The sequence below is a fragment of the Manis pentadactyla genome, chromosome 4 (assembly GCF_030020395.1).
Source record: "Manis pentadactyla isolate mManPen7 chromosome 4, mManPen7.hap1, whole genome shotgun sequence".
Classification (NCBI taxonomy): Eukaryota; Metazoa; Chordata; class Mammalia; order Pholidota; family Manidae; genus Manis; species Manis pentadactyla.
In genome coordinates, this window is record NC_080022.1 from 94,127,727 (window position 1) to 94,271,905 (window position 144,179).

The 144,179-nt window shown below is 39.7% G+C and overlaps 1 protein-coding gene across 2 annotated transcripts; it reads right to left on the reverse strand.

The window, feature by feature from the left end:
• Positions 1 to 5,969: 5,969 nt before the first annotated feature.
• SLC22A15 (solute carrier family 22 member 15) lies at positions 5,970 to 95,366 on the reverse strand. 2 transcript variants are annotated; one of them, XM_057500496.1, is made up of 13 exons: positions 94,819 to 95,365; positions 81,901 to 82,116; positions 58,586 to 58,718; positions 57,757 to 57,921; positions 51,827 to 51,956; positions 47,619 to 47,834; positions 39,884 to 40,024; positions 37,888 to 37,973; positions 12,835 to 12,955; positions 11,286 to 11,358; positions 9,022 to 9,210; positions 8,562 to 8,718; positions 5,970 to 8,393 (listed from the first exon to the last, which is right to left on the reverse strand). In XM_057500496.1, the coding sequence occupies exons 1-12, from the start codon at positions 94,903 to 94,905 to the stop codon at positions 8,629 to 8,631; spliced, it is 1,647 nt and encodes a 548-aa protein (XP_057356479.1). In that variant the 5' UTR covers positions 94,906 to 95,365; the 3' UTR covers positions 5,970 to 8,393; positions 8,562 to 8,628. The 2 variants fall into 2 exon arrangements, with proteins under 2 accessions (XP_057356479.1, XP_057356480.1); XM_057500497.1 differs by lacking the exon at positions 5,970 to 8,393 and having other exon boundaries at positions 8,586 to 8,718; positions 11,282 to 11,358; positions 94,819 to 95,366.
• Positions 95,367 to 144,179: the final 48,813 nt, after the last annotated feature.

A 144,179-nucleotide genomic window follows, 5' to 3' on the forward strand; every position in this document is an offset into this window, starting at 1 on the left:
ATAAAGAAGAAGTGGTACATAGACACAATGGAATACTATTCAGCCATAAGAAGAGGGCAAATCCAACCATTTGCAGCAACATGGATGGAGCTGGAGGGTATTATGCTCAGTGAAATAAGCCAAGTGGAGAAAGAGAAATACCAAATGATTTCACTCATCTGTGGAGTATAAGAACAAAGGAAAAACTGAAGGAATAAAACAGCAGCGGAATCACAGAACCCAAGAATGGACTAACAGGTACCAAAGGGAAAGGGACTGGGGTGGGTGGCTGGGTAGGGAGGGATAAGGGGGGAGAGGAGGAAGGGGGGTATTAAGGTCAGCATGCATGGGGGGGTGGGAGAAAGGGGAGGCTGTACAACACAGAGAAGACAAGTAGTGATTCTACAACATTTAGCTATGCTGATGGACAGTGACTGTAAAGGGGTTTATAGTGGGGATCTGGTATAGGCGAGAGCCTAGTAAATATAATATTCTTCATGTAAGTGTAGATTAAAGATAACACACAAAAAAAAGAAAGAAAACAGATCGAACTAGGGGGATTACTCCATGATAGGATAAAACTAACTGTAAATCAAAGATTAATGCATGCTTTAAATATCCTTAACTTTGATCACTTAAAGGGTGTCTGATGATCGGCTATGCAGGTACACTTTTCTGATAATATTCCTTTATCTTAAAAAAAAAAAGCAGTTCCTGTGTGGTGACCTCCAATGAGTTCTACACAATGGTATAAAGGGCAGATCAAAGTGTGGGCAAAGGGTCTGTTTGTATTTGTACAGAGGATCAAAGCCTAATTTGGCTACCCAGAAAATGAACTAAGATATGATATGAAGAAGAACTTCCAACATCAGCACTCTCTGGAAGAGTAATACCAGAAGATGATAATCAAAAAACCTCAACAAAGATCCAGGTGATGCTGCAGTTCTAGCTGCATTCATCCCACCGGTTCCTGGACTTGCCATGGGAATGAAGAAGGAGATATCTAAGCTGGCCTGTGCATACAGTAAAACAACAAATTTGACTGGATCTACACTGTTGGAACTCAACCAAGAATTAGAAAAAGTGCAAGTTGTAGCGCTCCAAAATCTTACAACTACAGACAATCTACTGTTAAAAGAACATATGGGATGTGAACAGTTCCCAGGAATGGGCAGTTTTAATTTTCTGATTTCTCTCAGACTGTTCAAGTACAGTTGGACAATATCCATCATATCATAGACAAATTTTCACAAATGCCTAGGGTGCCTAGCTGGTTTTCTTGGCCTCACTGGAGATGGCTGGTAATTATAGATCTCCTTTGTTTATGTAACTGTATTCCTATTATGTTAATGTGTGTGTGCAATTTAATTAGTAGTTGAAAACCTATACATGCTTAAATTACTCTACAAGAAGATATGTCAAAGAAATAATCAATTTGCCCATGTTTTCTTCCATCTGCTACCTCTATAGCTTTTCTTCTTCCTTCCTAATTACAACCCTTAAATAGAATTCATGCCTCATATCAAATTTACCAAGTATCATAATTCCTCCAAGTGCTAAAGATACCTCAAGACAAATGTTGGGCATAGAAGCCACAGGCCATAAATCTACATAGAAGTAAAAAGCTAACCTTTTCAAACAATATGGCTTCTCTCTTACTTACCAACTTTAAATCTCCCTGTATGGCCCCGGAAGATGACTGGTTAGCCAGAGACGGGTAAGATTCCTCAAGGGAGGAACAACCTAAGACAGGCACAGTCGCAGGGGGGCCATCAGGTGAGAAATTGGAGATCAACAGAGGTGAGGCTTAGAACCTCTCCCCACCTGTTTTGAGAGAAATCTTCTGCATCCGTGGATGTTTTATTGCCCTTGTCTAGCTTGGATTAACACATAGTCTACAGGCACACACCTGATCATCTACATTTGCTCTCTTACAACACTAAACTAAGTTTTCTACCTTTGTCTTACATCTACCTACCACTTCAGCATTTTATTAAAAATAATAATAATAATAATAATAAAGGGAGAAATGTGGGATCCACATATAAATCAAGTATAAAAATCAAATGAATATTCATATTTAACCTGATTGTTTATGGTTCATAATGCGTGATCAAAACCGAAAGTTTCTGTGATGACTGCCCTTGCACTGTTCACCATGTAACTTATTCACTATGTAAGAATTTGTTCACCATGTAAGAACTTGTTAATTATACTTTAGAAGATTGGAGAAAAAAAAAATGCCAAGTTGTTTTTTACAGTTGGTATTGTTCCGGAATCTCTACTATGTATCTGGGAAGTCAGGTCCCTTCTGCTTGTTCTTATTTTTCAGGACTGTCCTAAGTATTTTTGGATCTTTTAAGTATGAACACTAGAATTATTTTGCCAGGTTCTATCTTAAAATCTTGCTTTCTCTCTGTCTTCTTCTATGTTCTATTTCACTCAATCTGTGTTCTATTTAAAAATCTTAAGATTTTAATTGATACTGCCCCTGATTGTCAATATCTCTGTGGAAACGGCCTCAGCAAGATGAAAAGCCTTCACCACTATGGAGGCCAGCAGAGAAAACCAAAATCAAAGGCCTCCACCACTGTGAAACCCAGCAGGAAATCCCAGTGCTTTACAATTATGGCCTCCATCTCACCCCCACCTTCCAAATTCTGTCTATATATACTGATGGAAACTAAATTGCACTGAGAAGCCTATCTGCAAGGGCCTTTGAGAAATGCAAATTTTAGCTTTAAAGCCTCTGCAGTAGAGAACAATGGATTTCAAAGTATGGGCTACAACCTATTAGTGGGTCATGATATCAATTTAATGAGTCACAAGTGGCACTTTAAAAAATGAAACAGAACAGAATATATGTTATCAGTGTGCCTAACAGGAATAAATATTGTGAAAGTTTTAGGTACACACACATATATTTGTAAAGAGGGTGGGGGGAAAGAGAATAAGAAGGAAAACATAAAAAAATTTTTTTATTGTGGGTCTTGATCAAGAAAGTTTGAAGGCCAAGGTACCAGGAAGGTCAAGAGATATTGTGTGCCAATTCACCATATGTCTTAAAATAGCCTTTATTTTGTTAAGGAAGATTTCCTTTCATTCTTTGACTGCCAGTAGCTTTTATATTGAGTAGGTGTTGACTTTAGGCAAATAATCTTTATGTGTCTATTTCTTTTTCACTGTACTACATTAATTAATTTTCAAGCAATACATTATCCTTTGTATTTTCCGATTTAAAAAAATATTTTTATAGTTATTGATTGTGCCCATGACTCCCTAACTTGTATACAGCCCTTGTTCCACATACACCCATAATTTCTAGCAGAGTCTACATTTGTCCAATTTGTCAAAGATGTTACTATACATCCTGACACATCCTGTGCAACAAAAAAGGTTTATGTTATTAAACTCATTAGAAGCCAAATCACGTGCATTTTGTTTAATTCAGAAAATCCGTAATAGAAATACCTAGGAATAAACCTAACCAAGGAAGTGAAAGATCTATACTCTGAAAACTACAAGACACTCATGAGAGAAATTAAAGAAGATACCAATAAATGGAAACACATCCCGTGCTCATGGATAGGAAGAATTCATATTGTCAAAATGGCCATCCTGCCTAAAGCAATCTACAGATTCAATCCAACCCCTATCCAAATACCAACAGCATTCTTCAATGAACTAGAGCAAATAGTTCTAAAATTCATATAGAACCACAAAAGATCAAGAATAGCCAAAGCAATCCTAAGAAGGAAGAATAAAGCAGGGGGGATTGTGCTCCCCAAATTCAAGTGCTACTACAAAGTCACAGTAATCAACACAATTTGGTACTGGCACAAGAACAGACCCATAGACCAGTGGAACAGACTAGAGAGCCAAGATATAAACCCAACCATATATGGTCAATTAATGTACAATAAAGGCACCATGGATATACAATGGGGAAATGAGAGCCTCTTCAACAACTGGTGCTGGGAAAACGGACAGCTACCTGCAAGAGAATGAAACTGGATTATTGTCTAACCCAATACACAAAAGTAAACTCAAAATGGATCAAAGACCTGAATTTAAGTCATGAAACCATAAAACTCTTAGAAGAAAACTAGGCAAAAATCTCCTGAATACAAACATGAGCAACTTTTCCCTGAATGCATCTCCTTGGGCAAGGGAAATAAAATAAAAACTGAACAAAATGGATTATATCAAGCTAAAAAGCTTCTGTATGGCAAAGGACACCATCAGCAGAACAAAAAGGCATCCTACAGTATGGGAGAATATATTTGTAAATGACATATCCGACAAGGGGTTAACATCCAAAATATATAAAGAACTCACATGCCTCAACACCCAAAAAGGAAATAACCTGATTAAAAAATGGGCAGAAGATATGAACAGACACTTCTCCAAAGAAGAAATTCAGATGGCCAACAGGCATATGAAAAGTTGCTCCACATCGCTAATTATCAGGGAAATGCAAATTAAAACCACAGTGAGATATCACCTCATACCAGTTAGGATGGCCAACATCCAAAAGACTAGGAACAACAAATGCTGGTGAGGATGCAGAGAAAGGGGAACCCTCCTACACTGCTGGTGGGAATGTAAACCCATTGTGGAACCATTGTGGAAAGCAATACAGAGGTTCCTTAAAAAACAAAAAATAGAAATACCATTTGACCCAGGAATTCCACTCCTTGGAATTTACCTGAAGAAAACAACTTCTCAGATTCAAAAAGACATATGCACCCCTTTGTTTACCACAGCACTATTTACAATAGCCAAGATATAGAAGCAACCTAAGTGTCCATCAGTAGATGAATGGATAAAGAAGATGTGGTACATATACACAACAGAATACTATTCAGCCATAAGAAAGAAACAAATCCTACCATTTGAAAAAACATGGTTGGAGCTAGAAGATATTATGGTCAGTGAAATAAGTCAGGCAGAGAAAGACAAATACCAAATGATTTCCCTCATTTGTGGAGTATAACAATGAAGCAAAACTGATAGAACAAAATAGCAGCAGGCTCACAGACTCCAAGAAGGGACTAGCATTTACCACAGGGGAGAGTTTGGGGAGGGCAGGTGGGAGGGAGGGAGAAGGGCAATGATTGTGGGGTATCATGATTGGTGCACATGGTATGTGTGGGGTCATGGGGAAGACAGTGTAGCACAGAGAAGACGAATAGTGATTCTGTGGCATCTTACTACACTGATGGACAGTGACTGCAATGGGATATGGGGGGTACTTGATAATAAGTGTGAATGTAATAACTATATTGTTTGTCTTGTGAAATCCTTTGTAAGAATGTATATCAATGATACCTCAATAAAATAAAATCCCTAATAGACACCTTTTCAATTTTAGAACCTGTGATACAGTAAGAATTTATAATGGAGTAAGTTGTATTGGAAAGCTGTATTTTAATTCTGATATAATAGAATTATTTCAATGTTTTTGTTTAGAATATAAATCTACTGAAAGTATCCTTATCAATTTGACCTCCTTTAAAAATACCTGTCCAAATACCAAATGATTTCACTCATCTGTGGAGTATAACAATAAAGCACAACTGAAGGAACAAAATAGCAGCAGACTCACAGACTCCAAGAAGAGACTAGTAGTTACCAAAAGGGAGGGCTGTGGGAGGGCAGGTGGGGAGGGAGAAGGGGACTGAAGGGCACGATGATTAATACACATAATGTAGGGGGGTCACGGGGGAGGCAGTATAGCACAGAGAAGACAAGTAGTGACTCTATAGCATCTTATTATGCTGATGGACAGTGACTGCAATGGTGTGTGTGTGGGGGGGGCACTTGATAATATGGGTGAATGTAGTAACCACAATGTTGTTCATGTGAAGCCTTCATAAGACTGTATATCAATGACACCTTAATTTTAAAAAACTCAATAACCAGGTACGTTCAAGGGACTCCTTGAGTCTGTAAACAATAATAAATAAATAAATAGAGAGATAAATAGATAGATAAAAAATACCTGTCCAGATTTTATTCACTTTAACAGTGCCCAAGAAACTTTCATTTGCTTCTAGTTTATTTTCTCATCTTAAAATACTAAAGAATGTCTACATTGCCTGAAAGCAGCCAAATGACAAATACTACATTTTCAATGGGCGATTTTTAACTCACCAAATCAGGAAGCTGCAATACAGTTTTTTCAACATATACATGTGTGCCACAGTTCTTGACAAGCTATTACAAGAATTTTGTCCCTAGAAACCCTGGCGTTTCTTATGTATCTTATATTTTCCTTGCAGCTTTGAGGAGAAAAGAAATTAGTTTTGAATACAATAAAAAAGTTAAAAAGGATACATACCTTTTACAAATGGTCTGCACAAAATATGTTACCTATGAACTAAAAATTTTCCAATAATTTAATCAACGCAGATGTGTACAACACAAACATGTACACGTGTACATATTCTCTACAATCAATATTCTTCAACAGGTAATATCAAAAGGAAAAAAATCTGTTCTTACAAAAGGCAGTGGAATGAAAAAACAGTAATTATAAACTTCCAAAAGACCATCTAGAAAGAATGAACATTTAGTGACACATCTGACATGAGCAACTCACCTTATTAAGCAACATGTGTTCAAACTGTGTATCCCTCCCACCCTTCTTCCACCCATAGCTGGGAAAAGAGGATACCCAGGAACAGAACTAGTGGAGTCTTCATTTATTTAGTCAGAGGCAGAGAGAACCCTAATGCCAACAGAGAGATGGACTCCCAAATGGTCTTCAGATAAAACAAAGCCACGCACTGGTCGTCTCTGGGTGTTGGGCCAATTGGTGATAGCCTTTTTAACTTTCAGTTTCCAAATTGTCTATAATGGGATGTATTGTTCTTCTAATACAAAGAAAACTCCAACCAACCAAAAATCACGTATGTTAGTTAGCTGTTCTATTTTTAATGCCTGACTAGTGAAGAAGAGTTTCTAAGTGTCTTCATTAAGTTCTTCTTTTCCTCTCCTGTTGGTAGCAGGGTCTCCATTTTCCAGAAAAGACAAGCAGGATTCTGGGGTTTGGGGGGTTTGGGTCAGATCTGTCTGGGATTTATAGAAATGATAATAGAAGGAGTTTCACAGTTTTCATGATGGCTAAAAGTAGTAATATTGTTGAGGTCCTTACTATGGCTAGACCCATGTTCTATGCACAGCAGAGAGAAATAAACAGTAGTAGAGATGACCCATATTCATGAAAAGCCCAGTACGTAATCAGGGGCAGAAAGACATAAAAATAACACAAAGGTACAGGCTGATAGTGCAAACCAAGAGGTTAATGTAGAAGAGGACAGAGAGAATCAGAGCCAAGTGAAACCTCCAAGGTTTCCAGAAGTAGTCTCAGCAAAGTTTCTTTTTTACTTCTAATGCAATTTCTTATTCTCCAAGAGGTTAGCAGAAGTGGAAATCTGAAGACACAGAAATCTTCCTAGTTGGGAAAGTGACCTAAAGTTATGTTGCCCAAGCTTGGTGGTGCCAGGCTGATCCTCTTATTTGAGATGACATTCAAGTTTCATAGGGAAATATTTCCAGCACTTGATTTTAGGAAACTAAGTATGATTTTGATTTACTTGAAAGTTGGTAGTACTTAATGAAATAACAGCATTTCCTGTGAAATTACTGTGCTCTCCATTCTGGCCAAACAGGCAGGGGCTCATCAGGGCTACAGGAGTTCAAGTTCCTAAATATTGCCCCACTCTCTCTCTGTACAGCACAGAACACAAAGCAAAGAAAACATTGTGAAAGATGATTTTCTTTATTCCTTATTGAAAATTGTGTTTTTCTTTTTAACATCCAAGTACTCAATATGTCATGTTTTCACATCCTTCTACCTTTATAAAACTTCATCATTTAGTGTTGATTTTGAGACAGATATTTTTCTGGAGGTGTGAAAAAGTGGGAACCAATGAATTACACAACTGGAGTATAGAAGGGATTTCACAGGGAGCTGCAGCCAAACCTCAGATGCTGAGAAAATGGCTTTGGTACCATTGGCTTCTCCTAGTGGATCCTCTCAGGGACAAAGGGCACAGGAGCTCAAGCCAACCATTAGACTGGGAACTGAGCTGAGGACCCACCTTCATCTATCAGGGCAAAGCTGGACGTCCTTGGGCCACAGAAATGACCTCGGTGCTCTTCCTCTGGCACAACACTGAAATGCTAACACCAACCTACCCAAAAGATTCTTGGTGAGGAGCAACTGATAAGGATGGCTGTGAAATATGAAATCTTAAGGATGGTTTATCTTATCACACTAAAATGGTAAGGAGGAATTTTCCATATCTGCCTTGAGGTCATGGAGGAAAAGCACATGATCGAACTTCTAGAAACAAAACCAGCTTGCCACCCTGGCATATGCATTTGAGCTATCTGGCCAGAGGTCATGACTTTGAGTTAAACCTGAATTTTGGACTAATTAGAAACTAGTCCCTCAATGAATGATGTCCTCTGTCATGAACTCTCTTCTCCAACTCCCTTTGTGCCAGGAAAAAAAAAAAAAAAGAGTCAGTCCACACGGAGGACGTCTATGTATGTTCAAGCCCATCTTTCAGTGACTGTCTGAAGTTGCCCAGGAGCAGCTGCTTTCACAGAGGCACAGAAGAGGAGGAACCCAGGGCTTCACATGATCATCTGAGTCTCTTCATCAGCATCATAAAACTCCTCCTCGTCCTCACTGTGACTGCCTAGGGTGCTCTCCTTATCCACAGACTGAAACGGGAACGGAGGAAAGGCTGGTGAATGTCAGCACACTCCTAAGATGAATGCTACTACCTCGCGTTCATCTGACACACAATCTGTTCCCCTACAAATTAGCCCCTACGGCATTCTAAGAAAGCTAATGAATCACTGATGATCTTCATTTCTATGAAGATCAGCTGCTATTAATCCCACCTTCGTTTTCCAACAGTTTTGCTCAGTTATATTGAATCTAACCAGAACATTCTTTTTTTCTCTAAAACCTATCATCATCCAAGTGGTAAATCTGAACAATAAAGACAAATACCGCCATACCTCCGGGGGAGCCAAGGTCTGTAATGATACCGCTGCCTCCCCCAGCCTCCGATATGAATACACCTGAAGGTCGGAAAACGTCTCCAGCAACGGACTGTTAAGGGTTTCTGGCAATAATAAACTCAGGAGGCCTGAGGTTAGGCTGGTGGCTCCAAAGACAATAAAGGGTAAGGACCACTGCACATATTTCTGTGGGGTCAAGGAGTGGAATGAAAACAAACAAAACCTCAGTGTTAGTTTCCCAGCAGATGACATCAGCAGTCTGACTGCAGGAACTGCCAGATTTACCCCCCCAGTTCATGCCCTCCCATTAGATTGCACTGTAAACCACTTCTTCCCCATAGAGAATTAGCTGGGAAATCACTGAGTGACCCCGCAGGCACACAGAGACGGGAGTGTGGAAATACTAGGACAGCACAGGTATGCGGACCAGAGCAGCGGGCTGCTCCGTGCGTGGGGTGGGAGCTGCAGGAGCAGCAGCCTTGGCTGTCCCTGAGCAGAGCAGGTCTTCACGGCCAGGATTTGCAGGGAATCTGCTGCTCCGCTTCCATTCTAGGTGAGCTGCCTATAACACAAATGATCTCCCCATACTCTTCACATAGGAGACACCCCAAATATTTGTTGAGGACAAACTTAAAGTTCTTAAACCTGCAATCAGCCAAACAATCCCATACCCACTCCCCGATGTACTCAGCAGCATAACTAAGAAACAAAGGGGTTCAAGGTATAAACTCCCTGCAAAGAAAAAGAAAACCCTAAAGAACCCCAACATATACACAAAGTTTGAAAACTACCTGGACTGAACATGGTAGAGGGCTGCAGATACAGGCACCGGCTATGGAGAGCTGAAAGAAAGTCTCCGGAAAATGTAAACAGTTCCTTTAAACACAAATATGTTCAAAGATAATAACACAGGAACATTCCTTGCAGGAGGTACTCGGAGGCCTTTCTGAGCTGGTTAACACCTTGAATTCCTGCACAGGAGTAGCTCAGCTTTATCATCTTTTGGCTTAGACTTCCAAATTCTGAGTAGCATCACTACTATTTAGGATGTCCCCTCAGATAATACTTCCCTGATTTTTTTCAAAAGTGAAGAGATGGTGGAGAAAGAAGAAGAGGTTGAGGAGATGGGATGGGGAGGTGGAGACAGATGGAGGGGAGAATCTCACTTCAGGCCACCTACATGCAAACATGGCCAGCAATGCGTGTGTTGTTGAATCAAAGGGACCATAACACTTACCTCCTTTCAACTTAGCAGAAATCAATAAAATTACAGGGCTAGGTATGATAAAGGTTTAGGACAGCCATCCAAAGTTGGGTGTCTTTAAGAATAAAACCCTAATGTTGGGCAATTTTGCAGAAGAGAACTAACATGACTCCTTCACAAGAAGTGTCTTGTAACCTAAAATTCAGTATGAAACATGGGGAGAGATACTCATAAAAATGAAGCATATTGCAACTCAAAAAAAAAAGGAAAGAAAGAAAAGAGAGGTTACAGTGGAATTTCAGAGACATCCCACACTAAGAAGTAGTGAGCCAAGCTGCCTGAGGAATGAAGAGTTGTCCACACACCAAATCTAGTCACCCTTCAGTGAGTCCTGGCTGGGAATGCCACTGATCAGATCAAGCAGAGATATGCATAGAGACGCCACGGGCTCTTTCACAGAACCTGAATATTTCAAAACTGGAAGGAATTTAGTGCTGTTATTTAGTCTTTCCCCCTTTCTTTTGAGTATGAAATTGAGAATGTAGAAATGCCAAAAACTATTAATAAACATACTACTAAGCATATTTCTCTTCTAATTTTCTTTCCTAAGTGGTGTGCCTTTGGGGAAGGTGTTTAACCCCTTTTAGCTGAATTTTTCATCTTTAATAGAGGGTAACAACAATGCCTACCTCATAAGGTTACTGTGAAGATTACCTGAGATAATATACGTAAAGTGCTTAGCACAGAGCCCAGCACACAGCAGACGTTTAATAACTAGTCACTGGTTGGCTAACTTATGAATGGGGATGTGAAGGGGAAAAGCTGGCACGAGCTCACTCTCCAAATACAGATGAGAAAAAATGAAGGCCTTCAGGGTAAAAGCTTCCTTGGTGAGAGTCCAGCTGCCCTAATGGATCCTTAATCTAAAAGGCTTAAGGTTCAGTTTGTGTCAGGCTGATATTAAATGGCAGCAATTCATTACTTCTTTCTACTCAAAAGCACATGCGTTTCCAAAGCAGAAAATCAAGAAAAACAAAACTAGGAGGTACAAACCAACCAGTGAGGGGATGAAGGGAGCGATAATCCCGCCAACTCTAGAGAACATGGAGCAAGTTCCAAGCCCAACATTCCTGAAAGGCATAAGAAAAAAAAAGATTGGTATATTTTAGGGGACAATTTAAAGATCCCATGGGATTATGGGCTTACTTACAATTATATATTCCAAAGTGGACACACAGGATCCTGTTAGAGCACTGTTACCTACTAGAACATTCTGAGATGCTGGAAATATTTTATAATTGCCTGTCCAATATGAAGCCACTAGATAAATGCAGCTACTGAGCACCTGAAATGTGACTAGTAAGACAGTGGAACTGAATTTTTAATTTATTTCATTTTAATTAATTTAAATATACATAGTCATATGAGCTAGCAATGACCACACTGGACAGTGTAGTTATAGAAGATGACACAGCAAAGAGCATAAGAATATTTCTTGTCAAATGTTCTCATGGGCTGTTGGGTCTTAGATCTCCTATGAGTTAAAATAACCTTGGAGAGTCAGGGCTTATGATCATTTATCTAAACTTTAATTATTAAATGATCAAGCTATAAATAGGAACTGACTGAGCATATACTCTCAGGAAACCGAGAACATTACTTTCCTGGGGAGTGTGGGTATGAAAGAGTGGGAAGGAGTGGGAATAATGGTTACAGGTAGGGTGATCACACTGCCTTGTTACCCCCGCCTGCTAACAATGCCCACACTTGCTCTCAATAAAGTGTCCCAGTTTGGACAAAATGGTCATCCTTGTTTTATAGCCAGTGGCTAGAGAAGGTAGGTTACAGGAATCCTTAGGAAATGACTAGCCAATCACTGCAATCTGGGAAAAGGGGATTTAAATTAATAGTCAGAAAGAGTCATTAGGCTTGCATGGGTAAGGGGAACAAAGGATCCATTTGGCATGATCGTCAAGAAGCCTGGGAAACTGCTGACTGAGGGAAAATTGGCCCCGCCCACGGGGGCCATTCTGCAGAGGTCTTGCTGTGTCCCAGTCCTTCAAATCTGGGGTTGTTTTTGTTTTCGGATTTATTTCACAAAATGAAACTTTTGATATTATGTCCTACTTATTAGAAATCACCTCTAACAACTCATGTATAAATCTAATACTCATTTATTATTATATGCTATTATCTTTTTTAAAAATGGACATATTTTGTGCTAAAATGTAGGCTCAGTCAGAACAGGGACCTTGTCTCTGTTTGTCATGTGACTGACACAGGCTGAGTGACTGAATAAATGAGGTCTACTGCAATAAGGAGGACGTGTGAGCACCATCTGGGTGATAGGATGTGTTTAGTGCAGAGTAGTTCTCTCATGGTTTATGTGAGAGATTTCAGCCCAAGATAAAGCTAAATTTTCCTCAGGCAAGTGGACAAACAGCAGTCTACACAGATGCTTTCTGGGCTCACACTGCTTGCTGAATCGCGGCTGGCCCTGCTAACTATGCTCCAGGTGAAATGATAGCCACACCCCTGCCGATGCAAGCCCCAATGGCAAACCACACAGGGCGCGTGCAGGAGCAGGCAGCTGGGGGGCAGCGTACCTGATAACTGTGGGGTAAAGCTCAGACGTGTAGATGTACGCAACGTTAAAGGCAGCGCTGATCGTCAGCTTCCCAAGCAGAGACAAGGAATGGCTGTTCACCACTGCAAACACACCTGTGTCTGAGGAGGACAACAGCTGTGAGGCCCTTACTGGACAGAAATTCCTTTACATAACACATTTAATTCTGAAGGAATGAGAGGCATTAATGTCGATCTCAAACAGCAAGGAGTAGAATAACCGAATGTATATTCGGAAGATTTCTTCACACACACAACACACACGCCAATATTTTCTCCATGCTTTGGCTATCCCCAGGAAAGCTTACACAGCGGTGGTGTGAGTGGCACTGAACTTGAACTCATTCCTGAATGACAAAACTCCATGAAAACTTCTGTACTGTACTGTAGTAAAGTAAGCTTCACAGAAATCCTGTTTCATCTACCACAGCTCACCTGCCTCTTCTTTCTGCCTAACCTTGTTGAGCAATCACAGACATAATGGTGGTTAGCATGTCCAGCCCTAACGTGCAAGTGGACTATGTCTGATAGACATAAGAGGCAGAGGCAAGGTCCAGAGAAACTCCTATCTTTAGTTTGCATTTCTTGGCATTGCATTAAAAGATATGAAATAATCTCATTAAATCACTAAGATTATAAAACATTACTGTTCTTTAAAGAACAAGACTCTAAATATACAACTACTTTTAATCCTTTTTGCTTCCCAACTTCTTACTTGACTTACTAATCAATGATATCTGAGTTTTTTAATGTAACATTTTTACATAAAATGCAAAGATACATTTTATGCCAGTTTATTTCTCAATCATGAAAATACTATCAATTGTCGTGTGGTCCTTTATTAGCATTGTCCTCTCTGGGATCTTACAATTTAATTATTACCTTTCAAACATATTTAACCTCTTCCCTTCAGTAACCCTCTAGCCTCTACCTTCAAAATAATAATTTTCTCCTTCTGATGAAAAAACAATTCTTATCAGCTCTGTGGTACTTTCTCCCTTCAGTATCAGACATCTCCAACAGTGCCTGATGCTCAACTTTCTCAAATGAATCAGCCCTGTAACTCACTCCCATCTGGCTTTCAATAGGATTTTCTTCTGAAACTCCTACTCTTGAAGGTCAACAGTGATGTCCTTATCCCCAGAGTTAATTGCCTCTCATTCTCCTTGACATTTCTGTCAAAGAGAAATGCCTGTCTCCTCCTTGGGACTGCATGTGTGGCTCAGAAACCACTCTTCCCTCAAATAACCCAAAGGCAATATCCTCTAAGTCCTCTGACCTCCACTGTCTCTATTTTCCAATCCATTCACTTGGCATGCGTCAGACACTCTCTTGTAGTTGCTTACTTTTCCACCTTGTCTGCCCAAAATGTACTTTTGAGTTACTTGAGAGTGAGGCAGGAAGCTTGCTTGTATCTGCGTCCCTCACAGCACCTCTCACAGTAGAATGCACAGTGATGCTCACTAACTATTTGCTGAATGAGTAAGAGGAAGGACTATGACAGGGATTAATTTAGTAAAAAGAATCTATATTCAAGCTCCCTCAACTCAGTGGAGGGAGGCATGTAATATACTCCACTCTAAAATATAAGTTTCATCTTCTCTGCTTGACTATGAAATAAATCTTCATCAACTTTAAAGATGCTGTCCCAAATAAAATGGCCCAGACGCTGCCAAACTTGACCATCTGAGGCTTTCTCTTCTTTTGCCAGACTAGTTAGAAGATGTTAGCTGTTTTAAGTACTGAATATAGTATTTAAGCCATGAGGTGCATCTGGAAAAAGAATCATGCCTTTCAGCATTTACCCCAAGATATGTGTCTGGACTTTTGAGGTCTAACAACTTCTTCAATTGAACCAATAATGAAGGCAAATTAAATTCCTCAATTATTTTCCAGAAAACTAAGTGAGTCAAGAAAAGATATTGGTTGGCATTAAAGCAAAACAAAATGTGCACATTTGCTTTATTGCAAATGGTTTTGGGGACTATTTTCAAACCATACAGGGTGGCATCTTTCAAAACTGTATGGAAGAGTGGATTGAAGATGGTGGTGTGAGAGGTGAGATAGAGAGCTCCTCCCCAAATCACATATAATATGAAAATATAGTTAATACAACTAATCCTAAAACAGCAACAGGAAAGAAGGCTGTGCTAGACTGCATACACCTGGAGAACAAAGAAGACACCTCATGAAACAGGGCAACGTAACAAAGCCTTGATCCGGTGGGACCCAAGCCCTTTCCCCACCCCAGCTCACCAGCAGGAAGAAGAGAAATGGAGCAGGAAGAGGGTGGAGGCCTAGGACTGCTGAACACCCAGTCCTGGAGATCTGCTTTGGGAGCACAAACCTACATTGCATGGTGCTCTAGAGATTAGTGGGGCTGGAAAGCTAAGACAGGCGGAATACTTGGAGAGACTGAGATTCCAGCCATTTGTGGAGGACAGGGATCCACATCTGGCTGCTCTGGGACAAAGGAAAGGTGAGCAGTCTGACAGCCTTCCTAGCAGTGAGAGGGCTGCTGAAGGTTTGCACTGAGCTTGATACATATGAAAAGGGATCTGGGCGTGCTCTGCCCAGCAGGTTGGGAACTTTCAGGAGCTTCAGGCACTCCATGGCCTTGGCTGGTTACACAGTTCTGAGGCCCCCCACTGTGATACGCAGCCTGTTGCGCCTTCCTCCTGGCCTGCTGGCCCACGCTCCCAAACCGGCAGTCCCTGCTCTGGCATCAGGCCAGCCAGAGGGAGGCCCCGCATACAGCAGCTACAGACCCAAAGCATAGAGGTTCATACCTGTGTGCTTGGCCCACTAGTTCTGACAGTGGAGACAGACACTGCAGCCGGGAAGCAGGAAACAGCTCTTCCTAATCCCCCAGGCACCAGTGCTGCTCCCCTGCGACCCTGATATCAATCCAGGGGCTGAGCAGCTTTAAAGACTAGAGCTTCTGGGCACTAGAGGGCACCACATAAAAATAAGGAATGGCAAAGGAGCCTGCTTCAAACCAAAATCTCACAAACACCAGAAAGAGGGCCAAATGAAACAGAACTCACCAACCTTCCTGAAAGAGAGTTCAAAATAAAAATCATAAACATGCTGATGGAGGTACAGAAAACTATTCAAGAACTCAGGGATCAATTTAGGATGGATATTCAATCATTAAGAAATTCCGTATCTGAAATGAAACATACAATGGAGGGATTTAAAAGCATGTTAGATGTAGTAGAAGAAATGGTAAATGGAATAGAAATTAGAGAAGAGGAATACAAAGCTAAGGCACAAAGAGGAAAAAGGACCTCTAAGAATGAAAGAATATTGAGAGAACTGTGGGACCAGTAGAAATGGAACAATATTCACAGTATAGGAGTACCAGGAGAAGAAGAGAGAAAAAAAGGGATAGAAAGTGTCTTTGAGGAGGTAATTGCTGAAAACTTTCCCAACCTGGGGAAGGAGATAATTTCTCAGGCCATGGAGGTGCACAGATCTCCCAACACAAGGGACCCGGAAGACAACACCAAGACATATAATAATTAAAATGGCAAAGATCAAGGATAAGGACTTTTAAAAGCAGCTAGAGAGAGAAAAAAGAACACATACAAAGGAAAACCCATCAGGCTATCATCAGACTTCTCAACAGAAACCTTACAGGCCAGAAGGGAGTGGCATGATATATTTAATGCAATGAAACAGAAGGGCCTGAAACCAAGAATACTCTACCTGGCAAGATTATCATTTAAATTTGAAGGAGGAATTAAACAATTTTCAGATAAGCAAAAGCTGAGAGAATTTACCTCCCACAAACCACCTCTGCAGTGCATTTGGGAGGGACTGCTATAGATGGAAGTATTCCTAAGGCTAAATAGCTGTCACCTGGGGAAATAAAACTACGGTAAAGAAAGTAGAAGAGTTAATTACTAAGCAGATGCAAAATCAAATCAACTACCCCCAAAGTCAATCGAGGGATAGACAAAGAGTACAGAATATGATACCTAATATATAAAGAATGGAGGAAGAAAAAGAAGGCAAAAAAAAAAAAAGAACATTTAGGTTGTGTTTGTAATAGCATACTGAGTTAAATTAGACTGTTAGATAGTAAGGGAATTACCCTTTAACCTTTGCTAACCACGAATCTAAAGCTGGCAATGGCAATAAGTAAATACCTATCAATAATCACCCTAAATGTAAATGGTCTGAAACCACCAGTAAAAAGACATAGAGTCACTGAGTGGATAAAAAACAAGACCCATTAATATATGCTGCCTACAAGAGACTCACTTCAAACCCAAAGACATACACAGACTTAAAGTAAAGGGATGGAAAAAGACATTTCATGCAACTAATAGGGAGAAAAAAGCAGGAGTTGCAGTACTTGTATCAGACAAATTAGACTTCAAAACAAATAAAGTCATAAGAGACAAAGAAGGACATTACATAATGATAAAGGGGTCACTCCAACAAGAGGATATGACTACCATAAATATCAATGCACCCAACACAGGATCACCTACATATGTGAAACAAATACTAACAGAATTAAAGGCAGAAATAGAATGCAATGCACTCATTTTAGGAGACTTCAACACACCACTCCCTCCAAAGGTCAGAAAATAACTAAGGAGACAGAGGCACTGAACAACATATTAGAACAGATGGACCTAACAAATACCTACAGAACACTCCATCCAAAAGCAACAGGATAAACATTCTTCTCAAGTGCACATGGATAATTTTCAAGAATAGATCATATACTAGGCCACAAAAAAGAGCCTCAGTAAATTAAAAAAGATTGAAATTGTACCAAGCAGCTTCTCAAACAACAATGGTATGAAAGTAGAAATAAATTATGCAAAGAAAATTAAAAAGCCCACAAACACATGGAGGCTTAAGAACATGTTCCTAAATAATCAATGGATCAATGACTAAATAAAAACAGAGATCAAGCAATATACGGAGACAAATGACAATAGTAATTCAACACTCCAAAATCTGTGGGATACACCAAAGGCCATGCTAAGAGAGAAGTATATTGCAAAACAGGCCTACCTCAGGAAAGAAGAACAATCCCATATTAACAGCATAAGCTCACATTAATGAAACTAGAAAAAGAAGAACAAATGAGGCCCAAAGTCAGTAGAAGGAGGGACATAATAAAGATTAGAGCATAAATAAATAAAATCGAGAAGAATAAAGCAATAGAAAGAATAAATGAAAGCAGGAGCTGGTTCTTTAAGAAAATAAACAAAATAGATGAACCCCTAGCCAGGCTTATCAAGAGAAAAAGAGAGTCTACATACGTAAACAGAATGAGAAATGAGAAAGGAATAATCACTATGGACACCACAGAAATACAAAGAATTATTAGAGGATACTATGAAAAATTATATGGTAACAAACTGGATAACGTAGAAGAAACGGACAACTTTCTAGAAAAATACAACCTTCCAAGACAGACCCAGCAAGAAACAGAAAATCCGAATAGACCAATTAACAGCAACGAAATTGAACTGGTAATCAAAAAACTGCTAAGAACGAAACCCCTGGAACAGATGGTTTCACTGCTGAATTTTATCAAACATTTAGTGAAGACGTAATACCCACCCTCCTTAAAGTTTTCCAAAAAGTAGAAGAGGAGGGAATACTCCCAAACTCATTCTACGAGCAAGCATCAATCTAATACCAAAACCAGGCAAAGACACCACAAAAAAAGAAAATTGCAGACCAATATCCCTGATGAACAGAGATGCAACAATACTCAACAAAATATTAGAAAACTGAATTCAAAAATACATCAAAAAGATCATCCATCATGATCAAGTAGGATTTATTCCAGGGATGCAAGGATGGTACAACATTTGAAAATCCATAAACATCATTCATCACATCAACAAAAAGGACAAAAACCACATGATCATGTCCATAGATGCTGAAAAAGCATTCAACAAAATTCAACATTCATTCATGATAAAAACTCTCAACAAAATGGATATAAAGGGCAAGAACCTGAACATAATAAAGGCCATTTGTGACAAACCTACAGCCAACATTATATGTAACAGCAAGAAGCTGTAAGCTTTTCCTTTAAGATTGGGAACAAGACAAGGAATCCCATTCTCCCCACTTTTATTCAACATAGTTCTGGAGGTCCTAGCCATGGCAATCAGACAACACATAGAAACAACAGGCATCTAGATTGGCAAGGAAGAAGTTAAACTGTCCCTGTTTATAGATGACATGATATTGTACATAAAAAAACCTAAGGAATCCACTCCAAAACTACTAGAACTAATACCTGAATTCAGCAAAGTTACAGGATACAAAATTAGTGCAGAGCAACCTGTGGCATTCCTATACACTAACGATGAACTAGCAGAAAGAGAAATCAGGAAAACAATTCCATTCAAAATTACATTTAAAAAATACCTAAGAATAAACCTAACGAAGGAAGTTAAAGATCTATACCCTGAGAACTATAAGACACTCATGAGAGAAATTAAAGAAGATACCAATAAATGGAAACACATGCCATGGTCATGGCTAGGAAGAATTAATATTGTCAAAATGGGGAGCCAACATGGCGGCGTGAGTAGGACAGTGGGAATCTCCTCCCAAAAACATACATACTTTTGAAAATACAACAAACACAACTAGCCCTAAAAGAGAGACCAGAAGACGCAGGACAGTGGCCAGACTGCAGCTACACCAGCGAGAACCCAGCGACTGGTGAAAGGGGTAAGATACAAGCCCCTGCCCGGCGGGACCCGAGCGCCCCTCCCCCCAGCTCCCGGCGGGAGAACAATAGGCAGAGCGGGAGGGAGACGGAGCCCAGGACTGCCGAACACCCAGCCCCAGCCATCCGGGCCAGAGCGCAGACACAGTACGTGCCCAGGGGGCCCTGGATACTGGGGGAACAGGGAGTAAGACCTCTGAGCGGGTGCCGAAGCTGATGCTCCTGTGACAAAGAAAAGCGGGGGCTTTTTGAAAGTCTTAAAGGGACAGGGACTTAAAAGCTTGACGGAAACAACCCAGGTCACAGTACAGCAGCTGGAAATTACAGGGAAAACCGGGTGCACTAACCCCCTGGGCAACAGCTCTGAGACCCCTCACGGAGGCAAACAGTCAAGCAGCACCCCCATCCATTACCCCACCGGGCGCTGCGGAAGCAGAGAAGCAGCCTGAGACAAATTCCGCCCACAGAAAGGGAAATTTCTCCCTTTCGGCAAGGCAAGACACAAAGACCCACTCTACACGCAATTACCCAACACAAGCCACTAGGGGTCGTAGTTGCCCCAGTAAAGAAAGGCCAGTAGCAAGTGAAAATTTTGGCCCTCCCAGCTGACAGTCAATAGCACCTGTCAACATGAAAAGGCAAAAAAATATGATCCAGACAAGACTAACCCAGACAGCTTCAGCATCTGCTACATCTTCCCCTGAGAAGGAATCTGGGGAGATAGATTTAGCCAGTCTACCTGAAAAAGAATTCAAAACAAAAGTCATAACCATGCTGATGGACTTGCAGAGAAATCTGCAAGAACTAAGGAAGGAGAATTCAGAAATAAAACAAGCTCTGGAAGGACTTCAAAACAGAATGGACGAGATGCAAGAGACCATTAATGGACTAGAAAACAGAGAACAGGAACGCAGAGAAGCTGATGCAGAGAGAGATAAAAGGATCTCCAGGAATGAAAGAATTTTAAGAGAGCTGAGTGATCAATCTAAAAGGAATAATATAAGAATCATAGGTATTCCAGAAGAAGTAGAGAGAGAAAAGGGGATAGAAAATGTCTTTGAAGAAATAATTGCTGAAAATTTCCCCAAACTAGGGGAAGAAATGGCCTCTCAGACCACAGAGGTACACAGAACTCCCATGACAAGGGATCCAAGGAGGGCAACACCAAGACACATAATAATTAAAATGGCAAAGATCAAAGACAAGGACAAAGTATTACAAGCAGCCAGAGAGAAAAAAAAGGTTACCTACAAAGGAAAACCCATCAGGCTATCATCAGACTTCTCAACAGAAACCCTACAGGCCAGAAGAGAATGGCATGATATACTTAATGCAATGAAACAGAAGGGCCTCGAACCAAGACTACTGTATCCAGCACGAATATCATTTAAATATGAAGGAGGGATTAAACAATTCCCAGACAAGCAAAAGTTGAGGGAATTTGCCTCCCACAAACCACCTCTACAGGGCATCCTACAGGGACTGCTCTAGATGGGAGCACTCCTAAAAAGAGCACACAACAAAACACCCAACATATGAAGAAGGGAGGAGGAGGAATAAGAAGGGAGAGAAATAAAGAATCATCAGATTGTTTTATAATAGCTCAACAAGCGAGTTAAGTTAGACAGTAAGACAGTAAAGAAGCTAACCCTAAACCTTTGGTAACCACAAACTTAAAGCCTGCAATGGCAATAAATTCATACCTTTCAATAATCACCCTAAATGTAAATGGACTGAATGCACCAATCAAAAGACACAGAGTAATAGAATGGATAAAAAAGCAAGATCCATCCATATGCTGCTTACAAGAGACTCACCTCAAACCCAAAGACGCGCACAGACTTAAAGTCAAGGGATGGAAAAAGATATTTCAAGCAAACAACAGAGAGAAGAAAGCAGGTGTTGCAATTCTGGTATCAGACAAAACAGACTTCAAAATAAAGAAAGTAACAAAAGACAAAGAAGGACATTACATAATGATAAAGGGCTCAGTCCATCAAGAGGATATAACCATTATAAATATATATGCACCCAATACAGGAGCACCAACATACCTGAAACAAATATTAACAGAACTAAAGGAGGAAATAGAATGCAATGCATTCATTCTAGGAGACTTCAACACACCACTCACTCCAAAGGACAGATCCATCAGACAGAAAATAAGTAAGGACACAGAGGCACTGAACAACACACTAGAACAGATGGACCTAATAGACATCTACAGAACTCTACATCCAAAAGCAACAGGATACACGTTCTTCTCAAGTGCACATGGAACATTCTCCAGAATAGACCACATACTAGGCCACAAAAAGAGCCTCAGTAAATTCCAAAAGATTGAAATCCTACCAACCAACTTTTCAGACCACAAAGGCATTAAACTAGAAATAAACTGCTCAAAGAAAGCAAAAAGGCTCACAAACACATGGAGGCTAAACAACACGCTTCTAAATAATCAATGGATCAATGACCAAATCAAAATGGAGATCCAGCAATATATGGAAACAAATGACAACAACAACACTAAGCCCCAACTTCTGTGGGACGCAGCAAAAGCAGTCTTAAGAGGAAAGTATATAGCACTCCAAGCATATTTAAAAAAGGAAGAGCAATCCCAAATGAACGGTCTAATGTCACAACTATCAAAATTGGAAAAAGAAGAACAAATGAGGCCTAAGGTCAGCAGAAGGAGGGACATAATAAAGATCAGAGAAGAAATAAATAAAATTGAGAAGAATAAAACAATAGCAAAAATCAATGAAACCAAGAGCTGGTTCTTCGAGAAAATAAACAAAATAGATAAGCCTCTAGCCAGACTTATTAAGAGGAAAAGAGAGTCAACACAAATCAACAGTATCAGAAATGAGAAAGGAAAAATCACAACAGATCCCGCAGAAATACAAAGAATTATTAGAGACTACTATGAAAACCTATATGCTAACAAGCTGGGAAACCTAGGAGAAATGGACAACTTCTTAGAAAAATACAACCTTCCAAGACTGACCCAAAAAGAAACAGAAAATCTAAACAGACCAATTACCAGCAACGAAATTGAAGCGGTAATCAAAAAACTACCAAAGAACAAAACCCCCGGGCCAGATGGATTTACCTCGGAATTTTATCAGACATACAGGGAAGACATAATATCCATTCTCCTTAAAGTTTTCCAAGAAATAGAAGAGGAGGGGATACTCCCAAACTCATTCTATGAAGCTAACATCACCCTAATACCAAAACCAGGCAAAGACACCACCAAAAAAGAAAACTACAGACCAATATCCCTGATGAACGTAGACGCAAAAATACTCAACAAAATTTTAGCAAACCGAATTCAAAAATACATCAAAACCATCGTACACCATGACCAAGTGGGATTCATCCCAGGGATGCAAGGATGGCACAACATTCGAAAGTCCATCAATATCATCCACCACATCAACAAAAAGAAAGACAAAAACCACATGATCATCTCCATAGATGCTGAAAAAGCATTTGACAAAGTTCAACATCCATTCATGATAAAAACTCTCAGCAAAATGGGAATAGAGGGCAAGTACCTCAACATAATAAAGGCCATCTATGAAAAACCCACAGCCAACATTATATTGAATAGCGAGAAGCTGAAAGCATTTCCGCTGAGATCGGGAACTAGACAGGGATGCCCACTCTCCCCACTGTTATTTAACATAGTAATGGAGGTCCTAGCCACGGCAATCAGACAAAACAAAAAAATACAAGGAATCCAGATTGGCAAAGAAGAAGTCAAACTGTCACTATTTGCAGATGACATGATACTGTACATAAAAAACCCTAAAGACTCCACCCCAAAACTACTAGAACTGATATTGGAATACAGCAAAGTTGCAGGATACAAAATCAACACACAGAAATCTGTGGCTTTCCTATATACCAACAATGAACCAACAGAAAGAGAAATCAGGAAAACAACTCCATTCACAATTGCATCAAAAAAAATAAAATATCTAGGAATAAACCTAACCAAAGAAGTGAAAGACTTATATTCTGAAAACTACAAGTCACTCTTAAAAGAAATTAAAGGGGACACTAACAGATGGAAACGCATCCCATGCTCATGGCTAGGAAGAATTAATATCGTCAAAATGGCCATCCTGCCCAAAGCAATATACAGATTTGATGCAATCCCTATGAAACTACCAGCAACATTCTTCAATGAACTGGAACAAATAATTCAAAAATTCATATGGAACCACCAAAGACCCCGAATAGCCAAAGCAATCCTGAGAAAGAAGAATAAAGTAGGGGGGATCTCACTCCCCAACTTCAAGCTCTATTATAAAGCCATAGTAATCAAGAGAATTTGGTACTGGCACAAGAACAGAGCCACAGACCAATGGAACAGACTAGACAATCCAGACATTAACTCAGACATATATGGTCAATTAATATTTGATAAAGGAGCCATGGACATACAATGGCGAAATGACAGTCTCTTCAACAGATGGTGCTGGCAAAACTGGACAGCTACATGTAGGAGAATGAAACTGGACCATCGTCTAACCCCATATACAAAAGTAAACTCAAAATGGATCAAAGACCTGAATGTAAGTCATGAAACCATTAAACTCTTGGAAGAAAACATAGGCAAAAACCTCTTAGACATAAACATGAGTGACCTCTTCTTGAACATATCTCCCCGGGCAAGGAAAACAACAGCAAAAATGAACAAGTGGGACTATATTAAGCTGAAAAGCTTCTGTACAGCAAAAGACACCATCAATAGAACAAAAAGGAACCCTACAGTATGGGAGAATATCTTTGAAAATGACACATCCGATAAAGGCTTGACGTCCAGAATATATAAAGAGCTCACACGCCTCAACAAACAAAAAACAAATAACCCAATTAAAAAATGGGCAAAGGAACTGAACAGACGGTTCTCCAAAAAAGAAATACAGATGGCCAACAGACACATGAAAAGATGCTCCACATCGCTAATTATCAGAGAAATGCAAATTAAAACTACAATGAGGTATCACCTCACACCAGTAAGGATGGCTGCCATCCAAAAGACAAACAACAACAAATGTTGGCGAGGTTGTGGAGAAAGGGGAACCCTCCTACACTGCTGGTGGGAATGTAAACTTGTTCAACCATTGTGGAAAGCAGTATGGAGGTACATCAAAATGCTCAAAACAGACATACCATTTGACCCAGGAATTGCACTCCTAGGAATTTACCCTAAGAATGCAGCAATCAAGTATGAGAAAGACCAATGTACCCCTATGTTTATCGCAGCACTATTTACAATAGCCATGAATTGGAAGCAACCTAAATGTCCATCAATAGATGAATGGATAAAGAAGATGTGGTACATATACACAATGGAATACTACTCAGCCATAAGAAAAGGGCAAATCCAACCATTTGCAGCAACATGGATGGAGCTGGAGGGTATTTTGCTCAGTGAAACAAGCCAAGCAGAGAAATAGAAATACCAAATGATTTCACTCATCTGTGGAATATAAGAACAAAGGAAAAACTGAAGGAACAAAACAGCAGCAGAATCACAGAACTCAAGAATGGACTAACAGGTACCAAAGGGAAAGGGACTGGGGAGGATGGGTGGGTAGGGAGGGATAAGGGGGGGAGAAGTAGGGGGGTATTAAGATTAGCATCCATAGCGGGGTGGGAGAAAGGGGAGGGCTGTACAACACAGAGAAGACAAGTAGTGATTCTACAACAGGTTGCTACGCTGATGGACAGTGACTGTAAAGGAGTATATAGGGGGGACCTGGTATAGGGGAGAGCCTAGTAAACAAAGTATTCGTCATGTAAGTGTAGATTAATGATTAAAAAAAAAAAATGCAGTTCCTATGTGGTGACCTCTAATGAGTTCTACACAATGATATAAAGGACATATAAAAGTGTAGGCAAAGGGTCTGTTTGTGTTTATACAGAGGATCAAAGCCTAATTTGGCTACCCCGAAAATGAACTAAGATACGATATGAAAAAGAACTTCCAACATCAGCACTCTCGGGAAGACTCATGACAGAAGATGATCAGAAAAAAAAAAAAAAAAAAACTTCAACAAAGATCCACGCACTGTCACAGGTGTAGATGCACTCATCCCACCAGTTCCTGGACTTGCCATGGGAAAGATGAAGGAGATATCTAAGCTGGCCTGTGCATGCAGTAAAACAAAAATTGGACTGGATCTATACTGTTGGAACTCAACCAAGAATTAGGAGAAGTGCAAATTGTAGCACTCCAAAATCTTACAACCACAGACTATTTATCGTTAAAAGAACATATGGGATATGAACAGTCCCCAGGAATGGGGTGTTCTAGTTTATCTGAATTCTCTCAGACTGTTTAAGTTCAGTCGGACAATATCCACCATATCATAGATAAGTTTTCACAAATGCCTAAGGTGCCTAACTGGTTTTCTTGGTTTCACTGGAGATGGCTGGTAATTACAGGTATGCTTTGGTTAGGTAACTATATTCCTATTATGTTAATGTGTGTGCACAATTTAATTAGTCGTTTAAAACCTATATATGCTGAAGTTACTCTACAAGAAGATATGTCAAAGAAATAATCAATCTTCCCAGGTTTTCTTCTGCCTGCTACTTCTGTAGCTTTTCTTCTTCCTACCTAATCACAACCTTTAAATAGAACTCGTGCCACATGTCGAATTTACCGAGTATCATAATTCTTCCAAGTGGTAAAGACACCTCAAGACAAATGCTGGGCATAGAAGCCACAGGGCATAAATATGCAAAGAAGTAAAAAGCTAACCTTTTCAAACGATAAGGCTTCTCTCTCACTTACCAACTTAACATTTCCCTGTATGGCCCCGGAAGATGACTGGTTAGCCAGAGACGGGTAAGATTCCTCAAGGGAGGAACAACCTAAGACAGGCACAGTCGCAGGGGGCCATCTGGTGAGAAAATGGGGAGCAGCAGAGGTGAGGCTTAGAACCTCCCCCCTCATGTTCTGAGAGAAATCTTCTGCATACATGGATGTTTATTGCCCTCGTCTAGCGCGGATTAACACATAGTCTACAGGCACACACCTGATCATCTACATTTGCTCTCTTACAACACTAAACTCTGTTTTCTACCTTTATCTCGTATCTACCTACCACTTCAGCATTTTATTAAAAATAATAATAATAGAGAAATGTGGTATCCACATATAAATCAGGTTTAAAAATCAAATGAATATTCATATTTGAACTGACTGTGTATAGTTCATAATGCATTAACAAAACCGAAAGCTTCTGTGATGACTGCCCTTGCACTGTTCACCATGTAACTTATTCACTATGTAAAAATTTGTACTCCATGTAAGAATTTGTTCGTTATGCATCAGAAGATTGGAGACTGACGAAAATTGGGCTTGGGGTGGATTAATGATTGTGCATTGAGTATTGACCCCCCTATACAGAGATTTGTTGTGGTTAACAACTATTTGATCAATAAATATGAGAGATGCCCTCACAATATATATATATATATATATACATATAAACACACTTCCAATTGTAAAATAAATAAGTAACCGGGATGTAATGTATAGCATAAGGAATATAGTCAAAATATTGTAACAACTTGGTATGGTGATACCTGGTACCTAGAATTATCATGTATATAAATGTTGAGTCGCTGTGTTGTACACCTGAAACTAATGTAATGCAATGCTGTTGTCAACTACCCTTCAATAAAAAAAAAAAAAATATATTGTCAAAATGGCCATCCTGCCTAAAGCAATCTACAGATTCAATGCAATCACTATCAAAATGCCAACAGCATTCTTCAATGAACCAGAGCAAATAGTTCTAAAATTCATATGGAACCACAAAAGACTCCGAACAGCTAAAGCAATCCTGAGAAGGAAGAATAAAGCAGGGGGGGATTATGCTCCCCAACTACAAGCTCTACTACAAAACCACAGTAATCAAGACAATTTGGTACTGGCACAAAAACAGAACAATAGACCAATGGAACAGACTAGAGAGCCAAGATACAAACCCAAGCATATATGGTCAATTAATATACAATAAGGGAGTTATGGATATACAATGGGGAAATGAAAGCCTCTTCAGCAACTGGTGTTGACAAAACTGGACAGCTACCTGCAAGAGAATGAAACTGGATTATTGTCTAACCCCATACACAAAAGTAAGCTCAAAATGGATCGAAGACCTGAATGTAAGTCATGAACCATAAAACTCTTAGAAGAAAACAGGCAAAAGTCTCTTGAATATAAACATGAGCAACTTTTTCCTGAATGCATCTCCTTGGGCAAGGGAAACAAAAATGTACAAATTGGACTACATCAAGCTAAAAAGCTTCTGTACAGCAAAGGACACCATCAGCAGAACAAAAAGGCATCCTACAGTATGGGAGAATATATTTGTAAATGAAAAATCTGACAAGGGGTTAACATCCAAAATATATAAAGAACTCACATGCCTCAACACCCAAAAAGGAAATAACCTGATTAAAAAATGGGCAGAAGATATGAACAGACACTTCTCCAAAGAAGAAATTCAGATGGCCAACAGGCACATGAAAAGTTGCTCCACATCGCTAATTATCAGGGAAATGCAAATTAAAACTACAATGAGATATCACCCCACACCAGTTAGGATGGCCAACATCCAAAAGACTAGGAACAACAAATGCTGGTGAGGATGCAGAGAAAGGGGAACCCTCCTACACTGCTGGTAGGAATGTAAACTAGTCTAACCATCGTGGAAAGCAATATGGAGGTTCCTCAAAAAACTAAAAATAGAAATACCACTTGACCCAGAAATTCCACTCCTAGGAATTTTCCCAAAGAAAACAAGTTCTCAGATTCAAAAATATATATGCACCCCTATGTTTATTGCAGCACTGTTTACAGTAGCCCAGGTATGGAAGCAACTTAAGTATCCATCAGTAGATGAATGGATGAAGATGTGGTATATATACAAAATGGAATACTATTCAGCCATAAGAAACAAACAAATCCTACCATTTGCAACAACATGGTGGTGCTAGAGGATATTATGCTCAGTGAAGTAAATCAGGCAGAGAAAGACAAATACCAAATGATTTCCCTCATTTGTGGAATATAATGAAGCAAAATAGGAAAAAAAAAAAAGGAACAAAATAGCAGCAGACTCACAGACTCCAAGGGACTAGCATTTACCAAAGGGAAGGGGTGAGGGAGGGTGGTTGGCGAGGGAGAGATAAGGGGATTGTGGAGTATCATTAGTGCACATCGTGTGTGTGGGGTCACGGGGAAGACAGTGTAGCTCAGAGAAGACAAATAGGGACTCTGTGGCATCTTACTACACTGACAAACAGTGACTGCAATGGGGTGTGGGTGGGACTCTATAATAAGTGTGAATGTAATAACCACATTGTTTTTCTTGTGAAACCTTCATAAGAGTGTACATCAATGATACCTTTACATAAAAAAAAAAAAGCCAGGCCAAAAAAAAAAACAACTGTATGTAGACACTGTAATAACAGGTTACGGGACTGCCCTTCTGAAAACTGAATTTCAATGGCATGTCACAGAAAGCTTATCATCTGAAATCCCACAAGACCCAAGTCTGGAAAAAGTCTCCCACGTGCAGTTCTGGACACTTCCAGCCATGGTCCATCTGGGGAGCCTGGGTCCAGCTGCATACCCACAGAGCACTCACATCAACTAAGTACCTCATCTGATGCTTGAAACTTCTCTCCTATGTCCCCACCAATGGAGTCTGCAGTTGTCACTTGAACTTGGGGAATTTACTCTTTCCCAAGGTAGCACATGTCCATTTCAGACAGCACTGTTTCTTAGAAAATTATTTCTTATCCTTTTTGGGATTCTTGCCTGTTGAGCTGCTGGGTTACTGATCATCCTGACTTAATGTTTAAGAAGGCTTTGTAGTCACTGGGCTGTTTCCCTGAATTCCTGATCTTGGTCTTCATCTGAAAATGAAATCAGATATTATTGGCTATTACCAATGAGTGCTCAAAGTGAACGTTTAGAAAAAATAGAATAATTTGAAAGGGAAAATTAAATTCAATCATCTTTGAAATTGCTTTCAAAATTTGAAAAAAAAATTCTCAAAACACTTACATCCTTCAAAGTACTGAATTCAAGAGGTTCTAGTTTTCTGGAAATTTTCTCAGATCCCATTTGGGGTTCCCAGAACAAAATGTCTCAGTGTGTTATATAGTCACATTTCACTGACCCAAAACAGTAAAAATTCAATTTAATCATCTACTTCATTTACTGGGTGATGATAGCAAATTTTTTATTGTTCATGCTTATGCTAAGAAGTCTTTAAGACAGCTATAGGTCCTCTACTATGGTACACAGGTTGGTCAAAGAACCACATTCATTTTGCTTTCCAGTGGATATTTTTTTCCCTTAAAGAAAATACCACATATGCACAAAGTTCTGTCACTATAGTTTCAGCCATCTAGTAGTTCATATGAATGAAATAATTCAGTTTGTAGACTTTTGTGTCTGACTGTTTTCAGTTAGCATAATTTACCCAAGTTGTTGTATGTGTCAGTAGGTGATAGTTCATTTACTTTGCTATTGTTGTTGAGTAATAGTTCATTGTATGGATATACCACAGTATGTTTATACATTCCTCAGCTGTTGGGCATTTGGGTTCCTTCCAGCTTTGGACTATTACTAATAAAGTGACTATGAACATTTGTATCAAAGTCTTTGTGTGGATCTAGCTTCTAGTTTCTCTTGGGTAAAGCTGAGTCATATGCTAAGTGTATGTTTCACTTTAAGCTGCTATTATTTTCCAGTGTATATATTTTTATCAGCAGTATATAAGCATTTCAGTTCTTTCATCATTGTCAACATTTGGTATGATCAGTTTCTTTTAATTTTAGCATTCTAATGGGTGTGTAGTGATACATCTTATTGTAGTTTTAATTTCCATTTCCTTAATGTCTAATAATGTTGAACATCTCTTCCCATGCTTATTTCACATTTTCATATACTTTTGGAAAAGTGTCTATTCAAATCTGCTGAGTTTTTTTTGTCATTACTAAACTGTAAGAGTCCATTCTATCTAAATGCTGGGTACAAGTCCTTTATCAGGTATGTTTTGCAGATATTTGCCCAATCTGAGCTTTACTTTTCATTATTAATGTCCTTTAAAAAGTAGTTTTTAATTTTGATTAAATCTAAGTTAAGAATTGTTTTTGTCCTATTCAAGAAATCTTTGCCTCCTCCAAAGTCACTAAGATTTTCTCCTATGTTCTCTTTTAGAAGTTGTATAGTTTTAGCCTTTATATTTAGGTTACCATCCACTTTAAGTTAATTACTGCATATGATGTGACATGCAGGTTGAAGTTAAATTTTTTGCATATGGATATCCAATTATTCTAACACCATTCATTGAAAAGATTATCTGTTCCTCATTGAATTGACTTGTCATTTTTGTCAAAAATCAATTGATCATATGAATTTTTCTCTATACATGTTATGATTGAATGAAACATTTTAAAAAGGTGAACAAAATCTCAGCCCCTCTAAAAAATAAAATAAAAACTAACTGACCATATAGGAAGGTCTATTTCATACTAAATTCAGTTCCATTATCTATACATCCATTCCTATGCCAATATCATGTTGTCTTGATTAATGCAACTTTGTAGTAAGCTTTTAAATCAGGTAGAGTAGTCCTCCAACTGTGTTTCTCTTAATAAAAATTATTTTGGATATTGTAGATCCTTTGAATTTCCATTAAAATTTTAGTATTAACTTATCAATATCTTTCAACAAAAAGAAGCCTGCTGGAAATTTCACTGGGCCGTGCTGAATAAAGATAGATCTATCTAGGGAGAACTGACATCTTGAACAAATATTTTCTAATCCTTGAGCATGATAATCTAATTTATTTTATTAATATTACCACCAATTCATTTCTTTAGTCTTCTTTACTTTCATCAAAGTTCTATATTTTATAGTTTTCTATAGGTCTTATACATATTTTATAAAATTTATCCCCAAACATTTTTTATTTTATTATAAATAGTATTGTTTTATTTTAAATTGTAATTGTCACTGATATATAGAAGTAAATTGTGTGTCACATGACTGCTAAACTCACTTACTAATTCTAGTAGATCTTTTTGGTATATTTCTTAAGATTTTCTATGGAGATAATCATGTAGCCTTGGAAAGATAGTTTTACTTCTTCCCTGATTTGGAACCCTTTAATTTCTTTTTGTCACCTTATCGTATTCGTTAGTACTTTTAGTACAGTGCTCTATAGAAGTGATAAGGATGGATTCCCTACCTTTTTCTGATACAGCACAAGTTCAATATTGAGTTTTTCACCATTGAGTGTGATATTAGCTGCAGGTTTTTCCCTTGATGCCCTTTATCAGGGTAAGGAATCCTTACCGTCTAGTTGCTGGTAATTTGTGTAATGAATGGAGTTCTAACAAATGCTTTTTCTAATTGTATTGAAATGGCATGATTTTTTCCTTTTTTGGTCTTTCCATATGATGAATGACACTGATTAGCTTTTGAATGTTAAACCAGCCTTGCATTTGTGGGATAAACCCTGCTCGGTCATGATGTATTACCCTTTTCATGCATTGTTGGCTTCAACTTGCTAATATATAGTTATGGATTTTTGCAACTATATTAATGAGGGATATTGCTCTGTAGTTTTCTTATAATGTCTTTGTTTGGTTTTTAGTATCAGGGTAATTAATGGCCTCAAAAACTAGGTCGGTAGAGTATTCCCTCCTTTTTTTCTTTTCTAGAAGAATGTGTAGAATTGGTATTAGTTCTTCCTTATTTGTTTTATAGAATTTACCAGTGAAGCTATCTAGGCCCAGAATTCTCTGGAAATGGTCTTAACGAAAAATTCAACTTCTTTAATAGGTATAGGGCTATTCAAGTTTTCTATATTTTTCAGTGCACTTTGGTAGTTTGTACCTTTCAAGGAATTTGTCCATTTTGCCTAAATTGAATTGAGTGGAATAAAAATGTTCATAATATACCCTTATAAACACATACAGGTTCTGTAGCGATGTTTCTCTTTTACTCCTGATATTGGTAATTTGTGGCTTCTCTCTTTTTCCTTTATTAGTTTGGCTAATAAAGAGGTTTATTGATTTTACTGATCTCAAACAACCAGCTTTTGGTTTCATTGAATTTTCTCTATTATTTTCCTGTTTTTATTTCATTGATTTCTGCCCTTATTATTTCCTTTCTTCTGCTTGTTTTATGTCTGATCTTCTTTAAGAGAAAAAAAAAAGCCTTCTATTTTCCTAAGGAAGAAACTCAAATGGTAATTCGAAATTATCCTTTTTTAAAATATATTTTTAATTAAATATATTTTCCTCTAAGCACTGTTTTACAGCATCCCACAAACTTAAATATACTATACTTTATTGTTTAATTATAAATATTTTCTAATTTCCCTTGTGATTTCTTCTTTGACCCATGTGTTTTTAAAATCCAGATATTTGAGGATTTCCTTAATAACTTTCAGTTATTGATTTCTAGTTGAATTCCATTCTGGTCACAAAACTAATTTTTATAATATTTCAATCCTTTTAAATTTATTGAAACTTGTATTATGGCCCAGAATGTGTTCTCTCTTGGTCAATGTTCTGTGTGTACTTCAGGTGGAATGTGTATTCTGCTATATTGGGTACAGTGTTTGAAAAATGTCAATTAGGTCATGCTGGCTGTTCAAGTCTCCAAATCCTGAATTCTTTTCTGTCTACTTTTTCTATTAATTGAAATATGCATCTATTTATCCTTTAGAAAGGGATAATTGAAATATTCATCTATTTGTCCTTTCAATTCTATCCATTTTTGCCTCATGAGTTTTGAATCCATTGTTAGATGCACACACAATCAGAACTGATATGTCTTCTTGAAGAAATGACCTTCTCATTATTTGTTTACAGTTTTCATCAAATTTGGAATGTATCTGACCCATTTCTGCAAATACATTTTTCTTTACTTCTTCCTTCTTAGACTACAGTTACATATGCATGTTAGGCTTGGTATTGTCCTACAACTCACTGATGCTTTGCTAACTTTTTATTCAATTATTTTTTTTCCATTTCATTCTGGATAGTTTATTTTGTTAGGTCTTTTTCACTGATCTTTTCTTCTATAGTTAATTTCATCCACTGCATTTTTTTTCAAGTAATGTATGCTTGATCTCTAAATGTTACATGTGTGCCTTTTTTGTATCTTTTCAATTTCTCTGCTCATTATGATCATGCTTTCCTCTACCTTCTTAAACATATGTGGTATGTTTGTAACAGCGTTTTAACAGTCTTGTCTCCTCATTGCATCGTCTATGTCATTTTTGGTTTTGTTTCTATTGTGATGTCTCCTGGGTGAGGGGGGCATTTTCCTGCTTATTTGCAAGCTAGCAATATTTGACTGGATGTCGTCAATTATAAATGCTATACAGTTAGGTGCTGGATTTTACTGTATTCCTTTAAATATTATCATTCATTATTCTGAGATACAGTTAGTTACTTGGAAACACTTGAACCTTTTGATTTTTTTAAAGTAATTTTAGGGCACATAGAACAGCCTTTAGTGCAGGGCCACTTTCATCCAGGAGGGTCTCTACCCAGTGCTCTACATCTGGCTGAAAAGAACACAGACCAGGTATGGCCTTAGGTTCCAAGAACTGTTCCACCTGCTCCTTTCTGGAGGTCCTCTTCCTGGCCTCAGTAGTTTCCTCAAATGCAAGCACAGAGTAGTAAGTAGCTAAGGGCTTAGAGACCCCTTGTGCAGATCCTGGAGTTCTTCCTTATATATCTTACTCCTCCCTGGTATTTCACCCAACAAATTCTAGCCATCTTGGCCTCCTCAAGCTTCAGTATCTGTCTTTTCAGTCAGTAAGAGCACCAGGATTTGCTGGGCTCCTCCTCCCTGCACTATGGCTTGGAGACCCGAGCTATGACACTCATGGGCACACGACGTTGCCTTTCTCTCAGGGATCACTGTCTGCCCGGTGCAGCCTGTTGTCCAATGTCTGAAAATCAATTTTCTTATATTTTTGTCTGTTTCATAGTTGTTTAAAGCATTTGAGTAGCTGGTCTCCATCATGGCTTGAAGTTAAAAGTTCCCATAGCATTTGGTTGTCAATTCTCATACATACCTTCTATCACTCATTTTCCTCACTAGACTGTAGGCTTTTTGAAGCCAAAAACTAGGTCTTGTTTACAAATAGTAGCCTGCATATAGCAAGCATTAGGGAAGTCAAATAAATGAAGAATGGGCAAAACAAGGTTGAGGAAAGAAGTGAGATATAAATATTCCACTTGGGCTGACTCTGAGGAGACTCCCTTCAACTGTGAAACGTATTTATCTAGTCACATTCTGTGACTTCCTAGTATTCAGATTCCCTGCCAGGACCATAGTTGCCAGAAGCCTTCCTACCACCCAGTGCCACTCTGACAGCCCAGGTTCTTGGACTGTGGCCAGTTCTCATCAGGCCTGCCCACTGAAGAGTTAAGAATTGGCCCTAACCAGGCAACATTAATCCTCCAAGACAACAGCTTCACCATGTACAATGAATACTGTGGTTGTAAAACTCCCAGAGTACAAAATGACATTCCCCAAAGAGCCCAGGCTTCAGAGTTGGAAAGACATGAAATCTGAATTCTGGGTGTGCTGCCTACTGCTGTGTATCACTGGAAAGTTTCTGGACCTATCTAAATTTTAGTTTCCTCATAAAATGGGGATAATATGTGCTACCTCCTATATCTGAAGAGAACCCAGCACATAGGCAATATTTAGTAAATGGTAACCAGTTATTATAAGCTTAATTAGGATCCTTCAAGCAAGGGTAACGATCAGTTAAAATGTATGATAACCTGTAGTAGCCACCTAGTAACATTAGCCCCAGAGGAGAACATTTACTTGGAGGCCAAGCAGGTGCAAATATGCACTGGGCAGGACCCTTTTGTCTAATAATTCTATATCACAGGCTGAGGGGGATAAAGAAGCACAATAATTTGCAATCACAATATAAATTGATCACAGGGACTGCTGAACCACTGTGGTGTACATTTGAAACCAACATAAGATTGCATATTAACAATACTTAAAAAAAAAAAGCAGTGAGAAAATGAGTGGTCTCCAAGCTCACACAAGATACTAAAAGAATTTTTCAAACAACTAGGTCTCTTTCTTAATATATATTTATCAGAATTTTCACTGCATGTAGCTTAAAGCTCAGAACTTTGAAATTAACTGAAATTTAAAAGAAAGTCATCAAATATTTTGAAGAGTAAATATGAAAAGATTAAAGAAAGTGTAAAGTACAGGTTTTTTTAGCTCAAACAAGAGGAGATTCAGGAATAGATGACTCTGCAAGTATAGAAAGGATTATGCAAAAGAAAAAAAGGGTGACCATCTGTTCTCTATCTCTAGTAATGAATAAAATGAAAGGAAATGGGCTCAGCTGTAGTAGAAGAGGATCATTCTAACATTATAATGGTTATTAAAAACAGAAGCAATTTTCATTCCCCAGGAATCTTTAAAAATAGAGTAGATGTCCACTTTTCAAAGAATGATAGAGCCATCATGTTCCTGAGGCGCATTCCTGGAGTTTGTAAGACACCCTGCTATGCTCAGTATCCGCCAAGGGGCACAATGGACAATGGGTTTGAGCTGCTCTCTTAAAACTAACTGGAAGTGAGCAGAGAGTGAAGACTGGTTGGATGGGAGACAAATACACTTTCACTTTGGGTTTTTGTACCAAGGGCCATGGACAGAGTCCTAGGATGTAGGTTACTGGGGTGCACAGATTTGTGCGAGGGAGGAAGATATTTATAGGTTTGGCTTGCAGAGATGAGATAGGTTATAGGTGCTTATAGTAATGATGGAAAGCTTTTCTCTATGAGGTGACAATTAGAACACTGGACTAATATAGGAAGAAAACACTTGTATTTCCACATTGTCTATGAAAAACAAAATCTGCCAATGACATGCAGCTGGTTACTGTCTCGTCCCAAACAAACAAGCCCTGGGCACTTAGTTCTACAAGCCCACAGCAGGACAGTAGCTGGGAGGAATTTCTCCTGTTCTGTTTCTAACAGAGTCAATAATTTGCTTGGAAAATAAGAAATAAACTTACTGAATTTCTAGTTTCCATGATTCCAAGGAAATCACTATAAGGCTATTTCTAAATACTGGGTAAAATCCTAATTAGTGAACAAACTACACTCTCCATTCAAGGCATAGACTTTCAGGCAGCAATCAACAGCAGAGCAGCTGTACTGGAAGGTTCTAGAAGTAGAACATGTGGCCGGGAGTCTCCAGCAACTGAACCTCAAGGAGAAGCAATTACCAAAGAAGCATTTAATACATGATATGCTCTGAAAGGAATGGATTCTTCAGCTGCATTTCTTGTGTTTTTCAAAACTTTCTGTTAAACCATCTCACAATGATTCCCACCTGAAGTACAGCTCATGATGGAGCCCTATAAAAATCCCAAAGCCCCCAGACAGGCCTCTGGTTGTATCATATGACCCAGCAACAGAGAGTTTGTCACAACCCTCTCCTCACTGTTTAAAATCACTACCTAAACCACAGTTCTTGATACTGAAGCTCACATGCCTCAGGTGTGCTGGAGCAACAACAAAAAGGCTGAGAACCAGCACTATGAACAGAACTTCCACAGAGGGGCAGAAATCAGGTTAGATAGGATGCCCTAGGGACCTTTCTTGAAGCCGTGTTGGTGTAGCAAAGCTACAAATATATAAAAACACCAAAGTTTCCTAAAGATGGTTTATTCACACTTTATGTACGACTGAGAAAACAGCAACTGTCACCAACAGTGAGTGTTTTTCTTACTGTTGCTATGTTCCTGTGAGGCACCCTGGGAGCACTGATGGACACAACTGAGGGCTGCCAAAGCTGTCTCAGAGAACCAGTGACTCTGGTCTGCAATCTTGTGACTGGCTGGAGTGAGGAGTGCCATTTGGGGCTTTGGACAGTTTCTTTTTGTGCAGAACTCAATGGTCCTCCTCATTATCAAACAAACAATTCTAACATCACCAGTACTAGAGCCCAGACATCCCAGATGGTAGCTTAATCGCCTGAAAGAATTAATAGTGCACCTGTAAGAACATTATTCACCCAGAGAACAGTTTAGTAATGGAAAGAATCTGTCCCGTTATATCCTGCACAATTGCTAAATAATATGCAATCACAGAAATGAAGCATGGCATATGGAAATCTCTCTACTATACTGAGATTCACTGTAATAAAAGTGCTGTTCAAACCCCTTATGTAGAAATTTGAAAGGCATACCTTTCTTTTCTGGAAGAAACATTACAATAAGACAAGCCAGTCCTCCCAGGCACAGAAATGCTGCTAATGTCCGCTTTCTACCAAACCTAAATAATAGAAAGAAATTACACATTTCTCTTGAGACTAATAAATTCATCTGCTTCTTCCCCCCACCCCCACTTTCCTTTTCAAACGTCCGCAGTTTCATTATGTTCTCTTTTCTTAAGGGGTGGGTGTCAAATGTATCTGACCAGGACATAATATACATAACAACCATAAAACAAAGGCAAATTTGCTGGATAGAAGGATTAAATGATGGGCACAGGAAAAGAACATATTTCTGTATTTACTATGCTCCAGGCACTGTTTTAAATGTTTCCTATCTATTATCTTACTTAATTCTAAAAATAAACCTGTAAGGCATGTACTGTTACATTTTCCATCTTCTACAGAATGAAGCTAAAACAAGAAGAAAGGAATCTTGCAGTTCATTTCATTTTCTGATTACTTGAACCTTTTAGCAGTTAGTTTTAAACATTGTAAAAATAGTTCTCTTTAAAATACAAACAAAGAAATTCTTGTTAATATATCAGAATTAACTGAAATTTACTGCACACTTTATTGGGGGAAATAATTTCAAATAAGAGCTCTAGATTTGGAAGAAAGATATTAACACTAATTAGCCTCCCTTTTCTAAGGGCCCACAATTTGCTATGTCCTCTTGTAAGAACTTCAGTATTACTTTTAATTTTTATAACAATTTTGCCAGAGGAATTTTATAATTCCTACTTCAAGGATAAATACACGGAGGCTTAGTAACTTGTCAAAGTTATAAAACTAACAGGTGGCTGAGTTCAGGCTGATTTGAATTCAGGTTTGGTTGATCTAAGAGTGCTGTTCCTTCCCTGTGCCTGAGACTTTAATCCTGACTCTGACTGGTAGTGGCTAGGAGACAGGAAGGTACTTGAGTGGCCAGGTTCCTGTGCTTCATTTAAGTCAGTACTGACTGCCTTTCAAATGACAGCCCCATGCGAGGCAGGCACTAGGGATGCACACACACACACACAGGAGCCTTCCACGGACAGCATCTTTGTAACACGTGAAGTGGTCATCAGAGGCATGCACAGGAGGCTATAACAGCACAAAGGAGACGTGTCTGGCACACTGGGGACCTGGGGAACAGATTTCTGAGTATGCTGCCTGACTCAACTGTGGGACCACGGTGAGAGCAACTCAGTCACAAACAGGGGGTCAGCAGGCAACTGGGACCATCCCCCAGAGAAGAGGCTTCCACTGAACACAATTCAAACCTGCCTTTCAAAATGCCCTGAGCTCAATATCCATCAAACGGCACCAAGTGCAATGGTAAAGGAATGCTGTTTTTGATTAAAATGATGAGTATTGGATAATGAGAAATGACACAATCCAGCGGATCCCTGGGTCACACAGAATGGGATGTTTAGCTGCCCTTGCAATGGGCTCCACAACAGAAGCAACTGGAGAAACCTGAGGAAAGGGCGCTCTATGAAAGAACTTTTAAAACATATTTCAAAACTGCCCACTGACAATGAGCAACAAAAGCAGGATACGTGCTTCAGCTCAGCAAAGTCAAGTCAGTCTTGGGTGGTAAAAAAAAGTCTTTCTGGTTCCTCCAGTTCCCTGTCTTGTGTAAGAACTTCTCAGTGATAGCGGTTAGGTTGATGGAGTTCTCTCTACATACAGCCAACAGTCCTATCTGTTAGGATCAACAAATTATACATAGCACTCTCAAAAATGTTCAGGTGGTTACGCCTTTCAACACTGCACCAAAAACCTACATGAAAACTTGTACACATGGAACCCAAACAATAATACACTAAAAAATGAATTCTTACTGTTGTTTGTTCTGAAAAGAATTCTAATCATCATGGACTAATTAGCAGATACTGCATATGGGCAAAGACAATAATATTTTGGTATTGATGTATGGAAGAGTGTGTGTGTGTATACAGTGCACTTCACACTAATCTATACTCACCATCTTTGGTTGATCAAGTAGATGCATATAGGGTAGGATGGAATCTCTATGAGGCCAGACAGGGCCAGACTGGCATAAATATTTCCACCTAGATCACCTGCACTCAGAGTTAGGCCATAGTATACCAAGCTGCACACAAACCTGAAAATGGGGGTAAAAGACAAGAAGGACAACAGAAAAAGCACTTAAGAAGTTGCCAGAGAAGTTTCAAATACTGGTTCAATATAATATCATCTGTCTCAAGCAATAAGCTTGACTCTTCCACTGACCTTCCTCCCCTAATCTAAATTTTTATATTAGGAAAAAACAAAAATTAAAGGGACCTTGGAAATGATTGGAGCTACATTTAGATGTTCTGAAGAGCTAATGAGTAGCCAGCTCCTAAAAGAGGAAAGACATTGTGCTTTTCTAATTCTCCCAAATATTTATTTATTTATTTATTTATTTATGGATATTTTATTATTTTTTATTAAGGTATCATTGATATACGCTCTTATGAAGGTTTCACATGAAAAACAATGTGGTTACTATATTCACCCTTATTATCGAGTCCCCTTCCATACCCCATTGCAGTCACTGTTCATCAGTGTAGTAAGATGCCACAGAGTTATTACTTGTCTTCTCCATGCTACACTGTCTTCCTCATGATCCCCCCCGACACCATGTGTACTATTCATAATACCCCTCAATCCCCTTCTCCTTCCCTCCCACCTACCCTCCCACACCCCTCCCCTTTGGTAACTGTTAGTCCCTTCTCGGAGTTTGTGAGTCTGCTGCTGTTTTGTTACTTCAGTTTTGCGTCGTTGTTATACTCCACAAATGAGGGAATTCATTTAGTATTTGTCTTTCTCTGCCTGACTTATTTCACTGAGCATAATACCCTCTAGCTCCATCCATGTTGTTGCAAATGGTACGATTTGTTTCTTATGGTTGAATAGTATTCCATTGTGTATACGTACTACCTCTTCTTTATCCATTCATCTACTGATGGACACTTAGGTTGCTTCCATTTCTTGGCTATTGTAAATAGTGCTGCAATAAACATAGGGGTGCATATGTCTTTTTGAATCTGAGAAGTTGTACTCTTTGGGTAAATTCCTAGGAGTGGAATTCCCAGGTCAAATGGTATTTCTATTTGTAGTTTTTTGAGGAACCTCCATATTGCTTTCCACATGGTTGAACTAATTTACATTCCCACCAGCAGTGTAGGAAGGTTCTGTTTGTGTTTTCATTAAGCATTCCTACATCTAATAGAAGACAATGACTCTACTCTTACTTTTTTCAATTCAACAATTTATGGAACACTTGCTTAGCCAATTGTTATAATATTATCAAAATGGCTCCAGAAAAAGAACTTCTATGCAGAAAGCCAACAGAGGATGGTGTTGAGAACATGCACTGAGAAGTGAGTGGACCATCAGTGGGTCACCAGCAGGCCAGAAATGACTGGCACCCCAATTCTCAGACCAGGTTCTCAACCCCACCCAGCATTCAGTGGAAGCATATGCTGCAGATACCCAGAACAGGAAAGAGAAGACAAGGTGTGTGGCAGAGGCAGAATCTTCTAGGAGGATAAGCTGGGGGAGAAACCTTTAAAAAACCACTACTTTATTTCTGCATGTCATTGCAGGAACACTTAGGGAGCGCCTCCTGGGGGACAGGCATCATGCTGGGCCCTGAGCCTACCTCCTGTAGCCCAGGAACTATGGAGCCCAGGAGCTTAGCCAAAATCAGTGCCACCCTGAAGCTCTAAGCTGTGGCTTCCTCAAACCAGAGTAAAGGGAGTAACAGGAACTTCTGTGTCTACTTGACCACATTATTAAAAAGAAAACATAAGAGAACAAACAGAAATGAAACCCTAAAACTAGACTTTACTAGAATATGACATTTTGTAAACCAGGAATTTCTATACAAACAGTAAAACACTTGGGTTTTGGAAGTTCATCAGTTTTTCTGTTTTTGCAATTCACTTTGACAAGTGTTTATTTGGGGAAGTTCCCAATTGCTTCTCTTTAGTTTTCCTTAGGAAAAGTCCAATGAGCTGAGGCTGTGATGAGATCAAACAGGAAAGAGAAAGCTTCCTTTCCAACTCTGCCAAAACAGCCTAGTAGGCCAAGTGCCCTAGGCTATTAAGAATGGGCTACAGTAAACCAGGAGAGAGATGGGAAGCAAGGAAGGGAGATGCCTGGAGCTGCACTGCTTAGAGGGTCAGACCTTTCTGGCTGCTGAGCCAGGGCAGCAGACACTTCCCATGACTTCTTACTGCACAGAGCTGTCACTCTTACACTCAGGGTGATGAGCAGAGTCGTAGCCTGGGCAACACATGTACAGATGCAAAGTGACACTCACCTGCCTGTAAGCAGCTGGCTAAACAAATTTAAACCCAGGTAGTTTACTAAAATATTTTAAAAATCCTTTCTATCTGTAGTAGAGATCCTTGATAAGGAAAAATTCTGAAATGCCCTAAATTAAGAGACATAGGACCAGAGTATAAGAGAGAGAGGCAAGGGAAGGTCATCAGTCAACAGGCGCAGGCCCATAGCTAACCAGAAACTCCATGTTCCTGGATGAAGTCATTTCAGCAATCATCTAGGAGGCCCCCAGGACCACGGCATTCCCCTTGTGAGTGAATGGTACCTGACCTTTATCAACCAACCCACAAGCCTTCTCTGTGGACTCACCACCTATCCCAGGACTTTCCCCACTTCGTGTTAGCTCACCTTTCTTATCTGTAGCCAGTGTAAATTTTAAAAACTTTCTTTCCTGGAGACCACTCAAAAATGTGCCGTTTCTTGAGTCTGGTGAACAAGTTGTTTCTGCTAACTACTGGCCTTGTTACTGGTGAAGCAGCAACCTCCTGCCTCAGGACTTAGTCCTTATCTGGCCTGCATCTGCAAAGGCTCCATAAACTCTTTTATTTCAAAGACCTCATGGGCTATGGAGGTTTTGATTTCTCACCCTCTTCCTACACGATGCTATTGCTAATGTGTTGTATGTGTCACGTGTGTCTTCTCTGCATTGAAAATAGAAATTCCAGTGAAGTAATTCCAGCCAAGGAAACACACACATACATATTTAAACCAAGCTGTGATGGTAGCAAATCCAGCACAAATAGACAACGCCAGTTAAGGATGCTAGAGAGTTTAGTCATCAGCTGGTGGTGACAGAGAATGGGGAGAGCATGGGCAAAGAAGGCCTGTGGGCCCAAGGTGGGGGCTCTCCTTTCAAGTTTCCTTAATGGCAGAGTTGGTCATTCGGATGCATAATTGCAGCTATTAAAATCCTTTTGATAGGCCACAAAAAATTTTTTTAATGCTTGCATAATATTTAACAGTATATTTAGGGTATCAAAGAACTATTTAAAGAGGTACTATCATGGGAAATAACCAAAGGAACAGAGGTTGAACACAAAGGGATAATTTTACTCTCCAGTTAAGACTTTCTTCAATAACAGATCCCACAAAAGATTTTAGAATTTTATAGCATCTTCAAAAAGAACAGTAGTATGTGGAGTGATATTGTCTCTATTATCATTATTTTAACATTCTAAGCCCAGGGGGAAGAAGTTTATTTGAGAAGAGCTCCTTTGGCTGTGTAAGATATAAAATAAACAGGGACATCCTCCCTGGCTCTAAGTCTAGTTTATTTGTTTGTATATTTTTTATCCCCTGAAGGCCAGAAATCACAAATTAATATTCCTCGAAAAAATACAAACTGGATAAGAAGAAGTAATCTCCAAGAAGTGGGCACATCCTTCCAGGCAGAGGGTGTGGCTAGCTGCCCACACGGCAGGAGAAAGCACAGCTCTGTGGGGCTCTGTGTGGTTTTTGCAACAGGTAGGGCCCAAATTAGTAGCTCCTGTGTGGTTGCCAGGTTAGGCTTTTAAAGGTTCCCTTGATCTCCATGCCACCAAGCTCGTGTCCCTGGTTCACCATTTATTCTGCATCTGTGACAGTCCAACACTGTGCTGGCTCAGTGGGGAAGGTAGCGGTTGGTGTGACCTGGTCCCTGACCATCCAGGTGGCAGCCAGTGCTTGTCTGAGTAGGAAAAGACAATCATGATGTAGAAAAATGACCTCAGAGCTTCCTGTTCTGAATCTATGGTTCTTTTCAGCTTTACATATAAGACCACTTTCATGTAAACTTACTCTTCTTTATCCCCACATGAAAATGCAGGTTTCCACTCAGCCTTCATGGCAAATATGTACAAACCATAGCATAACAGTCCTTTAAGCCAATAAATACTATGTTCACACCCAATACTGGACCAGACAATATTGGCATCCTAACAGAATGTAGATTTAAAACACATGTGTACTTCACAAATCATAAGTATTACCCACGCATTTCTCCCCTTTTCACAACTTCACTCTTCACTCTAGTCAACCATAGGAAAGAGCTAACACTGAACACAGCCTAGTCTGCAAAGCATCTAGCCATGCTTGGGAGCTCTGAGGACAGCACATTGTTGTCACGGGCACTCTCCCAACTGGCTGAGGTGGAAGAAAAAATTGAGCAGCTCCACCAGGAACAGGCCACCAGTGACTTCTTCCTCCTTGTCGAGCTCCTGAGTGACTACATTCTCCTGTTGGCCATAGTCTGTGCTGCCTTCGACTAGCACATGAAGACATGGCATCGCTGGCAGGATGCTCAAGCCACACTGCAGAAGAAGCGGGAGGCTGAGGCTTGCCTGCTGTGGGCCAGCAAGCCCGACAAGCTGCAGCAGGCTAAGGATGAGATTGTAGGGTGCGAGTCTCAGGTGACTCAGTATGAAAGGGACTTCAAAAGGATTTCAACTGTGGTCCGAAAAGAAGTCATACAATTTGAGAAAGAGAAATCCAAGGACTTCAAAAATCACATGATCAAGTACCTTGAGACACTCCTGTATTCACAGCAGCAGATGGCAAAGTACTGGGAAGCCTTCCTTCCTAAGGCAAAAGCCATCTCCTAATGGACCAAGGACACCAGAGTCCACCTACCTGATGCTGCCTTTTTATATACACTGTCCTCCTCCTCTCCTGGACCCCAGTGACACACCCTGCCTAGCCTGGACTTCCCTTTCTCCTGGCCCCCATGATCAAGCTGTCCCCCCTACTCAATCTAATAATTATTACTTCATTTAGCTTCCATATATATTTTCTTACCTGAGAGAATAGTTTATTGCTTTAAGCAAAAGACCTACAATAGGTGGTGGGATTATGGGATGGGGTGGAGTATTGATATAAATATATAAATACAAATGTATATTTTTCAGGATGTGGTCAGGAATTGGGAATAATGTTTTCTGTTACTCCTGATGGTGCCATGAAAAGATTATGTAATAAAATATTTTAAAATCAGGTAAAAAAAAAACTAAGATACGATATGAAAAAGAACTTTCAACATCAGCACTCTCGGGAGGACTCATGCCAGAAGATGATCAACAAAAAAACCCCCAACAAAGATCCATGCACTGCTACAGGTGTAGATGCATTCATCCCACCAATTCCTGGACTTGCCATGGGAATGAAGAAGGAGATATCTAAGCTGGCCTGTGCATACAGTAAAACAACAAATTTGACTGGATCTACACTGTTGGAACTCAACCAAGAATTAGGAAAAGTGCAAGTTGTAGCGCTCCAAAATCTTACAACTACAGACAATCTACTGTTAAAAGAACATATGGGATGTGAACAGTCCCCAGGAATGGGTTGTTTTAATTTATCTGAATTCTCTCAGACTGTTCAAGTTCAGTTGGACATTATCCACCATATCATAGATAAGTTTTCACAAATGCCTAAGGTGCCTAACTGGTTTTCTTGGTTTCACTGGAGATGGCTGGTAATTACAGGTATGCTTTGGTTACGTAACTATACTCCTATTATGTTAATGTGTGTGCACAATTTACTGAGTAGTTTAAAAACTATACATGCTGAAGTTACTCTACAAGAAGGTATGTCAAAGAAATAATCAATCTCCCCAGGTTTTCTTCCGCCTGCTACTTCTATAGCTTTTCTTCTTCCTTCCTAATTACAACCCTTAAATAGAATTCGTGCCATATATCGAATTTACCGAGTATCATAATTCTTCCAAGTGGTAAAGACACCTCAAGACAAATACTGGGCATAGAAGCCACAGGGCATAAATATGCAAAGAAGTAAAAAGCTAACCTTTTCAAACAATAAGGCTTCTCTCTCACTTACCAACTTAACATTTCCCTGTATGGCCCCGGAAGATGACTGGTTAGCCAGAGACGGGTAGGATTCCTCAAGGGAGGAACAACCTAAACAGGCACAGTCGCAGGGGGGCCATCAGGTGAGAAATTGGGGATCAACAGAGGTGAGGCTTAGAACCTCACCCCCCCTGTTCTGAGAGAAATCTTCCGCATATGTGGATGTTTTATTGCCCGTGACTAGCATGGATTAACACATAGGCTACAGGCACACACCAGATCATCTACATTTGCTCTCTTACAACACTAAACTATGTTTTCTACCTTTATCTTTTATCTACCTACCACTTCAGCATTTTATTAAAAATAATAATAATAAAGAGAGAAATGTGGTATCCACATATAAATCAAGTATAAAAACCAAATGAGTATTCATATTTGAACTGACTGTTTAGAGTTCATAATGCATGAGCAAAACTGAAAGCTTCTGTGATGACTGCCCCTGTAATGTTCACCATGTAACTTATTCACTAAGTAAGAATTTGTACTCCATGTAAGAACTTGTTCGTTAAGCTTCAAAAGATTGGAGACTGACGAAAATTAGGCTTGGTGTGGATTAATGATTGTGCATTGAGCACTGACCCCCCTATACAGAGATGCCCTCACACACACACAAAATTATATATATATGTATATATATATATATATACACACACACACTTCCAATTGTAAAATAAATAAGTAACCGGGATGTAATGTATAGCATAAGGAATATAGTCAAAATATTGTTAACAACTTGGTATGGTGATAGCTGGTACCTAGAATTATCATGTATATAAATGTTGAATCACTGTGTTGTACACCTGAAACTAATGTAATACTGTGTGTCAACTACCCTTCAATAAAAAAAAAAAAAATCAGTTAAAAAAAATCTTGAACCATTCAATGTAATTTACACTAATACTGGGAGCATTCTGGGAGGCAGATTATGATAAGCTCAACTAGAAAATCAGGTTCAGAGAGTGCTAATCGGTTCATTCACTGATTTGCATATTGGTTTTGAGTCCATCAGTTCATACTCTGGGGTCCCATCTGCACACAGGACATTACCTAGCCTACCCCCGTCAGTGAGTGAGCAAGTGGGAACACCATGCAAAGTGCAGTTAGAATGTGCTCTCCAACTGCTTGGTGCCAAAAACAAAGCTAGGTATTTCTAAAGTCCTATTTAGAAATGTCTGTTTCTGGTATGCTTGCTTGCTTTTTCTTTTTTGGGGGGATGGGGGATTTATATATTTACATTAAATGCCTCCTGAGCAAAGATGTGCTCCTGATATCTACTTACTTAGGCTCAGTAAACTTGCTGTCAGGCACCACCATTCCCTCCCTGGAAGGGGAGAGTACTGGGAAAGCAGAGGGGAGCATAGCCCCAGGCACTGAGGGGGCAGTGCCTTGTTCCTGTGAAGACCACCACATGCTGACAAAAGATGTAACATTTTCTGTAACCCTGAAGAAGGAACATAGCTGTCAATAGACCTTTGGCAACCTGAGCTGAAGACCAACAAAAATCCCCTTAGATATAATTACCAGATGCACATCAGGGTCAGGGTGTGCCCCAGAAGGATCCGGGAACGGAACAGGTCCAGGAAACTTCCTCTCTCCTTATAATTCCTGTTGGCTGGATGTGTTAGCGAGAACGTACACTTGAGCCTGCGGTTCCTCTTGGCAATGAGGTACAGAGCTGCTTCAGCCTCACTCAGCCGACCCTGGGAGTATAACCAACGAGGTGATTCAGGAACGAATCTGAAAGAGATGTCATTGAAGGCTGTATATTCATATAGGCGTATGTGCACAAGAAGGAGACAGTTCACCTACGCAGTAAGGGGATTCCCTCACCACAACCTGATTCCATGTTGGGTTTGAAGTTTGACTCTCCCAGTGACATAAGGAAGAGAGAGAGAGAGGACTACTTTCAACATCATGCCAGCGTTAACTGGTGGCCTACTTTAGGAGGGGAAATCAAGAACACATTTCCAAAAGGTAAATAGCGTGCCTTTACTTTTAAGCACACTTAATATACAAATGGCAAGTTGAGTCTATAATACCTTAGCATTATACAATTTTATTATACAATAATGATACAATTATTATTATATACAACACAATTGTATTATGTAATATAAATTCTTAATAAGGCATGCATTAGAGATTCAGCTCTAAATCATAGCCAAGTGTTGTTAGAATAATACTGTAGAGATAGTAGGTTTTTTAAGTTCTAAAAAAGCCTCACGGAGAAGATAAAAATCTTTATTATCTTTTCAGAAAAAACTAATTTTAAAGAAGTGTTTAATACAGTGATACACTATTAAGGAGAGGGATTATTTTGAGACTACATATAAAAATTTAAAAGGTTTATCACATCTTAACTACTTTTTTTTTATTTTTTTTATCTTAACTACTTTTGAGTGTTTACTACTTCAAAATGCTTCAATCAGCTGACATACTTGCTTCAATAGGTCCTAAGGTTATTCCTGAACCCTCAAGACCTTAAAGAACTAAGGTATTTTCTGGTTAATTCCAGTTGTAAAACAACAGTTATTTTCTAATAGACCTATAAAGTATTGAACATTTATATTGCCACTGATATCTTCCAACAGTTTCAAGACTTGGATATTATGTCTACTTTCTCTTCTTCACACTATATAGACTTAGAGGACTTTTCAAAGACAAAGTTCGGCAGAACATAGAAGTCTTGCTTACTAAACACAACATCAAGTACCTTTTGATTTAATTTGATATTATTTGCTTAAAATGCATTTTGTATAAATAACATTGGCTATTTAAGATGCCTTTTAGAGTTTGCCATGCTTTGCATGGACAGTGGATTGGCAATAAAAATTACAGAATTTGGAACTCATGGACAGCTGGTCAGTGAATAAGCGTTTACTGAACATGTTCATTTTGTACTGTACAATGTAATAGGTGATGAAAAGAAGAGACAATAGAAATGTAAAGGCAGGACTTTTCCTAGGAATTTTGCTACTGAGGAGAGAATATTCACACAACATTTGTCAACAAAAGCAAGAACAAAGGCCTTCTATAACATTGTGAAAGATCCCTTTATTTACTTCTCCATTGCCACTGATTATTGTCACTGATACACAATTAAATAATCAAGTAAATATATTGTCCTGTTGGACATCAGGTCTGCCAGTCATCAGTTGGACCAACTGGCCCTATCCACAGGGCTGCACATGAGGTGCTATGCAAAACACCTGATTCAGTCTAAATACAAATACAAAGAACATAAAAGAAGACTATTGGGATGAATATAGAGAGTCCACTTGAAATAGAAAAACAAGTGAGATACTAGGAAGTCATCATAACAAAAGTTAAAACTGAGGAAGACTGTAAGGAGAGAGAAAAAGACAATAAGGAAATAGCCAAAATATTAGGTCATTCTCTTTGGGTAATTTAAATCATTTCTCCCTCTCCATAAACATCTCTGTCTTTGCAGAACAGTTTATAAGCAATAAAAATTACTTTTAAAGCTTGATAAGTCATTTTCCTATATAATATTTGATACTTGAGAAAGGGTTTATCTTGATTATGTAAACATAGGACCTGATATTTCTCTGTATTTTGAGAAGCCAATAAGGTTACTGCTATGAAGGTTCACCTGGCTGTCAATTGGAGGATCTGGGAATAGAAATTCTAACAAAGGGAGATTTTGCATACCAAACAGTAAGACATGTTTTTGAAAGAAAAAGCACTTGCTGTCCTCTGCATGCTGCCCTGGCAGCCTTCAGAAGCTACATTGCTAATTTGACAGTGTTGCCTCTACTCAGAAATGTTCTTTGAACTTCCTAAAAAGTAGAAACCTTTGTAAATTAATGGGGCAGTGATTTTTAAAACAAAACTATTCAAATTAAAGAACTGCGAATTGAGCTAAGAATTTCAGTTAACTAATAATGTTTCTAATAAAACAAACAAACAAGGTATGACTTAGACAATGTGATTTTTCCTTATGTTGCTGATGGCTAATTCTGAAAGCTAATTCTGAGTGTTTTTGTGCTGCCATCAGTCCAGTGGATATGAAGGGCCTCCTACTGTGTAGAAGGCTCTGGGTTTTGGTGCTGGGGGACATGTAACTGAGGAGAGAGCCTGCTGCTGTCAGGGAGCTCCTGGTGTATGAAGAGAGCTGGGCTCCAGTATGAGGCAGAAATAAGAGGGCCATCGAAGATTACGGTGAAGTGCTATAGAATTCAGAAAAGAGAGTGACCTGTAGCTGGAGGTCCAATCAAGACAAATTTGCAAAGAGTGGCATTTGGGCAAACTGGAAGGCTATTATTAAGGAAGAAGAAATGGAGAGAAGACCACTGAAAGGGCAAATGCAGCATTGAGTAGGAGGCACAGAAGCAGAAAAGCATAAGATGTATACTGGAACCAACAGGCAGCTCGGTGTGCCTGGAACACCAAGGGCATGGGTATGGGAAGTGAGATGTGAGGAAATCAGGAAAGATAAATTGGAGGCCAACTGTGAGAAGCTGTACATTCTAGGCCTAGTGGAATAAATTATTGTAATTTTACATGCTTTTTTCTGTTTCCTATTTCTCATGACCTGAGTTCATTTCCCACTGTATATTTCCCACCTAGTCCTAGGCATTGACAAACTCAGGCTACACATTCAGAAAAAGAAAGGCAGAATGGCTTGGACCATCCATCAAACTCACTCTACTACTGAACAAAAGATGAGGGCCAGATTTGATTGAGAACTATGAGGTTTATTAAATATTTAAGAGAACATTCATGTTTCTACCAATATTTACAAGAATGCTTATTAACTCAAGGACTATACAAGGTACCCATTTATTCCAAAATTTACAAGACACAAACTAATAAAATATTGTTAGATTCCCTTTCTACTAAAGTAATCTCACTCCAAATCACATAATTAAATATATTTAATACATTTTGCTTTCTTAAATATGGGTTAACTCTATTATATTCATTTTTGTACTTAATTCTCCTAGTTTCAAAGAGAGTATGAAAACGAATGGCAGTGCAGTCCTCACCAAATCTCCATTAGTAGAACTTGAATAAAGAACTGCTAAATTAAAACTCGGAGTGAAAATTCTACTACAGGTATTCCTTACTTTATGGCACAGAAGAAACCTGGTATTATTGGCTGAAAATTTTATTTCTTTCAAAGATTCTGTGATTGAAATGCCCAGGTGGAGTCTTGTCTTAGAGCATTTAGAGCAGCCTGGTGTGACGTTTGAGCAAGTTGTAGAACCCTGACCTGACCAGGGGATAATCCTTTTACTGCTAGAGCCCAGGCATTCTCAGGACTTTTCCTGTATCTGAGATTCTTTCTGCACCCACATTTAGAGGCCCTGAAGTGGTCCTCATCTGTAGGATGAATTGTTGCCACTACATAGTCAATATGATGACTGTCCTATAACATCAAACCTCAGTTGCATACCTAGCACATGATCTCACCAGCCTAAAATTCTTTAAGCTTGAGGCATTCGGTTAAAAAAGAAATTGGCACCTTACATCAACAATTTGAAGGTTAAAATGCAGTGTATTGAGAGGTTACTTTAAATGAGGGATACCTGCACTCTGAATTAGTTAAGTATCTCTGTTTCCAGCAGCTGCCAAGCACTGGAGCACTTGTGGAATTTAGTTCTTCACCAAAGTCAGTTCAGGCAAACTCCTGAAAGGGAATAACGCCACTCATTGACCCGCATTCTCTTAAGACATTCCTTTTGCTTATTAAATTAACTACTTACAAAGATAAGAGAAAGACCACTGTTCCCTGCAGGTTAACCAGAACAGCTAGGGTCCTCCAGGAGCGGATGAAGTAACCCAGTAGGGCATACTGGGCGATGCCAACTGCAAAGAAGAGGCCACCAATCGATCCTAATGCAGGGAAAGGAGAGCTGTTACTGGAGAGGGCACTGTCTGCACCATCATTTCCAGCCCCTGTCACAGAGCCATTGCCTTCAGCAGAAAAGAAAAACCTACACAAATATCAAGCACCAGATGACAAAAACATAAGAGAGTCAGCAAATTAGTGGGCAAGGAAGAAGGACAAAAGACAAAAACAAACTACATGTAGCCAAAATGAATTTTCAGGGTTTGTGCAAATGCTTTCTGCATTGAATGCTGTACCAACATGAACACATACTGAAGCTTAGAAATATTTTTTGCTGTATGGCAGTAAGGCTCTTAGGTCACTAGGTTATTGCATTACTTCATCTTTATCACAGAGGCTGTGCCTGAATTATTATCTTAAATAACATCCTACTCTGCAGTTCTCCCTACTTAATTTATTACCATTGGATATATGATATTTTATATGTATTTGTTTCCTGTCTGTCTCTCCTCCATAGAATATAAGCTCCATGAGGGATGGGTTTTTGCCAGCAACGTGACAGAAAAAAAATCAACCATGGGATTGTTAAGAAATCTATGTCTTTTGAAATAAATACTGAAATGGGTATTAAATCCACTGGCATATCCAATATGCCTACAAATTCTATACCTCTGACACACTTTCCAGGTTTGCTACTATTGCTATTAGCAGGGGCAATAGCTAGTGTTTACTGAGCACAGCCTTTTACATACATTGTCCTATAAAGCAGGTACCATTATTGGCCATATACAAAGTCAGGAAATAGCTCAGAGAGGTTAGGGCAAGGAGTTGCAAGTGGCAGCGGGATCACATCCTGGTTGGTCTGACTGGGGAGCCTGCATGCTGTACCATTCCTCTCTCCACCTTTTGAGGGAAAGGTGGGCATCCCATTACGAAAGGACTCTGTTGATCTTGTTACAAGAATTTTCTACAATGACCCTATAAAATAAATGTTCTCTTCTATTCTTTTCCATAATTATCAATCTATAACAACAATTACTTGGATACTCTTTGCCCTAGTGAGGAAATGGGGGAAGCAAAAAGGAGAACTGAGGTGGCAGCATGTTCAGTGTGCTCAGACCACCAACCAGAACATGTGGTCTGATAAGTAAGGGAATGGGGACAGGGTGATTTCCCTGGAAATTTAAGATAATCAATAGCTATGACAGATTAATTATAGTGCATCAGATAGCACCTGGCTTCCAAGAGCAGGCTTTTTGTCCTTGTTCACAACAGTTCTGAGCATTCAGTGTCCACTGACAACGATGTAGGCAAAAGACAGCCCCCAGGCTGGGACTGTTTCAGAGGGACCACTTTCAGACCCTAGTTCCACCACATGCTGCTGTGCGACCTTGGGCAAATCATTAAATATGATTTGAACCTGGTTACTCATCAGTGAGACAATACCTACCTCAAAGGGTAGATGTTAGGGTCAGATGAAATAACACATGGTACACAAATGCTGATTATATTGTTCTACTATAATTGAGTATTGTCCATTTTATCTATTAACTTTCCCCCAAAAGCCATCTTGTGCCTCCTGTGGTATCTGTTACAAAATATTGTCTACCATCACTCCTATCTAATTCCTTTTTTAGAGAGGGGATCTGTCCTACTTCATCCTTGCAGTTCAAGCAGGGGCTGCCAATCATACTTGGCCTAACTGCAGGACCCCCAGCTGCACCATTCATAGCTCTTACCCAGGATTTTAAATACTGGCCTTGGTGATGTGACCTGAAAGCTGCTGGGTCCCCTCCCTGACTGAGCAGAGGAAGCTTCTGAGAGAGGATGGGGAATAGAGATGCAAAGCATCTGACTTCCTGGTTCTAGGCCTCTCTGAAGCCTTGGTCCTCAGCAGTTCAGTCAGGTTAACCAAATGATTTGCAATATGTAAGCTCATCAGAGTTGACTCTGTTACTTACAATCAGTAAGTCTTGGTATCAATTAGATATGATGAACAAAAGGAAACGATTTAAATGTACCTAGTTGAATGACCTTAAGTATTGTGATGGCATTACCATAAGCAGAGGTCCCAGGAGATGATAGAGATGTTAGGTTTTCAAAAGCAATAATTTTTTTTTGAGGGGCTAATAGACATTCCTATCTAATGTCCAGCAAGAAGCTGTACCTGTGTGCCTGGAAATGACAAGAAGGTTAAGATGTAGAGATGTAGATGTGATCTGGAGTACCAGCAGTGGCTTTGTAACTGTTTATGGGCCTGTATGTATTTATCTTGTTTTTCAGATTTCTTTTCTGCTTATTTTAATTTCACGTCTGCTACTATTGCTGCTCAGTTTGCATTAATAAAAGCTAAATTTTAGCTGGTCAGGAAATGGTATACAGCTGTGACTTCACTTCTGTAAATGGTACATCAATCCATCCAGTTTTCAAGCAAAGCCATGAAGTCACCTTGATTCCCTCTTCTCTCCTGGCTCTTATCCTTTAGCAAGTCATGTTCCAACCCAAATCCAGGTCAAATGGGTCTGCTCCCCTCTGCCTCCACTGCCCTCACCTTGTCTAACCCACCACTGCACTTCACGGGGGCAACCAAAACAGCCTCCTGAATGATCCCTCAGTTTCTACTTCTGCTCTTCTGTGACCCATTCCACACACCTACCAGAGTCATGTTCTGTATATAAGATCCTATCACTGCTATATTTAGTTCTCCCACTGGCTTCCCACTGAACATCAAATAAAAACAAATCCCCCTTTTGGCTTACCATGGGCCCTACATCATCTGGTTGCTCCAACTTGCTCTCTCCTCTCTCTCTCTCTCCCTGACCCCACACTGCAGCCACAGGCACCCTTCCAGGCCCTCAAAGAAGCTCATTCCTGCCACAGGGCCTTGGTTCTTGCTATTTCACCTGGCTAAATGTTCTTCCAGAACCAGAACCTCACATGCCTAAGTTGTCTTCAGCATTCACATCTTAGATCAAACACCTACATAGAGGTTTTTCTGTAACTACCCTACTAAAGTAACTATCCCCCACAATTATTGTTTGGTCCATTACATTGTTTAATTGTTCTTCACTGTACTTACAATTTTCTGAAATTACCCCATATTTGTTCTGCCTTTCCTTATTAAAACATAAGCTCCATGAGAGCATGGACCTTTGCTACCCTACCCCTGTCTTGTCTACCCTTTTATCCTGAATGCCTAAAAATGCAGTGGCCACCACATGGCAGGGTCTGTTTGGTAAATGGATATTGTGGAACAGATATGCGAAGGACAAGCTCTGGAAGGACACATCGCAGTGGCCGCTAGGTGGTAAGACTAGCAGTATTCTTTATGTTTGACTTGTACAGTACGATTTCTTGATTTCTTTTTTTTGGTCATGAACACCAATTTTTTTTGGTTATAGATATTAATTTAAGAAAGTAATTAAACAATAAACATTAATATAAAAATTTCATACTTCAGTATTTTCTTTTGTTTATTGCAAATTGGACAAAAATGGATGTTTTCAGTTTGTACTTACACTTTTTTGTACATATTTTACTAGCATTTTATAAATCATGCAATTATTTTGTACTCAAGCATAATTTTTCAATTTCCTTTTACTTCTAAACAATTAGGCTACTTCCAATTAATCCCCTGCTGCTCCACAGGTTTTCCCTTCTCGCAGCTCATTAGCATATCTGAAGCCACAGGAGTGCATCATCTTGTACCAGAGAAAAACCAGCTTGAGAAGAAAGGCCAAGGACAAACCTCCGGGACAGAGAGCGCATGTGGGAGAGGAAAGAGGGAAACCCCTGCCACGGAGGCCCTGGTGCCACCCGAATTGCACCTGTGTCTCGGGTGCGGCCCAGTGCACGGGCCTTTGGAGAATCTCTCACTCTCTCTCAACTTCACATTTTGGGCGACCATCTGGTTCCTCTGTTACAATTTTTTTCCTTTCAACCTTTTTTTTTTTGGCTACAGAAATTTTAATAGCCTCATTTAATTCAGTTTCAAGGACAAGAATGGGAGGTCCAAGCACTTTAATAGGAGTCTCTTCACTGGCTATAGGTGACTGGCAAGGGAGCAAGAGACCAGAAGGTCTTTCTTTAGCTCATCACAGGCAGCAGGACAGGAATAATTCTAAATAATCTAGCAGGGTTGGGGACAGTGTACATCTTTTGTAAAGAAGCATCTTCATGGAACAACTAAACTCAAATGTTAATATTTTCATAGAGGAATGTGCTAGGTACATGAAAAATAGGTCCTCATTAGGCTCTAGATGAGCAAGATTTAGGACTTCAGAGAAGCCAAGCTCACAGGGGAGACTGCTTGCGGGTCTTCCCTGAATGAAGTGGGTGGTCATGATTGCCATCATTACTAATTTCTAGAAAAGTCCCAGCAAGTTTCAGCCCACTACTTGAAAAAATGATATTGAAGTGTCAATACAAACTGAAGACTCAGAGGAAGTTTTCTCACTGGTCTAAGCTTAGGAGCTGGGCTAAGAAAAAAGCAGCCTGCCCCAAAAGGTTTGGGAGCTGCTGTACACAAAGCGAGTCACAAAGCACCATGCGAGATGTGGGCAGGAAGCCAGCCCTGTTAGGATGGAGTTGGTGTGTCTTGCCCGCCAGCCTGGTCCTAAATTTTCCAACCTACACATCCTTTAGCTGAGACTGTAGTTCTGTGAACATACAAACAAGAGCAGGAGTCTATATTATTTAGCCTTTGTCTTCAGCTCAGTACATTAGCCCTCATCAACTTCAAAAACAACACTGGTGAGAAAGAATGGACTGACCAGGCCAGCATTCATGTGAGGTGACATAATGAAGTACCAGGAGAAGAGTTGTCAGAAAACAGCAGGAAAGATGTGACCTTGGGCACCAGGCAGACCGAGGCTGCCATCCTAGTCCTGTCAGTTACCAGCTACGTGAAAACACGTGCATCACCTCACCTTTTAGGGGCTTAGTTTCCTCATTCATAAAATGAAGTTAGAAATTCTTAACTTGTAAACTCTGAGAATATTACAGATAATGTGCTAAATGCCTACTGAGATACCTAGCACATAACACATGCTTAGCAAATGGTAGGTAGCTGGCACTGTGCACTAGTTCTAAAGAAATGGCGCTCTCTCCTACATACCCACCTTCAGACACATTTCTATTGGTCACATGGTCAACTTGTTTCCCATATTAGTACAAGAATTTCAATAGTACTCAATAGTTGTCACATGAATGAAATGCAAAACAAACAAAAAGTTGTCACTGCAAACCTATAGCCCACAAAGTGAAGTCTCAGATGCAGTCACTCTCCCAAGACATTATTTCAAGTCAAATGACCTTTTTAAATTATTTATTTTACTACAATGTAGTTCTTAAGATGATGGAATGGTTAAAAATAAAACAAAATATGCCCTCAATTTTGGAACTTAAACATCAGTAAAGAAACACTATGATAGTGTTATCTACCAACTTGAAGAAACTGGAAAGGCTTATGAGATAAGAATTTAGTAAAATATAAGAAGAAAGCTCACAGAAAGGAGTTTCTAGTATTTCCTATCTCTGCACTATTTTTCAGTATAAGGTGAAAAGCAGACAGTGCCCTTCTGAGGAAACTGACCCATTCACAATAACCTGTAGGCAATCTGTGAGATGGAGGGCAGGCACACCATCTGTGAAGCAGGCCCCAGGGGTGGCTTTCTACAGAGGAATACATTCAAGGTCATACCAAACAAACTCAGGAAAGCAAATCTAGTGACTGGACAGAGTGCCTCACGTCCACATGCATTGTCAGATTCAGGGTTAAAGTGGTTGCCTACAAGGTTTTCTGGAACAGATAGACCTGTGTATCTGCATGAAATTAAGCAGTACCTGCGAGTGCCCAGTAGGTGGTGCCCACACATTCGTTTAGCAAGACAAAGGCCACCAGTGACATTCCTCCATTCATCATACCCACCAGGAAGCGAGTTATTGCAAAGAACTCATAGGAGGGGGAAAATCCATTTGCAATAGCAAATAAGATGTCAAGGGCAAAACCTAGAAAGAGAGGAACAACAGTTAATAATCCAGAAGCAAAACAGCATTTGATGAAAGTAGTAAATTGTGTTTATTAATCTGTAAAGATTAATCTTTGTAAACTTAAAATTTTGAGTCTGTTTCTTTTCTTTTCTTTTTTAAGCAGTTTCTCTTAAAAACCGAAAGGAAAAACTAAGGTTTTCTTTATTTGTTACAAGTTGATTTCTGTCAACCACACAGTTTTCAATTATTCACAATAATGCTGGAAATTGAAAAACCCTAGCTCATACTTGACTTGTCAAGAGCACTGTGTTGATCCTGTGCAGCTCATCTGAAATGAAATCAACACACAAGATGTTAAGGAAATGGATCCAGTAGACTGTCTCAATCTTTGTGTACCTTAGAAATATAACTTAGAATTTGGGGGGGAGGGTGCAGAAAGCAACATCATCTTTGAGAAGCTTACAATGCAAATGCCAGGTATGCTCTAGAATGCTTGGCCAGAATCAGCTGTGGCTGCAGTATGGCCTCTTGACAGCAGCACGAACATCAGTTCTGTGTGCCTGTGGCAATTCCCTGAGAACCTTAAAGAAACGGTCTTCTTATTTTTGTCCCCTGATTTTTCTGATTTCTTTATAAGGAAATAAGTTCTCTTAGTCAGTTCATGAACACACTAATAGATTACCTGTGAGATAGACTTTTTTCCTCCCAAAGCGATCTGAAAGCTGACCGAAAGAGAAAACACCCACGAACACACCACTGAAGAAAAAAGAGCTTGCTGCGCTGACTTTGTAGGATCTGTTGGCAATTAAAAACCACTGGAGGAAGAGAAAACAAAAGAGAAACATTTAGATCACAAGGAAGACGGATGGATTGTGTTGGCTATTAAAAAACTAAATGTATAACAAAAACGTGTACACTGGAACTTCTCTACTCCATTACCCTATTAGCAGAATTTGGTAAAGCATCCATCTTGGACAACATTCAAGGAGATTTTGCCTTCAGAGACACTAGATAACGTTATTATTGTAAGGTGCTTCCAGAGTACTCTATACACATCTTACTACACAGTACTGAACACAATATATAATAGCTAATTTTATTTATGCATCTGTTGACTAAGGTCCTCATCCCAGCCTCCTGTGTTTCTTGAAAGAAGCTGCATCTGATTCACTTCCACTTCTCTGACATTCACATACTATATGGTGTATATAAAGCAATAAATGAACAGTCCTTTTCTCCAATAGGTTAGTGGGTTTTTAAATCCCTTGAGTATTTTCCCCAAAAAATTAAACCTAAAGTAATTCTGGGTTAACTTCTGGGTACATGCGTAGAGTTGTAAGCAGGGATTCAAACTAATAATGTTCATAGTGGCATTCTTCACAATAGCCAAAATGCGGAGTCAACCCAAACATCCATCCATAGATGAATGGATAAACAAATATGGTGTATACATACTTGGAATATTATGCAACCTGAAAAAGGAAGGAAATTCTCAAAAGCTACAACATGGATGAACCTGCTCAGGAGGAAAATGCTTCCTCTAACCTTCAAAATTCTTCTCACTGGTCTAAAAATTAACTTGACATGAGATACATTAAAAGGCAAAAATAAAATATAATTAGTAGAAAAGAACCATTACAGAAAACTCATACATAGGAGTTAAAGAGCAAGAAAAAAAAGCAAGGGGGGAATGTGACATCACAAACACAAGAGGAAATTTGACTTAGGAAGGAAGAGGTAGTTAAGGAGGTCAAACACTGCTTTAGGTAAGGACAGAGATGTGCTGCTACTCTTGGAAACAAAGGGACACTTAAAAATGGAAGTTTCAGTAAAGTACGAATAGAAGCCAGATTTGAGAAGGTTAAAGAACTGGAGGAGGTTGAGGAATTGCAGGTAGCGGATGTGTGCAAAAACGGTTTCTGTAAGTTTTGCTGTAAAGAACCAAGAAATGGAACAGTAGTGGGACAGGTATGTAAGGCCAAAAATTATTGGCCTCCTTTTTAATATAGGTGCATGTTGATGACAGTGACCCAGGAGAGAAGATATCCTTGTAGGAGAAAAGAATTTGGAAAAGCAAGAAGGGATGGGCATGAGTGTACAATGTAGAGAGATTAGCCTTCCACAGAAGCAGGGAGATGCCGCCCTAAAGGGGAGGAAGGGAGGAAGGCAGCAATGTGGGTTCAGAAGCAGGCAGTGAAGGAACTCCTGCCAGTGGCTTCATTTCTTTTTTATTGAAATGGCAAGTGAGGTCACTAGTTGAAGGGAGTAGAAGTGGAGCGGGAGTTTGAAGTTTAAGGAGAAAGATGACACACAGGCTCCTTAAGCAAGATGTCAGGACCTGGCCCATTCAAGAGAAATGCTGCAGGGTTGCCAGGCCATGCTGAATACACACCTGAGCTCTGTAAGTTATCAATATTATGAGGAGGAAGTAGGATGTTGAGTTTACACAGAGTTGGGGATTTCCAAGGAGTACTACAGAGAGAGAGAGGCACCAGGGAATTGAGGGGATTTGCAAAGGAGTGATTATTAAAATGACGGAGTATATGCTGGTTAGGAGAAAAGGAAGACATGACAGTGGGTAGTGAAATAATGTCATCATCAGGAAAACTCCCACTATCATTAATTTCTCTGTACTTCCCATTCTTGCCCTAACTGAAACTTGGTTGTCCCCTTAAGAAATCACTCAGTTAATTGGATCACTCTCAGCTGGAGGTTGCTTTTCCTTTTGTACCCATTGACCTGAGAGCCTGGGATGGGAGTAGATACTACACTACAAAATTATCAGCTTCTCTGAAGATCACATTATCAGACTGTGTAATCTACTCTCCTTCTGTGGCTGGGACACTAGCTTGTTTTGAAATAAGTACTCTTCCTTTCTTCCATAGTAATGGAATGTTTAGCTAGGTATAAGACTACCAAGACTAAAGACTATATATCCCAATCTCCCTTCCAATTAGGTATGACCACACTGCCAAATTCTGCACAATGAATGTAAACAGAAATATCATGGGGCAGCTTCCAGAACTTGTCTTACGAGACAGCCGATTCTCCCTTTGCCCGTTCTTCCTTCCTACTAGCCTACTGTTTAGAAAGTCCCTATGAACACTGAAGCTCTATCTCAGGCCATGATGAAGACAGCCACATATTAAGAATGGGAGTCTCAAAAGCTGGGAAGAGCCTGTCTTCCTGAGGACACGCGGGTAGGGCTCAGGCACTGGCATATTTTTTAAGTTCTCAGGTTAAGCACCCCTGTGCTGGCCTTCGTGATCCTCAATCACTGCGTCACCTCCAAACTCTGGAGTTTGAACTGCCTGCTCACTCTGACACCCCCTTCTCCTACTCCTCCAACTCACTTCTTTCAGTACACCCCACTCCAAATTCTTCAACCTGTTCAACACCTCCAGTTACCAAACTCTACATTAAGTGTGGCTGGAGTCATCAGAAAAGATTAATCAAGTTAAAAAGCCCTGACTTAAGGATCTGTGAAGGAAAGGGAAAACATGTTTTAAATTCCACATAAAAAGAGATGAAAAGGGTTCTGGAATTTGAAGGACAAATTCTGTTTTTTGAAAAAACTTATTTTGAATATTTGGATAGTTCTGTGGTAGAATTTTCAATTCATGAGGAATGCCTAGGATGACATTTTTCTAGGTCAAAAAACAAATCAAATATTAGATACCAGGTTGGCCAAGGAAGGACATTTATCACAGCCATATTCCTTCTCTTACAATAGCCTACAAACAATGCCTAATTGTACTTATTTTTAATACCTTGAAATCCACACAGCTTGTTTTAATTTGTTCTTGCATTACGTGTCCTAGTGTTTGTTTTGGTGCTTGCATGCCTTTAAAATCTAGCCTGCAACTTTAGCGTTGATCATCCTGTATCTCAATTTTTGCTAGTTTGTTTATATGGTCAAGAGACTTAGGCTCATACACATATGTTTTGTGCTTGATTAATAAAGAGTGACTAATTTGGCTACTCTATAATCAACTATTCTGTTGACCACATTTGTAGAACTTCTCAAATCCATCAAAAAGGCTATAATACCATCCTTCCAACAACTGGGTATCTGTCAACAGTTTTAGGCAGAAGTGGCCTATGGAATGTTTGACCAGCAAATTCCAAATTCTGATTCTCAGGCTGCCTGTTCCAAACGTCAAAGTAAGTTCTACTAATTTTTCTTCATGTCAATGCTGGTTGGGCTTATGCATTTCCTTATTTCTCCTGGAATACATTCAGGAACTGATAGAACAACTGAACACTGCCAGATTTAAAAAAAAAAAAGCAAATTAAAGCATATGAAGCTGGAACCCAAGAAACCTCCCTGACAGATCTAGGTGAACCAGACAGGTTGACTTAGGATGCCAACTCAAGGACTTAGGACAACATGTTTACAACCAGCTTTCCATATCCATGGTTCCCCAAAATGTGAGATTTTGTTTTCACTGTTTTGTTGGCAACTTCAAACATTTCCAAAATAGTTTATATATTTATCACATAGCTACTATGTGATCTAAAGGTTTATTTTGTCAAAGCTCAGACCACATACACCAGGATAATGATCCCTATAGTATTTGAGAGGATGTACTGCTATAACCAGTCTTTAAAAAGTCACTCAAATCCTTAACTAGCTAGAGATTATTAAAGTGTTGATTCTTCCATGATTTTTCTAAATGGCAAGCCAAATTCCATAGCTACAGGATACATTGTCTCCTTACACCAATTCATTTTGATATGAAAAAATCACTTGCAAGCTGAAAAGGCAGGAAATCTTTTCCCACAGATTAACAAAAAAAGGAAGAATATAAAGATGAACTATTTTCAGTCTCTCAGGCTGACATAGCTACATCTATTTTGTTTTATGACTAGCATCTGTATTTTTGTTCATATACTTACCATAATCACGGAATTGAGTTCATATGTGGGCATTTATTATACTGTATTTTCAAAATGGATTTGAAGGGGCTAGCATTAAAAGCACTGACACAATCATTCACTCATAAAAAGAAAGCCAACCTGAAATTCAGGAAAAACTGGGGACAGATACCAACAGCAGGTATGTGGAACATAAATATGGCGAAGAGCAGTGTGAGTACAGAACCAAGGTGCCACACAGAGCCTTCCAGCTCTCGTGGGGGGAGAAAGACAGACGGGCAGAAGCGAAGAGAGTTGAGACAGTTACTACTGTCTGGGAATTAATGAAGCATCTGGGAATTTTCTATTTAATGTTTGGATTCTTCCTGCTTATGTGTCACAAAAACTTGCTCAGCTGCAATACAGAGATTGGACCCATCAAAGGTCATAATAGTGATCCAGGCCAGCCTGGATAGGGTGGAGACCTCAGAGAAGAGACTGGATTCAAGGTGGATAGAAATCTGGACTGAGTCATCCATGAATAGGTAGTATGATGTCACTAGCATGGATTAGATAGACCCAGATTGATGAGGCATGAAGATAAATTTTAAAGGAACTAACAAAATGTGCTTTTAGCATCTTTTTGAAATCATCAAACCTTATGCTTTATAGAAATGCCACAAGTCAAATCAATCATTTTTCTGAAATGGCAGACACAGGATAGTCTGAAGAAAGAACGTGTTGCTTTAAAATGGGCTGAATGTTTATATAGTCCTAAAAACAAAATTAATATCCAAGTCATGAAAAATATATATCCAAGATACGTTAAATAAGAAGGCTGTAACACCTTCTATCAGGTAATAATCAACCAATTTTCACATAATGTTCTCCTGGAATCGCAACAACCACCTTTTAGAACAGGTTCTTATTATTATATTAGTATTAGTATTTCCATTTTATAGCTGATACCACTGCAACTCATATACAACCACACTAGAGTAAGCAAGGGAGCCTGAGCCTGATCACAAGACATCTGTCTCAGAATCTCCTTGAGCACTATATGTTTGAGCTAGTTAAGACCTAGAATTCTGGAGCTAACCAGTGATTATAACACTGTATTTAAGTGTATTAAGCCAAAAACACAGAAATTACAATATATTGGATAAAGACTTTATTTTTTAACCCTTAGCATGTGCTCCATTCAAGAAGTCATGAAAAAACCCAATATTAGAAGGAATTCTAAAACAAATATGTCCCTGTGACCTGGGGTAGCAGAACCAGAGGCTGTAGAAAGAATAGGGAAAAGGAAGAAAAGGGAAGGTTCCATGTCCAGTATGAAGTTAAGGGCATGTGGCCTGTGTGCTTGGGAAACGAGGGGCGGCTGGGGGTGAGAAGAGAGTAACATATCGAAAAATCAACTTCCAAAGTGTTTTTTTGGGGTGGGGAAGGGTTATCTCATTCCACAGTGTCTGTTTGAAATACAAATACTTAATACAATTTCTGTATTTTGATGAACTCTAACACTAAATGTCTATTTGACATCCTTGTACCAACAGGACACGTAAGTCCATCCCCAGGTTGCCTTCTTTTCATTCCCCCGCTGACAGCTAACTTACCATTCCCTACATCGTAGAACACAGGTTCTAAGAGATGCTTCTTAAATTGGTCATGAATATTAGGAAGACTAAAAAGCAAGAAGGACCCCTCTTCAACTAATTTGCTGTATTACCACAGAGCACTCTAATGGAAGTGACAGTGAAGAATAAAAGGGCTTGGAGCCCTTTACTCCAAGCTTTTCCAAACATCAGGTTATTTTCCTCTCCCAAGAAGGCTCTGCCCTGTTATCCTCCTTATTTGGGCCCACAGTGGGTGAATGACTCTGCATTCCCACTGCCTTGCCGCAGCCCCAGGGAGGACATGAAACCCCAAAGGAAAATATGCATTCCTCATCCCAGTTTTGCTGAGATGCCTGGCCCTTGGTACAGGCTGTGCCCTAGGTTGCCCGTGCCCACCCCCAGCCCCATCTCTTTCCCTGGGAGCTCCTGTTCAGCCTCCATGACACACCTTAGGCAGCCTCTCTCACGTGAAGTCCTGCCTGATTCACTGGAGCAGAGCTGACCACGCTTTCCTTCCTGCCATATGTCTTGCTATTTTTGCTTCTAATATGATGTATGGTGAGTTATGTGTTTCCTTGTCTCTCCCCTATGATGCTGTGAGATCCTTAAGTGCATTTTATATCCCAAGTGCTTACCTGACAGCACTGATCAAATATTTGCTGAGTTACTTATGTAATGATAGTGAATACTATAGTCTTACAAGGCATCTTCACATATAATATCTCAAAGTATGACTCAAGCATCAAGTTGTGAGTTTACAGTCAGAGAACTACCTAACTAGTCACCCTGAAGCCACTGAATGGCATTCTCATGAAAGAGCAAGTGAGGGAAATTTGGAATTTGAGGGCTTTTCCTTCTTCCTATGTGACATATAGAATAATCTGCATTTATCTTTAAACTTTACATTACTGAGAAAGAGAACTAAGCAGAAAAAGAAAATAGGAAGTTTTCTGGAAATGTGGCTGGAAAAGCTATAAAGGCAAAATCTGTGCAACTTCAACATACACTTCCCAGCATCTGTGTCCTGAATTCATGGGTACACAAATATCCCTGCTGAGAAAAGCTGAGAGAAGCATGGTGGATCACACAGCCGCGAGGACCTCGCCGTGGATGATGCACTGAACATCCATGACCTTCCAGCCAGGCAGGGGCCATGCAGGTCAGAGAGGGGCACCTAAGTGCCTCACCTGGCTGCCATGTCTCTTCTCAAACTCATTTCGAGCCCAGTGCAAATTGCTAGCCCCAACTCATCTTTCCCTGAAAAGGGGACAGATCCCATAGGCAGAGCCTCCCTGATCATAAAGAAACAGGAAGATGAAGGCCACTTCCCCAGGCAGTCCAGGTGGGCCAGCATGTGCTTACTAATAGAGCTCCTTGTCACCCAAAGTCCTGCTTTGATGAAAAGCAAATCACATTATAAGTGCCATAGCCCTACCCAGGCTCCCAGCTTGTCAGTATTTCAAGGCTGCAGGGCTGGAACAAACAGTGGCTTCCCCCACACATACATGTCTCTGAGGGCTCTGCATAAGCCAGAAGGTGGTTACTGTCTTGTGAAACATTCTGGACAGTTCCGGAAACAATTGCAACCAAACTTCAGCCCTCCACTGTCCTGTATTTCCCACAAAATATTGACAGCTTTGTAAGGACAACCTCACTGCAGCAGAAAATCAGGTAATCAGAGGCCTCCTGTGATTAAGGAATACTTGGACAGGGTACTTCACGAACAGTTTCATGGTGATTAACTAACTTGCTTCATTTCAATGTAGTTGTCACTCTGCATTACCACTTAGTGGGTGAAGTGTGCAGGCTATAACAATCAGGAGTACAGGCGTAAGGAAGCAAGACATTAAAAAAAAAATTAGCCCCTAAAGCAATTATTGCAGTGAATTTTTCAAATAGTTCTAATACTTTATCTTTTGACCCCAGGGTATGGCTTGGGGAAAATATATTAATCTCATGATAATAATCAGTCAATTTCAGTTCTTCAATATCCACAATGATATTAAGGATTTCAACCTTACTCTTTTTGGTTGCAAACATTAATTAAGCATGATAATTGTGTGTCTCCGTGATATTTGGTGCTTTCTGAATGACTCAGAGCTCAGGGAATAATTTGAATACAGCAGACAGCAATTTGCTACATAAACTCACCCCAATGGCTATTAGCTCATTTTAAAACAGTCAGGACTCCTAGATTACAGGGTTTTTTTTTCATTAATACCATGTTAATCACATCTATATAACCTTTTATTCACCCTTCTCCAAATCCTCCATGAATAACTTCTATGGGCCTGATGTGAATGTAATGAGGTGCAGGGTGGAACTTTTAAAATGTGTATTTTTAACACAATCCCCTGAAACTGTAGTTTTGTAGAGTCTACCTTGATATTTATTTTCAGGAGTTTTACATGACAGGTCAGCAAGACTTAATACTTGTTCTTTTAACTCTCATTTTATGCCAAATAATTTCAGTAAGAATCATGTATTCTCTGTATGACATAGATTGCATATTAAGGATATTTGCCATCTTATTGACAAATTCAGATGCCAATTTTAATATTCTCACTCTGGAAATTTGGAGTAGCCACTGAAAAACTAGAGAGGTAATCAAAACTGAATTAATGCTAAGACACTGAGGGAGGGTTTCACTTGGGACGGCACATCACCAGAATAAAGGTGGATTCAACTGGCAGTGCAGCTCCGGCAGCCCCTACAGGACGCTGGCTGGAGTGACTGCCCTGCCATCCTGCTGAGCGCCGCTGGCCCTGGCTGCTTCTTGACCATTCTTCCCTCGGCTGCTGTTTCTCCACTGACACTTAGTGGCAGCAGCCAGAAGCTTGGACGCCACCCATACCACCCACTTCAAATCACTCCAGAACTTGGAACACCACCCAAATAGGGTTCCAATGTCCAAAGCAAAAGCAGAATATGTGAATCTGCATGTAACTCACACACTCTGAGTGGTGGAGGCAAGGACACAGGGTGGACACTTTATTTGTACCTTGAAATAAAATACCATTACTTCAGGATAAACAAAAGATTCTGAACTAAAAATGTAAAGCAGATGAGCCTCTTTTTGGGTCTACCTGAATATATTCAGACAGGAGAGATAGGGCTGACACGTTAGCACTAGGAGAGCAGGCTGCTGAGTTCTGAACACACGGACAGACCCTGCTACTCTCTGGGCTCATATGTTCCTATATTTTTACTTTGCAAATCACAATATAAACATTATGATTGTTTGCCCTTTTCTTAGTGGGAATTCACTCTGTCGGAGGCAGTATCAAGCAGGTGACCAGCAGCCCAGTGGGCGGGCAGTTATTTTGCTCATGGGCACCATGCACCATACTTTGCCAGCCTTCATGCTCACCAGTCCACTGACACATCCTTCCATCTGCTCTTCCCCCTGTTCCTCATGGAAGTGCCTCAGGGCTGCCAAGGATGCCTGGCAGTGGCAGAGGTATTGGGGCCCTGGACCCCAGTCCTCTTAAGGACCGCAGCAAAGCATCTGGCTCTTTGACACATGGAAATGCCAACCAAAATACCATCAAAAACTAAAAGCTGCTCTTCTTTAAGGAAAAAAAAGTGGTTTGAAATCACTGATACAGTAGAAAGAATATGGGATCACTGAATCCCAGACGAGTGGCTTATTAAATATATGATTTAAGACAAACTCTTTAAATTACCTACCTGCCAGTTGTTTAATATACAGGCTAGGGCTACTGGCAGGACTACATAAGCAGCACGAAGGGAAAGCCTCTGAGAAAGCCTCTCATACAGGAGTGCATTAAAAGGTAGGCATGGTTATCTGCCTCTTCACACTCCCTACTCCTTATAAAATTTCATCTTCTCATCTACAAACTCTTTGCAAGGTAGGGAATTGTCTCATTGCCCCTAAGGATCCTGTGGGGACCACAGACTTCTGTCCCACTGTGCAGCCAACAAAGCCACCCTGCCATCCTCCATTGACACGGGGGGGCAGGCCACAGGTATCCTTGCAAAGTATCATGAACCCACTCGTTCTCAGAGCAGCTGGTTTAGCATGTGGGAAGCACCAAAGACAATTCTCTCAAAACCATGACCCTTGAGTCCCTCAGAGATCCCAGAGCAGCAATGCATTGCTGTAACCCAACCAAGCAGCTGGGAAGCCCTGCCCCCACCATCAACTCACCTGCTAGACACTGAGGATCACTGTCTGCACAGAGAATATTTGTGCCTTCAGATATACCTCTGAGCTGGAAAACCGTTTGATCTTCTGATGGGATGGGGATATAATGTGTGACTCTATACCATAAGGAAAGTACCATGTATTTATGAATCTATAATGATATATGTAAAATCAAGATGGATAACAGCATATACATCCAAGAATGTGTATCTCAGTGAATCTACATGGGTGGGAATGAGAAAGAGGACAGATGAGTAGCTCAGGAAGAGGGAGAGAAGGTGATGAACAGTGAGAGATAAAGAGAAAAACTCACAGAAACACACAGAGAGAAACGTCAGAGAAAGAGACGGAAAGGCGAGACAGACAGGCAGTGCAACACAGACATAAAAGCAGAAAGAAAAAAATGGAAGGTAAATACAGACAAGATAGAATTGAAATGGAGAGCAGTGGGGATAGAGAGAAACAGACACAGAAGGACAAAATGACAGAGGCTGAGAGAAATAAGGGGAGAGAGAACAGAGAATCAGAGAGAAAAAGAGTGGGAAGGGAGACACACAGCTAGTCTGACAAAGACAGATGGCAAGAGAGACAGGGACTCACAGACACACCCCAGCAGTAATGAGAAGACATGAGATACTAACTCAGGTAGGAAAGGGGACGGCCATCGCAGCCTTTTATCCTCTTCTCAGAGCTGCTTTAAAGGTTTCAGCACTTGCTGGGGGAATTACTTAATTCCATTTCTCCTACATCCACCAACTCTTTTTCTTGGGAGTAGGCTCTCTGGGCTCTCTTCCTTCCAGATCCTGCCTGCAGGCAAGCACTGTTAAGGGAGAGCCTCTTAGGTGCCAACAGGGGGTACCGGTGATCAGGGCACCCCGTTCTGCTGTCCTGGGACATAGGTCCTATCAGCACTCTCCTTCCTTGTATCAGGACAAGTAGTAGTTGCTCAATGAGTATTTGCTAATAATGGCATCCCTCTGGTAATACCTAAAAGGGCTATTTATGTTCATTAATATTAATTCAATCCAATTCCATTGGATTCCATTTGTTGAGTGTCTGCTATGTTGAAGCATAGTATTGCTATGTTACCTAATTTACTTCAAAGTGTAAAGCACATGCAGTGGGATATTCCATGTGTAATTTAGATCAAGCTTTCACCCTGGCACCATAAGTATCTAACTAAGGTTGCATTGTCCAGTCATGGTCAGCTGGCCCTCTATTCAGGAAGCCCATTCTCCAGAATGAGCTACCACAAAGGCTTCTGTAATTGTTTCTATCAACAATGGATGTTCTACTTGTTCTTGATTAAAATAATGGCCTGTTGGCTAGCAATGATGAATGCAGAACACGGGGTATCCCTGATGAAGTTAGATATTCAAGATAAATGCATCAGCTCTATATATTTCAGAGACATTCACTACTCCTCCATGAACTTGTGAGATGATCCAGTGTAGCCTGTACTCTATCTACAGGGGTGATGCCCTGAGCTAAAACCCCTCCTTGGTCCAGAGCCCATATGAACTCTGGAACAGTGTGTCTGCTGGATGTTGGCAGGGAGGGTCGGATCAGTACTTTCACTATGAAAAACTAGTCTGTAGTGACCTGTCTTGCAAGCAGTGTTCAGAAAACCTATAAAACCACAAAGCTAGATGTCTCAAGCCTGCAAGATAGTTTATTTTGCACTTCTTTGATAATAAGAATTTAGTTAATAAGTATTTATATGTGTGGAAGAATTTAGTCTGAGATTCACTTTCATTACAATGTGGTAATGAGCTTTTTGGAGAGCAGACATCGGTTCTTACCCATTCTAAAGACCTATGGAAGCAATAAATAGAACCATTTTTAAGAAATGGCAAATTCTATGGCTGGGCAGGAGGGTACAAGATGAACCCAGAGCATCATCTTATGCCAAAAATGTTTGAAATGCTCAAAAAAATGAAGGGCACATCAAAAGGACACAGGATGGCTTTCAGCTCCAGGAAGATGGGATAAACATACTTATCCCTGTTTCTCTTACTATATACTACTAAAAACTCTGGATGTTATGTATGAAACAAATATAAAACAATTTGGAAAGGTGGAGAGAAGACTAGCTAGGGACTCTGAGACCCAAGGATTGACAAGGGGTGAGTTTCCAGGTTTCTCTTTGCCTCACATACCCTAGACTGGGTGCTGGAGAAACCAGAGACTCAGAAATGCTGGGAGAAGTGATAAAAAGGCCCCAACAAAGCCTGTTCTTTCTGGACAAAGGCCGAGTTCAGCAAAACAGAAAAAATTAGATGATAACTGTTTAATTCCAACAAATCATCACCACCCCCATACACACACATACACATACAACTGTAGCTCCAACCTCATCTACCCAAGCAAACAGTAAGTGGGCAACCTCGCTTCCCCCATGGCCAGGTGATAACAAGTCACTCCACCCCAGCCAGCTTGAGTAGTGTCAGAAAAAGACAAGCAGGGAGCCAGCACATTCATTCCTACCAAACAGCAATGAGGAAAGAAACACCCCACACTCCCAAATACCACCTCCACCACCACCACCAGTGTCAGTGGAGACCACATGGGGAGGCTGGAATTCCACTACCAACTGGCAGTAATGAGGTAGTCCTCCCCTCTACTTGTGCCATAGTAGTGTCACAGAAAGACAGCTAAAACAAGGTTTAAATAAGACCAAGAATTGCTTAACAACATAATACCCTAACTGCAGGTTTCAAACAAAAATAATTTGTCATATAAACAACCAGGAAAATCTCAAAGTAGAATAAAAAAAGGCAATCACTGAGATAACAGAGATGGTAGAAATAGCTGACAAAGATTTTAAGGCTGCTATCAAAATAATGCTTCAATGAGCACTTATAAACATGTTTGAAACAGATGATGAAGTAGAAAAACTCAGCAGAGATATAGAGAGTCTCAGCAAAGAAAGAGAATGTATTAAAAAAAAGAACAAAACAGAAATTTTAGAACTGAGAAATTCAATGAATGGCTTCAACAGAATGGAAGGAGGCAGAGGAATGAATCAGTAAACTTGAAAACAGAGCAATAGGAAAACTCTAATCTGAAAACAAAGATAAAACAGACTGCAAAAATGAACAAAGCTTCAGGAATCTGTTGGGGCTACAACAAAATAAGTAATATTTCTGTCACTGGAGTTCTGGAAGAAAAGGAGAAAAAGGAAAGGGCTAAGAAAAAGCACTTAAGTAATGGCTGAAAATGTCCTAATTTGTCAAGAGACATAAACCTGCAGATCCAAGGGCTCAGTAATCTCCAAACAGGTTAAACCTGAAGAAATCCACACCAAGAAACCTTACGGTCACACTTCTAAAAATTAAAAACTAAAAAACTAAAAAATCTTAAAAAAAAAATTGGGTGACTATGCCACTTAGGACTTTTCTTTAAAAATAAATTTTGCAGCAGTGGGGGCTAAAAAATGGCGGCATGAGAAGTGAGGCACAAATCTCCTGCCAAAACCACATATAATATGAAAATACAGCAAATACAACTATTCCTAATAGAGTGAACAGAAATAAGATTGCACTAGCCAGTCTACATCTGGAAAAAGAGAACGGAAAATCTTCCTTATGAAAATCTACATCACAGAAAATGATAGAGTAACAAAGCCACAACCTGGTAGGACCTGAGCACTACCCCTCATCCCAGCTGACAGGTGGGAGGAAGAGAAACAGAGCAGGGAGTAGAAGCCCAGGACTGTGAAATACCCAGCCTAGAAATCTAGCCCAGGAGCACAAACCCACATTGCACGGTGCTCTGGAGATAAGAGGAATTGAAAAGCAAAGTCAGAGACTGAGATTTCAGCCCCTTGTGGAGAACAGGTTCCCACAACTGGCTGCTCTGGGACAAAAGAAAGGCAGGCGCTTTGAAAGACTTCCCAGCAGCGAGAGGGCTGCTAAAGGGGCCAGGATTACACAGTTTGACGCTCAGGAGAAGGAACAGGTGGACAAAATCGTCCCAGCACACTCAGCCCAGCAGGTTTGGGAACTTTCAGGAGCTTCAGGTGCTCCATCCCCCTGGCTGGCAATGAAGCCGCAAGGCCCCCCACCATGATAAGCAGCCTGCTGCTCCTTCCTCCTGGCTGGCACCTACAGGCAAACCTGCTGGCCCCACCATCACAACAGGCCAGCCAGATGGCAGCCCTACCTATGGCAACCACACAGGTTTAATGCAGAGGCTGCTCCTTGTGCATGCGGCTCACTGGCCTTGACAGTGGAGGCAGGCATAGTGGCCGGGAAGCAGGAAAGAGCTCTGTTCTCCTGGCAGGCAATGACATGGCTCACCTGCGACCCCCGCCATTGCTCCAGGCCAGCAGAAGAGCAGCCCCACCTACAGCACCTTAGAGGCTTAACACAGAGGCTGCTCCCTCTGTGCAGCTCACTGGCCCTGACAGCAGAGGCAGGCACTGTGGCCAGGAAGCAGGAAAGAGCTCTCTTTTTAGGGTAGGCACTGGCATTGCTCGGCTGTGACCAGTACCATCACTCCAGGTGCTGGGCAGCTCTGAGGATTAGAGCTTCTGGGCACTAGAGGGCACTGCCTACCCAAATGTAATATTTCTCATTATCCAATAGTATTATGAAAAGGCAGAACATTGTTCAATACAAAATCCCTCAAACACCAGAAAGAGCGCTCACTGAAACTGAAATCCCCAATCTTCCTGAAAAAGAATTCAAAATAAAAGTCATAAGCCTGCTAATGGAGCTACAGAAAATATTCAAGAGCTAAGGGATGAATTCAGGAGGGAGACAGACACCTGAAAAAATACAGTAGCTGAAATGAAACAACAACTGATGTTGGCAAAACTGGACAGCTATATGCAAGAGAATGAAACTGGATTTTTTCTGACCCCATACACAAAAGTAAACTCAAAATGGATCAAAGACCTGAATGTAAGTCATGAAACCATAAAACTCTTAGAAGAAAACAGGCAAAAATCTCTTGAATATAAACATGAGCAACTTTTTCCTGAAAGCATATCCTCAGGCAAGGGAAACAAAAGCAAGAATGAACAAATGGGAAAACATCAAGCTAAAAAGCTTCTATACAGCAAAAGGACACCATCAGCAGAACAAAAAAGTATCCTACAGTATGGGAGAGTATATTTGTAAATAACATATCTGACAAGAGGTTAACATCCAAAATATATAAAGAACTCAGACGCCTCAACACCCAAAAAGCAAATAACCCTATTAAAATTGGGCGGAGGATATGAACAGACACTTCTCCAAAGAAGAAATTCAGATGGCCAACAAGCACATGAAAAGATGCTCTACAGCGCTGATCATCAGGGAAATGCAAATTAAAACCACAATGAGATATCACCTCACACCAGTTAGGATGGCCAACATCCAAAAGACAAGCAAAAACAAATGATGACAAGGATGCAGAGAAAGGAGAATCCTCCTACACTGCTGTGGGGAATGTAAATTAGTTCAGCCATTGTGGAAAGCAATATGGAGCTTCCTCAAAAATCTAAAAATAGAAATACCATTTGACCCTGGAATTCTACTCGTAGGAATTTACTGCAAGAAAACAAGATCACAGGTTCAAAAAGACATACGCATCCCCCCCATGTTTACTGCAGCACTATTCACAATAGCCAAGACATGGAAGCAACCTAAGTGTCCATCAGTAGATGAATGGATAAAGAAGACTGTGTATATATTCCATATACACAATGGAATATTATTCAGCCATAAGAAGAAAACAAATCCCACCATTTGCAACAACATGGATGGAGCTAGAGGATATTATGCTCAGTGAAATAAGCCAGGTGGAGAAAGACAAGTACCAATAATTTCACACATCTGTGGAGTATAACAGCAAAGCAAAAACTGAAGGAACAAAACAGGAGCCGACTCACAAAACCCAAGAATGGACTACAGGTTAACAAAGGGAAACAGACTGGGGAGGGTGGTTGGGAAGGGAGGGATAAAGGGATTAAGGAGTATTATGATTAGTACACATAATATGGGAGGGCACAAGGAAGGCAGTATAGCACAGAGAAGACAAATAGTGACTCTATAGCATCTTACTATGCTGGTGGACAGTGACTGTAATGGAGTATGTGGTGGGGACTTGATAATAGGGGGTTATGCAGTAACCACAGTGTTGCTCATGTGAAACCTGAGCATAAGATTATATATCAATGATACCTTAATAATAAAAAAAAAAGGAAACAAGGAAAAAAATTATATTGTGGTACATACAATAAAATGCACAAATCTTAGCATACAGCTTGATGAACTTTGACATATGCACGCAGTCACATAACCATCACCCAGATCAAGATATCAAACATTCTCACTGATTTTTCTCCCCTTTACCTATTTTACCCATCCTTCCCCACTCTACAAATATCTTGAAAGTAGCAAGGAAGAAATTTTCCTATAGGAAAAAAAGCAATTCAAATAACACCATGTTTTCATCAGAAATTATGAAGGCCAAAATGAACTGACACAGTAGCTTTTAAATGTTGAAAGCAATTCAATGCCAACTAAGAGTTTTATAACCAGTGAAAAGAAGGGATGAAGGGGAAATTAAGATAATCTCGGGTCAAGGAAAACTAAGAGAATTTATTACCATTAGAACTAAAATGATGTCTAGTGAAAGTTTCTAAAAGAAATAAAACATTAAAAAAAGGCATCTTGGAAAATCAGAAAAGAAGAACACTATTTGGGTAAATACAAGATTTTCCTTCTCCACTTAGGTTTTCTAAATTATGTTTGATGTTTGAAGGAAAACTTATAACACTGTTATGTGGTTATAAAAATATGCAGAAAAATATTTAAAACAATTATATTATAAACAGGGGAGAGCAAAGGAATATAAGTGAAATAGAGTTTCTGTATGTTACGCACACTGGTGATTTGAAAACATCAGTAGACTATGATAACTTAGCCATATATAATGTAATGCCAAGAGCAATCACTAAAAAGCTATACAAGTAGATACACTCAAAAACTAGAGATAAGTCAAAATGGAATTCTAAACAATGTTCAAGTAACCTACAGGAAAGCAGGAAAAATAAAAGAGAAAAACAAAAAACAGAGAAAACAAAGGGAAAAGAAGAAAAAAGTGGAAGAGGTAAGCTCTAACAAATAATTACGCTAAATGCAAATTATCTAAATACACAAAAAAAGACATAGATTGACAGTGTGGATTTTGAAAATGGATCCAATTATGTATTGTCTACAAGAAATTAATGTCACATATAATGATACAGGCAAGTTGAGAGTACAGGAAGAAAAAATAAATATGCTAATGCTAATCAAAGAAATTAGAAGTGCTGTATTAATATCAAATAAACCATATTTCAGAGCAAAGAAAATTACCAGGGACAGAGAAGGACACTATAAAATGATAAAAATGTCAATCTTTCAAGAAGATTTAGTAATCATACATATATATATATATACAAAAGAGTTACAAAATATATGAAACAAAAACTGAGAGTAATGAATGGAGAATTCAATGGTTCTATAATTATAATTGAAGACATACTCCTCTGTCAATACTCTATAGAACAAATAGACAGGAAATCAGCAAGGATACAGAACACTAAACACCATCAACCAATAGGATCCAATAATATTTATAAAACAAGGATCCAATAATATTTATAAAACATCCAACAGCAACAGAGTAAATATTTGGTTCAAGTGTCAATGGAACATATAGCAAGAAAGACCACATCCTGGGCCATAAAAGAAACCTCAGCAAATTGGAAATAACTGAAATCAGACAGAGAGTGTCCTCTGACCTCAATGGGATTAAACTAGAAATCAAAAATAGAAGGCTAACAGGAAAATCTCTAAACACTAAGAAACTAAACAATTGACTTCTAAATAATCATTAGGTCAAAAAAGAAGTCTCAAGGAGAAAGAAATACATTGAGCTAAGTGCAAATGAAAATACAACATATCCAACTTTGTGGGATACAGTTAATACAATCCTGTGAGGAAAATGTATAGCACTAAATGCTTACATTTCCAAAGAGGAAAACTCTAAGGTATGTCTAGAACCTCTAACCCTCTAGAACTGCCCCCAAAAAACAACAAAAAAAATCAAATCAAGCAGAAAGAAGTAAATAATAATGATTAGAAATCAATAAAATTGAAAAGAAAAAAACAATATAAAAAAATCAATGAAACAAAATGATAGGTTTTTTAAAATGTCAATAAAATCGAGAAACCTCTATCATGACTAACAATTAAGATAGAAGACACCATGGTGTCAAGTAATAAATAAGGAGATATTATTTCAGACTCGACAGACATCAAAACAATAATAAGGTAATAACAGTGAACAATTCTACACACATAAATTTGACAACTTAGATGAAATGAACCAATTCCATGAGAAGCACAAATCACCATGACTTATAATACAAAATAGATAATTTAAGTAGCCCTCTAGATCTTAAGGGAATTTAATTCATAACTTTTAAAACTCCCAAAAAGGAAATCTACAGGCTCAGATGATTTCACTGGAGAATTCTACCAAATGTTTAATGAACTAATACCTATTCTGTACAATCAATTCCAGAAAGTAGAAAAGGAAAAAAATCACATGATCATTGCATTTAATGTAGAAAACTGTAAATTTATCTATTTGACAAAACTAATACACATTCATGATACAAAGTAAAGTCAGAATGGGGGACTTCCTCAAATTAATAAAAAACATCTACAGAAAACTACAGCTAACATTGCACTCAATGGTGAAAGACTGGGAACAATGCATAGAAGCCAATTCTCAACATCTGTTCAACAAAGTGCTGGAAGTTCTAGCTGAAGCAATAAAGCAACAAAATGAAATAAGAGACAGATTGGAAAAGGAAAAATAAAACTGTCCCTATTTTTGACATGATTATCTAGAAAATCCCAAAGAATCTTCAAAAAAATCAATAGAATTAACAAGTGAGTTCAGCAAAGTCACAGGCTACAAGATCAACATGAAAAATCAACTGTATTCCTATATACTAGCAATCAACATGTAGACACCAAAATTTAAAATACAATATCATTTATAATCACTCAAAAAAGGAAATATTTAGTTGTAAGTCTAGCAAAACATATATAGGATTCATATGGTGAAACTACGAAACACTGAAATCAAAGAATAAATAAAACAAATGGTGTTCATGTACTGGAAGACACAACATAGCAAAGATGTCAATTCTCCTCAAATTTAATGCAACTCTTATCAAAATCCCCCCAAATTTTTTTGTAGATACAGAAAAAATTATTCTAAAATTTATATGTAAAGCCAAAGGAACTAAAATAGCTAAAACAATTTAAAAAAATAATAAAGTGAAAAGAATCAATCTATACAACTCCAGGACTTACTCTATAACTAAAGTAATATAACTAGACCTAGATGTATCTGCAGAGAATTATACTGAGTGTGAACATTCAGTTCCCAAAAGCTACGTAAAACATGACGGCATTTTTATAACATTCTTGAAATGACAAAATGAAGTATAGAACAGATTAGAGTTTGTCAGCAATTTGATTTTGGACAGGGTTAGGGAGGGAATTGAGTGTGGACATACTTATAAATAAGTAGGCAACACAAGGGATCCTCACGGTGTTGGAAATGTTCTGTGTCTTAGCCATATCAACACCATTGTCTTGGCTGTGATATTATACTATGGTTTTGCAAAATGCTACCAGTGGGAGAAACTGGGTAAAGAATTCACATAACTTCTCTGTATTATTTCTTACAACTGAATGTAAATCTACAATTATCTCAAAATAAAAATTTTAATTACAAAAATAAAAAGGGGGCAAGAGCCAGCTTGAAAAGGCTCCCACTGGTAAATTTAGGTTAACCTGAGAAATGAAATAATTAAAGGCTATAGCAAATTGTAAATAATTGAAAAGAATAGGAATCCATGAGTACATGCTATGTATATATAATCATAGATATTTAAGTAGGTAGGTAGGTAGATATATAGATTGACAAGCAGGCAAGAAGAGGGAGAAGAAAGGCCTCTTGCTTACAGCAGAAAGCAGAACCTTAAAAAAATCCTAAAAAAGCCCCAAAAGAATCAAAGGTTGTTAAATGATGGTGGGGGGGGGCGGTGTTCTGTTAAGGAACAGTAAATTTGTATAATCATGAAGTGATTCCCCATAGATTACACACATATACAAACAAACAGATTACAAAACAAGCTTATAGAAACAACAGATTGGTAGTTGCCAGAGGTCAGGGGTGGGAGGTGGCTGAAATAGGTGGAGAGGTTCCAAAGGTATAAAGTTTCAGTTATAAAATAAGTAAGTCCTGGAGGTGTAAAGTACAGCATGGCACCTATAGTTAATAATAGTGAATTGCAGATTTGAAAGTTGCTAAGAGATTAGATCTTAAAAGATCTCATCACAAGAAAAAAAATTGTAACTATGTATGGTGACAGACACACACAGTGTGGTGATCATTCACAATATATACGAATATTGAATCATTATGTGGTACACCCGAATATAATATAATGCTATATGTCAATTATACCTCAATAAAAAAGAAAGAAAGCAGACTGCCAATTGACAGAAATGGAGGAAGGGCTAAAGTTAAGAAATCATCGTTTTGTAACCATTATAGTTTAGCTTGACTTACAAAAGAATCACAGGATGCTAAATGGTGGTGGGGTGGCCGGTGGTTCTGTTAAGGAATAGTAAATTTACATAATCATGAAGTGATTCCCCATAGATTACTTTTTCCTTGAAATGAAAAAAGTATTGTACCTGTAACAGAGGAGAAATCAGGCAATACCTAGAGTGGATGATCAAAATTAACATCACCAAAAAGAGGGCAGATGGGTATTCGTGTCTCCAGATGTCACCCTGAGAGGGACACATTACTTATGTACTAATCCAACTGTAGATGTATGACCTGAATGAGGAATCATCAGTCAGACCCCCAAGTGAAAATATTCTTATTTTCACAAAGGAAGGGTTATGTATTCTTCCAAAGAATCAATAACATAAAAGAAGAAAGAATGAAGGTGAAAAGACACTGAAGAGGCAGGACAACTACATGTAAATGTAACCCTAAACTGAATTCAGTACAAGGGGGGGAACCTGCTATTAAGGACAGTGTAAGGTCAAGTGACAAAACTGTGTATTCATGGTAGGTTAGATAAAACTATCATAGCAATGTGAAATTTCTTTAAGTTGATAACTGTACTGTGGTTATGTAAGAGAATGTCCTTACTTTTAGAAAATACACAGTAAAGTATTTGGGTGTAAAAGAACACCAGTATATGCAACTTACAAATGGCTTAGAAAAAAAGTTGAGAGCAACAGTACCAAGGAGATAATATATTAACATGAGCTGAAACTAAAGGATGTTAAGACTAGTCTTCGTACTATTCTTGAAATTTCTGTGAGTGAAATTATTTCCAAATAAAAAAAACTTTGTTTTTTGGCCACTTATAAAAAAAACTAAGAGATGTGCATACCAGTGTGGATTGAGTAGGTCCCTAAAAAGTATAATAAGGGCACAGGCTTCTGAGTTAAGACAAATTGGGGTTCCAATCCTAGCTCTGCACTTACTGGCTGACCCTGACCTGAAGAAGTCTCAATTTCTTCATCTGTAAAGTACCAAAAATAATGCTTATCTGGTAAAATTATTTTGAAGGTAAATGAGATTAGGACCATAAAAATATCACAATGCTGGCATAAAGTCACCGTCCCACAGTGCTACCTATCATCTAATAGGTTAGAAGTGTGGTATTGTGAGGGTAGGTATTCTTGGTGCTGCTCGTCGGCCACCGAGATACAAATGGGACTGAAACATGGTTTCTGACCTTAAAGAGACTTTAGAACAGAGACGAACTGTGAATACAGTGTGTAACATAAGTGTAAACAAAATGTTACTGGAGCAGAAACAAAAGCAAATTTACTTTTTCTGAGAAGTGGGTGGGGAAAGACTTCCCAGGGACAGTGTGGAAGTGAGAGACCGAGAGCAAGTTAGGATTTCACGTAGAGGAGACAAGGGGGAGTAGTGAGGGCCTCCCTGACCCAGGTAACAGGGCATGTGTGCAAGACAGGGAAGGTAGAGGGAAGTGCAGGTGGGGCTGAAAAAGTACATCCAGGACCACATGGGGAGGGTGTAAAATGTAGGGTAATGGCAGACATGACTGGACTGTTGTCATAGAAACGCCACTTAGTATCTGGGAAAGTTAATTCAGTAATTATTCCTTCAAATGGGGAACTCCTGAGGGAAGGCCAAGCAAACAGTGCCCTGCCTTCAGCAAGTCTCTTTGAATCCCAGTATGCCCCGCCTACAGGGTGATCATCAAAATAGCCAACAGCAGGGAACCTCGCTGATGCCATGAGGCAGACACACACACACAGATATACAGACACAGACCACATACAGACATGCTCACCTAGATGCATATACACACAGAGACACACAGGCAGGCACATGCACAGATGCACACCCTCCACAGGGAGAAGAGTGGAGGGATCATGCAGGCGGGGCATCTGGCAAGCACTCTGGTATCCCTGCAGGGAGCAGCCAAGTGGGTTTTGAGGGAGCTGACTGTCATGGCCGTCGGAACCCAGAACTGGAAGGGGTCCTGGATGCCCCCTGCTGCACCAGACATGAACCCTATAGTTACAGGATCACGGGGCCCAAAGGCTGGGTCAGGGGCAAATGGACAGCTGGTGGGGAGCAGGCAAAGGGCAGAGTATTTCACCATTTTAACAACCAGTACACATGCTTTCCAGCTGAGCATCAGCCCTGCCTGCCTCGTCCCAAGCTTTTCTTCACCAGACTATCTGTCCTCAGCTTGTTTATCTCAGGCTGGCTTAGGACGTGCTGTCCACACCAGAACCTTCTTGGCCAGAAAAGCCCTAGTGAAAGCAGGGTTTCCTGCCCATACCAGGTGGTACCATTTGTATTTCTGTTACACAGTCAAGGTGCCTTGGGCACACACAGGATGCATCTTAAACATGACCTCTGGATGTTACAGATGAGGCATGACACTTCTCTCTCTTTACTTTGTTAATTTTTGTGTCTATAAGAAAAAGACATGAAAGGTTTAACTCATTTTTTAAAAGGACATGAGGATTAAAACATGGCTTTTGGAGTTTACATCTCACTTCATTCAACCAGTCTTATAGTTCCTGCTTCTCTGTAGTGAGAAGGGAAAAGATCGCATTCTCATAGGATATTCTCCTTTAACTCTCAAATTTACTAGAAACTTATTTAAAGGTGTGGTTGAAGTTCTTTTCACAGACAAAAAGGTGGCTCAACTGGAAAGGAGAAGCGTGTGTTCAGTGATCCGGATGGCCTGGTGTGCTTCGCTGTGCACGTTCGTTCTGTTACCTCAGAGGCAATGGACGTGAAGCTGCTGCTGAAGTGCAGGTGCTTGTGGATCTCACTGCCATTGGCTGCCAGGAGCCAGTGCCCGAGTGCCTGGTCTCCACCCACCGCCGACTGGTTGCTGAGGCTCTGATTCGGCAGAAGGCCCGCCAGGTCCCAGTGGTATGATGGCGTGGCCCCAACCAGTGCAATGAGGATGGCTTCCGTGGCCACATAGAGCTGAAAGAACAAATGCATAAAACCATTTCAATGTTGGAAACTCAATGCATACACTTACATGCATTGAAAGACCCGATTCTCGCTTTTGTTTTTGTGAGCTACAGAAATGAGACACATCAGACACAAAGGAGAAAAACACTAAAAGGCAGCTTCATGACCTACTGTGAACAGTCAGCAGTGATCCTTCTGGTAGATCACCTTATACTTTTTCCAAGGGTTTTCCTTCTACATTTCAGGTATGTCTGATGCTAGGACACTGCACATAAGTGGCTCCACACTCAGGAGGGGGGCTGGGGGTAGGCAGGAAGGACAGTATTACTGACTCTGATTTAGAAGACTTAACATTCCAGCTGTTTGCTCCTCAACACTATACCCTCAGTTCAGATAAGCAGTCACCAGGGTACAGGGGTATCTTGGCCTTGCATTCATAATCCTAACAAGAAAACTTCTTGTGGCATAGTTAAAATGTCTTGTAAAACCACACATAAATATTCTTTATATTTATATATAGAGAGAGATAGAAAGAGCAAGCAAGAGTACTTTATTAAGGCTGGTAAGCATAATAAGTACTTGGGTAGGCACTACTTAAAAATATAGTATACAGCTTATAAGATATAAAGAAATTCAAAATCCCAGGAATATTTACTTAATAACCCTTAGCTGTATTTAATCACTGTTTAATCTAAGCATAGCTGTCCCCACAAAGAAAAATATTTCACTCATTCATTCAAGAAATATTTATTGAGTACATATGCCATTTGTCTCTGATTGTTCTGAGCTTTATAGCTATGCACAACTGGGCTGGTAAGCTGTTAAGCCCTATGCAGCCTTGTTATGCTATGGATTTCTATTTATATTAGCTTTTCTATTTATATTAACTCTCATTGTTGGATGACTGTTTCAAGCTTAAAATTTATTCGGAAAACATAGAATTAGTCTGTTCCATAGTGAGACAATCTTATTCTAAGAAATTATTCCTATTAACATAGAACTTGGTATCCGAAAATACCCTTAAATAGAAAAAGTGTTTAAAAAATACAAAGCATCTGGTTTTTCTGCAGTACATAGTAACACCCCCACTGGATGGGTGCTCTGACTGAGACACAAAAAGGTAGAGGGACTTGCCACAGCTTTATCTCCAGTCATCAGTGAGCTCCCAGCCCCTTCCACACAGCTCTGTAGGGGCATATTCAACTGTTAAGTGGGTAAGCTAAAATGCCAACGGCAGAGCAATTTATCACAAGTAGATGATGGAATTAATGTCAAGGAAAGAGAAAAGAAGTCATGACATTGTGTGTCATACAGAAAAAGGTAATGTAAAACCCACGATGAGATTTTTTTTCCACTCATGGTAAGACTGGGAGGATATAAGACAGCCCCAATTTATTTTGAGTCAAATGACTGGGGGCCTCTTGAGATGTACCAAGCTGCCACAGGTCAGTCTATGTTGGTAATTTATTGTAAAATGCAAAGGAAAACATGTTACTGGATTTATATTGCTTCCTGCCCCCTATTTGCATATTATTAAGGAAGTTTTAGAACAGGAGGCAATCAGCTTATAAAAATAAAAACCTTAATAATTACAAGAACAGATAGATGACACATTGAGCAGCAGCTATAATTACAAAGCCACTTGCATCCGTTTTAGTAACTGCCTCTCTTGACCACAATCTGCTGAAACTTAACTGACAGGTAAAGAAATGAAAAAAAAAAAATGGGGCAAGGGAACTCAGATGATGCAAAACACATGTTCTGTTTGGTAAACACACAGACTTCAATCCAACTAGTTCTAAATATGCTATTTTCTGCTTGCGTTTCTACCATGCACTTGACCTGGAGAGCACTTTCTCCTGCTGTGACTATCTGAACCTCTCCCACCTCTCAGATGCAACTCAGATGCCCCCCTCCACATTGCCTCCTCCCATTTGGCCTTCCTCTCCAACTCCCCAGAGCCCTCTCCTGCTTCTGCTCACTCCCCAAAGGCCCCATCTAGACCTTTCTTAGAGATGCATTATTGTAAAATGCAAAGGAAAACATGTTACTAGATTTATATTGCTTCCTGCCCCCTATTTGCATATTATTAAGGAAGTTTTAGAACAGAAGGCAATCAGCATTTTCTTCACTGCATTTGGTTTATGTATTTACTTGTCTGGTTTTTCCTGTTGCAATATGCTTTCCTAAGGGCAGGATCAATATCTGATACAACTTTGGCTTCAGAAGCAAGTAACTCAGGGCCTAGATACATGCTATCACACACTCAGCAAAAGAATGGATGAATCAAGTGGCAAGGATGGAATACTAATAACAACAGCAGACACTTCTCTAATGCTAACTGTGTGTCCTAAGTGTTTGTTGGAAATATATAACATCATATTTTTATCTGGACTGTACTAGGATAAGCAATGTTCTAGGTAAAAGAGGAAATGCTCCACAGGGTCCTCTAATCTCAAGCGGGTTTCCTTGTAGAGGCTACCATTCTTGGCAGAAACTACATGTGTAGGAAGCAGTTCAAAATCAAAGAGGTGGTGCTGATATACACCCTTATTCAAAATCCTACAGGGAGCAGTGAAACCCAGTCTATCAATATTACCTGTATTAATATTTTCCTTCGTAGTGTGCAGGATGAATAAGTACTTACCACCTTTCTCATCTTCTCTGCCCTCCTCCATTCCCATGACATTTCCATTGCCTGCCACACGTACGCACACACATACACCCAGGAGTCTCAACGGAATACCCAGAGCCAGAGCTGTATGTCAAAAGAAGAGTCAGAAGCATACAGCTCTTCTATGCAATGTCATCCTCCATAAAACAGTGTCAGCCTTTTTGTCTTTGACACACATGGTCATCTTCCATTTTGCTAAAGGTGAGGGAGTCCAAGTAGGCAGGCAGCTGTGATACCACATGATAAATGCTATGAAAGGGTGCAGTGAAGACCAGGTAAAGGAGGGGATGCTTACCCTCCACATGCAGATTCATGTTTGGTCCTCCACACATATGTGGGTCACATGGCCATGTGAGGTCAAAGATGGCTCAGCACTTATCTAGTCACCGGGATGTGCCATTTCTACACAGAATATACGGGTGGTTTTCCCCAGTTTGTGCTCTTCAACTGTGACAGTGTTAGAGCTGACATTCTGCTTCTTCCCCAGAGTATAAATACTGTCATTCTTCTCTCTGCTGTGACTCTGCAACCACCTTGCACACACTCATCCACATACTCTCATCTAATGAATCACACCCATCAGCAGACGGACCTTAAAGCCACAATGAGAAACCACCATCCATTCACCCCCTGGAGAGGCACTAACAACGTCTCAGATAAATCATTATCTTCTCTAGTGCTACCTCCAGGGAGGGGAAAAAAAGGGCCACAGATGGCTGGATATTTTTTTCTCCTTTTAATGTAATTATAATTAGAAAAGTGACTAAAATGCACCAGGGGATTGAAATTTTAAAAGTTACAAAAAGTGAAGGTTTTAAAAGTAATTTTATACTAAGAGCACTATAAGCTTTTATAACACTCAGTAAACCAAAAAAGTATCCCATAAATGATCTCATTGCAATACCCTGCACTGTGAAGTCATGGTTAAGTATCATGTTTATGTTACAAGTACAAAAAATGAGCTACAGAGAGGTTAAGTGAATCATTCAAGATGACATACAACACCAACAGCAAAATGAGGATGCGACTGGGAGCTACCGAACTTTGAAAAAGGCCAGTGCTTTTTTCAGAGGAAAAAAAAGAAAAACAGAAACAAAGATGATTTTATTTTTGTCATTATTGTTAGTCTTTTATGCACTTAGTCTTCAGTGACCCAGCCAAATCATTACATGTGCAAGACTGTATCATGAAGGCAGGACCAAATGCCGAGTGCCTGGCACAAAGTGGGCATTCAATAAATATCTGCTGGGTGACTTACTGATGCTATCTATTTTTTGTGTCTAAAACATTTAGTTATTATGCCCTGAATAACCAGTGTCTCTAAGTTCTGTTTCTTCCCCAGCTCCAATTCATCCACATAAAGCCACCAGACCAGTCTCCCTGAGCACTTCTCATGAAACTCTTCTGGTCAAAACATATTAATGGATAAATGATAAACATCCTAGCATTCCAGATTGCCACCATATGGCCCAACTGCTACTAATCCACATTTAAGCTTTCTGTACTAGCCTATTCAATTCCCCAAACGTGACTTTTCACTGTGTGGTGTGAAAACCATATGCAATCTGTATACCTGAGTCTGAACCTCTCTAGTAAACTTTAGCAAATCAAAACCTCTCTAAACCTCATTTTTTTCTTCCAATAATACTGGGCGCTACTAGTACATCTTTATCTGTTTCATTCCTATCTGACCTATCCCAAGGGTCAAAATGGGATGTTTCTTTAGCCAACAGTAAACTGGACTGCACCATACAAACAGCATGTATGCAGAGTCTGATTCCATAGGCTGGGTGGGACCTGAGATGCCACCTTTCTGACAAGCTCTGGTGAGGTCAGTGCTACTGGTCTTGGACAACAGTTGTGCAGCAAGGGTACATGTTATTCCCTCATCTACATTTTTTCCAATTTTATGTTTTTCCACCTGAAATGACCCTCTCATTTCTCTCTAAACCCAGGCTTCCAAGTTTAGCTCAAGCTCAGCCCTCCTTTTTGCTGTTTTCAATGTACGACTCTAGATACCACTTTTCTTAATTTCCAAAGCATTCAATGCCTGTATTATTTACTAGGGATACATTATTTTGTGTAATCATTTAAGAGTGGAGATACAGGCAAATTCCACCTTTGTAATGATTTGTCATCTCCTGAGGCAACCATAACATATACTTCTTTATCTTTTCAAGAAACCCAATACACCACTATGTACATAACAGCCTCTGATACATTTTTGTTATCTAATTCCTTGCAGAACACTGTGGGGGGGAAAAAAAAGATAATGAATTAAAACCCAGCAATTCTGGCACCTAATCTGGGTTCCAACCACTAATTAAGACTTTGGACACATAATTTAACCTGAATTTGTTTCTCTCTCTCTACTCCCCAAATAAAATGGGAATACTACCGCTTTCCTTCTGTTATTTTAGTTTGATTTTTAAAAATTTGTAGTGATAACCAACACCTCTCAACTCATTGTATTGTGAACCTCAGGTGATAGCGATGATGGGTAAGAAATAGCTATTTCCTTCTAGATGCATACATTCAAGTGAACACAATAAGTACATTCAAAGCTATAAATACAAGGCAGATTTTGACAAATGCTGTATTAGCCATAATAGAAATGAACTGAAAGACAGCACAGAGGAAGTAGATGTGAATTCCAACCAGAGAATAAGCAAAAGGTTGCAAAGGTGACACTGAGCTAGGTAGTAAAAGACTGCTAGGAGTTTAATCAAAACAAAAATCAGGGGAAGGAATTCTCAGGCCAAAGAAATAGTCCAGACAGAGTCAGGAAAGTAAAGAACATGTTTCTAATGCTCTTTGAAGAAGTTACAGGGCTAGCTCAGCTTTACCCAAATGTCAGTCATCAGAGTACCCCCTTCAAGAGTTTTACATGTCTTATTTTCTATTTTCTACTATTCACTTAATAGTTTCCTTTTAAATTGATTCAAATTTCTTAATTGACAGAGAAATAAAAACTGATATGGATACAGACATGACTGCCAGAAGGAACTGTAAAAATACACACCATGTTACAATGCCAAGTGTTGGCTAGTATGTTTTTATCTGTGGGCCACAGGAGACATTTTCGAGCAAGGTTAGGGGTAGGGTGGAAGCAAAGGGGCAGCCATTTTGGTTGTTGTGCTCGGAAAGCTGGGGTAACTCTCTGGCACCTCACAGACACTGCCTCTTTGCTGCCTCACCTTTTTAGTCCAGCACAGCAGCTGGACCTGCAGCTGATCCATGCTCCCCTGACTCCCCTTGCTCACCAGAAGAGCCAGTTGTGTGCTTCATTCCAGGATGAAAGGAGTTTGCTTCATCAAGGTGAAAGGCCCAGAGAATGACACGGATTCCAGTCAACTCTGATGGGTTCCAGATCATTATCTTCCCTTCCAGACCGCCTTCCCTGAAGACTTCCAGCTCTGACATCAAACACGAAGACAACAGCCTTACCGGGAGTCCTGAACCAGCTCCCCCAACTGTTTATAGTCAAATACCTATAATAAATTATTCATTAATCACCTCTCTTATTATATACACATACATATATGTGATACATACCCATGCATATATACACATGTATGTATCACCATCCTAGGAGTTCTGCTTCCTGCTTCTCTGGTTGAACTATGAATGATAACACTGGAAACTGACATGGCAAGAACTAGCATTTATTAAATCTGGAAGTAGGTACATGTGTGCTTATGTATTAATCTCTGTATTGCACTTGAAATGCTTCAAAATCTAAAATGAAATTTTAAAAGAAAATGAGTAATAAATACAATGAAGAGAGAATAATGTTATTAAATTCTAACTAGGTAATGTCTTCTGCCAATGTCTGAACCTTCTTTAATTCTAGTTCATTCCCTTTGTTAAATCAGAAATAAGTGCAAATATTTAGTGAAGTGCTAGCATCAATGAGCCCTCTTCTTAGATGAACAGAAGGATTAAAGAAGAATTGAAAAGGGAGTAACCCACTCACCTTCTGAGTTAATGCTACTTAATACTATTTCCATGTGCCACCTAAATCTACTATCCAGGCTATTCTTTGGGATGTCAGAGAATGCAGAAAGATAGAGGATGAGAAATAACTGGGAAAGTGATATAGAGTCAAGAGCAAACATGAGAGGCTATCCCTGGAAGGATGGCAGAGAGATGTTTTTCTCTTGGACTGAGGATAAAAAATAATTCTAAGGGAAAAGGAACGGGTGTTTGAGGAGTTTACACCTCTATTTCATCAAGCTGGGCAAAGAACATCTGGGAAGAATGAAAGGAATGGAATCAGAATGGAACTTGGGCTTGAAGAGAACTGCCCTGGGAAAGTGCAGGCCAGAGCCAAAGTATGACACCACAACATGGGCTGTGCAGGCTTTAGAACTGCTAAAGAGAGGAAATCACCCACCTACATTAGCAACAAAAGAGAACTGAACATGCAAATTATGGTGTAGCCATACACTGGAACACTATGCTACAGCCATCAAAAACTATAGTTATTCATAAGTGAACACAGCAAGGCATTCATAATATTGTTGAAAGAAAGGTTAAAATACATTTTTACAGAAAAGACAAACGAAAATATTTGTCTAATAAAAAGTCTGGAAGGCTAGGCACCAAAATGTGACCATGTTTTATTTCTAGGTGGTAGAAGTTCTGGGGATTTTTTCTTTTCCATACTTTCTTTTTTCTGCAATCACCATGTACTATTTATTGACTACCCTATAATTCCCATGACTGCAGATATTAATTTCTGTTTGAGCGTTTGGTCAAGAAAGTCTGAGAGGAGATTCGTGAGCTGTGTGTGTCTTTGGATTTGATCTCTTCCTTCTAAGGCAGCCTCTAACTATGGTGATGAGCCAAGCAGTCATCTGAAAACCTCCAGGTCAACACTGACACAATGCCAACTAATTGCTGGGCTCCCTAAACCTTCCAGAGGCCTTTTCTGCATTTCCATAACTTCCCTGGATGGAAATCTGAGGGTCTGATAGACTTGCAGCTGCACTTTCTCTACACCAGGGAGCAGTGTCTGGCTATACACACTAACAGCTTTCCTGAGGATATAGGGCGCGTGTAGCTATAGTCTCTGACATATGGTGCCCCACTCACCTAAAATGATGGAAGGAATACCAGGCAGATTCCCCAGATTATCATCCAAGCTCCCGCCCATTGTCTGTGGGCAGAAAGAACTAAACTTGAGAGTAGAGGTGGCATAAAACTTGCTCAAATTAGCAGAGAACCCTGGTAGATGGTCATGTTTTGGAGTCATGACAAAGCTATTACTTAATACCATAGGTTCTCGTTCTCACCATAGCTGAACCCCTGTTGGTGGTGAGAATCCCCAGGGCATGAGGGCTGGTCTTCATGACTGTAATGCAATAAGGTCTTCACTAGTGCTTATGGTGTGAACCTCATCACTTGGATTTGAGAGGTTGAATGAACCACGGCTATCCACCTCTAAGACACCTTGTCAAAAGGCAGTCTTTCTACCAGTCTCCTGGGAGAGTGGCGCATGTGGACAAATGCAAGCAGTTGGGAGACATCAGTTGTGACAGCTGTCCACACAATGTTTAATAAAGCACCCTGGACAAAGCTCACTCTACCTCATCCTCCTAAGTGTTAAATGCCCACATTCACAGCCATCATTGGTTAAAGGAGCATCAATAAGAGTGAACTGTTACAGTCATACAGTGAACTGCAGCATTCTCTCCAAGGTATGCAGATCTTCTCTTCTTTACCATTTTTTAAAAATTTAACACAGAAAAGCAAAATGAATAAATTAAGATCCAGTAACTCGCCACTACAAAACAAGTAACCTCTTATCATATTTGCTTCATATTTTTTAAATACAGTATTAAAGATACAAAGAAAATCTCCTTTGTTCTCCTCCCCAGTCCCACTCCCTACCCTCCTTCTCAAGAGGCGGCCAATCTCATGAACTGAGCTTGGATCTTTCAATTCTGTGTTTATACTTCTACATTGCTCACACACATCGTAAATACAGTATTGTTTCCTATGTTTTTAAAATTTGTAATAGGAGTATATGCCACATTGTATACATCATGCTGGTTATTTTTTTCATTTAACATTGTGTTAGAAATTCATCCATATAGTTATCTATAGACCTGGTCATTCATTTTTAACTGTGATATTCTATCAAATTTATACTACATTTCAATTATCTGGTCTCTTTTTTAGAGTTATTTAGGTTGTTACTAATTTTTGTTATCACAAACAGTGCTGCAATAAACACCCTATCATCTCCTCACACACATGTTCAAGAGATATTGTAGGACACATACCTAGGAGTCCAATGCTGGGTTTCAATTTTACTAGATAATGCCAGATTATTCTCTAAATGAGGTAGGTTCTACTTCTCATTTTTATCACACTTACAAGGTTAGACTATTTAATGTTTGCTACTAATAAGTGTGAAATGATATTTCATAGTCATTTTACTGTACCTGTCCCAGATGACCATTGAAGGTAAACATCTTTTCATGTGTTGGCTATTAGAATTTCCTCTTTGACAAAAATACTTGTTCAGTCATTCCACTTCTAAAACACCATGAAAAGATACTTATTGTATGGATGATATGAATGCACTGTTAGTTCTAGGAACTGAAAAACAAGGTTGGGGTTATTCAGAGTTTACATAAAAATAATGCATTCCAGAACACCAGAGTGCTACACCTCAAGCTGAGGCTTAAGCAGCATCACAACTCTGCTGGTGAAACTTACGTTTATTATAGGTTACATATTTCTGTTGGTTAATGGGTATTTTCAATCCTGTGAAAATTATACTACAACCTATGTATGATTCATGACCCTGAGGAAAATGAAGGAGCTGGAGTCTCTGGCTTAGAACAAAGAGGTAGGGTCTATTTTCACTTCATGTCTAGAGATCAAGAAACAAAGAATTGTGTTCCAAGCGTCCCCCCCCAGATAGCCTGGCAAATAAGCACACACATACACAAACACAAAATGGTGATGATGGCATCAACTCTGAATCAACATAAAAAAATATGGACATAATAAATAGAATTATTTGTATTTAAATACCACAAATAGCTCTTACCCAAGGGAGGGCATGTATACTTGGGGAATAAGAATTTTGCCAACTATAAAAATGTAAATCTTACTGCTTGTTTATAAGACAATCATTTCTACATGAAGTGATTTTTTTCCTTTAGCTCTTTGTTCATGTACTTTAAAGCCACATATAACTATAATCATGGCATTTACATCTTCTCATGCCAAAGCAAAATCTACAAACTCTGCGTCTGTTCTTTACACATTTGAAAGTTGACCACGTGGAGATTCCAAAGAGTATGTTTGCAAGGAGTGTGCAGGTAAGTCTCCCAGATATTGAGTAACTTTTGAGGAGCCACATGATGGTAACAAAATCAAAGAAAACACCTAACCTAAAGACCTTTAGAGTTGGCTTTGGAATGTAGTTTTGCCCTCTTACTTTGGACTTGGTTGTGTTTGAAGTAAAGGGAGTTAAATTCATTTTCTAAAAAATAATAACAGTCCCAGAAGGAAGAAAAGGCAAAAGGATCTGTAAAGTTTCCATCTCTGTCCTTCCTGTTCTGTGTCTCTCGGCTCAGCTCGGGTGGCTCATTACCAAACCAGAGACGTAGGAAATGCTCCTGCTGAAGCAGAGGCCGCCTCTTTGCGGCAGTCACATCCATAGTGCGCAGGCTCTGGCAGCGCGGCTGTGCAGTTGGTCTGTACCTTCCTTGGGCAATGACAGACAAGTGTCAGTTTTAAAAGCTGACCAACACCCATGTCTTTCCATTTAAACCAACCCTGAAAACTGGCATCTTATTTTTTCCCCTGTAGGAGGAAACGACCCTCACAGGAATGCATCGTGTTACAGCTGTGTAATGGTAGACCCCAGGACTCCCGGTCTGCAGGCTGACTCTCCTAACCAAAACAATTTCCAACAATAGACTTGGTAGAGAGGCCTTTGGGGAATTTCACTCTCATGTCCCAGATAGCTCTGGGCAGCCCCAGGATTACCTGCATCATGTATGTCAGTGGGACAGCTGTGTCCTCATAAGCACGTAATGGCTGTGAAGGATTCATGCCTGCCTGAACTAGGGCATTTCCTCTGTTGGGATAGGCACAGCCGGCCACAGGGCACATGCCCAGCCCACAGCTACAAGAGAAACCCTCAAACACCTGGTTCTTCTCTGGCAAGTACTGACCACACATCAGGCAGACTTCAGTAAGCATCATGCTCATGGTTTCAGACCTCTTTGGTACTAAATTCTCATCAACTGTTTCAACCATAAAGAAAAGCAAATGAGGAAAACAACAGACCCTGAACCCAGAACACTAGCCTTTTCAGTGCCACGTTCCACTCAAGACAAACTTATTCCAGAGGATTCCTGTCTAGGCAGGTAAGAAGATAATTACACAGGAGGTAGAGTGTATGGATGTGGGACTGCTCACAGAGTGAGTTACACTCCTAGAATTCTGTCGAGAGGAAAATAACTTTCTCAAATAAAAAGCACTAAACTGAACATCAGGCATCAAATTTACAGTTCTATTCTCTCTGTATTAGACACACTTTTGTGATTTAGCACAAATACTCTTTCCCCATAGGAAAAGGTACATTTAAAGCTAAAACAATGAACTTTAAGGAACTTCAGAATACTGAATATTTGTGACCTGTTTTGCTAGAGAAAAAACTGATTTCTTCTATCAGTCCATCATTTAAACAGTTCTTCTGGCTGGTGATGAAATCAACTTAGCTTTCAAACATTTTAATGGAAAAGAGAATCGGGAAGTCAACCCTTACCTCCTCCCACCCCCATCTTCCTGTTGAGCAGTTGTCTAATGCAAGGTTTAAGCACCTGGTGGACTGGTGGTTATACTCATGACCACCTTGTACTTCTCTCAGAATAACTAGCATCACATGTTAATTGTAATTATCTGTTTAACTACCTGCCTCATCACACCGCCCCTGGAATGCAAGCTTTGATTTCTCCACCACTGTAGTCCCTGCCAAGCACATAGTAGACATTCATTAAACATGTGTTGAATGAAAGAATAAGTAAAGTGAATCATACTAAAGACTAATAAAGGATTAGTGAATGAATGCCTTTAGAATATTTGGAGAAGTAATTGATGTTAAATGGGCCATTTAAGCTGGCGAAGGAAGAGTAACTCGCCTGGTAAAGTGCCTTTGTAAGTGACCTTGCGCATATGGGATCCAGATTGAGGTTGGGATGTGCAAGTAGTCTCTCAGAATTCTATACAATCAAGATGTGATTCCATTTTATAACCACACATTGTACGGCACTATTCGACTCATAAAAGACAACCTGAAGCTGGCCTCTCGGCAGAATGACCCAGCAGAACTTAAACCAGAAAGAAAGAAACCCTATGCATTAAAAGCCCCTGGAATTGGAAGCTACCTCAAATCCAGGGAAAGATAGCCAGTAGATCCCCAGAGCTGAAGGGGTCGCTCTACATGGGGCCTTTCATCAGCCGGTGATCAGGGCCCCCTCTGTGTTCCGGATTCCAAGGTGGCAGTGCCACAGGTTGGAGTAAAATTGCCTTCCGTATTCACTGCGTATTATAGTTACAGGGGAATTTTGCATCCTTAACCAACTTCTCTGCTGAAGAACACACACACACACACAGCGGAATTTTGCCACACACACACACACACACACACACACACACAGCGGAATTTTGCACCCTTAACCAACTTCTCTGCTGAAGAACACACACACACACACACACACACACACACGTGAGGGCCTAAGGTGAGGGAGCCGAAGGGTAGGTGGGGCCGCCTAAGGTGAGGGAAAGGACCTGGCTGGGGACAAAGCTTGCAGGCCCGCCAAGCGACCTTGGCGTTCTGGGGCCCAGGCCGCAGAGCGGCGCTTCGCCCAGGTCGGCCGGCGCGGGGTGGGGGCAGGGGCGGCTCGCCACCCCTCAGCTGTTTGCAGAGCCCCGGCGTCGTCCGGGCTGAGGGCCCAGGCGGCCCGCAGGCGGGGAGGTGGGAGCTGTCGGAGCGGCGGGGGACTCACCTGCAGCAGCACCGCCAGCAGGAAGCACAAGTACATCTGGTAGATGCCCATCTCCCCCACCGCCTGGAACGCCTCCTCCACCTCCATGGCGGGCCGCGCTCGGCCCTGGGCCCAGCCGCGAGCAGGAGCCCTCCCCGGCCTAACCTCCCCGGCGGGCCCTGCGCGCAAGCCCCACGACGCGCACCCCACAGCGCCCGGCTCCGGCCCGGACCAGGGCGAGGGCGGGGGCGGAAGCGCGGGCGGGGCGGGGCGTCGGCGCGGGCGTCGGGCGCGGGTGGGCCTGCGGCCCGGGCCCTGCGAGCTAGTCCAGGGCTGGACACCGGGTCCCTGGCCTCGGGGCTTCCAGTCCAGGAGGGTTTTCTGGGAGGGGGTGCGCCGCTTAAAATGAGAGGAGCGGGCAAGTGGGCTCGGGCTGAGGCATCCTGTCCGCTGCAGAAACGGGGAACAGCAGCCGGTCCGAATCCGCGTTCCCTGCTTCGCGGGGTGGGGGTGCGATCACTGTTAGGTACCTGGTGGCGGCGCAGCGTTATTTGTCCTGTTGTGAAAATCAGTTTAATGCGGGAGGTGGGGATGGCAGGGCGAGATCCTTAGGAGAATAGTGCTGTTGTACATTTCGTTCCAGCCCTATTCAGGGCTAGCTATACGGTCAGGTAAACAAATCTTGCAAAACCGTGAGATACATTGCTTATGGAAAGATGCACGAGGTACAAAAGAAGTACAAAAGAGGAAAGATTCATCTGTGGGACAGGAGATGAGGGCTACCAAGGTGTTTGAAGGATCAACAGCAGTTGGCAGGGCTGGAAAGGTGGAGAAAGACATTGTAGGGCCGAGCAACTCTGGTCACCTGCCCTAAATTCCCCCATTTCTCCATCTCCTAGCCTAGGTTTTAACAGCTTCATAGTGTCTTACTGTCCAGGCCATGACCCCCAATACAAGATTGAGCAGAAAGGGGGGCCAACTTATGTTTCTTTAATGATTTTACGCCTAGCATTGTGAGATTGGCCTGTGATTTTCTTTTCTTTCTAGTGCTCTTGTTTGGATTTGGAGGTAAGATTACAGTAGCTTAATAAAATGAGCTGGAGATGTTTGGTAAAATCCTTTAGACCACCTGGACTCGGCTTGTTTTACAGGTGGAGCCTCTTTATTAGATAGATAGATAGATAGCACATTTTTTGGCTTTGTGTTCTTGTATTACTTTTATTTTTGTTTCTAGAAATGTTGCTCTTTAATCTAGTTTTTCTATTTGGAATAAACTTGTTCATCTTGTTCTCTTAGGGTTTTTTAAAATCACATTCTAGCTGTATTTATGCCCCACTTTTAATTCTTAATATTGTTCATTTTTATTACTCTGTTCTTACCAGTTTTGCCAGTTTTGTCTGTCTTTTAAAGAACCAGTTTTTTTCTTTATGATTTTTTTCTTTATATTTTTTTGCTTTCTATTTTAAGAATTAGATGAATTCTTTTTTTAACTTACTTTTGTTACTCAGTAATTTTTTACTAGCTACATGACTTGAAAGTTTAGCTTATTTGCTCTCAGTTTTCCTTTTTAAAAAATAATTATATAAAAGGCTCTTCATTTCTCTCGAGGTGCCACTTTTTCCATGGCTCTATCCCACAAGTTTTGTCATGTGGTACTTCCTTTGCCTTTAGTTTTAAATATTCCATGACATTATAACGTCCTGTTTAACCAGTAACTATTTGTTTGTGCTTTTTTTTTTTTACTTTCTGATTAAAGATTGTTGCTACTTTTTAACCATCTTTTTATTGTTGATTACTAATTTTAAAACAGGGATGGTACTAAATCCTGGAAATTATTTCAGGTTTCTGGTGACCTTGTATGTGATCACTTTAGAAAAATGTACTGAATGTTGTAATGAGAATATTCTCTGGGTGGAAAGTTCTTCATATATTACATCAAGTTATTAATTTTATTCAAGTAATATGTATTACTACTGGGTTTTTCTCTGCTCGATATATTATTTTTAAATAAGTGTGTCAAAATCTTCCAAATGATTACCATTTTTGAGTTTTTATCAAGTACTCTTTTTGTGTAGATTCATAAAAGTAACAATTGAATCTTTCCTTTTATTATGATAAAATAGCTCTTTTCTCTTTTAATGCTTTCTGTCTTAATTTTTATTTTGTCTAATGTTAATATTGCTGCCTCAATTTTGTTATTATTTTTCTTGTAATCTTTTTATTTTCATCCTTCTGGTTTCATTATGTCCTAGGCATGTTTTGAAAAGAGGTTTTTTTTGCCCATCTAATTTGATAGTCTTTTGTCTTTTAACTGATAAGTTAAATCCATTTATATTTATTGTGAGTGATCTGTTTGGAATTATTTCTACCATTTCATTTTACGTTTTCTACTTAACGTCTTTCTTTTTCTTTGCTGCCCGTCTGCCATTTTTATAATGCCCTTCTCCCTGTTTGCTATTTTGGGGAGCTACAGGTTGTATTATTATTATTTTGTAATTACTTCTACATTTTTAACATCCACATTACTATATGCCATTTGTAGTTATTTAATATATCTATCCCCTTTTCAAATTCATAAGAACCTACACAAGATTCTGAAGGAATCAGAACAAATCTTCCCAAAATCTGCCACTTTCACATGTGGACTATTTTGAGCTGAAGGCTATCAAGACAAAGCAGACCCCAAAAAAGTTTTTACCTCTCGTTTAAACTACCTTACAGAATTTAGATATTGGACCTGGCACAGAAAGAGAGCTGTTACTAAGAGATAACATTTTTTAAAATCTGAATTACCTATATGTATGGCAGGATGAACATCTAATTATCAAACATCTGCTCTTCTTATCATCCTGTGAATCACCCTCCTCCCCTTTGAAGCCCAAGTCTGTATCCCACATTCCTTGGTTCAAAATGGCATATAAACCTCAGTTGCCTAGCTTATCCATGGGTTTCATATTCTTATGGGGGGGCCCACATAGGTACACAATTAAATTCTCCTGTTAATCTGTCTTATGTTATTATTAGACCAGCCAAAGAACCTGGAAGCATAGAAGGGATTTTTTTTTCCTCCCCAACAATTCCAAGATTGCTCTGTCTTAGAAAACATAGGAGGGCATAAAGATGTTATATTCTAGAAAACTTTGTTAAGTGACTCAAGAAATGGCTATTGTAGTGCCAAAACACTGAAGGAGAAGATTCATATGAAATTTTTAAATAAAAAACTGATATTGCTAATAAAAATTACCCCACATTTGGAAATAATTAAACATCAACAAGAGGACTATATATTCTTTCAGCATATTAATGAAGCATTGTTTAATAGACCCATCCCAAGATTAAATCTGTAGGAGAATTTACCCATTTAACTTTGCTATTTACTATGAATTAGAGCCCAGATATTGTGGTTACATGTAAATTTGTAGATTTTTGTTTAGTAGAGATGTAAATAATTGTTCAATAGGAAAGATAATCTGTTATTTCATTGCCCTGTAAAACATTAACTTGCTTTTTAGCTAACCTACCAATCTTATTTTAACATTTTTTTCCCAGAAATACACAGCTCCTCTAATGCTCTTAGAACCAGCTTTACCATCCTATTGGTTCTCTCATCAAATAAAATCTTTGACATGGGTTCATTCTATATTGCTGAGAGTCATATTTTCAACTTTTGAAAATTTTTCTTTGACATTGTTATGTATGGGAGTGAAAAAAATTATAAATTAATATTTCATATGATATATAACTAAATAAATTGTTAGGTACAAATTGGGTTATTTCATGTTATTCTCTGAAAGTTTATTTTAAATGAGCTGAAACCTCTTCTATTACTGTGTTAAATCACCTTATATTGAGACACATTTGCTAAAAGCAGTTAGTTACTGTGAGAACAGAAAATGTAATCTGGGTAGTATCATAAATGAGATTTGATGGGTTGGTAGTGGCCAAGAATGCAGTGCTAAGGAGCTTGAACTTTTCTCTGTAGGTTATGGGAACCACTGAAGTGTTTTAAGCTGGAGTAGTAGGCTTTTTAAAAGGTGATTTGGCAGCAGTAGAAAATGGATATAACGTGAGTTGAGACACTGTTGTAATGTAAAATGTAATGTAAAATGGCAAGAACCAGTTGGAGTCTAAGCAAGAACAATGATAACAGGGATGGAGAAGTGTAATTGAATTTGAGGTAAACTGATAGTGATTACATTTTACAGAGGCAAAAGAGAGAGATCAGGAATCACTCCTGTGTTTCTGGCTTTGATGCCTGCGGAAATGGAGGTCCTATTAACCAAGACAGGGAACACAAAAGTGGAGTAGGTAGGTTGAAGGGCCTCTGGCAGGAATGGTGGGGCCAACAGTCATTGCTCTCTTAAATGGTCATCACCCCTTTAAGAACCTGCCCTTCCCCCTTAAAACACCCAGGCCCCTGCTGGATTTTCTTGCCCTAATTTACAGTTAGCTTCAGAGCTTCTGAGCTTGTGCTGAAGAGTTGGACTAATTAAAGCTCTCCTGAGGTTCAAGGTATTGCATCTGTGGCTCTTAAAAAGAGTTCTCCATTTTGAGAGCGTATTTCCTCATCTGATGATTCTTCCCTCATTTTCTTTCTTCATCCTTTCCTACTATAATTTTATAGTACCTGTTTTTTTCATTTATAATTCAGAAGTAATGAACATCTGGAATTTCTTTTAATAATAAAAAATTAAAATAATGTTTAGAATAGGGTGTATATCACACACTCTTTGGTCTCTGAGAAGGAAAAAAGCTAAATTTGTCTGGTAAATTACATAAAGCTTTGAAGTAGATGTACTCAATCATTATATTCTTTTTTTTTATTTTAAAACCTGAGCACCCAACCACTGTATCACGTCTTCTGCTTCCTCGGTAGCTTGGTGTCCCAGAAGTCTACTGAAATTTGGTGTGCAAGATAATAGATGCCATCTATGCTGAGTGTTGTTTCAAATGTTTTGAAATCAGGGTTCATTATCGGCCTAAATGTACCCAGAGTTACTGTCTTTTTAAAAAATCTGAAGGATGTTTTTCCTTTCACATAGAACTTTGTGCTGAATAACCGCTTATCTTTAGTACATCACTGCAACATACCTTGATAAAAATAGCCAAAATACAAATATCTATGTCAACATTAAGTTGATATAAACACAGCACACTTGATGGGAATAGCCAGATGCTGGGGAAGCTAGATTTTGTGGGTAGATGTCTAGGAAACGACAAAATGAGTAGAAGCGAAAAGAAAATAGAATTAACAGTGAGATAGAGGTGTCTTTGTCATCTGGTGTCCCAAACCAACTGTCATTCAAAGCCACCCTTAAGTGGGAGAAAAATGTAACTGAAGTAAATCTAAATTTAATGTGGAGAGATAGGCCACTTCCTTGTCTTAAGCCTTAGCAAGAAATGAAAGAGTTTGACTAGCATTAGGTCTAAAGTTCCCGAGGTTACAGTAGCTAGATAGGAAACAGGAGGGCAAGTAGCCATTACTTAATTTGAATTTAGGTAGTAGAGTGTTTTCCTTGCTCAGAGTCCAATTTTACTAGTCCCAAGGGCACTGAATTTAGCTAGTAGGACATTCATTTAATTCAGATTCGTTCCTGAGTGCCCAACGGGGGTGAAAATGCCGGTGGGGTTGTCATTGTTGCTCTTACTGCTGCTCTGCTGCTGCTCTGAGATGAGAGAGTTACATAACTAGGGTATATGGACAGAAATGATGAATTTGCTATACTCATGGGGTCAATACATCAAGGTTACAACTGAGGAGGATGCATGAAATTTTGCCCTGTACAAGGACAAATGTATTCAAGTTTCCCAGGATTAAAATCTGGATGTTAATGGAACAGCCTGATCCACTTTAGTGGGTTGAGTATTGCGCAAAGCTAATGATAATGTGCATATCTAGAATCTTAAACCCCACTGGGTTTTGTCAATTAAAACCAGCAATTTATATTGCTTCCAAAAAATAGGAAGCCAATGCAGATTTCAGAGAATCAGGTTTGGTATATATTATCTACTCAGTCTCAGAAACAAGAAGTATGCAATCCGTAACCATTTTGAAAATGTTAAGTATTAGAACTCTCATTCAACAAATGCTTGCTGAACAACTATTCTGTGCTGGGCATTGTGCTAGTTGTGAGGAATACAGCATTCAAGCAGCAAAGCCTCTGCCTGTCCCTTCTGGCACTTGAATTGCAGTGAAGGCTTCCTTCTTGGCTGCAGTACCGGATGGGCTCAAGTGGGGTGAAAGCAAGGAGGAAGAGGAGGAGATGTTGACTATAAAAAGTGCACTTGCTCTATCTGATCATTAAATCAACCCCAAATCAAAACATAAATTCAAAACCAAGTGGATTATAAAGGGGTCTTTATAATTCATTGAGTTTTCTTCAGTCTAATGGCTCTTTGTCCCTATATTTATCTGCCTTAAGAAGAATGTAGCCAAATCTTGGATCTCTCTATAGTGAAAGTCACTTACTAGAAAGTTACATTATTGCACAAATTCACAAAGAGAATTTGCATGATTTCCAGAACCAAATTAATCCCTAATTTACTGGCACACAGCTGTTTGAGCCAAAAGATCATATTGCATTTTAAACAATATAAAACTCATCTTCTATGAGAGATGCCCTTAAAAAAAAAAAAACTCATCTTCTTCATCAGTCTCCATTTGCATGAGAAGAGGGTCTTATTCTCAGCCAAACACAGCAATTCAAATCCGCTTGTCAATTATCTGTTCCAGCACAAGAAACTGAATATTCTTAGTTTCATTTTCCATGCCTACTAGGGCTGAGATTCTTCCTTCACCTTTTTTAAGTCACAAGGCCTTTTGCAAATCTGATGAATGTTTTTCTCAAAAACATGATGGTACAGGAGAGGGTACATTCTACAGAGGCACATGCTGAACACTGTCTTTAAAACATCACCAAGTCTAACCCCACGTTATAGAAATGATAAAGTAAAGCTATAGGAGTTTAGATAATAGGTTCAAGATGATTAAGGGACATGAGAAAGTCACACTGATAGTTGGCAGAGCAGTACATGAAACCAAAAGTTTGTGCCTTTTTTTTTTTAACTACCTGAGACCACTCTCAGATATAGGCCTCATCTCTGACCCATTTTTTCTTACCTGAAAATATTAATATAGAACATTATCTTTGTAATACATTTGTGCTTCAGTTCCTTTCTAAACAGATTAAAAGTGTTCCTAGATCCGATCCACTAAATTTTAAGATTGGGGCTTTAGCTAAATAGGGCCTTCCTTGCCTGTCTCCCAAACCACAAACTCTAGTCGGGCATATGTAATAATGCAGCGACGTGACTGCAATCACAAACACACAGAAAGTGTGCTCATCTGTTATGCTTGAAGCCAAAGAATGGAATAGTATTGTGGCTTTCCTTTGTGGATTATTTCTTACTCAACAGCTCTTTGGTTTTGACCTAAAAAACTGGGCCATGAATATCCCACACCATCAGGCATATTTCTTATTGGGCTGTGAATATCTAGCATATGGCTAATTACAGTTTACACCTCCTTAAGTGCTCTAACAATTCACTAAAGGCTGGTCTGTCTCTTTAGTTTACTGTTCATAACACTTTTTGCAGACAAAGCAGTAAACAATTCTTTTGGAAGTACTTTTTCATTTCAAATGTTGATAGAAGATGACTATCTTCTGCCTGGGTTGTTAATGATCTATTCTCAGCCTGGTCTGTTAAATGGCTGTGTTCCTAACGATGTGTCATTCCCATGACAGCGTCCTGGTGACCAGCTTTCTTTTTCCTCTCTGTCTTCCTCCCTGGTGGAGACATGTCCATTGAGGATAAAATGAAGAACTACAGTAAGTGAAAGAAGATGAGATTTTAGAAGCAAAAGGTCTATGGCATAAAATTAATTAATACAAATGATAAAGATATTTGAGTTGTTTTGTGTTTATGTTTTTATGTTTATCATTGTTTCAGCTGTGTGTGTTTGCAAGATAAAAATGTGCTCTGTTGCAAGGAGATGGGTGTCTCTTAAAAAACATAATGGAGAGATATTTCCTCAAAGTTCATTTAGTTGTAAGTTTGTTAAAATACAAGCTGGTAACTAGACATCACTTAAGCAGAGAAGTTTTCTATTCAGGGAAGTGGCTTGCACAGGGAGTAGATATTTCTAATAGAGATATTCTGTTTGAAACTGAATGTAGAAGGGAAGGGTGGATTTAGTCCTGGGAAGATTTAGCCTCTTCTGTCCTTACCAACAGGTGACCAGCTGGCACCAAATAGAAGCATGACAGCTTGGTGCACTCAACTGAGACCCATGTTTCTATTTTACTTCATCCAGGGAATAGCTAAAAACGTGATCTCTAATTCTCTTACTGGCATGGGACAGTGCAGAAACAAATGAGTTTTCAGTTAAAGATTCTAAATAAAAATATGTCCAATCATTTAGAATTTTAAAGTTTAAGTTTGATAGTAGTAAGTCGTATTTTAAGAAGTAAAGTGATCCATGAACTAAAGTCACGTGGGCCCTGTGAGTTCTCTACCATATGAATAAACTTGAAAAAGATGATAACACACTGAGATTATCATTTATACACACACACACATATATACATATATAAAATACATAATAAGCCAATAAAAACTGATTTCAAATCTTCAGATCCAACTTTGAGATGTTTACAGGATGAATATCCTCTAAGGGATGAATGGGATAAACATCCTCTATGCCTGGGAATACAGAGTTAGGTGAGAAATTCATCTCTTCTCCTTTTACCCTGCATTGCTGGATTTGACCTAGAGTCAAGAGAGACATAAGAAACTCTCACAAATATCTCAAATGAGCTCTTGAACTTTAATGTTTTCCTTTTAATTAATATCTATTAATAGTAAGGGTACCTTTAAATAGTGTCCTTAAAGCTCCCAAAGGATGGTTAAAAGGAAGGAAAAAGAAGATAATATGACCAACAGTTATGAGAGTTTTGCTGCAATAAGCTCAGGATGGAAAGACCTTAGGTTCAGGTGGGATAACAGGCAGGTGGACCTGAGACAGAAACCTGTTCAGGAAAACATGCAACCTGATCACCAGCTGTTCTGTGCTGGGAGACCAGTAAATCTTGTACTTTCTGCAAACAATGTCATTCCAGGCAGAAGTACACTGGAACTTGATCACAATTATACCTGTCTTCCTACTTCCACGGCACCTGTCAAGGTCACTTTAAACTTTCCTTAGGGTTATATATGATATGTTCCCCAAGACAATTTATAAATAGGTCCATACAGGGAAACAAAAGTACAAGTTACATGAAACATCTTTTATAGAAAAGAGGCTGTAGAACTGATAACTTTTTTGGTAGGGGGTGTTTACTGAAAAAGAAATCTTGATATGATTGCTTATATTTTCTTTGTTATATCTTTTACTTCTCATTATATTTATGTTTTCCTTTAAATATATGAGCATATTTATAACTTGAGAAGTCTGTGTCGGTTAATCTGCTAATTCTGTTATCTCTTTCTTTCTGCATTTGTTTCTATTGGCTAATTTTTCTTGTGGTTATAGGTCCCGATTTCCTGCTTCTTATGTATAATAATTTCTTGTTGAATCCTATAAATTGTGAATTTTTATTATTGAGCACTGGAGTTTACTGTCTTAGTTAAAGAGTAGTAGACTTTGTTCTAGCAGGCAGTTAACCTATTTGTGTATCAGTTGGACCTTTTGAGGCTTGTCCTCAAGCTTTGCTGGAGTGGGCTTGGAGTGGCCTCTACTGCAGGCTTAGTCCTCCAACAAAGGCATGACTCTTCTGAAGTGTCTAGTGACTACCCCAGGTGTTCACTGTAGACTTTTCACTCTAGTCTGGCTTTTGCCTTTTCCATACCCTGGAATTGCTCTTTCTGAGTTCACCAATGACTTTTACATCCAAAGAACTTTTCAGTTTTCATCTTACTTGATCTCTTAGTGGTGGCATTTAACACTGTTTATGACTCCCACCTTCTTGAAACACTCATCTTGAGACTTCTGTTTCTTGACATTCTCCTAGTTTTCCTTTAACCTCCATGGCCATTTTGCTGGTTCTCCTTCTACCCAGTCTTTGAATACTGCTCAGAATTTTTCCCAAGCCCTCTTTTCATTTCACTCTACACATTTTCTCTTTCCAATACCACCTATTTTATACTGAGAAACCCAGTATGTGTGTGATGTGTGTGTTCTCAATCCCAGACCTTTTCCAAGCTTCAGACTCCCCCATTACCAACCACTTCCTCAGTATTGTTTCTTGAATATTTTGACTACATCATGTCTAAAGGGACCTCATGATTCCAACCCACTGCCCTCATGTGCTTCTCTTCCAAGGTTCCTGTCTCATTGAAAGGTACCGTCCAGTTTATTATGCAAAAAAATCTAGAAGACATTCCTGAAGTCTCTCTTAACATATATGAATCCCCAAATACAATTGTATTTTCCTTCAAAGTATCTCTTGAGCCTGTCCCCAAGATCCAGTAGTAAACTATTGGTCCTGCACACAGAATGTGGTTCTAAAGCAGAAGAGAGATACATGGCATGGTGACATAGCAGGGCTGAGATAGCGCCAGAGTGTTAACCACAGCCACATTATTTTGGAAGAAGCAGAACTTTTTCTATATCCTTGGATGACAATGTAGACATGGTGTAGGGACCCGTGGATCTGAAGCAGTATTGGGATGGGACAAAGAGGGTAGCAGAAGCCTGGGTGAAGTTCTGACCGTAAGTCAGATGGGAACAAGGATGTGTCAGTGGGTTCTAGAGTAGAATACAATGAGGGAGTCCAGATTGTTCACCCTACAACCACCTTGTAAAAGATCTCAGCATACGTCCCTCCCCAAGTTCAGATCAACAACAAGGAAGAGGTAGAGAGACCCCCAAATTGACTGAAATCAAATTTCCAACTTCAAGAAGAATGGGGGCTTGAAACTGAAATTAACTTCACTTATATAAAAAATAATATCCTACTTCTTTGCACAGGAATAAAAATCAGACCCAATATATGAACAACTGATAAAGACTTGATATTTAATCTGAATTGTGAATAAGTGTAAATGCAGATATTAAATAGGTTCTGCAATTAAGGAATCTCCTTATTACCGTCCTCATCCAATATATATTTCACGAACACTAGTGATCACTTCCTAAATGTTCTCTCACTTCAACTCTAGTTTACTTCCAGTCTCATTCTCCATACCAAAACATGAGTAATCTTTCTGAAATGCAAACTTGATGCTATTATTCCTCTGCTTATAACCCATTAATAGCTTCTCTTTGTTCTTAGAATGGAGTCCAAATTCTTTTCCTGGTGCCTCCCAAGCCCTAGGCTATCCTGCCAGTTACCCCTCCAGTCCTCTCTCATTCTCACATTCATTCTCTGTGGACAGGATTTCTCTCAGCTCTTCTAGTGCTAATTCATTAGGACTCCTGCTTGAAATGTTCCTCTTCAGTCATTCTCCTCACATACAACTATCTGGCCACCTACTATACATCCTTCAGTTACCTGCTTGAGTGCCATGTCCTCCCTGAAGCCTTCTTTCCTTGCCCAGATCATTCTGGGGCCTCTGTGAGCCACTCACATTTGCTCCCTGTCATTTTACCTCACAGTACTTGTTGTTCCAGGAGGAGGGATTTCCCGCTCTAGGCAAGTTCACTGTGAATTCACTGAGACCGAATAATGACAATGGAATGTTGGGGGTAAAAAGGGGCTCATACCAAGCTTTCTGATCATGGCAGTGGGTTGAGTGCTAGACTCCCATCTGCCTGTCTCAGTCTCTGGCTCATCTCCAGCCTCTGCTTCCCGGGCACTACCTTCATTCATGGCTCCATCTCTACTCTCTCCTGCTTCTTAGCGCAGGCTCTGCTCTCCGCTTTTTCCTCGTTCCCTCTTTTCTGGACTGCTGTCCCTCTCCCTGGATGGGGCACCACTGCTGCTCTCTCTCCTACTCTCTAGGCTCTCTGCTTTACTTCTAGCTCCGCTACTAGCACCAGGTGGAACTCTGTCGGCTGTAAACAGTTTGCTGCCAATGGGTATGCAAGCAGGCTCCTGTGCAGCAGGCTAAGTATGACCTCATCACATGTATACAGTGGGTGATATTAGAATCGGGTGAGAATCCTGGCCATGAAGTTTCCATTTTCCCTATAGCACTTTGCCATGACTGTGCTCCATGAGGGCAGAGCCAGGGTTTCCTGTCCCAGGAAACATGTAGCATCCTAAACAGCGCTGCCTGGCACAAGAGGGCATGCATAAATGTTGTGTTAAGAAAAGGAGTCCAGAAAACTAGTTCCCACTAAAGAGTTAACTGACAATGTTTTAAGGTGCTTCCTGGAAAGTGAAGGATACTCAGATAAAATATCCAAACTTAAAGGAGTGGCATCTCTACTGGTAAATCTTCAATTACTGGTATGTTTCTTAGAGGCTTTCCAGGCTCTCTTTAAGTGAGAGAACATTTAGGAAGTGATTACTGGTGTTTGGGAAAGATATGTTGGATGAGGACAGTAGCAATGGAGATTGCTTAACTGCAGAACCTATTTAATCTGGGTGGATTGCTAAACTTAACACTTAGCCCTTGGTGTTCTCCCAAGACCTTCCAGGTTATTCATTAGGAGAAAAGGGAGAGTGATGTTGGCCATTACCCTTAAATCCCTAGGTCATCTGTCCCATGCCTGCCTCTTTAACTTCATCTTGCACCACCGCTGTTAGGGACTCCGGGGCTTCTCCAGAGAACAAGCCACGCAGGCACGGAGATGTAAATCCAAGCAAAGTCTTTATTCAGCCAGCTAGCTGGGGCCGACAGCACCTCCCCTGACACGCAGGTCGAGTCCGAGCTGTCGACCCCCAAGCAACTTTAGGTATAGATTATATAGGATTTCCAAAGCCATTACACCAATGCCCATACATTACCACAACCAATGAAGTTAAAACACACCCCATGCTTTAACCAATAAAGTTGAAACGGGGACCTGCCGCTTGTCTGACCTTCGCACAAGCATCCCTTAACGTCTTGTCACAAGTTTCGTCCCCACGAGTTTCATCCCCCTTAGGGTATGGAAACTGTGTGACTCTCGCTCTAGGGTGTTTCCTGCATTCCTTTACAACCGCCTCCACTCCCACTGTGCTCTGCCCAGATGGGTTTTATTCCTGTTTCAGAATGTACTAAGCTCTTGTCCCTCCTGGGTCCTTTGAGTGCTCCTCTCTCTATATGGGCTGCTCCCTTAATCCTACCTTGGTTCTTTATGAGCTCCTTAAGAGACAAATGACACCAAGAGAGGCCAGTTCTGTTATTCCCTATCACTGCACATACTTTGTCTCTATCATAGCATTTAACTGCATCTGGTAACTTTATACAATCATGTGTTTACTTGCTTTATCCTGCTCTTTACTAGGCTGTAAATGAAGGCAGAGACCATATTTACCTTGAGTTCTGCCAGATCTAGCACAGTGCCTAGGGCATAGTTGGTACTCCCTAAGTATTGTTGAATAAATGAATGTTTATAATAAATCATGAGCTAATTGTAACATTTATTAGCTATCTTTCCATACATAGCTTGACAAGGAAAATTGGAATGTTTATTATGGAGGTTTGGCAAGTAACATAAAAGTAAATCTGAAATGAAGCAGTCTGGATGGATTGCTAAACTAGAAGCAGAGGATATTGGGACAGGGAGGCCAAGGGAGGACCAAGGAATGGGAATCTAAGGCTTGAGAGTGGGACAAAAGGTAAGGGATGAGGGAGCAAATACCATTTAGAGCACTTAGCCCTTTGTGTATTCCCAAGACCTTTATTCAGACATTTCTATTTTCCATTCTTTAAGCCTATAAAAACTAATGTAATTGAAGAAAAAAAATATTAATCTTCTAGCTCAATTTTATGAAGTCAGTGGAATCCTGTGTTATTTTCCTTTTGCTTTTGTCATGGCTGAAAACAACAGAAATTTACTCTCTTACAGTTTTGGAGACCAGAAGTCTGAAGAGAGTCTTACAGAGCTAAAATGAAGGGGTTGGCAGCCTCCTTGTGGAAGCTCAGTGGGAGAATCTTTCTCCTGCCTCTTCGGCCTCTGGCGGCTGTTGATATTCCCTGGCTTGTGGTACCTCACTCCATTATCTGTTTCTGTCATGTCACTTTCTCCCTCTCTCTTGTCAAATCTACCTCTGTTCCCCTCTTGTAAGGTCACCTGTAGTTACATTTAGGGCCCATTTGGATAATCTTCCTGTATCAGGATCCCTCACTTAATCACATCTGCCAAGTCCCTTTTGCAATATAAAGTAGCATACTGTGGGGAAAATTGAAGTTCCTATGGCCAGGATCCTCACCTGAATCTAAATTACTTGGTGATGTAACCAGTCTACTGCTAGGCTACTGCTTCCACACCTGCAGACAATAAACTATTATTGACTGAGTCACTATATAAAGATCTCTACCCAGTGTTCTGGGTAAAGGCAGAGGCAAGGAGGATTACAGACTTGCAGACTGTTGGATGCAGACATGATTCTAGTGCTTGACCTATCGCTGGGAGAACAAACCGGGTAATAAACCCTTTTACCACAGGAATGTTCCATTGCCATTCCTCAGTCTCACTGAATCCAGAGAACTTGCCTGGAGCTGAAACCCTGGAAATCTGTAGATTGTTTTAGGCAGGATGGCCATTTTGACAATATTAAATCTTCCTATCCATGAGCACAGGATGTGTTTCCATTTATTGGCATCTTCTTTAATTCCTCTCATGAGTGTCTCATAGTTTTCAGAGTACAGGTCTTTTACTTCCTTGGTTAAGTTTATTTCTAGGTATTTTATTCTTTTTGATGCAATTGTGAATAGAATTGTTTTCCTGATTTCTCTTGCTGCTAATTCATCATTAGTGTATAGGAATGCAACAGATTTCTGTGTATTAATTTTGTATCCTGCAACTTAGCTGAATTCAGATATTAGATCTAGTAGTTTTGGAGTGGATTCTTTAAGGTTTTTTATGTGCAGTATCATGTCATCTGCAAACAGGGACAGTTTAACTTCTTCCTTGCCAGTCTGGATCCCTCTTGTTTCTTTGTGTTGTCTGATTGCCATGGCTGGGACCTCCAGAACTATGTTGAATAAAAGTGGAATGAGTGAGCATCCTTGTCTTGTTCCCAATCTTAAAGGAAAAGCTTTCAGCTTCTCTCTGTTAAATATAATTTTGGCTGTGGGTTTGTCATATATGGCCTTGATTATGTTGAGGTACTTGCCCTCTACACCCATTTTGTTGAGAGTTTTAATCATGAATGGATGTTGAATTTTGTCGAATGCTTTTTTGGCATCTATGGAGATGATCCTTTTTTGTCCTTCTTTTTGCTGATGTGGTGGATGATGTTGATGAATTTTCTAATGTACCATCCTTGCATCCCTGGAATAAATCCTACTTGATTATGATGGATGATCTTTTTGATGTATTTTTTAATTCAGTTTGCTAATATTTTGCTGAGTATTTTTGCATCTATGTTCATCAGGGATATTGGTCTGTAATTGTCTTTTTTTGTGGTGTGTTTGCCTGGTTTTGGTATTAGAGTGATGCTGGCCTCACAGGATGAATTTGGAAGTATTCCCTCTTCTACTTTTTGGAAAACTTTAAGGAGGATAGGTCTTAGGTCTTCACTAAATGTTTGATAAAATTTAGTGGTGAAGCCATCTGGCCAGGGGTTTTGTTCTTAGGTAGTTTTTTGATTACCAATTCAATTTTGTTGCTGGTAATTGGTCTGTTCAGATTTTCTGTTTCTTTCTGGGTCAGCCTTGGAAGGTTGTATTTTTCTAGGAAGTTGTCCATTTCTTCTAGGTTATCCAGTTTGTTAGCATATAACTTTTCATAGTATTCTCTAATAATTCTTTGTATTTCTGTGGTGTTCATGGTGATTTTTCCTTTCTCATTTCTGATTCTGTTTATGTGTGTAGACTCTCTTTTTTTCTTGATAAGTCTGACTAAGGGTTTATCTTGCTTTCAGTGATTCTTTCTATTATTTTATTCTTCTCGATTTTATTTATTTCTGCTTTAATCTGTATCATGTCCCTCCTTCTACTGACATTGGGCCTCATTTGTTCTTCTTTTTCTAGTTTCATGAATTGTGAGTTTAGACTATTCATATGAATTGCTCTTCTTTCCTGAGGTAGGCCTGTATTACAATATACTTTCCTCTTAGCATGGCCTTTGCTATATCCCACAGATTTTGCAGTGTTGAATTATTGTTGTCTTCGTCTCCATATATTGCTTGATTTCTGTTTTTATTTGGTCATTGATCCTTTGGTTATTTAGGAGCAGTTGTGAAGCCTCCATGTGTTTGTAGGATTTTTCATTTTCTTTGCATAATTTATTTCTAGTTTCATACCTTTGTGGTCTGAGAAACTGGTTGGTACAATTTCAATCTTTTTGAATTTACCAAGGCTCTTTTTGAGGCCTAGTATATGGTCTATTCTTGAAAATGTTCCATGTGCACTTGAGAAGAATGTGTATTCTGCAGCTTTGGGTGTAGAGTTCTGTAGGTGTCTGTTAGGTTGATCTGTTTAATGTGTTGTTCAGTGCCTCTGTCTCCTTACTTCTTTTCTGTCTGGTTGATCTGTCCTTTGGAGTGAGTGGAGTGTTGAAGTCTCCTAGAATGAATGCATTGCATTCTATTTCCCCTTTTAATTCTGTTAGTATTTGTTTCACATATGCTGGTGCTCCTATGTTGGGTGCATAGATATTTATAATGGTTTTATCTTCTTGTTAGATTGACCCCTTTATCATTATGTAATATCCTTCTTTGTCTCTTGTGACTTTCTTTGTTTTGAAATCTATTTTGTCTGATACAAGTACTGCAATTTCTGCTTTTTTCTTCCTACTAGTTGCATGAAAGATCTTTTTCCATCCCTTCACTTTTAGTCTGTGTATGTCTTTGGGTTTAAAGTGAGTCCCTTGTAGGCAGCATATAGATGGTTCTTGTTTTTTTTATCCATTCTGTGACTCTATGTCTTTTGATTGGTGCATTCAGTCCATTTACATTTAGGGTGATTGTCAATAGGTATGTACTTATTGTCATTGCAGACTTTAGATTTGTGGTTACCAAAGGTTCAAGGTTAACTTCCTTACTATCTAAGAGTCTAACTTAAGTCACTTAATATACTATTAGAAACAAAATCTAATGGTTCTTTTCTTTTTCTTCTCCTTTTTCTTCCTCCTCCATTCTTTATATATTAGGTATTCTACTCTGTACTCTTTGTCTATCCCTTGACTGACTTTGGGGTAGTTGATTTAATTTTGCATTTGCTTAGTAATTAACTGTTCTACTTTCTTTACTGTGGTTTTATTACCTCTGGTGACAGCTATTAAACCTTTGGAACACTTCCATCTATAGCAGTCCCTCCAAAATAGACTATAGAGATGGTTTGTGGGAGGTAAATTCTCTCAGCTTTTGCTTATCTGGAAATTGTTTAATCCCTCCTTCAAATTTAAATGATAATCGTGTTGGATAAAGTAATCTTGGTTCCAGGCCCTTCTGCTTCATTTCATTAAATACATCATGCCACTCCCTTCCGGCCTGTAAGGTTTCTGCTGAGAAGTCTGATGATAGCCTGATGGGTTTTCCTTTGTAGGTGATCTTATTTCTCTCTCTGCCTGCTTTCAATAGTCTGTCCTTATCCTTGATCTTTGCCATTTTAATTATTATATGTCTTGGTGTTGTCTTCCTTGGGTCCTTTGTGCTGGGAGATCTGTGCACCTCCATGGCTGAAAGACTATGTCCTTCCCAAGATTGGGGAAGTTTCCAGCAATTACCTCCTCAAAGACACTTTCTATCCCTTTTCTCCCTCTTCTTCTGGTACCCCTCTAATGGAAATATTGTTCTATTTGGATTGATCACACAGGTCTCTCAATATTCTTTCATTCTTAGAGATCCTTTTTTCTCTCTGTGCCTCAGCTTCTTTGTATTCCTCTTCTCTAATTTCTATTTCATTTATCATCTCCTCCACCATATCTAAACTGCTTTTAAAACCTCCCATTGTATGTTGCATTTCTAACAGTCTGTTCCATGATTATTGGATCTTTGACCAGAATTCATTCCTGAGTTCTTGAATTTTTCTGTACCTCCATGAGCATGTTAATGATTTTCATTTTGATAAAAATCTTCCTCTTTCAGGAAGATTCATGAAGTTGATTTCATTTGTATCTTTCTCTGATGTGTTCATAATTTTGCTTTGAACCAGGTTCCTTTAATGTTTCATATTTGTACGTGGCAACCTCTAGTGCCCAGAAGCTCTACTCTCTGGAGCAGCTTAGCCCCTGGAACAATGTCAGAGGTTGCAGGGGAGTGGTGTTGCTGCCTGGGGGGAAGAAAGAACTGTTTTCTGCTTCCTGGCCTCTATGTCTGTCTCCACTGCCAGAACCCATGGGGCCAGCACACAGGTATAAGTCTCTATGCTTTGCATTTGTAGCTGCTATAGGCAGAACTTCCGTCTGGCTGGCCTAACACCAGGGCAAGGTTTGCCAGTTTGTGAGCCATGTGTGGGCTGGCCAAGAGGAAGGTGCAGCAGGCTGTGTATCAGAGAGGGGGACCTTGAAGCTGCATAGCCAGCCAGAGGGCTGGAGCACCTAAAGATTGTGAAGCATCCCAACCTGCTGGGCAGAGTGCACCCAGACAATTTTTTCTACCTGTCCTTTCTCCTGAGCAGTAAGCTCTGTGCAATCCTTGCACCTTTAGCAGCCCTCTCACAGTTAGCAAGTCTCTCAGACTGCCTGCCCAGCTCAGCTGGATATGAATTCTTGTTTTCCATAAGCAGCTGGAATCTCTGCCTTTCCAGGTATTGTGCCTGTCTTAGCTATCCAACCCCACTAATCACCAGAGCACCAAGCAATGTAGGTTCATGCTCCCAGAGCAGATCTCCAGAGCTAAGGAGTTCAGCAGTCCCAGGCCTCCACTCCCTCACCCACTCCATTTCTCTTCCTCCCTGCTGATGAGCTGGGGTGGGGGAAGGGCTTGAGTCCCTGCTGGGCCACAGCTTTGGTATGTTACCCTGTTCTGTGAGGTTTATTCTTTTCTCTAAATATATGCAGTCTGGCGCAGCCCTATTTCCTGTTGCTCTTTCAGAATTAATTGTATTAACTATATTTTCATATTAATTGCGGTTTTAGGAGGAAGCCTCTGTCTCACCTCTCACGCTGCTGTCTTTAATCCCTCCCATAGTTGTTTTTCCTCTTCAACAGTTTCTTTATAATTGTTTCTTCAGAGCTCCCACAATTTTTAATGCTAATCAAATCAGCTCTAACTGCAGTGTCTTTCATTTCTCATAGGTGAAAAGTTTGTTTTTATAAGAAAGAGAAAGTGTAAGCCAACAACATCAGGCATTTCTTTTGAAACTAAACTTAAATAAATATTTATCTGATTAAACATTCATTTTAGAGATGTAAACAAAATAAAACATCCAGAAATTTCTGTTAGGCAAACTGCTGAACAATGTGTATTTTAATATGTTCTGGATCTTAACAGACCTAATCCCACTTACCTAGATTGTCTTGACGATGGGTTTCAGGCCCAGGCAAGTTTGCTGTAGATTCAAAGTGACCAAAGAAAATGACAGCAAACGTTCTTTCTGATGAAAGGGTTTATCATCCGGCTTGTTCTCCCAGCGGTAGGTCAAGCACTAGCATCTCTGCCTCTGCCCAGAGCACTGGGCTGAGTTCTCTATATAGTGTAATAATAGCTTATTACTAAAGGTGTGGAAGTGGTAGCCTAGCAACAGGCCAGTTTCATCATCAGGTGGTTTAAGTTCAGTGAGGATCCTGGCCATTGGAACCCCAACTTCCCCACACTAGATGAAGTGGAAATTGCTGTAGGGTGTTTTGTGCTTTTCTGCTGTGACTCAATGGAACTCTGATGCTTGCAAATCAACTTAAATGGAGTTTGCCCTTTAGGCTATTATCTCATAACAACAAAAACCTGCTCAACTACCTATCTCCCAGGTGAAAGTCAAGTTGCTCTTAAGGAAAGAACTTTAATGACCACTCCCTGAAGGCACATAATTTGAGAGCCTGAGTGTAGAGCCTGGAGCTGCTATTTGAAAGGAGACCCTTGTCTCAGGCCATGCAGGGAGGAAGGCATTCCTGAGAGAACAGCAGCCTTCTCAGCTCAGTGGCAAAGGACATGTATTCACTACTTTCATCCCTGTGGTGTCCAATAGAAATATAATGTAAACATTATATTTAAATATATAATTAAAAATTTTTCTAGCAGCCACATTAAAAACAGCAAAAAGAACAAATATAATTAATTTTTCAAATTACTTTTTTTATTTTTCACTACCTGTCAACATAGAAAGATATTACAGAACTATTGACTGTATTCTCCATGCTGTACTTCCATTCCTATGATCAACTTATATTCTGATTGAGATTTTATGCCTCTTTATCCCCCTCCCCCAACTTATTATTCCACTTCTCCCCCATGGTAACCATCAGTCACTTCTCAGTGGCTATGAATCTACTGTTGTTTTGTTCATTTTATTTTGTTTTGTTTTTAGATTCCATGTGTAAGTGAAATCATGGTATTTGTCTTTCTCCACCTGGATTATTTCACTGAGCATAATACCCTCTAGGTCCATCCATGTTGTTGCAAATGGCAGGATTTATTTCCTTTTTATGGCTGAATAATATTCTATTAGGTATATGTACCTATAGAGAAAATGAAAGTTCCTATGGGCAGGATTCTCATCTGACCCTGGTTGGCTTGCTCACTGCACATGTGTCAGCAATATGCTATTATTGACTTTATATAAAGAGCTTCACCCATTACTTTGGGCTGCACAGCTGCAGGAGAGCAGATGCTGGAGTGGTGACAGTGCCTAGGGCAGAGACTGAGATGCCTGTGGGGGCAGAGAGGCCCAGAGGCAGAGACCAGCTTGCTGCATGCAGACTGGCTCTGAGGTGGACAGGATTCCAGCGCTTTACCTGCCACCATGGGAATAAAATCGGGAATAAACCCTTTCACCTGAAGAATGTTCCATTGTCATTTTTTTTATCTCAGAGAACCAAGAGTGAACTTGCCTGGAGCTGAAACCCACTGGCAAGACAGTACCACATCCTCTTTATACATTCATCTATTGATGAACACTTTGATTGCTTCCATATCTTGTCTATTGTAAATAATGTGACAATAAATATAGGGGTACATATATCTTTTTGAATCAGAGATTTTGCTTTCTTTAGGTAAATTCCTAGAAGTGGAGTTTCTGGGTCATATGGTATTTCCATTTTTCATTTTTTTGAGTAACCTGCATACTGCTTTCCATAGTGGCTGTACCAATTTGCATTCCCACCAACAATATGGAGGGTTCTCATTTCTCCATGTCCTTGCCAGTACTTGTTATTTCTTGTCTTTCAGATAGTGGCCATTCTAACTGGTGTGAAATGATATCTCATTGTGGTTTTGATTTGTACTTGCCTGATGATTAGCAATGTGGAGCATCTTTTCATGTGCCTGTTGACTTCTCTTTCTTCTTTGGAAAAATGTCTGTTCAGGTCCTCTGCCCATTTTTTAATTGGGTTATTTGGTTTTTTGGTGTTGAGTCATGAGTTCTTTATATAGTTTGGATGTTAACCCCTTATGAATTGTTTACAAATGCATTCTTCCGTACTATAGGTTGCCTTTTTGTTTTGTTGATGGTGTCCTCTTTGCTGTGCAGAAGCTTTTTAGTGTTATGTAGTCCCATTTGTACATTTTTTATTTTGTTTCCTTTGCCTGGGGAGATGTGTCCATAAAAAAAATTTCTCATGCTTATGTTCAAGAGATTTTTGCCTATGTTTTCTTCTAAGAGTTGTATGGTTTCATGTCTTATATTTTGGTCTTTGATCCATTTGTGTATGGTATTAGACAGTAATCCACTTTCATTCCCTTGTGTATAGCTGTCCAGTTTTCCCAACACCATTTATTGAAAAGACTGTCTTTTCTCCATTATACATTCATGGCTCCTTAATCATATATTAATTGACCAAGTATGTGTGGGTTTATTTTTGGACTCTCAATTCTGTTGCATCAATCTGTGGGTCTGTTCTTTTGCCAGTACCATATTGTTTTGATTACTGTAGCTTTGTGGTATATCTTGAAGTCAGGGTGCATAATACTATCGGCTTTATTCTTCTTTCTCAAGATTGTGGTGGCTATTCAGGGTCTTTTGTGGTTCCATATGAATTTTAGAATTATTTGCTCTAGTTCATTGAAAAATGCTATTGGTATTTTGATAGGGATTGCATTGAAACTGTAAGTTTCTTTGGTTGGGACAGCCATTTTGACAATATTAATTCTTCCTATCCATGAGCATGGGATAGATTTCTATTGATTTTTGTCTTTTAATTTCTCTGAGTGTCATATAGTTTTCATAGTACAGGTCTTTCACCTCCTTGGTTAGGTTTATTCCTAGATATTTTATTTTTTTTTGATGCCATTAAAAATGGTTTTCCTGATTTCTCTTTCTGCTAGTTCTCTGTTAGTTTATAGGAATGCAACAGATTTCTGTATATTGATTTTTGTATCCTGCAACTTTACTGAATCTAGTTAATAGTTCCAATAGCGTTTTAGTGGAGTCTTTAGTGTTTTCTTTATATGGTATCATGTCGTCTGCAAATAGTGACAGTTTTACTTCTTCCTTATCAATTTGGATGCCTTTTATCTCTTTTTCTTGTCTGATTGCCATGGCAAGCACTCAAGTGGAATTAATTTTAATGATGTTTATTTAATCCAATATGTCCAAAATATTATCATTTGAACATGAATCAATAAAGTAAGTAAATAGTTAGAGATTTCACATTCTTTTAAATTCTTTTCATATTAAGTCTTGATTCTGGTATATATTTTATACCTCCAGCACATTTCAGTTTGAATCAGCCATATTTAAAGTGCCCAGTAGCCACATGTGGCTAGAAGCTACTGTATTGATTATAGCCTTTTTGGATGACTAACAAAATTTTACTTAATCAATCATGATTCTTCACCATCATAGAAGTACTCTTTTACTCCTTTATATATTTTCTAGGTTTGTTGTATTTTTGCTTATTAGATTTTTTGTTAGTTGTAAATCTTTGTTTTTATTTTCTTCAATGGGAAATAGGAACTTTCTTTTAAGGGGTGGAAATTGGAGGATAACCCACATACTAAAAATTAGATAAAATTATTTTTATTACCTTGGTATAACTCCAGGGGGAAAATTCCTGGGCAAATACCTTTGGAACGAAAATCAGTCAAAGGGAGAAATAAAGTTTATTTCTTACAAGCAGTCATTCACTTCTGCTCCCCCAAGTCTCTCTCCACCCAGCTGCAGAAGAAGAAGCCCCCACCCAGCCTGTCCAGTCCAGATAAGCACTTGCTCGCCCTTGTAATTACCTATTCATATGGAGATGGCTACTCTCTCCACCCCCTGGAAACACCTATTGTATGTAGATGAACTGAAGCCAGGTGAGAGATTCTGGAAATATTGCAATTTTACCCACACTTGGTTAGTATCACAAATGCTCTGAACCCTTCCAAAAGATCTCCTGCAAGTCCCAGAATGTGACCTTGGCCTCAAAGACAGGACATGGGAAAAGGTGATGGAACCACATCACTACTTCTTTAGCAAAACCCACTTGCCTTCCAAGGCAGCAGTACATCTCCTCAGCACAAGGTCGGGGACAGATTTTGGAACAGAATTTGGAACAAATAAGATCCTATCTTATATCTAGGGTCTCTCAGTCTCAGCCTAAAGAAATAGTCCATAACTGAGATTCAGGAAACCTGACTCTATTAGCTAGTTGGACAACCTTGGGTAGCTCATTTAAATTGTCTGAGCCTCAGGGAACTCAAAAGTGAAATGGTAAAGTCAGATAGATAAGCAGTTTCCTCACACTAAGCATTAACTCATTTTCTAAGCAAAACTTTACAGGGAATCCCAATACATTAAACAGACCCAAGTGGAGCTATTCCGATAGCAGTAAAAATAGGGAGTTGAAGGAGTTGGGGGTAGAAACAGGTAGGGTGGACCAAAGCCCCACTACTTCAACCAGCCTTTTGCATTTGAGGCATAGTTTGAAAATCTACATAGATGGTCTCCACTATAGCTGTCAATACCAAACACTGTAATTCTGTTATTCTCCATCATACTCTATCAGCCAGTGTTCTCAGTTAACAAGCTACAGACTAAGATCTAAGTAGATGGGAGATCATTCCCAAGGTTCAAGATTTAGGACTTGCATAAATTCGGAGCACTTTTCCCTTGGAGTCCCACTACCCTACCCCATAGCATATCCAACACAAAATTTTCATTTGATATTTGAGAGACAATCTTTTTCAGGTCTCACACATTTCTGAAAATGCTTAAAAAATTCAGAGGCTAAAGATACCATGCCTTCAGTGCCTGATGGATAAATAGCCTGGAGGAAGGTGTCTCAGGGTCATAGCTCCACAGGTCCAGTTTTCTTGGTTTCCAGTGATGAACATGATAGATCAGAACTGGCCAATGTGCAAAACCCTCCATTTCCTTTGGCAACCTTTCTTTAACCTCAAATAATTCCTATCTTAAACTAGACTATAAAAAGAGCTGATATCAAAACCATGAGCTAATGATTGAAGAGAAATATGAGATATGTCAAAATTGTAGTAGAACCAAAGCTGAGTAAGTATTGGCTGAACCTGAGTATTTCAGGGTATGTAGCTGTTGATGTAATAAATAATGTCCAACACTGATTACTGAGAGAAAAATAAATACGTAATTGTAGGACAAATAACAATCATCGGACAATGAGCTTTTATTTTGTTTCATTTTTCTAATCTGACTGCCTATTAACAATAATATTGTAAATGTAGGCAATATTTCATTTTGTAGCACTATCAGAAAATGAGATATTCTACTTGAACAAAAAGCAAATAAACCTTGTTCATAAAACCATATAACTCTTCCATTTACCTAAGCCCTGTGGTGATTTCTTGGTATTCTCACTGAAGACCATTTTGCTCAAAGCATTGCTGCCAGGCAGCTCCATCTGGGAGGTCTCTCCCTGTGCACCAGGTGAAACCTCAATGGATGAGAGAGGGTTCTTGAGTCTGAACCTCAAAGAATTCTCAAGCAAGTCAGAAGAGTGTAGGTAAGGAAGGAATTCATCAGAGTGAGAGTAGAAATGAATAGCAGAGGCCTTGCAGGCAGCTGAGAGCAGGAAAATGCAGAGGTGCAGAGGGAAAGAGAGAAAGTTTGCTGAAGCTTTTCTTGGTATAGGGCAGATTCCCTTCCCATTTCTTAAAGCCAGGGTCACTTGGTGCTGTGTCTGCTTGGATCTGCACTCTGTGGGGACTAGCCCCTACCACCCTGGGATTTGGGGAGCTGCAGAACACAAGATACAGTGAGCTGAGAACTTCCCAAAGAAAGGAGGTTTTCAGGCAGGCTCCTGCACCTGCACTTCCTAGGTCACCTAGGCAATGGGAACTTCCAGGCCCAAATCTGAGCTCTCAGCAGCCCTCCCGACTTATCAGGGGGGTAAAATGGAGACTTGGAAATAAAATGAAATAGCAAAAAGGCAAAAGATTGTAAGCTAAGCAGTGAGAAAGCTTTATTTAAAGGTACGCACTCAAAGAGAGAAAATGTCCAGGTGTCCTCAGAGAGCAGACACTCTAAAAGGTTGGGGGTTCCCTCTTTTAAGGGTTTTTCAAAGGGCCAGGGTGTATAGACTTGTAAAGTGGTCTCAAAATGCTCATCTCTGGTGAAGGACAGTAAGTCTCTTCTATTAGCAGCTCTCCAGGTAATTCTGCAAAATTAAATCAACACAAGAAATTGGTCCGTTCCTCTCCAGGATAGCAGCTTCCCTCTGGGAACATAGCAATCAAGACCGCCTGCCCCGCCCCCAGAGTGGATTGAGTTATTGTCTGTTTGCTAAAGAATATCTTAGGAATCTTACTTCCTAACTTCCTGGTTTTTAAAATGGAATCAGCTCTAAGATGGAATCCTCCTGTTCTTACTATACTGTTTATGTCTCAGCATTTTTCATTATGGGCCGGAAAAGTTAACTATGATGCTTGTCCCAGGTCCCTGTCCTGCCTCAGTGTTCACTGCTTGAAGAGCACAGCTGAGGCGTGGGGGAAGATTCCTGTTCCTGACAGGACATTCAGCTTTGTTTCATCCCTCAGTCTCAGCCCTGGGGATGCTGAAGAAGTGAAACAGAGGTTGACAAACTGGACAAACCATCAAAACAAATAGCAAAATCAAGAGAAAAATGAAACAAAGGGCAAAAAAATGTAAGAAAAAGTCTTAATAATTAAAGGAAATAACCAGAAGAATAAAAATAGAATGTATGAATTGTGACTCTTATTATGGTTTCCATGTCTGTGGAAAGGCCCTCGTGCTTCTTGTCCTCCTTCTGCACTAGACTCTTTAGCATATTAATCACACAGTTATTTAAAGTTCCTGTCTGATAGTTTGAACATCTGGGTCTTCTCTGCATCAGATTCTTTGATTGCTTTATGCCTGCCAGCATTTCTTTCCCTTGATATTTGTATATCTTACATTTTTTTGACTGCTGGTCATTGTGTATAAAAGCACTTTTTTAAAAGTTGAAACTGAGATAAATAACATTTATGTCCAGAAGTCATTAATGCTTCTTTTTGTGACAAGCCACCGATATGGAGGATTAAGTCAATCTGGTCAGGAGTTAAGGAGAGTTTGGAACCTTCAGCGCACCACAGGATTTCTGTTCAATAAGGAAAATCTAAACAAAAGTAGTTAAATTAGGAGATAAATTAGGAGAAGGTATTTTCAATATCCAACACTAGCAAGTGCCACATATGTAAAATATGTAAGAAACAGCTTCAAATTAACAACAACAAGAGCAGTGAAACACCAGGAAATCCAAAAGAAAAATAGGCCAAATGTATGTATTGACAATTCTCAGAAGGGGGCACTGGAATAGCTAACAAGGGTATGGTGACATGTTCACTCTCAGTCTCCACAGAAATGGAAATTAAGAAATCACTTTTCACCAATCAGATTGGTAAAAATTAAAAAGTCTGATGACAGTGAGTGTTGACAAAGGTGTGGGGAAACAACAGCCCTCACATGTCACCGGTGCACAAGGAACCTTGTGAGCAGGTCCAACACTCAGTGAAGTTAGGTAAGCACCCTGTTCCTGGGTATATGCCTCCAGGAGACTCTTGCACAGGATCAAACAGAAATACTGCCCAGCACATATTAGGCACTCAATAAATGCATACAGTGTGAAAGTTTGAAAGTATTCATCACAACATTGTTTTTGGTAAGTGGAGCTGAGGTACCTAATCATCCATTACTGAAAGTACAGGAAAGTAAAACAATGCAAGGGATGCATTTGACAGTAACTAACTGGTGACATTACTGGAGTACACCAGGCAGACTTTGAAGTGCCTCATGTATATTAACACAATTATCGTTTCAACAGAACTCTAAGGTGTTCATTTTACATAGAGGAGGTTAAGGCAGTGTCTTGCCTGAGGGGGATCGCCCCCAGGCAAGTTCAGTCTGGATTCGCTGAGAGGGAATAACAACGGGGTGTCAGGGGTAAAAGTGTTTATAGCAAGCTTTATTCTCCTAGTGGCAGGTGGAGTGCTGGCGTCACGTGTGCCTCTGGGGCAGTCTGCAGCAGCAAGTCCGTCTCTGTCTCTGCCTCTGGGCAGAGCTCTTTACATAGTAACACCAACAGTAATGGCTCATTGCCAATGGGTGTGCAGCCAATTAAATCATCAAATAGTTTAGGGTCAGGTGAGGAGCCTGTCTCGAGGAACTCTAATTTTCCCTGCAGTCAGTTAAGCAGGAGGACATGAAAACAGTGAGTCAGAGCTGGTTTGAACCCAGGCATCTGGCTCCAGCAGCCAGACATTGAACCACCTGTGATAAGGGCTGCTTGCCTTCTTTGCTGCATGTCTACCTGAGACCTTCCCAGTGTTCTGACCCTTCTCACCTTGTACCAGTCCTTTCTGTTACAGGCCTTCTTTTCTTTTTCAAGGGGAAAGTTTCCTGTCCAACAGCTAGGAGCATAACTTACCTAGGCTCTGAATGATTCTTCTATGTAATCAGTGAAAAGGTATCCTCCCAGGTCTTTCAAATCTTTAAGGTCCTGTAATGAGGAACTGGGACCTCAAGCAGCCTCCTTCCTAGTCTTCTTGAGGTTCATTTGCAAATATGAGACAATATGACTGTTCCCTCCTCCAAGTCCCTTTCCCCTGGTGTGCAGACACATTCAGCCCTAACAGGACCTTTCAGTGAAATCTTTGTGTGTCCTGTTAGCCGACAGGCTTAGACCACGTGAATGTCAGTGTAGGGAAGATGGAAGTTCCCATGGCCAGGGTGCTCGCCTGACCCTTGTCTATTTGCCCACTGTGCATGTGCAATGCTATCTGTGCTTATATACTAATTGGCCTACTGTGTAGGCACCTGCTTACATACATGTGGGCAATGAGCCATTACTGTCTACATTGGTACATAAAGCCCTTCTCCCAGTGCTCTATGCAGATAGCAGATTGCAGATTATAGACTTGGTGCATGTGGCGGCAGCGGATGTAATCTAAGCCCTTGACTGGCCCCTGCAAGAATAAAGCTGTGTGTGAACCCTTTTCCAACATGCTGTTGTCATTTTTTGGTCTCACCAAATCCAGAGTGAACTTGCCGGGAACTGAAATCTGGCGCTACAGTCAGTCATCAAGCTGGGCTGTGATGCAGCGAGTCCTTCAGAGGTAGCTTAAGTCTGGAGGGCTGTTTTTGCCTTCACTAAAAGACCCAGACTACTGAATTTAGGAATTGTTTTGTCTTGTTTATGTAAAATATTTTATTTTCTCCTTGATGTATTTACTGTATCTTTTAGTTCTGTCTCTTTTATTACTTGTTAGTATGTTTCCCCCTCTGAAGAGTTTTTCAATTACTTGGCCAGGTCAGTCAGTTGAGGCTGGAAAATTAAAGACCTGGCTTGGAAGGACTGCTCAAGAAGTTTCTAGGTCTTGAGCCAAACCCTGAAGGACTGTGTGTATGAGCCCAATGCTATTTTCAAATTTACATTCAAACATTGTTGCATCATTAAATGCCACACCCTATTGCCTGCACCAGCACTGTTTCTTCCTTCACCCTGAGGACCACCTTGTGAGTCAGATGAAGAGTCCACATTTGGTAGACAGTGAAGCACAGGGAGGAGAAGGGCCCTGCCCAAGATCAAACAGACAGAAGGCTGTCACTAAGTTCCATGCTCTAAATTGTCAATTAATTAACCTCTACTTAAATGATACATCTCTGTACTTAATTTTCAACTGGTCTGTTGGTGAGGAGAGTCTCCTTTTTTCAGAGAGGGTTTATTTATTTGTTTACCAAACACATATGTTCTACTTACTAGGCACTATCTTGTTTTAATGGGACCCTTTGCAAATATTAACTCAGTCCTGTAGTAGAAACTAACAGTATCCATCTTACAGACAAGGAGACTAAGATTCAAAGGGATCTATTTGTAAGTGGCACAGGCAAGATTTGAACTCAGAAGTTTGTGTCTGGAGTCCAGGGACTTAAGCATTGCACCACGTTTTATCTTTGCTAATTCACATTCTGTGCTATGCAAGGCAAACGAAAACAGTAGTATATAAGAAGGGATAAAAACAGGGAAGAGTCCAGGAGACCCTTCTCTGTGGATTGGCTGAAGGAGCGTTGAATGCCAAACAGCCCGAGATGGAGTCATCTTCAGTGTCTCCATTGATTCCTCAGCTGTTATGATGACTCAGAAAGGGACAGAGGCTCTCAGTCTGTTAGCAGGCAGTTTTGGGCTGAAGCAAATCACTGTGGAGGAGGAATGTGTTAGCTTTTCAGATAACCAACAGCAAAGTGCCTACCCACTCTAGCTTTTCTCACTCAAACCACCTGCCTAGCATTTTAAAGATAGGATCCAGGTTGTGTGTTTAGAGCACCTTATGCTTAAATTGAGCAGATGGTTGAATCAGAAAAAGATATCTTTTATAAGGAAGTGGACTGAGATAGTTAGTTCATAGTTATGAAATGAAAAGAGAAAAAGAGAATTGCATTTTGTTTCTACTTCCCGAGTTTATAGAATGAAAAATGCTCTCAATTCTGCCTTTACCCACAGAGGGAAGCAGAGGGGTTAGAAAAGCCCCAGTATCAGTGCAATAATAATAAAGTTCTGCCCTTCAGAGTCTGGTTCTGATGTTTATGGATTATCTCAGCTTCTTTCTTTCCATTTCACTCCTCTCTCCGTTCTAATCTTTGTATTAGGTCATGAGAGGAGGGATAAGGTAGAACTAAAAAGACGGAAGACAAATTAGTTGGCGAATTTCCTTTTTCAAGGTTGATAAAAGTGAGCGTTTCAAACAGGATAATGGGTTTGTAAGGAACAGAGATCCAGCAGTTTCCTGGGAAATTCAGAAACTCCCAGAAGGCCCAGGGCCAGGTCTCTCCCTCTCGGCATCTCTGCTTCCCCCCTCTCCCTCCCCTTCCTTTTACTCTCTCTCTCTCAGAGTATCTCTGTGTCTTTCCACCAACCAAATTCCCTGGCCTCTATTTTATAGAGCACAGACTTTGCCTCTGTATAACATTAGCTTTCATGTGATGTTTAATCAGTGTGACACCAGAGCATCCCTTTACCTTCACCTCTACTGCTAACTCGCTCAGTCTCTCAGTTTCCCAACTCCTAATTCCTGTAAGAGCTTTCTAAATTACCTATCTTTCCATAACAGGCTTCATAAAACACAGGCTAGTCTGTCTATAAATTAATGGTCTTTGAGCAAATTGTCCATCACTTACCAGCTGTGGCAATTAGTATAAAGTGTGTCTGCTTTGGCTACAGGGACTGGATGGAGGTGGGAAGTTTCTTTGTGTGGACATGTGGGTGGACAAACTCCATAAATAAATCCAGTGCAAGGCAGGGGAAGTTCAGTGAAAATGAGTACATTGCCTACAGCCACTCTTTAAAGGTAACCTCAGCATTCGTGCTGCTGACCTCGGGCTACATTAAAAAGTGATCAATGTCTTTATGGTTCTTCCAGAACAAAATCCTTTGGAAGGACTCCCAGATAGATGCTTTCGATATTAGCTTCAATTATGGCTGCACAGTCTTATGGAGATTTTGTAGGGTAAAATATATTGCTTTAAAAATAAATCTATTGCTTTACTTTCTGATAACATAAGTAAATGAAAATAACGACCTGTTGCACTGGACAGATCCAGCCCTTGTCAGGCAGACCCAGTTCATTTGACATGTGCACCATGTGTGAATGATCTTTAAACTAGCTTCCTTATCTGTAAAGCATAGACAGCAGAATAAACCTTCTCCATGGGCTGTTAGGAGAATTAAATCCATACTAAAATACTTTCCGAGTACTGGCTCATTTCAAGTCCTTGATAAATGGTGTCTGTGAGCAGCTATAGCCCTTTTCCCAGTACACCTTTTAGGACTTGTATGACCTGAATTTTACTGAGAGGAGGCCTTTAAAATAGAGACTTGCTGACTATGGTCTACATTCTAGTAAAGTATATTTACTCTCTAGACATCTTGTGAAACCCTTTTGAGGGTTTCTTTTCCAACCATCTTTGACAATATCAAAAGAACAACAAAAAAAGAGAAAACCTCATTTTCAATGAACCAATTAAACAGCTGTGTTATCAGTCAGACTTCTTAACTACAAACAACAGAAATCAATTCTTGCAGATATAAGGAGCAAAAAGATAATGCTGAAGAGATATTGACTCACTGGGAAAGCTGGGGAATCAGAGTCAGAAAATGACCAGGAGCAAACAGAGGCCAGGAAGTGACAGCCACCATCAAGTTCACACCAGTGGAGCAGCCTGCTGAGAAAGCTGCAGCCATCCAGCTGAAGAGTGGGTGCGCAGGCCGGTGCCCACCAGCATTGGGCCTCAGTGCCACCACAAAGCACTGCTGGCTTGGAGATGCTGGGACAAGCTGCAGAAACAGATTCTCCCCTGGCCCTGCCTCTTCTTTTGAGAGTTTCTTTTCTTAGTGTGTTTTAGGTTTACAAGAAAATTGAGAGGAAGGTACAGAGATGCCCCATAAGCCCTCTTGACCCACCCATGCACAGTCTCCCCCACTGTCAACACCCACCACAAGAGCGGTGCATTTGTTACAGTTGAGGAATCTACGCTGACACGTTATCACCCAAAGTCACTCTTGGTGTTACCCATTCTGTGGGTTTGGACAGATGTATAATGACATATATCTGCCATTGTAGTATCATGCAGAGTACTCTCGCTGCCCTAAAAGTCGCCTGTGCCCCATACTCATCTCTAGTTCTTTGCCTCACTCATCTCCTCACTCCAGGCTCTGAGGCAGTCACCTTGGCATTGTGAGAGGAGACATTGCCAAGCAGCTGAGGAGGGAGGTGTGGGAGGCTGGAAGGAGCCTGGTTCTTGGGTAATATTGCTGAGCCACTGAATCAACCCTTGGACTGCCTTCCTCCTGACTTCCCACAACTTAGGTCACTTTGAAATGCATTGCTGTGGTTGTTACTTAAAACCTAATGCACCCTAATTGATATATTCCCCTTAAATGGTTGGGCCCAAGCTCTTTGACCTACACCAGAGCTCTCCTTCTCACCCATTTATCACGGCATGAGGATCCTAAAATGGCCAGGTGACAGTCTCAGCTCCCAGTCAGCTGTGCAGTCAGGAGGGCCAACAACTGGCACACTTACAACCATTCTGTGCCCACACAGTCACTCTGTTTTTCACGTTCAATAAATTACATGAGGTAGTCAACACTTTATTCTAAAATAGGCATTGTAGTTAGATCATTTTGCCCGACTGCAGGCTACAGTAAGGGCTCTGAGCACATGTAAGGTAGGCTAGGCTCAGCTATGTTTGGTAGGTTAGGTGTATTAAATGCACTTACAACATAGGATATTTTCAACTTAAAATGGGTTTATCCCCCAGTGTAAGTCAAGTAAGTTCTGTCAATGTTAGTTGTCATTACTATTCTGGAAGGCCAGCTGCTTTTGGATGATGGGGAGTAAGTCCTGTGAATCTCATTGTTTTAGTTCTTTCAGAGAACAGTGAGTTCTCCAGTCAGAATCAGTGTTGTGCAGGATACCAGGGCAGTAGACTAGGGGCCATTACTTCTACAGGTAACAAAGAGGACAATTCTGAATTCAAGTATAGATCTACTTCAGGAAGGACAAAGGCCCACCTTCCCACTTGAAGGCAGAAGTCCCATGTTACCAGGGGTTGCCTGCTACCCAGAGGAACATGATGCCATATAAGAATTCTGGTTTAGTTAACACAGAGAGCAAGTTGGGTGCTCAGAAGTGGCAAAATCCAACAGCAGGAGAGAAGGAAAATCCATTATATTAATCCTAGGAATATTTCTGATTTTGCCATCATAGCCAGTGATGGTTGTTCATGAGCCTGTTGAGTAAGGCCTGGAGTACCTGGGGACAGAGGGTGGCTAACTCACATAGCAGGTTATCTCATCTACCTGATTAAAATCTTTCTCTTTGGAGGGGACTTTTGAATAAATATTTACATGAGACACTGATAATCTCACATTTCTAGACTATTCCCAGGGATCTATGAGCTGCTCCTCCAAATCTTGCTATCAATCCTCCAATCTTGTGCATTCCTAGTTCCCGAACATCTAACGATATCACTGGCTACAGCTTATGAAACAGAATAGATCTTGACCTCAGGCCATCTTTCCTTTTAAGAAAAGTGTGCTGGTGCCCTCCTGAAGTTCTTCTGGAGTGATTTTCTTTCCAGACTATTCTTCAGGGCTGCACGATCTACTTGCACTGCTGTCACCATGTCACACACAGCCATCTCTAAACAAAGCTTGTATTTTTTCCCTCTTCATCCAAGACCATAGGAGTGGATTGAAGATCAGCCATGGAGAGAGGATCTGCTCATATTACTATTATATATTCAAGGCCTTTCAGCATGCCATATATAATATACCACTTCTCCCTGATGATATGGATTTACTGCGTATACCCAACTGTCTGGCTAAGAGAGGGTCAGCTCTTACCTTTCAACAATGGGCAGGCCAGGTTGCTTTACAAAAACCACGGAAATGAAGGTGCATCCATTTCATAAAAAGAATAATCCCTTGAATTATATAAGTCAGGGGTTGGCAAGTTTTTCCTTTAAAGGACCAGGTAGTAAATGTTTTGGACTTTTTGGGCCACACTCAACTCTGACACTGTAGTGTTAAAGTAGCCATAAAATAATACATAAACAAATGAGCATTTACACTCATTCATATGGTTGCTGAAATTTGAATCTCATCATTTTCACATCACAAAATCTTCTCAATCACTTAAAAATGTAAAACACATTCTTAACTTGTGGGCCATACATAAGCAAACAGTGGGATGGATAGATGAGAGTTTGCCAGTGTAGAATATTATATTTTACAAAAGAATTTTGTATGCCCAAATTGTGCCCCACTTGTTTCTGAGATTAACTCACTAAAGCAGGAAGGGAAGAAATTATTGGCCCCATTTTATAGAAGAGGAAAAAATCTCAGAAGGATTAAGCAATGTACCAAGGATCACAATTAACAAGAAATGCAGGTTAAATCTAACCCTAGTCTCCAGAATTCTGCTACTCTTTTATATGCCATGCTCCCAGGGAGACCCTCACTTTACAACAAATTTTAGAAAAAGCTCAGTCTTGGCTATGTATACCCAAGGAAGGGGCTGCTCCCACAGGTGAAGCAGGAGTTCTCATAACCAGGGGTTTGCTAGCACTCTCTCTGTGTGATATTCAGGAGTTGCTTGTATTCACTGTGAGGAGGACTGTGAGAGAAAGAAAAGTATCTCCATATGCTCTGTAGCCCCAGAAATGTGACTTCAGGAAGCAGGCCCCAAGGAGCTTTCAGTCTCTTCTGAAAGCTCTTATTATAGCAGCCCCATAGTGCACCCAGCACCCCTCATCTCAAGACCACCTGACCTCTGTTTATTGTTATATCCATTGTATAAGTGTCCTGAAGGCCCAATATAAGGAAGACAGCAAAAGAGAGAAAACAAGAGAACATAATTTGCAAAGTAAGGCTTTGCACCTCATCTATACCTGAATTTTGTCCCGGGTGTGTTGCTTACTGTTGGGTACTGTACCACCATGTGACTGTGGGGCCCTGGTTATGGCCCCATGATTGAATACCAATTTCTCCCCAGATATGAACCTCTAAGTCATAGATAATAGTATGATTTTCATTCACTTAAGAAGTTATTTTACATTCAAAGTTAACTACTCATTTAAAAATAACACATTAAAATGACCAATACTTGTATATAAATGTGTGTACACTTGACCCTTGAACAGCACAGGGGTCAGGGACACCAACCTCCCATGCAGGTGAAAATCCATATACAAGTTTTGACTCCCCAAACTCTTAACAGTTACTAATAGCCTACTGTTGACTAAAAGTCTTACTTGGCGGAGGGAATGCCCGAGCTCTCTGGTGTCACTTTTTATAAGGGCACTGATGCCATTGGACCAGGGCCCCATGCTCATGGCTTCCTCTAATTCTAATCATCTCCCAAAGGCCTCATGTCCAAATACTATCACACTGGGGGTTAGGGCTTAAATGTATGAATTTGTGGGGGGACATAAACATTCCCTCCATAACAAGTATTATTTTCATAATGTTTATGAATATAAAGTTTCTTCTTTTCTCAAACTTGGGGAAAAGTGTCATCCATCCATTCATTGATTAGCTGGGTTTTTTTGGGGCACCCACTATGTGCCACACCTGTGATCTTTCAGAGACTGGAAGCCTCAGGACTCACAGAGCTCCCTGCAACCCAGATTAAACGTCCCCTCACTGCCTTTCTCACTAACTCTCATTATCACCTATTCTTTTTCATGTGTAGTTATTGAATACATTTCCCAAGGGGTCTTAAATACTTTTTTTCTTAGATCTCCACCTTTCTTTTAATGTGGCTCAGCAAATGGAAAACGACAACTGCTATGTGCACCCCATGCTTCCCAGTGTGACTTCTCAGCAACTCTGTTTTTGCAATTAGTTTTTACCTCCTCAAAGGAGAGGGCCTCTCTGTCCACAGGTACTATATTTGGCTGTTAGGTGTTTAATGATTAATTGCTTGGATTTACAATTTTTCTCATTAATTCTAGGAGGCATCTAGTTCACTTTTAAGATTAATTCAGATTTTAAAATGGCCATACTCTTTTCCAAAAAACATATATTTAAAATACATAATCTACATAACTTAAAAATTATGTTTAAAACAGAAATATAAAGTGGTTTCCCATAATTGCCACCACTCTGATAGAAACAGGGTCAGAGATTCTAGCTCTGGGAATAAAGAAAATTATTTGAAGATTTGGTCTTCCCGCACCAATTTCAGAAAAAGGAGAGTGTGTGTCAATACCGCAGCTCTTCTCACATGCACAGACCACTTAATTCATTCCCTCGATCTGTGCTCCAACCTCTGTATTAGTGCTCCCCAGGCACGGTGTCATGGTGCACTCCAGGCTGAATCAGTTGTGGGGAGTGCAGTATGTACTTGTTAATTACATGGCTTTTAAGAATGCAAAAAATGTATGTTTTCCATACGTTAAGGCAGTGTCAAGGTTTTCTCCTCAATACTATCACTAGAGGAATCTGCTTGTTTTCCCACTTGATTCCTAAAAATTGTCCTCAGAGTGTGCATTGATTGGTTGAAGCTAAGTCACATCAAGAACCTTAGCTGCAGGGAATCTAATAAATACAGGTTTTTGTTTTTCAGCATTTGCAGGACAGGAACTCATATTAGAAGGAAGTTGCAATGAATGTCAAGCAACCTTTTAAATTATTTTTTTAAATTATAAAGTCAATAATTTGAGAGGTTAAATGGCTTACCCAAGGTCACATACCAATTAATAACAGTGAAGAGTCTCAAATTATGATCTGGCTTGAATGCTGTCAATGCTTATGTCCTTAGCAGTTTTTCGGTATCTCTGGTACAGTGTTTACCACACTGAGTTAGTTGTACACTCACTCATTTGCCTTGATTACATGCTCCCTTGAGGTGGAGACATGTGGTTGATTCTTACACTCAGAGCCTCTCAAATATCCATGCCTTTGTATAATCTTGCTCTACATCAATGCTGGACTTGGCCATATGATTTGCTTTGGCCAATGAGATGTCAGCAAACTTGATGCAAGTTCAGTAAGTGTTTTTGCATGGAAACACTCTACCACCATGTTAGAAAGCCCAAGAAGATGACTCAGGAGTAAAAGGCACAGAGAGAGAGAATTCTATATCCTCAGCTGTCCCAGCTGAGCTTAAACCTGGAGACCCCCAACCAAAAGCAGCACCATAAGGTAAAGAGCAGAAAAACTATCCAGCCAACTCCCAGAATCATAAGATATAACAAATTATTGTTTTCAGTCTCTAAATTCTGTGGCTGTTTGTTATGCTTAAGAGATAACTGAAATGTATAACTTATTGTTTTATTCATGTACTATTTATTTATTTATTCAGCAATTATTTAATTAGTGCATGTTATATCACAGGCCCTGTGATAAGCACTGGGGGATAATAATAATGAACAAGACAAAGGCCTTGCTATAGGGAAGCATCCAGTAAGGATTATGAACAAATAAAGATATGATTATAGTACTACAAGATACGGGCTACTAGAAGAGTAAACACTGATGCTGTGGAAGAATTCAGGGGCACATTACTGAATTTGGGGACAGGGTGACATAGGAAAATATCTGATGCAGACACTCAGTGAATATTTATTTTCAGTTGTTGTAGATGACAGAGAAGTTCAGCAATCTGGCCAATGTCACTCGATTATTAGGACTAGTATAATTTCTCCTGAAATCATTTGAGGGCACTGTACTCAAAGGTTATTTATAACCATAGGTATTTTTGATGATTTAGTTGGTTTTGTTTTGCCTATAATGGGAATACATTCTCACCAATAAGAGCTAGGGTCTTGTGGTCCAAATATTTGGACTTTCTGAAGGCACAATTTTCTAAAACATATTAGCCTACTTTTTCACCCAATAATACTTTATTTAAAATTAAAAAGCAGAATAAATTATTAGAAGAGCTAAAGTTAAATATCAAGAAATATTTGTTTTGTCTGAGGGTTTCAGCCCCAGGCAAGCTCACTATGGATTCAGTGAGACTGAAAAATGACAATGGAACATTCTTAGGGTAAAAGAGTTTATACCCAGCTTTATTCTCCCAGTGGTAGGTTGAGCACTAGAATCACATCTGCATCCAGCAGTCTGCAGGTCTGTAATCCACCTCCATCGCTGCCTCCACCCAGAGCACTGGGCAGAGTTCTTCATGTAGTAACTCAGTCAGTAAGAGCTTATTGCCTACAGGTGTGGAAGCAGTAGCCTAGCAGTAGGCCAGTTACATCAAGTAGTTAAGGGTGAGGTGAGGATCCTGGCCATAGGAACTTCCATTTTCCCCACATATTATACTGGAAAACAAATACTGAGATAGAATTTGGTGCCTTTCTTCTGCCTATCTTCAATTATTACCAGTCATGAATAATCCAACTGTTTTATTCCCATCAACACCTGAAGGAACACAAAAATCCTGAGATAAAGGCGATCTTTGGACCAATGACATGGCAACACAGAGCTGGTTCTGTGACCTCTCAAGGAGTTTTGTGTCACAGATGGAAAAATCAGTGCATTAGAAAAGCACAGACTCTTATTTTGGTTAGAATACATGTTTGTATGTAGAAACAAGACCAGCAGTCTAGAAAAAAGTCTTCAAACAGGCAGTGCGGTTTTAATTAGTTGAGTATGGAGACTAATTAATATGCAAATAAGGAGCTTACCAATATTAATCATCTGTTTTACTAGGCAGCTTTTACTAAAGAGTTTTTAACGAGTTTGCAAATTAAGTTTCTTTGACATTAAAAATCAGCTAAATGCCTGTGTGAGAATAATCTCTTCTTAAGTCAAGAGCAGGAAGGGGGGAATTTTTTTGGATGAAAAACAGCAATGTTTAAAACCAATTCCCATGTTGGCAAGCACTGGGCTTCAAGTTCAGTATCAACCCTTTCCAGGCTCTAATTGAAACCATTTCGGCAAGAGAGACACCAGAAAACAGTTGGAACGAGAGACAAATATGAGTCATGGTGATTTAAAGATATGTGACCTAAAAAGCTACATCACAGAATTTAAGTTATTGATGGCACTGTTAAAACCGATTTTTTAAAACTCCCTTTTATGGCCTCTCAAACACTCTTGGGCTCTTTTCTTGGATATGTTGAAGATTGGGTTGGACCCTGATTTAGCAGGGATAATTTGAAGTATGGGGATGGATAACAAGATTTCCCTGCAGTCGCTATGCTTTTAGGATTCATTTTCTTTCAGTTTGTAATTGGGCCCAATTGTGTAAATCATTTTCAGTACCAGCCAACTCCATTATAGTACCATTCAGCAATTAATACAAAACAATACTAATTAATGCAATACCTTTAGTTTCTGCACTTCCAGGAAGAATACCAGAAAGGAAATTCTGTAAAGGAGACAACAGACTAGGTGCACATCTCTGAACTCTCTGCTCTACCATTTGAAACACAGTCGCTCTTAAAAAAATGTTTTCTCTCCCATTTTGTCCCAGTGGAGATTCAATGGAAACCCTGAAGTGATACACTTTCAGTCAGCTCACAATTTAGGTTTCTTTTCAAATTTTGTGTTTCTTCCCTCCTTCCCCCTTTTCTATAGCTTAAACTGAAAGTTACCCTAATGCAGTCTACATAAATTTGTTATTAGTAATCCCCTTATTCGTTCATTAATTTGTTGAACAATTATTCATTGATGGGGTTAAACTAAGGTGTTAAGCACCCCCCACTGTATCAGGGACCTATGGGATGCAAATATGTGTTATTAGCAGTTTCAAAGGACTTATAGTCGACTAAGAAAATAAAACATGTTCCCAATAAGCCCACTTTGAAGAATTATGTGATAAACTTAATGAGAATTACATATCTCATGTGCTTACTACAAATGACTGAACAATCTTATGAAAACATCCTGATTCAATCTTTCTTAATATAGCAGAGAGTCGTAGTGAGATACATGGGAGAAAATGATATGATTGGTGCTTTATTACTTTTAAGTTTTTGCAAGTTTAAAGTGGCTAATACAGCAAACACTGGAGATTGTTCCCACTTCTTCCATCTTAGGGAGAAACCTTTTTTCAGACTGTGGATGTATTTATGTGCTGACTGGCAATGTTGATGAGCCCATGAATGGCAGTCACTTAAAGGTATCCAATCCAGGATCTCTGGACTACATTGTTCAGTGTGTGTTATAATCCTTGCTTGCCTGAAGACTTATTGCTTCTGGTGAATGCCTTTGCTAAATGTCATGGCTGGTGAAAAACACTGCTAGGTTCAGAGTCATTGAAATTCATGGCAAAAAGAAAGGAGGTCCTTAATCAAAGGCACAAGATAGATTTTGCAAAGAAATAAGGGCCAGAAAATTAATCCAAATGTGCTTTGGTTTGGGCTTCTGTGCAAGTGTGACTTGGCGGCACGTCTGGACTCGAGGTTCTGGAAGTTGCAGGAGTGGAAAATGGAAATGGCTCATCGACACCTGCTCTTTCTCCAGAGATTTGGCTCATCCTCTCCCGTGACACCCAGGGCCAGACCACTCTGAGAAAGAAGGCTACAAGCTGCCTCCTTCATACCCAGGGCCCCACAGCCTGGTTGCACAAGTCACTGTCACCAGAACTGTTTTAACTATTTAACATATAATGATATGACTGGATTGAGGATATATTTCTGTGGCCTGTGTGCATTCCAATCTTTTGGTTTGGAGTAGCTCTGTCCAATTGAACTTTCTGCAGTGACAAAAATGTTCTATAAATCTGCACTTTCCAATACAGTAGCCCCTAACCACAGGTGGTGATTGCATTAGAATGTGGAACTGAATTTTTAATTTCATTTTATGTTTGGTTAGTGTTAATTTAAAAAGCCATATAGACTAGTAGCTATCATGAGTCAGTCAAGCTCTATAAAATGTCTTCAACCACTTGGATTTTCATGAATAGAAATGAATAAATGATGACTCTATGATAGTGACACAATTTTAATGTAGGAATATGAACTTATTCTCTTAAATTTTGACATAAGTAGAGTGAGTAAAAGTTTGAAAGGTTTTTCTTCCCTGTATTCAGATGGCATCTCAGGCTGTGTCTCCTCATTAACCAAATATCAAAATGTAAAGAAAATGATTTTGAAAGATTAGATTTTTCCCAGCTGATTACCTAGGTGTTTCAATATCAGTACTAATTATAGCATAGACTTCTTCCTGTCCTCAGTCAGCATTTTCAAACAATTGAAAGTGCATTCTGATCCAGGAAATCCAGAGGAAAAATATGAAGCTCCTCTGATGAATTGATGAAATGGTCTAAACTGAATATGTAACTGACCAGCTGCTCATTTTGATATTTTCCCATTTATTAAATATCTTTGCATCCAACTCCTAACAATAGAGAAGATTATAATTTACTAATCTTCCATCATAGAAGCAACATAAACATATAATAGGCCCCCCTAATCAGGACAAAACTTATAAAAATATAAAGTAAATGCATAGCACATAATATTAGTAACCCCTAGATGATTATTTCAAAGTGCTATTTGCATCAGTCACTTGAACAATTTGGTGACATGTCTATGCTGGAGCTAAATTTGCCATTACTTGAAAATTATGGAGTCGAGTACCATTGCTGATGCATTCTAGTGAGAAATAAAGACAGTCAACTCTTGAGGATATGATAGTAGATATGAGATGAAGCACAACTAATACAAAACAGCATACAATCCAAACATTTATATTATAGGTTTTGTGATATCCCAAAATTTAATTTACAGGTTGTGGGGAAAATGGAAGTTTCTATGGCCGAGATCCTCACCTGAACCTAACTACTTGATGATGTAACTGGCCTGCTGCCAGGCTACTGCTTCCATAACCGTAGGCAATGAGCTAGTATTGACTGAGTCACTATATAAAGATCTCTGCCCAGTGCTCTGGGCGGAGGCAGAGACGAAGGAGAATAAAGGACCTGCAGACTGTTGCATGCAGACATAATTCTAGTGCTAGACCTAACACCAGGAGAACAAGCCAGGTAGTGAACTATTTTACCCCAAGAATGTTCCATTGTCATTCCTTAGTCTCTCTGAATCCATAGTGAACTTATCTGGGGCTGAAACCCATTGGCAAGACGCAGGTCATGTCTAGGAGAAAATAACCCCCTGTTTCTGCAACAGAATTAGAAGTGACTACAGACTCAATGGGTCTGACTCTGAAAGTGAGCTTTCCTGAGATGCTGACTGTGTCTGAGCCTCCTTCTCCCATCAACACATGCTGGTCAGCGCAGACATATACAACAGACAAGGATTTTGTCACTTTTAAATCTGCCCCATCTATGAATATGGTTGGTTTAGACTAGACTGAAAACTACAGTTGTTGTAGTCAGCAGTTTCAGCTAAAGTCTAGGCATAGGCTTGAGGGCACCTGCTCCTCTGGCTGCATTAATATGGCTCCTGGCAAATTGACCCAGTTGTTTATACAGCCTGCTTTATTTCATAGAAGTTTTGCGAAAATCAAATGAGATCCCAAGAGAGTTAGATTCCTGCTGTGGAAAGAGCAGTCAGCTCATCAAAAATACCTGAATTCTAATCCCTAAACTCTACTTGGTTTCTTTGAGTTGCAGCTTTCTTATCAGCAGATTGAGGACAGGAATATCTGTTCCATGGTGTCATGGAGTTGCATGCATTACATAAGACACTCTATGCGAACACACTTTTTAACTCTGATGCTGTTACAGAAAGATTTCTCATCACTATTTTCTTGATGAGACTCACTTTCTTTTATCTAGTCCCTCAGGCACCAGTTGCACATATACACAAAATGACTGGCTGGAATTAGTGGTGTGGCCTGTGAGTGAAATTGAGTGAAATTAGAAAAGTCATAAAAGGCCCCAGATCTGTGGGCTTGACTTCATTAAGCAGGCGTGATATTCATCAATGTGATCCATCTTCAGTCAAATGCATCCTTCTGACCTTTTGCCAGCTCAGCCCTGTTCTCAGCAGCTGTGGGCCCTGCCACAGGGCAGGGGGAGGAAGCCCCAGATTGCCCACATTGCAGATTATCTCAGCAATACTCAACAAGAACTGTAAAATAAACCCCCAGTCCTGTAATTCTACTTCAAAAAGCAAAAAGCACCCAGATAATGAACATTTTGCTCTAATAAGAACTGTAGGATTGATTAGGTTCAAACTGTTAACAGATGTCCTTATGGTTAATGAAGCAGCATTGAAAATGCCTCTTGATTCTCTGGAAACTTAAATCATACAAAGGTAGCAAGGAGCAACAAAAGGACAGGAGGTGTGATAAACTACTAGTTAATATACTCAAGAAAATGAACAAAAAAATGTTTGTTCTTTGGAAAGTTAATATTTATTGAGAATTATCTCTGCAGTGGGCAAGCAATAAACTTTGATGATAATTGCTACAACATTCTTTGGGTAGCATGTTTTTCTGTGAATCTGGAGTCTGACGGAAGCTTCTGCCACTTTAATTCCTTTGTTAATGTCTTTATGAATGCAATTAACACTTCATTCACGCGTCTTTGTTTCTGGATCCCATTAGGATGTGGTTTATGCCAGTTTCCCTCTCCCAGGAGACAGCCCGCATCACACAACATTTCACTCAGCTGTGTGGCTGAGCCCTGACAAACTCAATTTACCAAAGGCAAGAGTGAATTGACACCATGCTGTGGCAGTTGTCCTGATGGGAACAAATGACTCATTTCATTCCAAGGTGGAATCCACCTTCTCTGAGAAGCACGCTTGTACACAATAGTATGGAAGATAAGGAGGTAAGGAAAGCTTACTTACTGGCTGACACAAAGTAAAAATCACTGCGGGTCAAGAAATGCTGAGAACTAAGGCCTTAAAAAGAAAAGCCAGTTATTGAAGGCACAACAGGCCTCTATCATCTTCATCAGACAATTAGTGAGGGCTAACTAGGTAGAGAGGAAGGGAAGAGCCCAAAAATAAGGGACACAGTCTCTCCCTCTCTGGAGCATCCAGTTGAAATGGTAGGCAAGAGAAGCATGTAACAAATAGGTCAGCAAGGGGGAGAGGCGGCAGGGCTCCTGCTTAAGTGTGTGTCCTGGAAACATCGGAGTTCAGATCTCTGCGCAATTGGTGGGAGGTCGGGGGAAGGGAGGCTTTTCTGAGGAGGTGGCGCTTGTGGTGAAAGCAGTTCCCGGTTGTCCTCTGGCAGTCACTAGGGAAGAGGGGAAGCCTGGGGAGAGTGGCAGAGAGGCCAGGTGAGGCAGGCATTTGCAAAGATGCAGAGGTGCAAAGTGAATAGGAAGGTTCATGTTCGTGAGAAATTATTTTCCCTTTATATTAAAGTCTCTCCTCCAGTTGATGGCATCATTTCTATTTCAAATATCAGTGTGATATTTGCTTAACAGCCAAAGGAACTACCGATGAAAATATCTGAATCTGACTATGATACTGTGCAGAAGGAGATGGAGAACGTCTGAAGGGACATCAGGGACAAAGGAAGGAAAGAAGATAAAAAAGCACTACCCATTGCATGGGGTTGCATTTTTTTCTTTAAATGAAAAGCAGTTACTTCTAGGCCTTGAACCTGTGCCACAATTTTGAGTTTGGTTTAATCTGACAAAGATAAAAAGGAGCAGAATTTCTAATAAGTATTATGAAACATAAAATATTACCAGGAGAGGAAGTAAAACAGCCTACAGCCCTAAGTCCTCTGCTCCTAACGTTAAAGGTGTGTGAATAAATCAAAGACAGGATTCCATTTGTGGTTTTAACATTATTTAATGATATGATGATTGATTGTTTTCTTTTCTCTGAGTTTCTCCAAAACTCTAGCATTTGTTCCATTAGTTCTATGTCCTTATTACCAAGACCCGTCTCACATCCCTGTCAGCCAGACCTGGGATATCAACACCATCATTTGCTATTATAATAAGGCCCGGCTGCACCTCTGCTGGATTGGCCAGCCCTCAAAGCCTGGAAGCGTAACAAACCGCAGTCAGGCCCTGGCACCTTTTGCATGAAGGGGGGTTATTCTGCTTACATGTCATCATATGTGACTGCTAACCCTGAGAAAAATGACTTCCTATACTACAAAATAATTCTTGGCTAAAGAAAAAGTCAGAACTAATGTTAACACTGATCCTAATCAGAGGCAGTTTTACGAGTAGCTGTTTCTCTTCCTGCAGCAACCAGTTGTCAATTGTCATGTTTAGAACCACTCTGTGATTTACTGGAATAACAACCGGCTAGAATTACTAAATTAATGTCCAAACACTAAAAGGAGAAAGAAAAAAGGGTGATGGTCTGTGTGTATAGAGGTAAGGGGGGGTGCTAATCTGAGGTTCAAAAGAAATCATTACTTCCGTCCTTGTGAATTATTATTTTTTTGATAACAAAAGGTCAGTCTGCAGTCCTTAGCCTCAAGCCACTAGGTAACTATGTAAAACATAAACAGAGTCTGTGTTTTGGTGCATTTGAGAAGGATGCAAATGTGGAAATATGATGGAAGAGGTTTGATTTTCTTTTCCACTCTCAGGATGGCCTGACAGCCCCAGGCTGGAGAGTGTGTCTCTCCCAAGTGTTCTGTCACCCTGGTAACCATGGAGACCGTGACGATCGATTAGATGCCATCTGATCTCAACCTCATAAAAAAAAAAAAAGGCAGCAGATGGCAACCAGGCCACTAGACCTGTCTCAAGAGAGATGCAAAGGAAGAGAGAGGAAGGGAAGGAAGGAGGGGAGAAGGGAGCCGAGGGGGATACAGACTGGTCGGGGAGAAGAAAGGGCAGAAGCGGCTCCGGAAACAAGTTGTTTTAGAAAAGAGGCGAAATAGAAACAGAAAACAAGGAAAGCAAGAACAAGGGAAGAGGAGACACAATGACAAAAATGAAACTAAACCCAACACACCTCCCTGGAGACTGGGAGGAAGAAAACCTGACCACAAAAGCAAATCAGTTCCTGGAACCTTCTGCGTGAGGTTGTGGGGCCCGGGCCCCAGCTCACCGGAGGGCACTCCCGGGACTGCGCAAGGCTCTTGGTCTCAGCTGGGATCTGATGCATCTGCAAAAGTCCCGAGGCCTGGCTGTCAAGAGTGCATGTTCCTGAGCAGACGGGGTTTCCCCATGACACCCCATCTCCTGCAGTGTTCTACTTACCCTTTAAAGGAGCAGGTCGGCAGACACCTGAGGTGGACAAAGATAAGAACAGTTTCATTAGTACTGTTAACTTAGGAGTCTTAGCCAGTGTCCCAGAGTAATGTATTGGCTAAAATTTACAAAGTGCTTATGATGTGTCAGACACTATGCTGAACGCTACATATAGAAAATTTTGTATAGATTATTTAATCCAGATAACAATGCTGAAAGATAGGTGCTGTTATTTTCCTCATTTTACAGACAGGAACTGAGTTTGGAGAGGTTAACCAACTTCATGAAGGGCATACCTAGAATGCAAAATGTATTTTAACAGTTTACTTGGATAGGAAGAGGTAACGGTTTGATTGATGGCTCTTATTTTCTTTTTTCTCTTTCAATATATTTTATATTTTTTCAGATTACAAAAAATAAGACATGTTCAATGTAGAAAATTGCTTAAAACAAGAGAAAGAAAAGGAAAATTACTTATAATCCCATTAGAGATAGCATATGGGTTTTATACTATACAGTACTTTTTGGACATATATACATATACACACACACATATATATGTACATGTACATATATGCACATATTTTAACCAAATATACTATTAAATCTTAAATACCATTTTTGGTTAACCTGCCCTCTTTCAACATTATGAACATATTTCAGTGTTTTTAACTAGTCTCCTACTTAATGCCTATACAGCATTCTACTGTTTGAACATATCATAATTTAACTATTTTCTTATTATTGAACTGACTTATTTCTAGATTTTTACTACTATATATAACACTATAGTGGTCATTGTTTGATGAAAATATTTTTGTACTCTTCTGATTTTTCCTTTAGGATGAAAGCATAATTACTAAATCAAAGAGTATGTCTTTTTAAACTTTCTAGTTGAAATATAACACATATAAAAAATCAAGTGAATAAATCTTAGTGCACAGCTAGTTGAATTTTACATGCATATACAGCTGTATAACCACTACCCAGACCAATGTATTAAACATTTGTAGCACCCCAGAAAGCTCCTTCAGGCCCCTTCCTAATCAGTACCTACCCTGTGTTCTTGAACTTCATATAAATGGAACAGTAGGGTGTGCATTGTTTTGCTTCTGGCTTCTTCCATGCAACATAATGTCTGTGAGATTCGCCCATGCTGTAATATATAGCAGTAATTCATTCTTTATATTGCTGAGTAGTATTCTATTTTTTGAATATATACTATAATTTGTTGATCCACTTTACTGTTGGTGGACATTTAGACTACTAGGAATAAAACTGCTATGAACATTTTTTTGCACCTGTCTTTTGGAGGACGTATGTATACCTTCTTTTTCTTTTTGATGCAAACCAGAAGTGGAATTACTAGGATATAGTGTAGGCATATATTTAGCTTTAAAGGCAGGGCAAACATTCTTAAAAGGTGTTTTTTTTTGGTGGTCTACTTTTAAGTTGGCCTCCAAGCAGTTGTACTAATTTGAACTCTGGCCATCTGATGTTATGAGAATGCCTGTGCCTTAACACCCTACTGACTGCTGGCAGACATTGTCATTCTTCTCTATCTTTGCCTGCCTGAATGATGAAATGCTGTCTGATCACTTACATCATGTTGGATGACAAGGTATGTTAAACAACTCTTGCTATATTACCAGACATTCTTATTTCTTCTTTCATAAATTGGCCATATGTGTCATTGCTCTATGTGGTATTAGCTTCAGGCATAAAGGTGAAACATAATCCATACAGTCTGTACAAATTCACTGGCATTGTCAGTAAATGCATTGACATTTGTTACCAGAACAAATTTACATTCTTTGCCTAAGATGACACTCTGCTCTATATATTTCAGAAGCCAACATTTACAGAACACCTGTTTGGAGCACATTTACTTTTTTAGAACAACAGTATTCATTTAATTCTTATAGTTTCATTTGAGTTCAGTAATAACATTTAATTTTTGCAGAAACTCTAAAATGCACTTAATATTTTTATTTTTACAAATGTAAAAATCAAGGCTCACAGTCACACAGCTATTTAAGCAGTGGTACTAGGATTTAAACCCAACACTTCAAGTCCAAAGCAAATTTTCTCTTCTCTGTTCTCTACATACCATTGCCTAGGGCAGTGATCCTCAATTTTTTTTTCACTTTGTAAATCCTAAGAGGGCTCCTAAATTCCAGCCCCCCCGTTAACTTCTAACCCAACACACATATACCATTCTGCCACAGTCCAAAGGGGTGTCAAAGACCACTGTGCTGAGGAAAGATTGATAATAGGGAAAAAGCCATTTTAGTTCATGTCACCCATTTTATACATTTTTATTTGTGTGTATGTGTATGTATGTGTGTAAGTTTTTATCATCTGAGAAATTGCTTAATCAATTCAGTTGAAATAAATAGAAGCAGAGGAGGATCAAGAGGTACATTGCTTCCTTTTAAATTATTGCTTTTGGGATCTGAAGCTTATATAATTTAAAAGTTTTTTTTAAAGAAAAAGAAGACAAGATTACTAATACAAAATCAAGCTCAAGAGTGAGTGTTTAGAATGAGAAAAGAAATTGCTATAAATTGCAGATTTAAAAATATTTAAATGCCACAGGAATACAAAATTCAAAATATCCACAATATTTTTGTTATCTGTCTAATAACCCTATAATTTTTCATTTAATGTTTTACTCCATAGTCTTGGATTACCTCTTCATATGTCAAATATTTTATAATATTTTCTATCTAGAAAATATAAACCAGTCTTTCCCTGTAGCATGATTGATCAAAATTGTTTGCTAATAATTAAGAAAAGTTTCTGTGAGCTCTCGTTATTGGTACCATCACATAAATGTTGAGGATTATAGTCAATTTGGGGACAATTTTTTGTCATAGAGGAGTTATAAGATTTCAGAGCATTTCCAGTTTATTTTTATTGTTTTGTGCCTTACCGTAAATACATTTTGAATGGGTGGTGCTCACTATTAACTAATTTGCTATCAATGTCTTCATTGTAGTGGTGTAGTATGAGTTACATTGTCCATATGAATATTCCCATTGAATCATAAAGAAATTTAAATATTTTTCAAATACGTTCTTATAACCTACTCTTGTTCATTAGCTGCATCATTAAATGATCTAAGAGTTTATTTTTTCTATTAGCAATTTATCTCTTCCTTTCCATGATTTATTACTTTTGGCATGATCTATTTTT

Excerpts from the sequence above, each read along its gene's own strand:
- SLC22A15 (XM_057500496.1), bottom strand. The coding sequence starts at position 94,905 with ATGGAGGTGGAGGAGGCGTTCCAGGCGGTGGGGGAGATGGGCATCTAC. Across the intron at positions 51,957-57,756 it reads CACCTACTGGGCACTCGCAG|GATCGATTGGTGGCCTCTTC; the intron begins GTACTGCTTAAT and ends TCCCTGCATTAG. Across the intron at positions 12,956-37,887 it reads GTTTCTTCCAGAAAAGAAAG|ACACAGGTGTGTTTGCAGTG; the intron begins GTATGCCTTTCA and ends TGTCCTCCTCAG.